Here is a 144179-nt window from a genome sequence, read left to right as displayed (position 1 = left end):
ACAATTTTGACTATGACAGAAGGACAAGCTATATGCTCAGGGGCTCATCAACTCAAGCGTGAGGATTATATCTCCAATTGGGACTTGTTCCGGATACATTCCACATGGATTCATAGTCATGAGTCTATCTTCTATGCTCAAAGACTGGACCAATTATTATTCCCCGTAAAGGCTATCAACCGAATACTTGCGCCAGTCGGGATTCAATTATTATATTTATTTTGGAGTATCCCATAAGGGATAATCATTCAGATCAGAAGCTATTCATATGAGCTACACTTGGTCTATATTACCCGGAAGATTTATTACTCGGGAGCATGTTATGTGCGTCATCCTTTAAAGGGTGTCGAAGGCATATGTTTTGGCCTAGGCCTAATATGTCTGCAGCCCATATTTTCAGGTGTGGCCTGTCACGTTCTTTTAGGGACTTAGGCACTTTTTGCTTAGGCCAAAGTGCGCGTGATCAAGTGCCCAATACCTTAAAATCCTTTTATACCGCAGTTACTTAACTTTTTAGGAGTTGGTACAATGCATCTTAAAAGGTGTCAAACAGTAAAGCTTTATATAGCTGTCCCGCTGACTTTTTTATATATAAGTCAAGGTGCTGTTTGGGTTTTTAAGCAATTGATTGGATACAATATCATTGCTTTTCGCCACGTAAGTGTGCATTTTTATTGACCAATATTATGGCTTAGGCTGATTATATATTGTGGTCATTTTCTAGGCGGTTGGTAAATCCTTTATGAGTTTATTTACTCGGATTTTACACCACATATGCCATATATTTCCAGGTGTGGTGAAACCATGTGTCTTCTAGGGACTTAAGCACATCTGTTAAAGCAGTGTGCGCATGGCGTATGCCCAATACTTTGGAAATTTCTTTATTCACAATATACAAGCTTCTTTATAGCTATTTTGCTATATCACTCATCATATTTTACAAAGCAGTTGGTATATCACTCGGATCATGTTATTTGGAGGATTCACACCGCATATGCTATATATTGATATCAAGTCACTTGGTTGATTACGATTATCAAAACCACTCGGTTGGTTGGATTATTTATTCCTTGACTATATGCTTGGTTTGTTCAATTAACCACATTGTCGGGGGCTACACCTATTAGGTGCATCTAGTCGGTGCACCTGACTTTATTTTCCAGCCCTCCACAGTCTTCAGATTTGGTAAAAGTACTCGGAAGACCATGATAAAGATGATTGAAGCACTCGGCTTTGGAGTAATCTGGTTCGAGAGAAGATTATCTTTTCGACTGCGAAGGTCTCAGGGGCTACTGTGGATATTATGGGTACCCCATACCCATACGGCATGGTTATCCGACTAGTCATAGGGGATAACTTATATCTATGGAATATGTAATAGATCATGACTCGGGTATTACGTTTCCTTATATATTACGGAACAGCCTAAAGTCCTGGTTTGATAATATTGTAAAGTAGATTTAGGAAACCGATACCGTATTGGTTAAGGTTTCTATCTTGTAATCCTGCCCCCCCACCCTATATAAGGTGGGCAGGAGGCCCTCTAGGGGGCATGAGACAACTAGATCGTCAGATCTATAATACACCCGGCGGATTCAAATCCCCAAACAGGAGTAGGGTATTACCTCTCATTGAGAGGGCCTGAACCTGTCTAAATCCTTTGTCTCCACATCCATCCACTTTTAGGTCTCGTGCGCTACCCCGTTTTATTATTGCCGAATTCATGTTTCGACATGTTCTGATGGTTTGTCATGACAACATGTACGATGAACGATTCCTGCTCTTCCAGCAGCGCCTTCTTGCATTCAAGAATGCGAGTTTGGTTATGAAAAAAGAAGTTTATGTACTTTATCTCTGTTTGACTGCGTTTGCATACCACTGACACACTCACGGTAGACAAGAAGCTGGTCTTGGAGCGCAACAAGTTCGCTCTCAGATTCTTCCAGCCTCAAGGTAATTAAAATTGATCGTCCTCTTCTCCGATCCACGCACAATTTTGGTCGTTCATTACCTTAATCAAATCATTGTCCCTTAGGGTTGTATGATTGAGTGAAATTAATTTTGCATGGTATACTTGAGAAACATATCCCTTATAATATGCTAGCATGAACCATGCTGGTCTAGATGAAAACATGTTTATTTAGCAACTTAGAAAAAACATGCTCCTTACTACCAGTAAGGCAGTAAATCTCATCGGTACAGAAAATCAGCACTACAATTTTGCACGACTGCCAGCAGAAAATATTCCTTACTACCAGTAAGGCAGTAACAAAGATTTTTCTTGCATTGATTTCTCTCTCTTTCTTATTGCCAGTTACTCGATCAATGTTGCACACATTGTACTTCCAAGAATGGAAGGCCAAATCACTTTTGCTGTTCATGAAAATTATAAGGTTATAACTTAGATACCTTTTTATACTTAGGGTATCATGAAATTTAGATGGTGCTGTTCTTCGTTTAGGACCACCTGTGCCTCTGGAGATTAAAAAAAAAGCATATTTCAATTTGTTATCCCCTTTTCCATTTTCCACTTTGCAGCCATTTTGTTGGTCCAATTTTTTATCCCTTTTGATGCTACTATATGGTGTGCTTGATAATAGTTGATAGCCAAAGGGATTCTTTTCGGGCTGCAAAAGGCTAAAGGTTTATGCTTGATGATCTGTATCATGAATTTGTTCTTTTAGTTCTGTTATAGCTATTCATTGATACCATTTTTATTTGCAATGTATTATTAGCATATGGTATTATCACTACTGATGTACTAACTTTGACATTTCTTACTTAGTGCAGAAAATTCATCGAAAATAGTCATGCCATTACTTGGCATTTTTTGCCATTCTCTCCCGTTCATATAAATGTAACAGGGAATACCTCTATTTGGTCCAATTGGGCTGGTGCATGTACACTTCCGCGCGACAAAGCCGCGTTGTGTTTCTTTTTTCATGTATAGTAGCATGTATTTTGTTGTGATTTTTATTTTTTTTTGCCATTCTCTCCTGTTCATATAAATGTAACAGGGAATACCTCTATTTGGCCTAATTGGGCTGGCGCATGTTGTGTTTCTAGTTAGTACTAAGTTATGGTATTGGGAATATTTTAGAAGAGTCTATTCGGCCGAATTGAAAGAAATCAATTATACTTCTCAATAAAGAGAATTCATTATGATTATTACAAGTACATTGTAGCAACGCAAAAAAAGTATAATAGTACTATACAGAGATGCACTAAAACACACCTAGGATGCGCAATAAATAAAACACTACCCCTCACATATCCCCCACCCCCTGCACCCACCCCACCCGGGTCGGCCCCCCACCCCACTCCCCCCCCCCCCTCCCATCCCTTTTTTTCCGTTCCCACCGCCACTAGTACCCTTTAGCAAACCCATTACTGATAGTAATATTTATACTAATAGTGCTAGATGGCACCTACTTAAATTAATAGTGATAGATGGCATCTGGTAAAATTTTAACTGCTCAGTTGATCAGGAGCTGATCAACCTGGATTTTTCACATTTTGGTCCTTTTGAAAAACTTATTTCGCAAGTAGACCCCAAGAAAAACTTATCCCAAAAATAGTCCTTTTTGGGCGCCAGAGTGGCTGGCGCCGTCGTTCAACAGGACGGCGTCAGTCTCTTTGGCGCCGTCCCCCTGCCGACGTGGCGGGGCGATGCTGAGGTGGCTAGGGGGAGTGCGCCAGAGTGGCTCGCTCCCCCCCATCCCCTCCCCCCCCCCCGAAATTTTTTATTTTTGTTTTATTTGTTTGATATTTTTTTCACGCTTAGGGACACACAAGAACCAACCATAGAAAAATTGAACTCAAATGGACGTAATATGTGACATGTAGAATTTTTCCTCTCCTCTCTTCTCTCCGAACTAGTGCAGAGGAGAGAGATGTGCAACTTTTTTATTTTTATTTTATTTTTTTGATATTTTTTTCACACTTAGAAACTCACAGGAACCAACCATGTAAAAAATAAACTCAAACGGACGAAATATGTGGCATGTGGAATTTTCCAAAGCTCCATCGAAAAACTTCTCTCCTCGAAAACACAATCTTGCAAGCGGAATTTGGAGGTTTTAATATCGCCGAACCCGGCAAAGCGGGGGAGAATCGGATGTAACTTTTTCTGTAGATGTCCGTGCATATATTATTTGCCTGATTCCGAGTCCGTATGAGAAAGTTACGCCTATTTTAATAGATGACATATTTTGTCCGTTTCGGTAGAGTTTTGGAAAATTATACATGTCACATATTTTGTCCGTTTGGTTCCTATGTTCTCCTAAGTGTGAAAAAAATATCAAAAAAATGAAATAAAAATAAAAAAATTGCATCTCTATGTACTGTTTAACTTATATGTCATTTCATGTGGTTATATTTTGAATTAGATTAAGTAATTTCATATAGTGGTAGAGTGCATTATGTTTAACATGCTGATCAAAGGGTTTTACTAAAGGAGTTATGGTCTAATTTTAGTGAAGGTGCAAAGTAGACTAAGTGGTATGCTAGATATTTTCAGACTTAGCTAAGTGGTAGTTTGAGTTTAAATTTTTTTTGTGGTTGGTTGTATCGTGATCCTGAGTGTGAAAAAACATCCGAAAAAATAAAATAAAAATGACACCGTTGCAACTCCATACAGAGAAACAGGAATAGAGGCGGCGGCTCCTCCCTGGGGCGGCGCCAGCATGGCTGGCGCCCTCCTCCTGCCACGTCGGTTCGCGTGCGCCACGGTGGCAGGAGGACGGCGCCAGACCCGTTGGATGACGGCGCCAGCTACTCTGGCGCCCCAAAAAGGACCATTTCTGGGATAAGTTTTTTCAGGGGTCTATTTGCGAAATAAGTTTTTCAAAAGGACCAAAATGTGAAAAATCCAGGCTGATCAACTCGTAATATTTTTACTCCTAGGTATTTTCATAAGTTTAATACCTTTTAGTAATATTTTTACTCGCAAGAATATTTACCATGACATGTTTTTACTATACTTAATTGAGCCTCACAGTGGCCGTGAGCCTTAAGAAAGTCCCTTTAGTAATTATTTTACTACAATCACTTGAATGCTCACATGTATTAGAATCATCCAGTCGTGAAGGGGAGTAAAAGAGTTACTGACATGTATTAGTATCATCCAATCATTAAGGGAGTACAAAGTTACTGGACCTTACTTAGGCCGTATTTAGTTCACTCCCAATTTTCAACTTTTCATCATATCACATCACATCTAAAACTTTCCTACACACATGAACTCCTAACTTTCCCTAAACTTTCAACTATTTTCAGGAACTAAACACAGCCTTACATGAGTAGAAAAATTACAACATACTTCCTCCATCCCAGATAAAGTCGAACCCTAGAAGCCTGATGCCTGATGCAGTTTTAGTCCAAGCAACAAAGGACCAAAACACCCTCATTAAGTACAACCACGATTAGCACTTTTCATTAAAAAAAAGTTCATGTGAAATTCGTGCCAAACTACTTCCTGAAAGCCTCCCTTCACTGGAGATGATACGGTGATTTCATTTCTTTTTAATTCACCTGGTGGGTGGTGGACAAGACAACACAGGGCAAATGATAAAGATGCAATTAGTGTTTCTCAATCTCTGGCATAGAAATCGATTTATTGTGGGACAAACGATCGACCCTAGGAATCGAATTTTTGTGGGACGGAGGGAGCAGTCATCAGGCCTGATATATAGTCAGTAAATATTTTACTGTACACGTGTAATTGGTCATGCCATCACCGTTACAAACACACACTCATCGTCCAAAAAATCACAATGCAGAGGACATTAGTCGCCAAGATTCTTCCATCGTATGCCGCCGGAGCCAGCCGATCATCAGTCGTAGAGAGCTCGTCCGGACAAATCCAAGCCTGAAACCTGACGCAGGCACCAAATCCATTAATATTTTTTTTGGAGCTCAAATTCGAAATTCTGGCCACTGTTCATTTGTTTTTATACCTGCCCAAAGTATAATGATGTTATCTGATAGCATCTGAATATGTACTCCCATCTGTTCCAATTTAATGCACTCAAATTTGACCAAATTAATACTGATAAAACTAGGATTTCTTAATAAATAGATGAACTCTAGTTTTTAACATGGAAACAAGCAGAGCTTCAACACCCATGAATTGATCAAACAAAGAAAATAGCACAAAATGTGCATAATGGAGCACGTGCACATTTAAAAAACATAATCCTAAAATTCTGAGATTAAATCACTTTGAACCGTTTGTAATGAGATCCAAGCAATTTTATCAAGGATTATATGGTGTGAAGAGACATCTACAGATGTCTAAGAAAATCAGTCATCGATTGCAGTGGAAAAGATTTGGGTAGTTTAGAATCAAACTGCAAATATGAAACTATTACAAACATGAAGCAAGTAAAAGCGGGATGTTGGCACTCTGAAACTGCAAACCTGAAACGCTCCTATTATGCGCTTGTTGACTGCAAACCTGAAACGGTGGAGATTGACCGAGAGGCGACGTTGCCGATGGAGACGAGCGGATCCAGACACGGCATCGATTGTCGACTGCTGCGGTGGATGTATTTCACCGGAAAAGGCTATACGTACTAACTTTTTTTTTATTAAATTCTTACTAACACTGATGTGTCATGTTATGAGTGCATTTAGATTTTTTTTTTGTAACTTCTATATATTTAAATTAAACGGTTGAGATGATTGTTAGTAAAAGTTTAGTAAGAAAAATTTAGTACGTGTAGCATTGCTCTATTTCACCTAGGCTGGCAACAAAATCATGAGAACAATTCCAGTTGAACAATAACGACAGCAAAAATGATTTGGGATGGACGCTCTCAGCCGGCGCCCGGCGGATGTACAGACGCGACGCTGAAGGTCTGACACTCTCGGGCAGAGCTCGTGGAGACTGGATCTTGGGGCGTCGTCGAGCCTGAAGCCGACCGGCAGAGGAGGGGCGTCGAGGCGGGGCCGCAGGGGGCTGACGAGCCGAGGGGAGGCTGGCTAGGTCTGGCAACCAGGCAGCGGAGAGAGATGGCGAGGATGAGGTCGGCCGGTGGTGGGGATCTCCATGGCGCGGCGCATTGGACAGCGGCGGCCCGCGAGCGCCGCCGTCTCCAACCAATATCACCCGTTGGTCGTTGCCCGCCATTGGAGGATGCTGCCACCGTCGCCGCCGCCTGTGCCCTCTCCCTTGGGAGGTTTTTCCCTAAATGCCATTAAGAAAGATGGTGCTTGTCTCTGTATCACTAAAATATTCAAGCATCTCTCTGCCATAGTTAAACTTTATCGCATCCTTCACACCATTCCGTTGTAAAATGACTTAGTTGCACTTTGGTCCAATATGCTCTCTCCTAGCACTCTCCTCTCTCCCCTCAGATGCAGCAGCAGCAGCAGCAGCAGCAAAGGAGCGGAGGGGAGAAGACGGCGGCACTGCGACAGCGACGGGCGCTGCGACGACGACGATGACAACGGGGGCAGCGCTGCGACGACGGCGGCGGCGGCATTGCTGCGACGACGACGGTGGCGGCATCGCTGCGCGACGAAGACGGCGGCAACAACGCTGCGACGACGACGACGACGAAGACGGGGGCGGCGCTGCGACGACAGCGGCGGCGGCAGCGCTGCGACAACGACGACGACGACCAACACAACTACGGCGGCGAGGACTATTGATGCTTGCTACTGGTGTTCATGACTGTTGATGCTTGCTACTAGTAATGCTTGCTACTAGTTATGCCAGGACCAGCACAACGACGGCGGCGAGGACTATTGATGCTTGCTACTAGTGATGCCAGCGACCTCGCCTGATCAGCCGCGCGGCACATCCAGGAAGCCATCAGCTCGACCGAAAAAATTCGCAAGAACCACAGCTCACAGCCACAGGACCAAGTGTCCGTCCTGATTTCCGCGAAGACGAGTGCAAGAGATTGCTTACTCGGGCCGCCGAAGGGGATGGGTCCGGGGTTGAGCCCGGCGGCGATGCTCGGCGGCGGCTGGACGTGGAGCACGACGAGCGCGCCGTCAGGGCGGAGGCGGAGGTTGTCGGCAGGAGGCCACTGTCCTCCTCGCCGCTCGTGTTGACGCCGGCTTGCATCTGCGTCGGCGGCGGAGGCGGAGCCGCCACCGCAACGTGGACGGGTTCGTTGAACTCCGTGCGGATCCGCGGCATGGTGAAGCTGGAGGAGCCGGTCGGGCCGAGGATGAGGAACAGCGCACCGACGACGAGGATCAGGACGACGACGACCGGGCCGAGGCGACGGCGGCACGGTGCCCCGGCTGGGCGGCGGCCGGGCGCCGGTCGGGCCTGCGCGGCGGCGGCCTGAGGGAGAAGAGGGGAATCGAGGGAGAAGAAAAAGTGAAAGGGCAGGAGCGACATTTTTTCTACCCGGCCCATATGTCAGAGCTACCAAATGGTTAAACCCAAACAGAATAGCGACGAAATGGTGTGGAGGGCACGATAAAATTCGACGATGGCATAAAGGGAGGCTCAAACTTTTTAGTGGCACAAGGGCAGACACCATCTTTTTTAATGGCACACAGGGAAAAACCTTCCCTCTTGGTCGATCCAGGAAAATAGGCGCAGAAGTGGATGGTCTCAATCTAGAAAAATAGGGTGTTGGGTTGGTTAGTTGCTTCCTAATATAAACTAGTTGATACCCCGCGCGTTGCTGCGAGCTTAAAAGAGTAATTGTCAATGTGTAATATTAGTGAAAACAATCTAGTTAAATATACTTACAACTTGTTGAGAATATATGACCAATGTACGATCCGCATGATCCGCATTTGAATTATATAGCTGCCAAAAAAATGAAATAAAAAAAAAGCTACATATCCCTAAAAAAAGACTATAGATGAAATACCCAATTTCTTTTCTAGTCAATGTTTCAAGGAACCAAAATTATATACTTCCTCTGTTTTATAATGTAAGTCATTCTAGCATTTCTCACATTCATATTAATGTTAATGAAACTAGATAAATATATATGTTTAGATTCATTAACATCAATATGAATGTGAGAAATGGTAAAATGACTTACATTGTGAAACGGAGGGAGTAGAATGATAAGAAGAATAAACATGTTATGAATTAAGTCGCATGACAGTAAATTTAAATGTGATGTCAAAGAAGATAGCCCGAAAATTATATTTTCTTCGAAAAACATATATATAATAATTTACTATGTAGTACATTAGCCCTCTATAGTAAGGAGTACTTATATTTCTTCTAAGGAATACATTTGTCTTCTATAGTACAATTTGGAACGAATAATGAAAAGAATAAACGTGTGTAAGTATATTAACCTCTCTAAACCCCGTAGGATCGGTGAAAAGTTAGCACACCACGTCAGCCGATCTTTTGCAGAAAAAACCCCACGCTTTCTATTAACTACGCGACAGTTCCCGCCAACGTCCTCCGTCTGATCTCACGATAGGCTCGATCTAACCGTCCATGTGCCCTCTACCTACGGCGACCCCGGTCTCCTCCGCGTAGAGGTGGCCAAATGGGCCGGGCCAAACGGGCCGCGCGCGGCACGGCCGGACCTGTAGCAGGCACGGCCCGGCACGGCCTGCTACAGTAACGGGCCGTGCCGGCACGGCCCGTTTAGCCGTGCCGTGCTTGGGCCGCTGCCCGCGCAGGCGGGCCGGCACGGCACGGCCCGGCTACTGTAGCGGGCCGGCACGGCACGGCCCGCGGCACGGCCCGGCACGGCACGGCGGCGGCCCGTCAGGCGCGGCAGGCGGGCGGCGGTCCAATGGGACGGCGACACGTGGCACTAACGGCTATTTGACCGTTGAAATTTGAAAATAACCGTTGGGAGGCTAAAAAATTCATAAAAATTCCGAAAAAATTCCAAAAAATCTCAAATTTCGCCCTATAAATAGGGCATGAACCCCAGCCATTTCTCCTCATCCCACACTCCTCATCTTGTGCTCTCAAGTGTTTTAAGTGCTCTCTTTGTTCTCAAGTGTGCATTTTTTTTTGATTTTGACAAAATTTGCTCAAATTTTGTCAAAAATCAAAATTAGTTTCGTAGTTCAACAGTTTGATCGCAGAGGTTTGAAGAGCTCGCGGTTGGAAAGATGTAAGTAATATTCAAATTTGTGTATTATTTGTATTGTGTTTGTGAATTCAATAAATATTCGAAAATTTGTTTATGTCGGTTTAAATTTTCAGAATGGATCCGAACTTTCCATACCAGTCGCCGTCGTTCACCTTGGGTGATTTCGACCCCAACTACATGTCGGGGTTTGACGGTACCTCCGGATCGGCTCCAACTCCACCATCTGTGGAGGAGGTACCGGTTCATACGGCTGTCGTTGAGGAGGTACCGGTTCAGGAGGCGACAGCTTCGGAAGGATTTTCCGGAACCGCGAGCGGAAGTGTTTCGACACACACCGGCTCGAAGAGATCGAGAACCTCCGGTGTGTGGCAAAGCTTCGACGAGATAAAGGAAACATGCCCCGACGGAAGGGAGGTATCGAAAGCCCGTTGTAGAATATGTAGGCAAATTTTATCTGCTCGTTCTTCTGGTGGTACAGGTCACCTCAAGCGCCATGCGGAGTCGTGTGCCAAGAAGCAAGGAATACAACTCCGGCAGCAGCAACTTATGCTAAACCCAGACGGTACGGTACGCAGTTGGGAGTACGATCCCATGGTTGCTCGGGAATCTCTTGTCCGGTTAATCGCCAGGCAAGATTTACCCCTGAACTTTGGGGAGTCCCCTGCTTTTGAACATTACATTCAGCAATCTCATAACCCTAGGTTTAAAGCTGTGAGTAGGCAAACATCAACTAGAGATTTAGAGAATGTTTATCACAAGGAAGCAACTGCACTTAAGGAACTGTTTAGTACATGTACTTTCTCTGTTTGTGTTACTTCAGATATATGGAGTAGTAGAGCTAGAGAGGATTATCTTAGCGTAGTTGTTCATTTTGTTGATGATGATTGGCAATTACAAAAGAGAGTTTTAGGGCTTAGGTTAATAGATGTCTCACATACAGGAGAAAACATAGCTGAAAGAATTAGGGAAGTAATTAATGAATTTAATCTTGCTGATAAAATATTTGCTGTCACCCTAGATAATGCATCTGCTAATTCTAGGGCTATTGAAATATTGCAACCTTTATTTTGTGTGTATGCTCAATCTTTTCTACTCCATCAGCGTTGTGCATGTCATATAATTAATTTGATTGTTAAGACTGGCATGAAGAGGGTAGGTGACCACATCGATGCTGTTCGTCAAGCAATCGCGTGGTTAACTGCTTCTAACCCGCGGATTGCTGCATGGAAGAGGTTTTGCATTGCGGCCGGTGTGGAAGCTCGTAAGTTTGCCACCGATGCAGAGCATCGGTGGAATGCAACGTATTTAATGTTAAAAGTTGTTTTACCTTATAGTAGTTTACTTTCTGATTTTGTTCAGTCACGTGGTGGCCCAAGAAACAGTGACGGGTCTTCAGTACTGAACGAGCATGTTTGGGCAATTGTCCAAAAATTTTACCAATTTCTAGAAACTTTTTATGATTCTACTCTAACATTGTCACATGTTTATTATCCAACTGCTAATATAATTTTGCACAACCTTCTTGAAATTGCTACTTTATTTAAAGAATACGAAAATGATGACGTTCTAACTGAACCTGTCTTTCACATGAAACAAAAATATTTGAAATATTGGAAAAATATACCTATGTTGTATGCTCTTGCTTTTGTTTTAGATCCTAGGTGTAAATTAAGGGGATTGTCTGCTATTTTATCACTTGTTGGAGATACTATAGGTGTAGATTATAGTTCTTTTTATACTGAGGTTAGACGTAAATTATATGAGGTTTTTGGAAGATATGAAGTAAAGTTTCAGGAAGTTCGCCAGCGGAGACCCCCTCCTATCCCCACTACAGGTAAGAAGAAGATACAGTGGGGTAGGATTTGGGGTGGATCGTCTTCAAGTTCAATCCAAGGTGGTGGCAGTTCGTCGGCTACAAGTGGAGACGCCTCTTCGCATGTTGTGGCCGAAGAGTTGTCCGGTTATTTGGACAGCGACGCCATCCACCACGAAGCACAAGATTTCAACGTCCTCGGGTGGTGGAATGACCACAAGATAACATATCCTGTGCTTTCAAAACTAGCACGGGATGTGTTGACGGTGCCCGTGTCGACGGTGTCCTCCGAATCGGCCTTCAGTCTATGCGGCCGAATCATCGAAGACCGGAGGACGACTCTGCGCAGCGACCACGTCGAAATGCTACTAAGCGTTAAAGACTGGGAGCTTGCTCGACAACATGCCCAATACACTGCGGACAACCAAGAATTGGCCGCCCACTTCGAGCAACTCTACCTGGATCCAGACCAACCCCAGTAGAATTTTGTTAGAAGTAGTTCTGACCTTTGAGCTGTACTCTTTTCTTTGTCATGGTTTTCTCATTTTCCCCTATGAGTTTTTACATGACAAAGTTTTTAACGAGGCAGCACCGCAGCATGTATCATTGTATCCTGTAATGATATAAACATCAATAAAGGTCATTACTATTTTTAACAAATTCTTTTGCAATATTTTCGCAAGTGTGGATTTACCTTTAAATTATTTCATAATAATGAATCACAATCTATATTTTTAAATTTTTCAACACAACAAAAAAATACCATTTTTTCTTTTTTTTTAACATTAGCAAATCATTACTTTTTTAAAAAACTTTTATTTCCATTTTTTAAATACCATTTTTTCATTTTTTAACATTAGTAAATCATTACTTTTTTTTAAACATTTTATTTCCATTTTTAATTTTTTTTCCTTATACATTTCCTTTGCTTTTTTTTTTTTAAAAAAAAAACTGTGCACACGGGCCGCCGTGCCCCCGAACGGCCCGTGGGCCGCGGGCGTGCCGTGCCGGCACGGGCACGGCCCGGCCATCCACGGGCCGTGCTTGGGCCGGCGGCTCGGCACGTGGGCCGGCACGGCACGGCCCGTTTCATCAGCCGTGCCTAGCGGGCCGTGCCGAAACGGGCCGTGCCGGAACCGTGCCCGTGCCGGGCCGGGCCGTGCCGCCCGTTTGGCCACCTCTGCCTCCGCGGTGGAGGGGATGCAAGCCGTCGCCGCCTCTTCTCCTCTTTTAACTCTGCCTCGCCACCGCCTTCCCGCCTCTTCCCTTACGTGTGCTGCCGCCGCAATGTCGCCCTCCTCTAATCGTGAACAGAGTGCTTCCGCCACTGCCGCTCTTTCCAATCAGGTCGCCGCATCTGCAATAAAAAATCCATCCGCCTGGAGAAGAGGAACGTGAGCCGCCACCGGCCACCATCCTCATCTGCCAGTGAGGACGGTCACATCTTGGTAAGGATGGGGGCAAGGCACGGGCACGCGAATCCCCCCACGGCGCCCTCCACCTTTTTTTTTTCTCTGTGGCAGTGCGCTCCCTCCCCCTCGCATCAGTTCTTTTTCTGCGGCAAGATCTCATCGCATTTACAACAGGTAATTTTCCCCATCTAATTTTCTCTCTCATCTTGCTGGATTTCATTTTTTTGGTTCGATCCCCCTTTTTTTCTTGCAGCAGTGGTTCAAAGCAACCTATCTAATGGCAAAAGATCTGCTGGTACTCCATAGGTTGCTTGGATTTTATTTCTACCAGTTGCAGGTAAGATGCGCATATATGTTTCTGCTTTTGTTAGTTCAGGCATGGCCGTGTTCATATGATTGTTGTCCTAATCATTTGTATATTCATTACAATCAAATAGTTGGAGTTAGCACGTATGTCTTAATCCACTCAAGAAACTTCTGCCAACCCCGGTGAGTTTTCCCCAAATGGATCCCTTAAATTTTAAAGTTTGTAGTTGAGTGCATATATCCATCTACATTTTGCTCGCTGGAATGCTCTCCTTGATGTTTTGATATGGAGAAGAACAAGCTACTTAGCAGCCCATACGAATGTGCTGTTCTCCAAGAGGCATGTGTGGCTGTGCAAATGCAGCCTGCGACGGAGTGCCACAACAAGCTCTGCTAAACTGGTTTGCTTGGCCATCCATGCAATGGCAGCTTGGCGCAGCCAGGGATTGCTAGCAGCCCATGTATACGACGGAGTACTTCTCATGATAACAAGCTATATTATTATCTCACTACATCTTATTTCACTCCGCATGATTATTAAGAGTTTAGCTTCTATATATTAAAGGTTGCTTGCCTACATCAAACCTTTGATTCAAGGTAAAACCCATCAAGTTCTTCAATTATTGTTTACTGAGTGTAATGTGAATTATTATCTTTACTAATTTGCCTCTGCAGCCATGTTGTCAGATTTGAGCATACCTTAGATAGCTAAATCCTACCGTTTTTGAGAGCAATTCTTACCTGAATTAGCTCCGCGAACCAATTGTTCTTGCTACTATAAAATTTGCTCCATGTTAGATCTTCCTTTTGTCTTTGCAACCCAATTGTTCTCGCTGCTAGAACATTTGCTCTATGTTAGAGCAAACCATTTGTTTTTGCATGCCCAAATTACAAATGTGAAGCAAGTTGTGTTCAGTTTTTTCTTCTTGGTCATGCGGGAAAGTCTAGATGTGCTTCTTCATTCTCTGCTCGGTAGTCTATATAGATCGGTTTTACCTGTTTACACGAGTGCTTGCAGTACTAAGTTGAACCGTTCACATGGACTCCCCATGTTCTCCTCTTTGTATGGCGCACATATTCTGTCACCTATATAACTTATTCTCTAAACATACAAGTTATGTATTCAGCTGTAATAGCAATTATTCAGTTTTTTACTTTTTCGAGAGGAGTTTACGAAAATTGTTCTTGGATACTATAACATGCCAGGACTATTTTGCAGTTTCCACATAGAGGATTACACATTTAGTACCATGAATCTTGATCTAGAGATTATGAATAACCCAAAAGTTCTCTAGACCTCATGGGTCATGTCCTCCTAGGTCGTGCTTTCTATAAATTTGTTCAGTTCATGAACTGTATAGTACATCTTATTGCATAGAAAGTCTAACTTTAATCTTTACATCCAACTCTAGGAGATAAATTTACCATGTTTTTGAAAATATGTTAAAGTCCAGCAATATATCTAATTCATCATTAGTAAAACTTAAAACATATTATCTAATTTATTAGGAGTTATTGGATTAGGTTTTTCTTGCGTTGCATTGCAGGACCGATTAGCTGAGGAATAGTTTCATTTTCAGTATTGGATCATCAATAGTTTGGTAATATTTGATGAGCTAAATGTGGTTTTTTTGCTGCTCCTTAAGTTGCTACTGCAATAATTAGTACACTTCTATTCAGCTCATTCTTTGTGGTTTACATGCGAACTTTTTAGTTAACTCATTTTGCTTTATACTAACACATAGATCCTATCCAATCTTTATTATGATGTCTTATGTGGTCATTTTGACCTTCTATTGCGGACATTATCTTAGTTGACCAATTTTCATGGATTGCTTCTTTTTGTTGTAGGTGGTGTTCAAAATCAGCACATGGTTCATCTCTACCACTTGCAGTCTGATTCTACAGTATTTCCTAACCATAGCTACAAATACTTTTTTATGAAAAAAAATCCCATTTCAAATATACCTCAATATCTCAATTTACATATGACCAGTGTTAATGATCTGTTATATTGACTCTTAAGTCAATTTTGACACATCTTGAATTTAATTAACCCAAACAAATAGATTTATTTTTACCTTTATGCTTTGTCAGGAATTGGTGGGCATCTGGATTTCCAGATATTACAATGATATATCCGTGTTCTTCCACGAAGCAGGAGAAATCTACAGTATGTCTGAATTGTTAAGCTATGCAAGTATATGTACATGAAAGATGCAATTATCAATTTATTTAGTTTTTATATAAGGTGGTCATTTTATAGCCCAGTTCTTATATTGATGTATCATCTTTTAGGTTGCAGTAACATATAAAGGCCTGCTTGGCCATGAGTCATGTATGCATTTTGTACATTGGCAGTGAAAGATTTTGACTATGCACTGCTCTTTACACATTAAAGTGCAGGAGAATACTTATTATGCATTGTTGTATGTTAATACAATCATCATCGCACGCAGCGTAGCGCGTGTTTCTTTCTAGTTTTTCTGAACGCACAAAGAACTGTGATCACCGGGGACATGTCCATTTTGCCGAGAATAAAAATCACAAACCGCAGTATGACATGCATGTAATCAAACAAAAGATTAAGATTAGATGACTGTAATGCATACCGTTAAACGAAGGTACTGGCTTCAGATAATATTATATGCAGAATAACATGACATTGATGCAATCCTGCAAAGTAAGAAAGGAGGCTGATCAGGAAAACAAAATTGCAAATAATCGTAAAATATGCCTAAACAGATTAATCTGAGGAAGGGATCATGGAGAGTGACTTAATCGGATGAGCAGAGAAACAAATTCTAGTTCAGTCGTTGGGAGTGCATCTGGAGTTGTGGCTTGTGGATGAACACGCAAGATGATGTGAATCATAGGACACTGCAAGCTTTTGATGTCACTTGCGACCAGGCCTCCTATCAAATTAGGAGAATAAATGATGCGGGCTTATAGGTACATATAATTTCTTTATCTATTTATGACAAAAATAAAGTATATGCCAATTGCAGTGATGTGGTATGTTTCAATATATATTCATGGTGATATTTGTTATGCAAAAAAAAATGCAATCGCATATAGTCATTTTCCATGTAATACTTTTAATTGCTTATTTTGATATTATGAATTATTTAAGGTTTTCGAAAATTCTTACCAAAGTCATACTGTCGAGGCGTAAACCTCTCTAGCGGGAGATCGTGGTATCCCCCTTTGTGAGTTCGGCCGGGGGAAAGAGCTCGCCTCTAGAAATCACGTATCCGCCCTGAAGGCTGCTAGGCAGCGTGTACGCGACAAGATTATATAGGTTCGGGCCGCTATGAAGCGTAATACCCTACTCCTGTGCGTGGGATTTAGGTTGAGAGTTACAAAGGTTCCTAAACTCCGGAGAGCGTTCTCGCTTCTTTTCTCCTAGAGCTCAGTTTTTTGAGAGTCATCCTCTTTCTCGGTGGGCGAGGTCCTCCTTTTATAGCTCAAGGGGATACCACATGTACCGCCTCTACCTACTCTTTTACCGGATGGTGACCCACCCTACCATGATCGGATATCGACCCGTGCCTTCGCCTGGAAGCTAAGCCACAGCTCGTCCTTGAGTAGGGCCCAGCGCCGTCTCTCGCCTGACACAGGGGACAGTCCTATCATTCCCTCATTAATGGGTGAAGACTTGTGGTGGCCGCTCTCTCGTGGAGAGAGCTCCAAATGACCCTCCGATGGAACGGGTCATACCTACCTCTACTCCGCCGGAGACAGATGCGACGTGGTGGCACGGCCGTCCGTCCAGTCAGACGTGACCGGCGACAGGCCGGTCACAGACCGGTCATTCCTGACCGACGCACGCCAGTCGGGCACGCCGCACGTCTGCCCCTACCGCATTGAATGCGGCAAGGGTCAGTTGGGGCGCTGTGCGCATTAAAGGTGGTTCAGCCTGGGCCCCCTCCCCGCTTGCTCCCCCCGCCAGATGGCAGCTGGGCGAGGGCCTCGGGGCAAAGCGGCACGAGGGCCCGAGGGGCATGACGTGGCACCCCGAGGCCCCCCGGCCACTCCTGCGATTCGCGGGGTGTGGGGGTAGGGCCAGGCTGTAGGGTCACGCGACAGGATGGAAAGGTAAATTCCCCTCACTTCGCATACCCCGGGCCCATATCTCTGACACATACATATTTTTTGACAAAAAAAAACAATGTTGTTTATTTCTTAAAACATGGATAAATGAAAGTTTGGTAATAAATGTCCACATGCGCACCGTGGGCCCATTAAGAGAAGTAGAAATTACGCTACATCGCATAAAATTATAATAAAGCAAAAGAATATATATATTAGTGCATTTCAAAATTAAAGGTCGTCTTACCTGGAAGAAACATAAAATGGCAAACATAGAAATTATTCCCAATGATAAAACAAAAGCGATTTTTTGGAAATTTTTGTGAGCAATGTGGATAATCAGATTTATAATGGGGAAAAAGGTGGAACTGATATGTCAGATCTAATATATAGCTCTTTGAGGTTTTCTTTATATCCCAGTTTGATAAATACCTAAGGTTTTTTAAAGATGATCATCATAAAACAAAACAAAGTGTCTCTTTATTTATTCGTGCATAGAGTAAATATGCATCATGTAATAATCAGCACGCATGTATACAACCAGCTAGGATTAATTTATATTGTTCAACCTATGCAAGCGAATTACTAGCTTTCTGTTGGACACAAAGTGACAGAACATCTTGATCGATTAGGATTAATTTCAGAATGTTAAATGCTTTGGTGTCTTTGGTCTTTGACGCCTTTTGATAAGGGGTTGATCAAACTGAGATGGAGTAAAAATTGTTTAGGCCTTATTTGCTTAATTCCAATGAAAAAGGGATTGAAGGGGATTAATTTCACCCTTAAAATTGCCATAAAGGAGTTGCCCCTTTATATTCTCCAGGAGCCAAGTAATTTAACTCATTAATTTTTCTCTAGACACTTCACCTGTACGCTGGTTGTCTAGTGCTCTAAAGCTCTAGTAGTATATGTGACCTGTAGCCTACAGGCTGTAGGTGCACTGGCTCTAGCACATTGGATGGAAACTGCTAGAGACCCTCATGAGAACACATGGCAGATTTCGGGATGGGGTCTAGCTGAAAATATATGTTGCCACGTGGCCCAATAAAATACAAGATAGCATACCCAAAATTCGGTATTTGAGATATCAGTATTTTCAGTCGTTACAGGCTTCTCAGCTACCATGGTTTAATTTACAGAAGAGAAGTTGAGGGGCCTCCAATTGTTAGGCGAGGAGAATTTATGGATTAATTAGTACTAACTGCAAGCAGTTACAGGCTTCTCGTCTAGTATCGGTTAGTAGAGGGGGTTCACATCATCTGCCTTTGAGTCCAAAGGCAAAGTTTGCCGTTACAGCCATCCACACCCTTCATTCTGTGATCAACCATTACATGGTTTAGACCCCTTCCGTGATTAACTAGTACCTGCTATTTAGTGATAGAATTTACTCTCCAAAAAGAATATCAAGAAAAAAAAGATAAAAACTATATTTTGAAACCATTTGGTATCTGTTCATTCAAGGAAATAATTTCATTGTACAAGACTATATTTCGTTGATTTGTAAAAATAAAAGTAATAGACAGCTAATCCTCAGAAAAGGCTACATGGGAAAAAAGTTTGCATCTTCTATAAATGTTGATTTGACATGGTGTTTTGACATGGTGTGAGTAAACGTAGATTTCTTTTTAGCAATATTAATCAATTAATTATCTTTTAAATTGGTCCAGCATAATTGATTTTATCAACTAATTGGCTGTTAATCATCCTTAAATTGAGGAAAAAAACATGCAATCGTTGAATAGGAAATGGATGTGCTGGATGGCAGCAACGGCAAACTTTGCCTTTGGCCTCAAAGGCAGGGGATGCGAACCCAACTTGAAGCAAGTGTGCATCTAATGAAATATTTACTGTGATCTCCATTGTTATATTTTATTTGCTCTATGCCTGGGTCTGATGAAGTTGGTAAATAATTATTCTTTGGGATTGCAGTGAGTCTCTAATAAGAACTAATGTTTTGTTTAGTACAAGTTGTTGATTTTTGGGGAATGTTTCATTTCTATTTTTTTTCTTGTGGTTGTTTCGTGTATAATGTCAAGCTTGTATGATTTGTATTAGTCCCATGGGCTGTTTAAGGCGTAGTACACTATAAGATTAAACTGCTTGTTTGCATTTGATCCTGTGTCTAGGTCACCGTAAAAGACCTCGTATTACATTATAACTTCTGAATCTGCTAAGGGCTAGGCATATTACACTATAACTTCTAAATTGCTAAGGGCTCGGCACATACAAATGGAACAAAAGAGCACGAAACAAACTCCAGCCAAATCAATAACCAGCATAAAAAACACAAAAGATTCGAACCGATCGAACAATGTAGATCCGAAAACCAGTTCACGATGATAAGCGGTCCATGGTTCAAGATGTTTTACCTGTTTTTTTTTATCCTGGCGGGATCAGATATTGGATGGGATCGGACGATACATAGAGATCGACTGATAATTATTTTTTTTTCAGGCAACTGACTAATAGTCACTCCCAAAATTATACTTATATTTTGCTTTGTCGAGAAAAATTTCCAGGGTTTCTTTAATTTAGGGGAGGCCTGAAAAAAATGATGCATGCATATATTAATATATTGAAAATAAATATGGGTCAAATATGTAATTTTTCTGTAATTCTTTATCACCAAAACATAGCCAATATGGGTTGACTTAAACCGTTGATTTAATTGAAAAACAATGGTTCAAGTGTATAATAAACTCGGCTGTGATGGTGATGGGCTTCGCGAGGAGGACATGAAGATTTGAGGATTTTGTAACAGAGGGCGCCAAGGATGTCAAGGCGGGGCCGCGGGGCAGGGTTCGGCGGCGCGGGCGGCCGCGCGGACGACGGCGTTCGGTTATGGCGCAGGCGGCAAACCGGTTCAGCGGCTCGGGCGGCGACGTCCGGCGGCGTGGCCATGCAGGCGACAGGGTTTGGCCGCGGGGGCGGCGGGGTCTTGGTGGTGCAGGCAACCGTCCGGCGACGATGTATGTGGCTGAATGGGGCGACGTCCTGCTGAGATTTTTTTTTCCTCCTACTACTCAACGTTGCAATGGTTAATGGATTAATTTAGATATGGTGGGTTGATGGATTAAGGGGGCTGATGATTTTGCTCATTGAAGTATTTGTTCAGATCTGGTTTATGAGTGTCAATTTTGATGTCTTTTGATATGTTGTATTTATCTATATCCCTCATCTATGTATGGACATGATTTGGATAATATTTGTCCTCTACCAGTGTAGGAATCAAACTTAAATTTATATCTGCATCATGACATTGAATATATTAAGATGTGCTTTATTATCCAAAAATTAAACATATGATACAATACATTTACAACCAGAGAAAAAAAGAAACTTACAATGCATATGTTCCTTCTTACATAGTGTAAATGCAAATAAGTGTGAACCAAGGGGGTATTCTCACCATTTCATCCAATAGGTGAGTGTAAGAGCTCATCCTTCCTACCAAATAGAAAAATGGATCACCATATCCACATCTTATCCTTCCATCCAAACAAAAATTTAGCTTATCCCACTCATCCAACCAAACAAAAAATTGGATGGCCATATCCCTGAAAAAATGGATAGCCATATCCCATCCCTGCTTGACCACAAACCAAACACACCCTTAGTGGAGCGAGGATGGAGGGCATCGGGGTAAGCGATGCACATGCGAGGGCAGCAAGGTGTGGACAGGTGGATTGAATCAACATGTGGACATCGTATAGTTGCATGCAAGGCAAGGAACCGTAGTACTGTAACACGTACATCTTTCTGGGTGAAGTAATTGATTGAACCACTGTTGGTTGTGGATTGCGAAAACTTAGAAATTAATATGGTATATGATGCAATAGTCAGCTATAGCTAGGAACATGATGTTTAACATTGATTTGGAAACCCTCCTTCCCTTCAGGATTCAGACTCAATTCAACCAGTAGTTGCTTAGTTGCTAGGTCCTTGTGGTACGCCTCTATCACCTTCTCCATCCATCTCGGGGTGCTAACACTTGGATTTATTCATCATCCATCCTCTCCTTGATAGAGCATATTCTGCTACGTTATCACACCCTTTTTTCTACTTGATTTGATACTATAGACCTATTTAGACCCATCAACTTCACAAAACCTCTTTTAATTCAGTCTTACTTGCTCATTTGTTCACTCGGATGTGTTAGACTTTTGTGGTCAGACTGGATTAAAAATTCATTATGGTGCAAGTATGATTTCCACTTTTCCACAGCAAGTAAGATTGCCATACAATACACTCTTTCTCATTAGTTGACAATGCTTGTGCTTTCTTCCCTAAAGCTTTGTTGATGAAAGTTATGGGATGGCGTGATTGCATCAAGGCAACCCCAATCCTCTTGTCACGTGCATCAGTTTCAGCCACAAAAGTCTTGAAAAGTTTGGCAAGGACACTACAGGAGCTTTCAACAAATGTTGTTTAACCTCCTCAAAAGCTTCTTTGTCAGGAACCTACCCTTGCCTGATGATATATAGGGGAGCGACAAGCTGGAGTGGGAGCATCAGACTTCTACAGAAAAGATAGGTCGTATTCGTAAATGTAATCCTAAAGTGTATGGGCTGGAATGGGCCAAATGAGCACCTTCCCGACCCACAAGGAGTAATGTGAGCGAGAGAGAGAGAGAGAGAGAGAGAGACTGGAATGTAATACTATAACTACTCTATTTCCTTTCCAATCGAACAAGAAAGAAAAGAACGGTAGCGAAGGCGGCGGCGGTACTCCTATCGGATTCGGTGAACTATCTACTGTTCTTGCATGTTCTTGAGTGATTGGGTGTTGGGTTGCTAACAATTTGGTATCAGAGTCTCGCTGAAAAAAATTTCCCCTCATTTTGTTGTAATTCCTAGGAGAGGTGGGAATTGATTGCTTCGATGATCTGATCCCGCAAAAGCTTTGGCTCCCTCAACTGGCTAAGCGAGATCGAACGCCAGGTTTCATCACGGTGGAGTACGACAAGCCAAGGTACGTGACCAAGATGGCGGCCAAAGTCATCGATCAGGATGGCAAGCTAGATCTACTCTTGAAGAAGATGGAGGATTCCGATCGCAAGTGGGAAGAGAGCGAGAAGCGCAGGGAGCAGTCGGAGGAGAAGAGCCGAATTGAGTTCATGGCTCTCAAGGTGGTGGTGGAATCTCATTTTACAGTCGTGGAGAAACGCGTGGATGAACTCCAAGGTTCGGTGGTGGAATTGCAAGACAAGGTCGAGAAGCTGCAGATTGTGGTTCAGCAGGCTTCCCGTGAGCCATTTTCTGCTCCTACGTCTCCTACAGGTGCTATTTCCCACCTTACCTTCTCCTGAATTGGATCACACATGTCACGCCCGGAAATTCACTAGTAATTTCCGAACTAATTTGTGCATAAAAATCCTCATCCAGGAATCAGCCAAGGTACACAAATTGACAATTTAATATACAAATCCATCATAAAAATAACCGTACATACTTACAAAAGAAAAGAAAACAGCAGCGGAATAACGGTCTAGCGATGGCTTCAGCTCCACTCCTACAGGCAGCTCAACTGGGGTATAAGCCAAACGTCTTCTCCTTCTGGATCCTTTTTGAGGTTTGATGATTATTGTAAGAATGAGCATATGACATACTCAACAAGCCACACAGCAAATATGCAAGTGCACAAGGATACCAAAGGATGGCATAATATAGGCTCATTTGCAAAAGCAGCATTTAGCAAAGATTTAAAAGAAGTAAAACAGTAGAGTAATTAATCAGAAATTTTAATCAACACTGAACAGCACACCCATGCTGCACAGGCCCAACCATCCTGAACAACCATACCCGGCTGTACAGACCTAACTCCAAACCAGGAGCTACACAAATTATTACCGGTTATAGCATCAATAATTATTGTGAGAGGTGTGAGACTAATCACGAAAAACATTGCTCAACTCGCCCATAACGGCGGGCATGGCTATTCGAATAGTTTTACTCTGGCCAGAGGTGTACCACTGTACCCACAAGACACAGCCTCAACATCATGTCTACCATGCGTCGCGATACTGGAAAGTACCCGAATAGAGGCTATGACAATACCCCCTGCACAACACAACTCACCACAGTGCACCATTTCTGGATCATAATCACCCCCTCTATAAATATAACCAGAGGCATGGACTCCCCAGCGACCTCCACGGACTTCTCACCGCTTCTCAGTCTGGTGCCCCGCAATGAATCATGCTATACAAAAGGTAAAGCCATTGCACATGCTGGCTTGTGGTTGGCACGGTTAATGTCTCACAACAGTAGTTCGCGAACCAGTCCTTAATTGTAATGAGCACGACCTTCACAACCATGTGCTCACAACCCACCATTGACAAATTTTAATTGGCAATAATTAATTAACCAATCACGATTGACCATCCTGAGCTACCATTAAATATAACCATAAGTGATAGTGTAACATTAGTTATCCCAATCATGTGCTAATGTTTCTAAGCATGGCTAAGCAATTATATATATATAGCATTTAGCTGAACCCAAACTAATATATAAGGTTCTAGCTAATAGGAAAATAAAGTCATCTTCGGCCATTAATTAATTGGGAAAGGCTCACCACCCGATGACATTCGAAAATAATGCATAAGTTGAAATCAAACAATAGCTTTAAACGGGTTCAACATGCTCAAAGGGTTGTTTGGGATCTGTGTGACTTGCCTTGAGCTTCCGCAAACACTTCCGAACCTTCCTCAACGAAAATACTCTCCTCCGGAACGTCGGTAACTAAAACAAAAGAACAAAATCAACAAAACAGTACAAAAACAAGCAAAAACAGTACATGTGGATATTTTTAACATGTAGATTTTGATTTTAGATGAATTTAGCAACTTGAACCACTCGAATCCGAGTTACGATGATTTAGTTATGAATTTCCGAAGTTTAATCGATTTTCATCTAATAGAGAAAACTAAGAAAAAGGGATTAATGACGTCATCGCTGACATCATCAATGTCGACTCGACATCAGCGACGACCTCGCCGGCGCTAGAAGACTCGACTGGACTTTTGGAGGGTACCTACGCGTAGAGGAGAACAACGCGATCTCACCGGTACTAACCAATGCGACGAACGACGACGGATGACGACCGGCGACGAGCTTGTGCGGCGGCGGCGGCTCTCCGGTGACCGGTGGCGACGGCGAAGGGGCGGCCGAGCTTCCCCTCTTCCACGCGCACCCGACGGCGACGTGAGGAGGCGGCGGCGGCGGCTAATACGACGGCGCGAGGCGGCTGTTCGCCGGCCGGCGACGGCGGCGGTTTGGGTGGCGCGGCGGCGGCACTACGGGGCACGAGAGAGCTCGGGAGATGGGGCAAACGAAAGAGGACGACTAGGGGATGCTATTTATAGGCTTGGATTGAAGAGATCGGACTCCAACCGAGAGGAATCGAAGCCGGAAAATCCGAGGGTTAGTTGGAGAGATAAACTCGAAAACGAATTCTATTCCGTGTTGATTTCTTCGGGATAAAGTCCGATTCTTGGGGGAAAGGATAGAGGAGGATAAGAGGAATATTTCCCCTCAACTAATTTTGCAAACGGAGCACGGGATGCGGCGGATTTGGTGGAGGAAGCGGCGCTGTACACGGGCACGGCAGGGAGGAGATCGACCGGCTGGAGGTTAGGGGCGACACTGTAGCAGACTTCCTGCCGGGCTTCATTTCCTCGGCCCGATTGAAGGAGGATAGCAAATTAGACTTGCGCAGAGAAGAGGGGAGGCGCTGGATCGGGCTAAGGGAGAGAGAGGTGGGCCAGATTAAGCCCAAAGCTAAGGAAAGGATTTTAATTACTTTTCCAATTAAATTAATCACTAAAATGACCTTTGAATTGTTAAAAATACTTCCAATGCTCAAATAATTTCAAGAAAAATCATGAAAATACTTGGACACTCAAAGTACTTAAAAAGTATATAATCAGACCATTTAATGATTAATTTAATATGTGGGTAATTACTGAAATGTTCTTTGTATGATTAAAATTAGGAATTGAGCTCCGAAAAATCCGAGAAAATTCCAGAGAGTATAATTAACCATGGAGAATTTAATAAAAATTAAATCCATCCATGCTTTATATTTAGGAAATTTTATTTCCCACATTTAACTTCACTTGTAAATTAATGAACATTTAATACAAATTCTAAATATAATTTATTAAATAATTTATAAATCCTAAAACGAAAATCAGGATGTGACAATACACCTGTAGATGCAGTCGATTCTGCTATGATTTTGGGGTTAGGAGGTAGTGTACCATCCATGACTTGTTCACAATTTGATGGCAACAGTCCTCAGTTGTGGAAAAACAACTTTGAAGAATATTTTGAGGTGTATGGGGTTCATCCTAAGAATTGGGTCAGAGTTGCTGGGTTAAATTTTTTTTGGGAATGTAGCATTCTGGCGTCAGTCTATGGGGTCCAAATTTGTGGGTGTTAGCTGGTAGGAATTTGCTGATCAGGTGTGCCTGAGATTCACTAAGGACAAACAAGAAACTTTGATTCGACAGTGGATTCACATTTTGCAGGACTCTAGTATGTCAGAATATGTTGAAAAGTTTGATAGTATTATGCACCAATTGCTGGCTTATAATGGTTCCCTTCCTCTTAATTACTTTGTGACCAGGTCAATAGTTCTATTACAGAAACCTCAGGACCTAGATGCAGCTTGCTCTTGTGGGAGGAAATCTTGGAAGGATCTAAACCAATCAATCATAGGAAATATGATACTCCTATAGTTCTCAGACAACACTACTATAAGTCTTCTCTCCAGTAAGTCCTGTGGTTAAAGGTATTCATTCTCCTGTGTTGGATGATAAGAGGGCTTGACTTTTCTAAATCAAGAGATGACAGATTGTCTGCCCTGAAAGCTTATAGAAGAGCAAAAGGATTGTGTTACTTGTGGTGAACGTTGGGGTAGAGATAATAAGTTTGCTACTTCAGTGCAATTGCATGTGGTCCAGGAACTCTTGGATATACTACACCCAGATGTTGATTTTGTGGAAGCAGAGTTGGAAGAACTAGATGAGGGAAATTTGATGGCTATATCTCAACAAGCTGTTAGTGGGACCGAATCAGCTACTTCTTTTAGGTTGAGAGGTTGGGTTCAGGGCACTAAAGTTCTTATGCCGGTGAATTCTAGGAGTTCTCATTCATTTATTGACAGCAGTTTGGCACATAGATTTTTTGGGAGTTCAATCCTTATCCAAGGTATAATCAGTTAAGATTGCTGATGGGGGACTACTACTATGTTCTCAGTTTATTCCTCATTGTGACTGGTGGGTTCAAGGCCAAGGATTTAAAACCGATTTCAAACATTTGCCCTTAGGAGCTTATGATGACATTTTGGGTATGGATTGGTTGGTTACTTTGGGTACAATGAATATTGATTGGGCTGCTAAATGGATGGAATATCAACATAGAAAATATTTGATGAAGCTTCAAAGCATCTAGTCTCACGCTATACATTGTACCTCTATCACAGATGAGCAGCTACATGGCATGCTTAATTTGGGATCCATCATGCATGTCATCCAACTTTGTGAATTATCTACTGATCAGCTTCAGTCAGTTTCTCCTGATATTCGACAACTCTTACAAGACTTTCAGCAGGTTTTTGCAGCACCTCATGGACTACCACCCAAAAGAGCTTGTGACCATAAAATTCTCCTATTGCCCAATTCTAAACCTGTGTGTCTGAGGCCTTACAGGCATAACCTTGCACAGAAGGATGAGATAGAGAGACAAGTTTCTAAAATGCTCTCTTGAGGAGTGATTCAACCTAGTACCAGTGCTTACTCTTCTCCAGCTCTGTTAGTTAAGAAGACGGATGGCACCTGGAGAGTTTGCGATTTCTACTAAAGGGAAGTTTCCTATGCCTGTCATTGATGAACTATTGGATGAGTTGGTTGGATCAAAAGTTTTTCTCTAAACTAGATCTTAGGGTTGGTTACCATCAAATCAGGTTGATGGAGGGTGAGGAACACAAGACTGCTTTTCAAACCCATTCTGGTCACTATGAATACAGGGTCATGTCTTTTGGGTTAACAGGTGCACCAACAACATTTCAAAATGCTATGATTAACACCTTAGCCCCTGTACTAAAAAAATTGGTTTGGTCTTCTTTGGTGACATTTTAATTTACAATTTAGATATGCAATCTCATTTGTCTCATCTCCGGGTGAAGTTCCAGTCAAAAAAAATGGAGAGTGAAGTTTAGTAAGTGTTCTTTTGCCCAAGATCAGTTGGCTTATTTGGGGGCATATTTTAGTGGTCAAGGGGTCACTACTGATAACTAAGATTGAGGAAGTTGTCAATTGGAAAGTGCCTACATCTGTCAAGAAACTTAGGAGATTTCTTGGATTGGCTGGGTATTATAGAAAATTTGTTAAGAATTTTGGTTTAATCAGCAAACCTTTAACCCATTTGTTGAGGAAGGATGTTTCTTTTGTATGGTCTCCTGCAACTGATCAAGCATTTCAGGCTCTCAAGTTAGCTCTGGTGACAGTTCCTGTGCTAGCATTGCTAGATTATTCTAAGACATTCACTATTGCGACTGATGGCAGTGATGCAGGGATTGGTGCTGTGCTTTGTCAGCAAGGTCATCCTATTGTTCATGTCAACAAGGCTTTAGGTGTGAAATCTAGAGGTTTATCAACTTATGAAAAGGAGTACTTAGCTATTCTTCTAGATGTGGATCACTGGAGGTCTTATTTACAACACGCTGAATTCATAATCCTTACTGATCATCACAGTTTGATGCATCTTAGTGAGCAGAGGTTACACACCCCCTAGCAGCACAAAGCATTCACCAAGTTGTTGGATTTACAATTTAAAATCTGTTACATGAAAGGAGCATCCAATGTTGCTGCTGATGCTCTTTCCAGTAAATATGCACATGAGCCTGGTGAGTTGTGTTGTCGAAACGACAACAGCTTACGTCGAAAGACGTGGTCACTCAACAGTAGTTGGAAAAGAAGTAAAGTGTATAAAATTGAGAATTTTTCTTGGGATCCCCCTATTACAAGGCCCTATGGGACTATTTATAGCCCCCATTACAGGTTCTTACTACTAGGGTTTTGGTTATACAGGGGAATTTATATGGTTGCCCTTATGAAAGGGACATTTACATGGGTACATAATGTAATTGAGGTTCATGAGCCCCTGATGGGCCGCCAGGCGATCGTCGGCGCAATAGCCCCTTGGCTTGAAGGGCCGGAATGGCTTCTTCGGTCCTCGCAGGGGCGAACTTGCATCCTTCAGCATATACTCTTCGCCCTGCATCCTTCACCCAAGAGGCCTCTAGCCCGACAAGGTACCTGCGCGATTCCCCACCTCTCGCCGTCCTTGTTCCATAGCCTTCGCCATGAGGGGGCTTCGCCCTGACTAACCTTCACGCCACGGGCTTGAATCCCCACTGATCGCGTGGTTTCGGCAGGTTTGGTCGAAGGGCCTCATGCCATACCGCCAACAAGCCCCTCACGGGCAAGGGTGAGATAGGAGCTTCAGCCGAGACCGTGCAAACCATGTGGTATGGTATGTGGTGCCCTGTCACACCATGAAGTCCTCCTCCTGAGTCTAAAATTGAATTAATAAGAGACCCTAAGAAAATACCGGTGCAAAGCAAGAGTAAACCCTATTAAATCAATGCAAATAATAATCGGATTTGGCATGTGGAATTTTTCTTGAGTTCTACATGTCGAAATTCACTAACAGGATTTTTAGTGGAATTTTCAGAGCTCTCGAAATAATTTTAACCTTTTAAAATCGAGCTTGCAATATTTTAAATCCCAGGGAATTCTTTTCTTCCTTTTCTTTTTCTTTTTTTCCTTTCCCCTCCTTTTCCTCTTCTTGGGCCATCGGCCCAGTCCACCCCGCCGCGCGCGCCCTCCTCCTTGTGGGCCGGCCCAAGCCGCCCCTCCCTCTCTCCCCGGGAGGCTGACAGGTGGGCCCCACCTGTCGGACCAGTCCCCTTCCTCCAGCCGGCGCCGCCGGGCCCGCAACCGCCGCCGCGCTCACGCCTCCGCCTCCTCCGGGCCACGTCGGCCACGCCCGCGCGTGCGCCGCATCTCCCGCGCCCACTCCCCTCTCTCTCCCGCCCGCGCCCGCGCCCGAGATAGCCGGGATTCGATTTTCAAATCCCGCCTCTCTCTCCTCCCCCACTCCCCACGTTGGCCGGCGAAATCCCGCCCCTACCGGCCACGTCCAGGGCTCCCCTCCCCTATTTAGGCTTCCCCGTCGCCTCCTCTCGCTTTTTCCCCATCTCGCCGAACTCCCTCGTGCTCCCCATCGCTCCCGCGCCGTGCAACCACCCGCCGCCGCCGTTTCCGCTACTCCGGCCGCCGCTAGCCGCCGCTAGGGTCGCCGCCGCGCCGCGCCGTCACCGCCGTCGGGTTCGCGAGGCTAAGCTCCACCCCGGCCGCCCCTTCCCCGTCGAGTTTCGTCGCCGGAATTCGCATCCCCTCGCGCTCCGGTGAGTTCAACCCCTACCGCCGCCTTCGGCCATGAATGCCGGTCGCCGTGGTTCATCTCCCTCTCTCTAATCTCTCTCTCTTCCTTCCTTAGGACACCCCGAAACCCGTCCGCCGGTTGCCGTCGTCCTCCCGTGGCTTGCCGTCGCTGTTCGCCGTCGTTTTCCTCCGCGCCGGCCACCCTCGGTGAGGTTTCCTCTCCCATCCATTCCCCTCCCTCTCCTTCCTAGCCGCCGCTTAGTGCCGCCGCCTTCGCGTCGCCTTTGCGCCGTCGCCTCCGCCGCCGGATGCCGTCGCCGGCAACGCGTTTGCGCGCGCACGCCGTCGTCATCGCCGCGGCCGGTAGGCCGGCCTTGAGCCAAGCCGAGCCGGGTCGTCGCCGCCCGTCCGATCGACCCCGAGGGCGATCTGGGCCGTCGGTCCCGTGGACCGGCGGTGGACCACCCGCGTGGTCCCGGTCCGCGGTGAACCGCCCTCCCCCTTGAGTCGCTGACCGGTGGGCCCCGCGTGCCGGCGCCCTTTTCCCCCCTCTCCCGAGCCGCTGACCGGTGGGCCCCGCATGTCGGCGCCGCGCCCCCTTGATGACGTCAGCCCTGGGATTTATTGCGCAATAAATGATTTAAGGTTTTTCTTTTATAGTAATAAACACAATGAATCTTCTAAAATTCATAACTAATTCATCCGAGCTCCGTTTAAGCCCATTCAAGTCTCAGTAAATCAAGAAAAATGTGTAGAATCCATTAAAAATGGTTTTGTTCCCTGTTTCAGTAGTCTTATAGCCTGTTTGCAATGTTTGCCTTGTATGTCGCTAGATTCCGGTTCCTCCGACGCTCCGGTGTACTTCGAAATAGTCGCCGAGGTTCCTCCAGCAGCAGAGCAAGGCAAGTCATGCCTGTCACTTGAACATGTTGATCCTATATTGCAAATGCTCTATTGTTTTTCTTCAAATACTGCATTGTTTTATAATGTTAGTATGGGATGTTTACCTACTGTTACAGCCATGCTATTTTGATACCATGCTCCTTTGTTAGCTTGGGTTATAACATGAATACGCTTTGGACTAGGAATTGCTTAGTCATGCTTAGTTCAACTAGTACACAATGGGGAAAATCCTATTAATGTTTAGACTGTAGGTTCTAATGGTAATGTTGGAGTAGTGACACCGCTTCGGTGTTGGTTAATTAAAATAAATCACATGGTGGGCTGTGGGTGCATGGTTTTGTTGGTCGCACCCATGGCAGTTAAGGACCGGTTCGCGGGATGCCCTGGAAGAACTTATCATACTTACCACAAGCCAGCGTGGGCAACGGCTGGGCTTGTAGTGTAGCTTTTCTCTAGCCGACGCATCCAGGCGAGGGTGGGCGTGATGGAGTTTGGATGGGCCCTGCGACGGCCTATGCGGCTTCCGGATTCACCTAGGCACGAGAGGGGACTGCCCGCTGCCTTGCGAGGAGTGGGGGTGAAACCTGAGGTGTGGTGTGCTTGGTTAGAGGGGGTTATGCGAAGGGTCCTGTCACGGCCTCTTTCCGGTATGTCGTGGTGGCATGTCGGCGCACGGAAACGTGTCGTGGGGCTGTGTCTTGTGGGTACAGTTGTACACCTCTGATCAGAGTAAAACTGTTCGAATAGCCGAGCCCGCGGTTATGGGCGGTCAACCAGATTCACCGTGATTAGTCTCACCCTAGTGTAATCTTTTGAATTTGGATAGTTTAGGTGGTTGGTCGGGCCTGTTGCAACGTGGAATAGCATTGGACAGTGGATAGTTAATATTAATTAATTATTACAACTGTTTAAATCTTTCAACTTCTGTTTATAAATGCTCGCTTTATGCAAATGAACCACTCTAGCTCTTCTTTGATAATTGCCTGCATCATACCCCTATTCCGGTATGACTTGCTGAGTACAGTGGGTAGTACTCAGTCTTGCTCTATTTTTCCCAACCCCAGAGTATGAGTTTGTGTCAGATGGAGGTTTCTCTGAGGAGTAGGCTTCGTCCGTGCCGTCGAGCATGCCTGTGGAGTGGTGTTCCCGCTGCAGTTCTAGTCAAGGCTTAGCTCCTGTTGTCTTTCTTTCTTTCCGCTGCATTTATGTAAGACTTTTGTGATGTTTGCAAGACGTGGATCTGAATGTCGATATTGTCGTTTGTGTACCCCGGCCGGTCCTGGATGGGGATTTTAATGTACATTCTGCTTGGAATTCTATTCGGGAATTTCTGGGCGTGACAAGTTGGTATCAGAGCCGACCTTGACCGTAGGACAAGCCAAATGGAAAAACCTAAGAGCCCTCTAAATCCTTTTCATTGCATATGTTCTTTGCAATTGGATTTGTTCCGGGAAAATTGGGATCTGTTCTTGTGGTTCAAGGGGAAAAATCTTGGTCGCTCGTTTAAGTGAGATTTGTCAAAACAAGTCAGTCCAGGGTTTTAGTAAAACTATTGAGATTTATTCGTCAGTCAGTTGGGATTTGATGGGTGAAATGCATTAGGTCCTAGCTCAGGAACATGGGTTGCAAGGTATTTATGCTCTTACTGTTATTATTAGTATGTATCTAATTTCCCCAATATTTTATCGTTATGTGAGTCTGTCTTATTTATTCGCTCTCATGCAAAACGATCTATGCATAAAATTTCGCTCTTATTCAATTCTCTTATTTGAGTCTTTAATTGCTTTATTTAAATTTGGATTTGAGCATGCATTGATCCTACTCCTTTGTTTTCTCTAGATGGCCGGCCACCCACCCAACCACCGCGGAGAAGGCATGATTGACTTTGTGGCAGAGTTGGCACATATGACGCTGGTGGTAGGCTACCCCAACGCGCCAGAGTACACGACTGTTCCACCGCTCAGTGGCGAGCTTCCTCACCGTGTTCGCCTGGAGGTCCACGGCTACGTGGGTACCTGCCTAGCTAATATGGTGGTTGAGGCATCCGGAGGCACAGCAGATCTCGCCTGTCAGGAGGCAGCATACCTGATGATGGCCAGACTACGGGAGCGCCACAACTACATCTTCCACGACACGGCGTACCGATTTCACCCTCGTCGAGCCAGCGGTGCTGATGTCAGTACTTTCCGTCCGACAGCCGGCGAGAACGACACCACCTTTGGTCACATGTGTGCTGTGATGAGGGGATTGGATAGGATGCACTCGGACCTGCACAAGGCGTCCAAGGCCTTGAATGATGGGAAGCTCATGAGGATCGTCGCTCTGAAGGACGAGATAGCGCGCCTGAAGAGGGAGAATGCTCAGTTAAAGGGTCTTCCCGCTCTAGGAGGAGTCCGGATCCGCACTACGCCCCGCAAGACGACGACTGCACCCGTGCGCATCCAGCTTGCGCCCAGGAACCCACCTCCATCAGCAGCTCCCGCAGCACCTCCAGTTCCGCCCGCAGCTCTGGTAGTTCCTGCAGCTCCAGTACCAGCTCCAGCTCCCGTTCACGTGTCAGCTCCCGCGTCCGCTCTCTCCTTCGCTCCAGCATCAGCCGCCAGGGGTCCAGCCAGTGGCAACGGAGGTTGGTTGTCTGCTACTCCCAGTGGCAGCCGCGATCTCAGCAGCAGTAGCTCCAGTGGCTCAGAGCCGGGCAGCGGCGAGACTTATCTGCCAAGCTCCAGGAGTCGCTCAGAGGGACCTGGTGACGAGCAGGAGGACGCCTTCGACTCCACCGACCGCAGGAGCCGTTCCGAGCATTAGGCTCGTTTTCCATTAGTTTATCGACTGTCTAGCATTTGTTTGTTAGTTTGTGTGTTTAGGTTGCTTGCTTGTGGGTCAGTCAACGGTCGATATCATGTGCCTATGATATGGCTGTCTTAATAAGGATTTTTGCTTGCTTTTTAAGTGTTTTAATTCAGATCAGAACAATTGCAGTTTAAATTCCTATATAATAAAGCCTAGTCCTTGAGCCTCTATTTTTCTTCTTTTCCCCCGTCTGCTTTTCCTCCAGATGGTCTACACCAGGAATGGTAGCCGCGCAACAGGCGAGGGCAGCAACGGTGAAGAGCGCACTGAGGGTGTGCATCCCAACAGCAATTCCGGCAATGGTCCGCCACCACTTCCCGAGAATCCGACGCTAGCCCAAGTGATGGCACATCAGACTCAGATGATGGCAGCCATGATGCAGCAGATGCAGCAGCAGCACCAGCAGATGCACCAGAGGATGCTGCAGCACGCCGAACAGCAGCACCAGCAGTTTGGTCCCCCTCCCCCTCAGTCCAAGTTGCCAGAGTTTCTACTTGTCAGGCCACCCACCTTCTCCAGCACCACCAACCCTATGGAGGCGAATGACTGGCTCCATGCCATAGAGAAGAAGCTGAATCTCCTGCAGTGCAATGATCAGGAGAAGGTTGCTTTCGCCACACACCAGCTTCAAGGTCCTGCGTCAGCTTGGTGGGACAATCACATGGCCACCCGCCCACCAGGTACTGAAGTCACTTGGGCAGAGTTCTGCCGTAGCTTCAAGAAGGCGCAGGTGCCAGACGGGGTCGTGGCACAAAAGAAGAGGGAATTCCGGGCACTCCATCAGGGCAACAGGACTGTGACGGAGTATCTCCATGAGTTCAATCGCCTCGCGCGATATGCACCGGAGGATGTCCGTACTGACGCCGAGAAGCAGGAAAAATTCCTAGCAGGTCTGGATGATGAGCTAACCAACCAGTTGATATCTGGAGATTACGCCGATTTCGAAAGACTGGTGGACAAGGCAATCCGTCAGGAGGATCAACGCAACAAGATGGACAGGAAGAGGTAGGCCGCTCAGTTCAGGGCACCTCAGGGAAGTCACCAGAGGCCGCGCTTCGCTCCCGGGCAGCAGGGTGGACCTACCACCATGATCGTCCACCAGTACCGCCCGTTCAACCCTAGCAACTTTCCCCAGGGCGCCAGTGGCAGTCAGAACCACCATGGAGGTCAGCCCAACCGCGGTGCAGCTCCACGCCCACCAATGGCACCGGCACAGTCAGGCCCGTCCGCGCAAGCCAAGAAGGAGACTGGAGCAAAACCAGGGTCCTGCTTCAACTGTGGCGAGCTTGGCCACTTCGCTGACAAATGCCCGAAGCCTAGGCGTGCCGGGCCAAGGTTTATCCAGGCCCGTGTCAACCACGCATCTGCGGAGGAGGCACAAGCAGCACCAGAGGTCGTACTGGGTACGTTTCCTGTTAACTCAATCCCTGCAACAATACTTTTTGATTCTGGTGCAACGCATTCGTTCATTTCAAAGAAGTTTGTCGGGATGCATGGGTTAAGGAAAGAAGAGCTTAGCACACCAATGAGGGTTCATACCCCGGGAAATAGTTCAACCTCAGTCAGTTTTAGCCCTTCAGTGCTAATAGAAATCCAAAGATCGCCATTTCTAGCCAACCTTATTCTTCTCGAATCCAAAGACCTGGATGTCATTCTTGGGATGGATTGGCTGACCAAGTTTAAGGGAGTCATCGATTGTGCGAATCGGACAGTCACCTTGACCAACGAGAAGGGAGAAACAGTAGTGTACAAATCACCAGACTCACCAAAGCAAGGGGTCTCTTTGAATCAGATTGAGGCGGAAATCCCAGTGGACACTGTGGAGAAGAATTTGAGGAAATTGGAAGATATACCCATAGTCTGCGAGTATCCAGAAGTGTTCCCCGAAGACCTTACTACCATGCCACCCAAGAGAGAGATTGAATTCCGGATTGACTTGGCACCGGGAACCGCTCCAATTTACAAGAGACCGTACAGAATGGCGGCCAACGAACTAGCAGAGGTCAAGAAGCAGGTTGATGAGCAGCTGCAGAAAGGGTACATTCGACTAAGTACTTCACCTTGGGGTGCTCCGGTCATTTTTGTGGAGAAAAAGGATAAGACAAAGAGGATGTGCGTTGATTACCGCGCACTCAACGAGGTCACAATCAAGAACAAATATCCTTTGCCGCGAATCGATGATTTGTTTGATCAACTGAAAGGAGCTAAAGTGTTTTCTAAGATAGACCTGCGATCAGGCTACCACCAGTTGAGAATTCGGGAAGAGGATATTCCAAAGACGGCCTTCACCACTCGGTACGGGCTATATGAGTGCACGGTTATGTCTTTCGGACTTACCAACGCACCCGCATTCTTCATGAATCTGATGAACAAAGTGTTCATGGAATTTCTGGACAAGTTTGTTGTGGTATTCATCGACGACATACTTATCTATTCAAAGTCCGAAGAAGAACATGAGCAACATCTCCGTCTGGTACTCGAGAAGTTGAAGGAGCACCAGCTATACGCCAAGTTCAGCAAGTGTGACTTCTGGTTGACGGAAGTCAAATTTCTGGGCCATGTCATTACAGCTCAGGGTGTGGCAGTTGATCCATCGAACGTAGAGTCAGTTACCAAATGGACCCCACCGAAGACCGTGTCGCAGATTCGAAGTTTTCTTGGACTTGCAGGTTATTACCGCCGATTCATCGAAAACTTCTCCAGGATCGCCCGACCCATGACTCAGTTGCTTAAGAAAGATGAGAAGTTTAAATGGACAGCTGAGTGCGATAAGAGTTTTGAGGAGCTCAAGAAGAAATTAGTATCCGCACCAGTTTTGATTCTGCCCGACCAGATGAAAGACTTCCAAGTCTATTGCGATGCATCCCGTCACGGACTTGGATGTGTCCTAATGCAAGAGGGCAGAGTGGTTGCATATGCCTCGCGGCAGTTGCGTCCACACGAAGGGAATTATCCAACTCATGACCTGGAATTGGCAGCAGTGGTTCATGCTTTGAAGATCTGGAGGCACTATCTGATTGGCAACCGCTGCGAAGTATATACGGACCATAAGAGTCTGAAATACATCTTCACCCAACCGGACCTAAATCTCCGACAACGAAGATGGTTGGAACTAATCAAAGACTATGACATGAGCATTCACTACCACCCGGGTAAAGCCAATGTGGTGGCAGACGCATTAAGCAGGAAAAGTTACTGCACTGCTCTATGCATCGAGGGCATGTGTGAGGAATTGCGGCAGGAGTTGGAGCATCTCAACGTGGGAATTGTTGAACACGGGTTCGTAGCCGCTTTGGAGGCACGGCCTACGCTCGTGGATCAAGTCAGAGCAGCTCAAGTAAATGATTCTGAAATAGCAGAGCTGAAAAAGAACATGAGAGTCGGAAAAGCCCGGGATTTCCACGAAGATGAACACGGCACAATCTGGTTGGGAGAAAGATTGTGTGTACCTGACGACAAGGAACTGAAGGATCTGATACTCACCGAGGCTCATCAGACCCAGTACTCCATTCATCCAGGCAGCACCAAAATGTATCAAGACCTCAAAGAAAAGTTTTGGTGGGTCAGCATGAGGAGAGAAATAGCTGAATTCGTCGTACTCTGCGATGTTTGTCAACGAGTGAAGGCAGAGCACCAAAGACCAGCAGGTTTACTCCAACCTCTTCAAATCCAGGAATGGAAATGGGAGGAGATTGGAATGGACTTTATAACAGGACTACCCCGGACATCATCGGGTCACGATTCAATCTGGGTAGTCGTGGATCGACTCACTAAGGTTGCTCACTTCATACCAGTACATACCACGTATACGGGCAAAAGGTTGGCGGAGCTCTACCTCTCGAGAATCATGTGTTTACATGGAGTACCCAAAAAGATTGTATCTGATCGAGGGAGTCAGTTCACCTCAAAATTCTGGCAGAAGCTGCAGGAAGAATTGGGGACTCGTTTAAATTTCAGCACGGCCTATCACTCGCAAATTGATGGTCAGACCGAGCGAGTCAATCAAATCTCGGAAGATATGTTGAGAGCATGCGCTCTTGATTTTGGTGGAACTTAGGACAAAAACTTGCCATATGCAGAATTCTCGTACAACAACAGCTACCAGGCCAGTCTACAGATGGCACCGTTTGAAGCTTTATATGGCCGGAAGTGCCGCACACCTCTCTTTTGGGATCAGACAGACGAGCGTCAACTGTTCGGGACAGAGGTATTAGCGGAAGCCGAAGAGAAAGTCAGAATCATCAGGGAAAGGTTGAGGATTGCCCAGTCTCGACAGAAGAGCTACGCGGATAACCGCCGAAGGGAGCTCACTTTTGAGGCAGGGGATTACGTGTATCTTCGTGTCACTCCGCTCCGGTGAGTACACCGTTTTCAGACGAAAGGCAAGTTGGCACCACGCTTCGTGGGACCCTACAAAATCCTGGAACGAAGGGGAGAAGTTGCTTATCAGTTAGAACTTCCATCCAATATGATCGGCATCCATGACGTGTTCCACGTGTCCCAATTAAAGAAGTGCTTAAGGGTACCTGAAGAACAGGCTGATTCGGAACACATTGATATCCAGGAGGACCTAACATATGTGGAGAAGCCGGTTCGTATACTTGATACCAGCGAAAGAAGAACCAGAAACAAGGTCACCAGGTTTTGCCGAGTTCAGTGGAGTCACCATTCAGAAGAGGAAGCAACCTGGGAAAGGGAAGATGAGTTGAAAGCCGCCCATCCGCACCTCTTCGCCAGCTCCTCCGAATCTCGGGGCCGAGATTCCGTTTAAGGGGGGTAGGTTTGTCACACCCTGAAGTTCTCCTCCTAAGCCTAAAATTGAATTAATAAGAGACCCTAAGAAAATACCGGTGCAAAGCAAGAGTAAACCCTATTAAATCAATGCAAATAATAATCGGAATTGGCTTGTGGAATTTTTCTTGAGTTCTACATGTCGAAATTCACTAACAGGATTTTTAGTGGAATTTTCAGAGCTCTCGAAATAATTTTAACCTTTTAAAATCGAGCTTGCAATATTTTAAATCCCAGGGAATTCTTTTCTTCCTTTTCTTTTTCTTTTTTTTCCTTTCCCCTCCTTTTCCTCTTCTTGGGCCATCGGCCCAGTCCACCCCGCCGCGCGCGCCGTCCTCCTTGTGGGCCGGCCCAAGCCGCCCCTCCCTCTCTCCTCGGGACGCCGACAGGTGGGCCCCACCTGTCGGACCCGTCCCCTTCCTCCAGCCGGCGCCGCCGCGCCCGCAACCGCCGCCGCGCCCATGCCTCCGCCTCCTCCGGGCCATGTCGGCCACGCCCGCGCGTGCGCCGCATCTCCCGCGCCCACTCCCCTCTCCCTCCCGCCCGCGCCCGGGCCCGAGATGGCCGGGATTCGATTTTCGAATCCCACCTCTCTCTCCTCCCCCACTCCCCACGTTGGCCGGCGAAATCCCGCCCCTACCGGCCACGTCCGGGGCTCCCCTCCCCTATTTAGGCTTCCCCGTCGCCCCCTCTCGCTTTTTCCCCATTTCGCCGAACTCTCCCGAGCTCTCCATCACTCCCGCACCGTGCATCCACCCGCCGCCGCTGTTTCCGCTACTCCGGCCGCCGCTAGCCGCCGCTAGGGTCACCGCCGCGCCACGCCGTCGCCGCTGTCGGGTTCGCAAGGCTAAGCTCCACCCCGGCCGCCCCTTCCCCGTCGAGTTTCGTCGCCGGAATTCGCATCCCCTCGCGCTCCGGTGAGTTCAACCCCTACCGCCGCATTCGGCCATGAATGCCGGTCGCCGTGGTTCATCTCCCTCTCTCTAATCTCTCTCTCTTCCTTCCTTAGGGCACCCCGTAACCCGTCCGCCGGTTGCCGTCGTCCTCCCATGGCTTGCCGTCGCCGTTCGCCGTCGTTTTCCTCCGCGCCGGCCATCCTCGGTGAGGTTTCCTCTCCCATCCATTCCCCTCCCTCTCCTTCCTAGCCGCCGCTTAGTGCCGCCGCCTTCGCGTCGCCTTTGCGCCGTCGCCTCCGCCGCCGGATGCCGTCGCCGGCAACGCGTTCGCGCGCGCGCCGTCGTCATCGCCACGGCCGGTAGGCCGGCCTTGAGCCAAGCCGAGCCGGGTCGTCGTCGCCCGTCCGATCGACCCCGAGGGCGATCTGGGCCGTCGGTCCCGTGGACCGGCGGTGGACCACCCGCGTGGTCCCGGTCCGCGGTGAACCGCCCTCCCCCTTGAGTCGCTGACCGGTGGGCCTCGCGTGCCGGCGCCCTTTTCCCCCCTCTCCCGAGCCGCTGACCGGTGGGCCCCGCATGTCGGCGCCGTGCCCCCTTGATGACGTCAGCCCTGGGATTTATTGCGCAATAAATGATTTAAGGTTTTTCTTTTATAGTAATAAACACAGTGAATCTTCTAAAATTCATAACTAATTCATCCGAGCTCCGTTTAAGCCCATTCAAGTCTCAGTAAATCAAGAAAAATGTGTAGAATCCATTAAAAATGGTTTTGTTCCCTGTTTCAGTAGTCTTATAGCCTGTTTGCAATGTTTGCCTTGTATGTCGCTAGATTCCGGTTCCTCCGACGCTCCGGTGTACTTCGAAATAGTCGCCGAGGTTCCTCCAGCAGCAGAGCAAGGCAAGTCATGCCTGTCACTTGAACATGTTGATCCTATATTGCAAATGCTCTATTGTTTTTCTTCAAATACTGCATTGTTTTATAATGTTAGTATGGGATGTTTACCTACTGTTACAGCCATGCTATTTTGATACCATGCTCCTTTGTTAGCTTGGGTTATAACATGAATAGGCTTTGGACTAGGAATTGCTTAGCCATGCTTAGTTCAACTAGTACACAATGGGGAAAATCCTATTAATGTTTAGACTGTAGGTTCTAATGGTAATGTTGGAGTAGTGACACCGCTTCGGTGTTGGTTAATTAAAATAAATCACATGGTGGGCTGTGGGTGCATGGTTTTGTTGGTCGCACCCATGGCAGTTAAGGACCGGTTCGCGGGATGCCCTGGAAGAACTTATCATACTTACCACAAGCCAGCGTGGGCAACGGCTGGGCTTGTAGTGTAGCTTTTCTCTAGCCGACGCATCCAGGCGAGGGTGGGCGTGATGGAGTTTGGATGGGCCCTGCGACGGCCTATGCGGCTTCCGGATTCACCTAGGCACGAGAGGGGACTGCCCGCTGCCTTGCGAGGAGTGGGGGTGAAACCTGAGGTGTGGTGTGCTTGGTTAGAGGGGGTTATGCGAAGGGTCCTGTCACGGCCTCTTTCCGGTATGTCGTGGTGGCATGTCGGCGCACGGAAACGTGTCGTGGGGCTGTGTCTTGTGGGTACAGTTGTACACCTCTGATCAGAGTAAAACTGTTCGAATAGCCGAGCCCGCGGTTATGGGCGGTCAACCAGATTCACCGTGATTAGTCTCACCCTAGTGTAATCTTTTGAATTTGGATAGTTTAGGTGGTTGGTCGGGCCTGTTGCAACATGGGATAGCGTTGGACTGTGGATAGTTAATATTAATTAATTATTACAATTGTTTAAATCTTTCAACTTCTGTTTATAAATGCTCGCTTTATGCAAATGAACCACTCTAGCTCTTCTTTGATAATTCCCTGCATCATACCCCTATTCCGGTATGACTTGCTGAGTACAGTGGGTAGTACTCAGTCTTGCTCTATTTTTCCCAACCCCAGAGTACGAGTTTGTGTCAGATGGAGGTTTCTCTGAGGAGTAGGCTTCGTCCGTGCCGTCGAGGATGCCTGTGGAGTGGTGTTCCCGCTGTAGTTCTAGTCAAGGCTTAGCTCCTGTTGTCTTTCTTTCTTTCCGCTGCATTTATGTAAGACTTTTGTGATGTTTGTAAGACGTAGATCTGAATGTTGATATTGTCGTTTGTGTACCCCGGCTGGTCCTGGATGGGGATTTTAATGCACATTCTGCTTGGAATTCTATTCGGGAATTTCTGGGCGTGACAATGGCGAGGTGGTTTTACCACACCATCCCCTTTGAAGCTGGTTCCGAGTCAGCGAAGGCCCTCCGGTGCCGGCGCAGGGCGATCGCGCCGAACCGGAAACCCAAGATCGCCGTGGACGGCGCTATGGAGGCGCGGTTCGCTCTGCTGTGTAAGGTTTGCTCCCGCCTTAGCTGTCGTGACTTGGTGGAGGAGTTCTGCATGCTTCCGCATTTTCCCCTCTCCTAGTCATGGCAAGTCACGGTTGACCAAGGCGAAGAGGTTGATGGTCTGCCGAAATTGGTTGTCCCTGAGGGGACGAATGGTAAGACTGCACTTTCGCTATGCATGCCTGCGCTTCGTTATTTTGCTTCGTTCGACGCTTAATGTGGCTGCACCCTCTATTTTTTGCAGTGTTGACCCTCAATCAGGCCAATGCCGAAGCCCGGAAGATGATCGACGACGTGTCAGTCGTCGAGTATAGCCAACTGCTGACACGATATGCGGTCGGCCGGGCGAACCGGGTTTATAACGGCAAATTGCCTCCCTGGGCGAACCCCCACAAGGTCGACGACGACGTAGGGCCTTCACGAAAGCGGACGCGCGGGCAAGTGAAGCTTGCCCCTAGGAAGCGAAGGGTTCCTGCTACCTCCGATTCCGACGCCGACGACGAGGACGACGTCAAAGAGCGTGATGGCAATGAGGAAGGGGAAGAGGAAGAGAAGGCCGAGGCCGTGGTCGAAAAGGCCGCGGACGAGGTAGTTGAAAACTGCGTCGACACCCCTGGCTACACCCCTACACCAAGTCCAGGTCACAACGAGACCGGGGTGGAGTCGAACAGCTCCCCCCTTCATCGAAAGGATTTGGAGGGGGCGAAGGCGCTAGTGGCGTTTTCAGTAGGCAAGACAGCGAATGGAGGTCCGGTTAAAAAGATCTCCAAAAAGAAAGGACTCGTTGATGTTGCTCGCGTTTTCAGCAACGACGAGTCTTCTGACGAGACTTTGACTTCACCCGCTGGCCACAGCTTGGACCTTTCGACCGCTCCCATTCTTTCGCTCGACGCTGGTGGAGTAGGTGGTAGCGCCGCAGCCGGGGCTTTGGCCTCCGCCGATCGGATCGTGATGGCTGCGGCGAGGGTTTTCGGAAGCCCCCTGCGTCAGCCGGTTGTTTCGCCGCTAGTCAATGCGAAGGGGAAGGGGGCTGCCGTCGAAACATCTGCCTCGAAGTACTCCCTCGCGGCGCCCCACTTCGCCCCTGGCGATTTCGAGACCCGGGCGGATCTTGTTCCCTTCGTCAAGGGAGTAAGCAATCTTGTCTTACCTGCCAGCACCCCGAGCTTATTCACCGTGTTGAACGAGTTCGATGAAGGGTGCCTTTTCGCTCTCTTTTCGCTTTTCCTCCTTTTTTTCATGTCCCATAATTAATATTTATTCTCTTTGGCCGCTCCTGTCTTGGATCCAGGTTCTTGCGGCCCACCGTCTTCGGGCCAAGGATGACGAAATAGGCTACAAGAGCTTGGAGATGGAGGCCCTCGCCAACACCCTCAAAGAGGCAAAGGCCGAAAACAAGCGGCTCCAAACCGAATTGGAGAAAGGAAAAGAGGCTAGGGCCGAAGTCGATCGCCTCAACGCCAAACTGGAGAAAGAAAAAGCCCATGCCACCGTGCTGACCGACTATTACAACCTCACTGAGCCGAAGATGGAAGCTCTTCGTCTAGAGGGCAGTAAGGCCAAGGCGAGCGCTGTGGAGGAGTCACAGCGGCTTTTGCGGGAGATGGCGAAAGCCACCGAATCCACAAAAACGGCGTGCCAGCCTTGCCCTTACTGACATGGGTGCAAGGGTGCGAGAAGTCCCTGCCGAAGATGCCTCAGCCTTCGACTACTCCGAGTGGACCCAGCAGGTTGGTGGTGCGGTTTCGGACTGCGCCACTGTGTACAGCGATTGTTGTGCGCGCGTATCGGCGGCCTTCATTATGGGCCTTCTGCAACAGTTCGGCTGTGAGCACGTCGCCGAGTTCCCTAACTATACGAAGGGGGACTGGGAGGTTAGTGCGCAGAACGTTTCGCCCGCGCTCCGTGCGTGGCGAAAGTAGTTCTGGCAGAAGGACGGCCGATCCACCGCCAAGGCGTGTCTTCTAGAGCAACTGGTGAAGGCTGAGGCGGCAGACCGGTGCAAAGAAGAGGACGCGGCGGCCGAAGGGGGTGGAGGCGATGCCCAGGATCACCCAGAGGTGTGAGGCCCTCCGCCCTTTCCTTAGATTTTCGTAGTTTTCCTTCTTCTTTTTGTGTTTGCCGGTAGAGGCGAACGATGTAAATTCGGTGAGCTGTTCCTAACCCTCCTTACTGTACCCGAAAAAGGCCCCTTGGATATTTGGAATATATGACTCAATCTTAGCCACCTTTTATGGTCGACGCCTGTGGCGTATATGATTACGCCACTTTCGCATTATGTAATATTTGCCCTTTTTTTACCCGTTCTTACTATGCAATTCGTCTTTTGCCCTTTCTGCACTGTCTACCAGGGTGTTCACCGAAAATTGTGCATTCGGCCCCCTTCTGGGAGTTGGCAAAGCAAAAACTAGAAATTTGTGGCGTTGAAGGGTTTGCCGAAGGTGCGATGCCCAGTTCGGCCTGTTTATCGCGAAATGGTGATAAACGGCCGCAGCTACAAGGTTTTTAAGGTTGCCGGCTAGCTGCGGGCGCACCCCGGGCGAACCTTAGAAGACTGCGATCTTGTTCATACAAGACGTTTGGAGGATATGGCTCGCTTTTGGCGAAATCATCAGAAGACTGATCGGGAGGAGGCAATCTCCCGGCGTCGCTACAGTGTAGTTTGTGTTTCGCTCCCTTCCCCTCTTAGGGTCGTGTATGATATTAGTAGTGATGACGAACCTAGTGGGGGCAAAGATGTAATTTATCTGTAAGCTGGGCTGTAAAGCCATTGCTCCTTTCTTTTATTTGTACCATGTTGATGGGTTTGTATTCTTCGATACATTTTTCTTTAAAATCAATAAAAATGCGTTTTATTTCCTTTTCGCTATTTTTGCATTGTCACTTCGCGTGCTTTCGTTGGGTCGGAACGTGTCGGCCCCTTTGCGTATATTAGCGAAATAGGTTTTGACTTTTCAGCTTTCGGCTTCCGTTTTCGATCCGTTTTGTTCTACGTTGCAAGAAGCACTCGTGCTTTCCTTTTGATTGAGTGTAACGGTGTTCGGTTAGTTGTTTCCCGAAACAAGTTGTTGCGGTTTCAACGTTCAGCTAGCGATGCTTCGGCCGATTCGTTTCGCCCCCCTGGCCTTTTTCGCTGATCAGGCGTTTGCCTTGGGGTTTTTCCACAAATTATCAATCACACAAATAAATAAAAAGAAGGCCTCCATGGTGGATAATAACACTACATCCAGTTTTTTGTCTTTTTTCATTTTCCTCTTTTTTTCTCTTTTTTTTCTTTGCCGAAAGGCTTACATAGTGCCGAAGGGCTTACATAACGATATATACATTTTTTCAAGTTGGCGATTTGGGTGCCACCCGTTCTACACATAGAAACGCTTGAGAGAGGCAGCGTTCCAGGAATGGTCGAACTCTTCGCCTTCCAGTGTCACCAGTCGAAAGGATCCCGTCCTGGACTTGTGCTTGATGAGGTACGGTCCTTCCCACTTCGATTCAAGCTTGCCAATGGCTATCGGGTTCGCCTTCTTCGTTAGGACAAGATGACCAGGCAATAGCTCCGTCGGTCGAACTTTTTTATTGTAAGTTGCCGAAGTGCCTGTGGCATACTTGCGCATGTGTTCGAGTGCTTCCACTCTTACCCCCTCCAAGAGTTCGAGCGACACCTTGCGCCCCTCTTCGCCCCCAGAGAACATCACTCTTGGTGAATTAGCCTCTAGCTCTGTCGGGGTCATTGCCTCATCGCCATAAAGGAGCATGAACGGGCTGAACTTGGTTGGTCTTGTGGGGGTCGTCCGGAGAGCCCAGAGAACAGATAGCATTTCCTCTGGCCATTTGCCCTTCGCCGCCCCCTCAAGCCTTTTCTTTAGTGCTTCTAGGATCTTACCGTTTATGCGTTCGGCTGCCCCATTTGACTGCGGGTGCGCGTCCGACGTGAACCTGATTTCCAGGTTACGCCCTTCGCACATTTCTCTGAACTTGTCAGAGTCAAACTGCTTGCCGTTGTCAGTGATGAACTCTTTTGGCACTCCGAAACGGCAAATAATGTTTTTCCATACAAATTTCTGTATTGTTGCCGAAGTGATTGCTCCAAGGGGTTCGGCCTCAACCCATCGGGAGAAGTATTCGACGGCCACGATTGTGAACTTGTACCCATTTCGCGCCACCGGGAACGGCCCAATGATGTCCAATCCCCATCTGGCGAAGGGCCAGATGGGTGAGATGGGCCGCAACTTATACTGGGGCACGGTTTGACTTCGGCCATGGCGTTGGTAGCTTTCGCACTTCTTGACTTGCTCAACACAGACTTTCAACACGGTGGGCCAGTACACTCCTTGTCGAAACACTTTGGAGGCAACTATTCTTGTGGCCTGATGCGCGCCACAGAGCCCCTGGTGTATCTCCCTCGCCATTTCCTCGCCTTCGGCAAAAGAGATGCAGCGAAGCAAGGGTTGAAGTACCTCGGAGCGATATAGCTGGCCCGAGACCATCTTATACCTTGCGGCTCTGAGTTGCAGGCGTTTTGCTTCTGCTTCATCTTTTGGTAGCCAGCCAGTTTCAAGGTATTTCACGAACGGAGTTCGCCAATCGCATGGATCTTCGCCCAGATTCGCCTGGTCGATTGCCATGACCTCCAGGCTGTCCATGGGCACACTTGGTGCGTATAGGACTTCAAAAAAGATGCCAGGCGAATGTGGGCCACCATAAGCAGCAGATTTTGCCAAGGCGTCTGCTTCCTCGTTCTGGCCTCTAGGTAAATGTTCGACTGTTATGCCGGTGAAATACTTTTCCATAAACCGAACGGCCTCTAAATACCTTTTCATTCCATCTTCTTTTGCCTCAAAGGATTTGTCGACATGGCCTGCCACCAGCTTGGAGTCGGTTCAGATTAGCAAGCGCCGAATCCACCAGCTTGGAGTCGGTTCAGATTAGCAAGCGCCGAATCCCTAATGCTTTCGCCTTTTTTAGGCCTAGAAGAATGGCTTTGTATTCTGCCGCGTTATTGGTTGTGTCGAACTGCAGCCTTGCGGCATATCGAATCGGCACACCACTTGGCGAGGTGAGTACTGCCGCAATGCCCGCCCCCTTGTGCGACCACGAACCGTCGGAGTACATCACCCAGCGCTGTTCGACGGGTTCGGGCTCGGGGGCGAATGCCGGTGTCCATTCGGCCACGAAGTCAGCTAGCACTTGAGACTTAACAGCAGTGCGGGCAACAAAATGCAAGTCGAAAGGGGATAGCTCTGCCGCCCACTTGATAAGCCGGCCAGTAACTTCCTTGCCTCGAAGTATTTCGCCCAAAGGGTACTACGTTGGCACTATGACTTTGTGGGCTTGGAAGTCGTGTTTAAGCTTGCGCGAAGCCATCACCAGGGGCGTACGCGAGCTTTTCCATTTCAATGTATCTTGTCTTCACTCCTTGCAATACTTCGGAGACGAAATAGACCGGTTTCTGGCCTGACTCTGTTTCTTGGACGAGGGCAGCACTGACTGCCACTAGCGAAGCTGCCAGGTATAGTAGCAGTTCGCTTCCTGGTGCTGGACTGATCAGAGCTGGCGGGCTTTGCAAATATTGATTCAGCTCGTCGAACGCTGCTTGGCATTTGGGTGTCCAATTGAATTTTTCCGCGCCCCGGAGGGCCTTGAAGAAGGGCAAACCTCTTTCGGCTGCCTTTGAGAGGAATCGACTGAGTGCCGCAATTCGGCCTGCGAGCTTTTGTACTTCACGTACGCTCGACGGGGGCTTCATTTGCTGAATGACATCTATTTTCTCGGGATTCGCCTCGATGCCTCTTTCAGAAAAAAGGAAATCCAACAACTTGCCTGCGCGAATGCCAAAAACACACTTCTCAGGATTCAGTTTCATACCCGCTGCGCGCAAGTTGTCGAAGGTCTCCTGCAGGTCGGACGCGTGGTCGAAAGCCTTGCAGCTTTTTACGACGATATCGTCGACATAAGCTTCCACATTTCACCCTAACTGCTTGTAAAGGACCTTGTATACCAGCCTGGCGAAGGTTGCCCCGGCATTCCTCAGGCCGAAAGGCATCCTGAGATGACAAAAGGTGCCGAACGGTGTGATGAAGGCTATCTTGGGGATGTCGGCCGGGTTCATGTGGATCTGGTGATAGCCGGAATATGCATCCAAAAAACTCATGAGTTCGCAGCCAGCTGTTGAATCCACGAGTTGGTCGATCCGTGGCAAAGGAAAATCGTCCTTCGGACATGCCTTGTTCAGGTCTGTGAAATCGACACACATGCGCCATTTGCCGTTTGATTTCCGCACCAGCACTGGATTCGCCAGCCACTCAGGATGGTCGATCTCTTGGATGACCCCAGCCTTGAGCAATTTTTGGACTTCGGCTTTTGCTGCTTCTTGGCGATCAGCGGACATCTTGCGCAGCTTCTGTTTCCTTGGCTTGGCATCCGGCTTGACTGCCAGGTGATGCATGATGAGATCTGTCGAAACACCTCCCACCTCATCAGGGCCCTAGGCAAAGATATCACTGTTTTTCTTGAGTACCTCTAGGATGTTCGCAGCCTCTTCTTCGCCCATGTCGCCCCCTAGCGATACGAGCTTTGTGGGGTTGGCGTCATCAATCTGCATCTTGATTATCTTGCCGTGAGGGGCAGGCTTTGGCGCGTGCTTCGCCCGGTCATGTGGTTCGGCCTCAACATTATGCACTGCTCTGTTGATTATGGCCAGATCGCCTTTCGAAGAGGCCGAAGACTGAAGCCCCTTGACTACGATCACTCCCGCCGGGCCGAGCGTCTTGAGCTTCGGATAATTGTGGTGGGAGATAGCTTCGAACTTGTTCAAGGTCGCATGGCCGAAGATGGCGTTGTAGTTGTACGGGATGTCCACAACGTCGAATAATACTTGCTCTTCGCGTCTGTTTTCCCCTGTGCCGAAAGCTACCAGCAACTGTGTTAGGCCAAGAACTTGAACTGCTTCTCTGTCGAAACCACGGAGCGAGGCTGGTGCTAGGGTAAGGGCTAGAGTGGACAACCCCATCTTGGCATATGCTTCGGCGAAGATGACATCGGCCGAACTGCCTCCGTCGACCAGGATTCGCTGGACCTCCAAGCCAGCTATCTCGGCTGAGATCACCAGAGAATCTTGATGCGGGAACATTACTCCTTCGGCATCTCCCGGCCCAAAAGAGATTTGCTGGTTCAGATACTGCGGGGCCCCTTCGCCCACCGAAGTGATATTGTGGACCGTTCGGAGCCGCATCTTCTTTTATCGCTTCGATAGTTGGATCGGCGGGTCGGCCCTTGTAATCACTTGGATTACTCTGCGATGCGCATCTTGGTGCTGTTCGGCCGGGGGTGCTTGTTCTTGAGCTGCTTCACGAGGTGCTTCGACAGCTACTCCATGCTGCGGCTTTGGATCTTGCGCGTTGCCACGTTGCCAAATGTTTTGGCATTGCTCCGTGGTGTGCGAAGAGCGTCCATGAGGCGCAGTAGAGGTCTTTTCGGAACTTCTTTCGGACAGGCTACTGATGGTTGCCTGCTTGCTGGGTGTCGAACTCCTTGCGAAGGGCTTTTACTTCTTCGACATCCATCACAGCCTTGCCCGCGCGGTCGGTTCTGAACTTCCTCCAGGTCATGGGGGCTTGGCCTTGCCTTGGCGGTTGTCCCTGGATCGCCATCTGAGGCTGGCGAACAGCGAGGGGAGGTGGTTCGGCAACCTGAGCTTGTGCTTAGGCTTGGGCAGCGGCGAAGGAAGCCTTATCACACTCAGCTTGTATTGCTTGTCGTCGCTTGGAATCCTCTTCGCCCCTTGCGTACCCGTCAATGATGCGAAGTAGGTGCTCAAGGGTCTGTGGCTCCTTGTTGGCGAATTTTCTTGTGAGTTCGCCCTTGAGTACCCCGGCCGAAGCGGCGTTTATGACAGACGCCTCGGTTATGTCTTGCACTTGGCACCGGGCTTGCGAGAAGCGATGCATGTACTCCCTTATCGACTCCCCCGGCCTCTAGCGAATGCTGAGTAGATGCTGCTGCGTCTTCGGCTCCTCATAGGTGCCTCAGAAGTTAAGGACAAAGACATCGTGCAATTGCTCCCATGAGTAAATGCTATTGGCTGGCAAATTAAAATACCAAGAACGGGCGATGCCGTCTAGATCGAGATGTATTACCTTTGCCTTGGTATTTTCGTCATCGTGAGCCGCTTCGATCGCGGACTCGTAAATGGAGAGGAATTCCTTTGGGTCAATTTCGCCTGAGTAGCGTGGGACGGGTGGGAACTTGAACTGGGGTGGGATTGGACGGGTCTTGATTCCCCCACTCAGCGGTAGCCCCTTTTCGCCCCCTGCCCTGTTCACGGCACCTTGCTGCGGGTACGGCGTAGTGAAGGGCGAAATCACGGCTTTCGCATAAGGTTGGGCCATGGCATTCGGCTGCCCAGCTCCGATTGGTGATGCTTGCTGAGCCACCATGGATGGGTCGAACGTTGGCTGGGACCATGCCATGGCGACCTGGTTTGGTGCTTGGTTTGCTCCGAAGCCTGGCGTTGGTGCTTGCGGCCGAACGGTTGGTGCCTGAGCAGCATTGATGAAGTCGAACTGTGGTCCTTGACTCCAAGGCGAAGCCCCCAGACCTGTCTGATTCGACGGCAACCAACTAGGTGCAACTTGACTTGTATTCTCCTCTGGGTGGGCCGAAGGGGTTGTACCTAAAATGCTGTGAGGTTGGCTGACTTGCTGAAGGAAAGCTTGGAGCTGCGCCTGCAGAGCGGAAGCCCCTTCTGCCATTGTTTGTGACACTTGGCCAGGCGGTTGAGGGTGTACTTGGGCAGCGATCGGCTGAGCTAGTAGTTGCACGTGAGGGGCTGGATGCACCGCTGCGGTCGAGGGCTGCCCGACGAAGTATACTGGCGCTCGCGTAACTTGTGGCGGAAGGGGCTGGATTGGTGCTTGTGGATAGACTTGGGGTGGGACGTAGCCTACCGAATACTGGAGGATTGGGGCCGAAGCGACCTTGGACCGCCTCGCCGCCTCGTACGCCTGCTGCTGTTCTTGCATCTGGTGAAGCATGTCTTAGAGTCGTGTCATGTTCTGTCGCATGGCTTCCATGTCGACTTCGGTTTGTATTTCGGGGTCAGCGTTGACTTGTATAGCGGCGAGAGCAGTCGAGGCCGCTGCCGGCTGCGACGGAGCGGCTTGAGGCACTAGCAGTTGGCTTGCTGCCCGGGTCTGGAGTACCCTTGCCGCCATGGCTGCCTTCGCCAAGTCAGCCGTGTTCGGCACCTGCGTAGAGGCGGCAGGAGCCGAAGGCGGTAGTGATGGCGCAGGTGCGGAGGCAGACGACGCTCCTCCATCTTCGGCGACGCGCGCCGAAGGCTCTGCTCCCTCTTCGGCGGCCATCTCCACCCCGGCTTCGCTTTCCTTTCACCTTGTAACCTTCTCCTTCACTACCCTCTTCGGTGGCATTCGCTCTCAGTGTTTTCGCTCGGAGGTCCCCACGGTCGGCGCCAGTTTCGACAACAGCTTACGTCGAAAGACGTGGTCACTCAACAGTAGTTGGAAAATAAGTAAAGTGTATTAAATTGAGAATTTTTCTTGGGATCCCCCTATTACAAGGCCCTATGGGACTATTTATAGCCCCCATTACAGGTTCTTACTACTAGGGTTTTGGTTATACAGGGGAATTTACATGGGTACATAATGTAATTGAGGTTCATGGGCCCTTGATGGGCCGCCAGGCAATCGTCAGCCCAATAGCCCCTAGGCTTGAAGGGCCGAAATGGCTTCTTCGGTCCTCGCGTGGGCGAACTTGCTATGGCGAAGTCGTCTCCCTTCGGCATATACTCTTCGCCCTACATCCTTCGCCCAAGAGGCCCTAGCCCGGCAAGGTACCCGCGCGATTCCCCGCCTCTCGCCGTCTTTGTTTCATAGCCTTCGCCATGGGGGGGCTTCGCCCTGACTAACCTTGATGCCTCGGGCTTGAATCCCCACTGGTCGCGTGGTTTCGGCAGGTTTGGTCGAAGGGCCTCATGCCATACCGCCAAAAAGTTGCAAGTGGTTTCTAGCTAAGTCCCTGTTTGGCTCCAGGATGTTTCTGAAGGATATTATCAGGATGAGCATTCTAAGAATTTGTTGACACAGCTATCCTTTTCCCCTGAATCCAGACCTCCATTCTCTCTTCGTAGTGGCATTCTCAAGTATAAGGGGAGAATATGGTTGGGTAATAATTGTGCTTTCTAGCTCAAGATAATATCTGCTTTGCATGACAGTCCTATGGGTGGTCACTCAGGTTTTCCTATCACCGATAGAAGGATCAAATCTTTGTTTGCTTGGCCCAAAATGAAGTCTATGATTCAGTCTGTGGTGAAAGAATATGGGGTCTGTTTACAGGTTAACTTGACAGAAGCAAATACCCAGGGTTGCTTCAGCCACTGCCTATGCCAGATGGGGCCGGCAGGTTATCACAATGGATTTTATTGAGGGGTTACCCAAGTCTGGTCATTTTGATTGTATTATGTTGGTAGTGGATAAATTCTCCAAATATCCTCAATTCATGCCTTTATCCCATCCATCTTCTGCCCTTGATGTTGCTAATACCTTCATGAGTAATGTGTACAAGCTTCATGGTCTTCCTCAGTCAATCATATCCGATAGAGAAAAAATTTTCACCAGCCATTTCTAGGAGCAGCTTTTTGCCATATCAGGTACTCCCTCCGTCCCAGAATATAGCAACCTAAGACCGAATGGGACGTATCCTAGTACTACGAATCTGGACATGCCTCCTGTCTAGATTCATAGTACTAGGATATGTCCAATCCGGTCCTAGGTTGCTATATTCTGGGACGGAGGGAGTACACAATTACATTTGTGCACCGCTTCTCACCCTCAGATTGATGGACAAACAGAGCGTGTTAATCGATGTCTAGAAATTTATTTGCGTTGCTTTGTTCATACCATCCCTACTAAGTGGAATTCTTGGCTCTATTTGGCTGAATTCTGGTTTAATACTTCTTACCATTCTACCATCTTGTAGTCCCCTTTTGAGGTGTTATATGGTTACCCTCCCGGCCACTTTGAAATTAGGGATGATTCTTGCTCTGTTCCTGATTTGGATGTTAGGTTGAAGGAGAGAGTATCTATGGTTCAGCTGTTGAAACTGCACTTGAACAGAGCTCAGCGACAAATGAAGAGTTATGCAGATAAAAACGACAGTTTCAGAGAATTTCGTATTGTTGATTTGGTCTATTTAAAGTTGCAACCATATGTGCAGTCTTTAGTATCTAGGAGGACAAATCACAAACTCTCTTTCATATATTTTGGCCCTTTTTAGATATTAGATAAAGTTGGCAAAGTCGTCTATTGTCTTCAACTACCTCCTGACAGCAGTATTCACCCTGTATTTCATGTTTCTTAGCTCAATTCTGTAGAGGGTTTCACTAAAGCTGTCAACCCCAGCTTACTGCATTGGGTCATCTCAAGATCCAGTGGATATTCATGGCACTCGTCAAGTTCTGAAGGGTAAATCTCTTGTTACTCAGGTTCTTGTTCTATGGTCCGGAGATGTTTCAGGTTAGGAAACTTGGGAGGATCTGGTAGAGTTGTGCCAACGTTTTCCAAATGCTTTGACTTGGGGATTGCCAGGAACCTGCCCTTGCCTGATGATATACAGGGGAGCGACAAGCTGGAGGAGCATCAAACTTCTATAGAAAAGACAGGTCGTACTCGTAAATGTAATCCTAAAGAGTATGTTCCGGAATAGGCCAAATGAGCACCTTCCTGGCCCACAAGGAGTAATGTGAGTGAGAGAGAGAGAGAGAAACTGGAATGTAATACTATAACTACTATGTTTCCTTTCTGATCGAACAATTAAGAAAAGAACGGTGGCGAAGGCGGTGGCGGCACCAATCTTGTTGGATTCCGTGAACTATCTCCTGTTGGGTTGCTAACATTCTTGTTCAACCAAACCCCAATGGAATATCAGCTCCTTCTCGAGCAAATTGGTCACAGGTTTTGTAATGAGTCCATATTGCCTGATGAACTTTCTATAATAGCCAGCTAACCTAAGGAAACCCCTTAACTGTTTGACAGATTTAGGTATTAGCGAATTTTGCGCTGCTTGAACTTTGGAAGGGTATTTGCTTTCTTTGACATATAATTGCTTTAAGTTCTGTGAAAACTGCTACCAAGTATTTCACAGCTTTGATTAGTAATAGTTTAAAACTTGTAATGTTCACTTTGAAAGATTTCTTGGTATGACTTTTGGACCCAGGACTTAGTTGTAAATATGTAAAAGTCTGTGAACTCTTAATAAAGATGATTTAAACATGTGCTAAGGACTTCGGGTTGATTCTTTAGAAACCCAGGGAATTTTCTGCAAATGTTCCTGAGACTGACCTATGGACCCATCCTATTTAAAATCTGGAAAACGTAAATAAAATAACTAAAGTAATTATTGTTCAACAGAAAAATTAGTAAACTTGTAAATGCATATAGAATCCATTTTAGCTCCAATTTGGATGAACCAAATATCTGTATATTCACAAAATTATAATGTTTAATAGGGTAAAATAAAACTTGGCACTTAAGTAGAAGAAATGTCCCTAAAATTTGTATGTGTAATAATATACATAAAGCAATCTCTAACTTGTAAAATCCATAGAAAATTCATATTAACTCATTTTGAGATGAACTTAATTTTAGTATGCTCAGAGAATCATGTTCCTGAATGTCATAAGGTAAAACATGACACTTTCAGTAACAAAATCATCACCAAATAACTGTGTAGTAAAATTACTACTATAATGTAAACTACAAGCTATACAATCCATAAGTAATTCATTTTAACTTCAAATGGGTCAAACTAAGTATTTGTTAGCTTCACAAAAGTATGAACTTCAACTCTGTAACCTGATATCTAGGAGAAACAGTACTCAAAACATCTCAGAATTTGGTACAATGAATTAATGTAAAAGAATAGTATAGGAATTCTGTAATCTATATAAAATTCATTCCAACTCTAAATGAAGTAATTACAAATTGGTTAGGCTGGTAATCTCACGAACTTATTTACTGTAAAATAAAATGTGGCACATACAGTACTAGAAACTTTTCTAAAAATGGGTATAGCTAATAAAGCCTGTATATACAACTTATAAAATTCATAATAAAATCATGCTAACTCTAAAAATGATGACACTAATTTTGTTGAACTCATGAGAACGTAAAATTCACTGCAGTAACCTAATACTTCACAAAATTTGTACCTAAAATGTATCAAAAGCTTAATAAGACATAATTAACCTAGAGCTAGCATTAAACTTTAAAAATTAATAACTCATAAATGCAAAGTGATAAAATAGAAAATTCCTTCACTAAAAATCATATGCACCTATACACAGTAGTGAACTCATGCATTTTAGAGCATTTTAATTTTTTACATGTTTTGGCATTTATTTGATTACTGTTATTTCTTTTAGAGGACAAATTCGATATCAGTGAGGAAATTGGATATATTGCTGACCTCAGTGAGGACATTGATCAAGGCAAGTTTTTCCTCTCCCTTTGAACATATTGAATCCCATGTGTTTCGGGCTAAAAGTGTTCTTTTATAGAGATGCATGTGTAATTATAACTATTAGTAATATGCCCGTACTAACGCTACGACGATATTTAGTAATATGAATTAAACAATCATATGCTAAAAGATACATATTTTAGCAAAATAAGTTCAAATGTCTCAAAAGCTGAAAAACCAAACAATGGTATATATATTGTTGTAATATATTTGGTCTAAAAATAATTTCATATTCCTGCAAATTATCGTACATGTCGTAGTAACATGGTAAATTTGAATTTACCAAACCTAGGGGACTGTGATGCCAGGATCTACTGGAACTCTAGCATAATGTTCATATCAAGCAGAACATGGTGAAATTCTTCAACTACTTGCATACACAAAATGCTCAAATCTGTTGATTACTTCAGGTGATGTAATGCAATCACGGAAACCACAAATCTAACTGTAGATGCATGATTTACCAACAAGTAAATAATTGATTGTTTAAAGAATCTCAAGAACGTGTGTTAGCTTGCTATTCGTCTATAGCACATGAAATTTACTACGATGGTGGGAACAAAAATCATGAAATTTATTTGTCGCAGCTCTAATTTCCTAATGAACATGTACATCCATCAGGTATATTTTAGTTGATGCAGACACACATGAAACATATATTACTCCCTTAGATATGCACCTACATAGTGAAAGTAGTAGAAAGAACTATCCATGTGACAATCATTAAAACCTTGAGAACAATCTAATCCTAACTGATAATATTTCTGGTCATGCAATGCAGTTTGAAAATCATTATCTAGGCAGACTTTAGTATTATGGGTAGCAGCAGCACAGGTATATCAAGATAGTGACTAAATTAGTACAAAATCCCCATCTCTGAAGGACACAAAAGACAACAATAACCTGAAAAATATCTTCAAGATATTTTCTTTGGCTTCATTAGAATTGAATCCTAAAAACCTACACAGCTCCTTGTTCAAATGGTATTCACATAGACACTGCTTAGAATTGATCATCCGACACAAATTACTTGTGCCTGAATAAAGGAAGTCAGCAAGATTCACCGAGCATAATGCCATAGTAGCATGAAATGCAAATTGCAGTTCATGTACAATCCAATCGTCAGACTTGCAGGATACACCAACTCTGACTCTATATTCTTTCTGTTTCTGCTCTCTAATTAGTGATAGTGAAAGCCTCTGTTTTGAATATTATACAATGGCTAAATCTAGCAAAGTAATCCTGCAAATCAAACGGCAGAAAAGTTAATCAAAACAAAACGTCATTCCTCCATCAGAATTAATAAAAATCCAACAGGGAGATCGATCAATTTGTCATAGTAAGTAAAAAAAAAAGCTAGCTAGCAATAGAACAGAGCTATTCACCTATTCTTGGCCACTCGTCTTCATCAGCACGCCGGCACCCCGTCTCCACTTTCTCCTCTCCACAGTGCCTTTCCTCCAACCCTAGGATTACATGCAGATTACGAAAAAAAGTGGGACTGCATCCTGATCTAGTAGCAAGGAACCGGATCAACAGCGTGTGACGGCGTCTCTCCCACAACCTCCTCCATCGTGCTGGCCTCCGATCGAGAAAGCATGGTGCCCCAGCGGTTGTGCTCATCTCCGGTGACCGCATCGCTCGCTCCAGGCGACGAGCAGCAGCGATGATCGAACGACCTCGAGCGGCGGGGAGAGAGGGGAGGTTAGGGTTTAGCGTTCTACGAGAAGCTGGGGGTCAGCGGCGACGTCAATCGTGGCGGGGCGGTGTGATGGTGAAGATCGCTGGCGGCGCGTGACGGCGTGAGAGGGAGAGGAGAGAGATTAGGGCTGGGGGAGGAGCGATCACGGTTTGGGCGTGGTTGGGGTGGGAAGGGGGTGCTCATTTGTGGGGAGGGTGAATCTGGAGCATTGGATTTCACAGGGATAATCTGAACCGTTGAGTAATGAATGAAAGAATGAGTGAAAGTATTTGTTTAACTATAGGTAGATTGACTATCTTCAAAATTCGGAAAATGATAGCTATATCCTACTTGGTGCATAACCACCATTAAAAACCTTGCTAACTTGCTGTTTGTAGCCATAGGAATATTTAGAGTACATTGTTAGTGCTCAAATGAAACTATTTAAGTTTTATGTGTACCCTGCTTAGCCATGCCTAGAGCTTTTATGTGAATCACTTCTATATTCTGTTTGGACATTCTTAAACCTTATGGACAGAGGTGATGCTCTGAATATTTGTGCACTAAAATGATGAAAAATGTGAATTTTAGACTTGGGCGGTAAATGGTATGCATATGACGGTAGTTGCATACCAATAAGAGGATTGTTCGCCTGAGTTGATTAAGGATCAAACTACATAACACTCACTCAGGGCTGCAGCCAAGATTTAGTGACTGGGGGTGTGGGTCAGAATTCACCAGTGACTCAGCCGACATTGGTGCGGACGTGTGGTCAACACTATGTATTGGCGATTAGCTATAATAGAAAGAACGAGAACCCACTGGTTAAGGCCCTATTTGTTTTAACTTAAGATTATTGTAATCTAGATTATTAAATCAGATTACTCTAAGCTGGATTATAATAAGCTAACATAAAATAAGCAGCGAGTTGTTTGTTTCTCTAGATTATGAAGGCATCTAAGGGTAGTGGGTCTTTAGCCACCCAATAATCTGGAAAAAGCTCCTCCAGAGGAGATTATTAGATTATAGTAATCTAGCTTACAAATTATGATAATCTACTTGTTTGTTTCAGCTTACTCATAATAATTTAGATTATAATAATCCTAAGCTGAACCAAACAAGGCCTAACATTGGGCTCTACACCTTAGCGACTTGGCTTTTGTTGATGGCAGATTGGCCCTATCCAATCACTTCATATTTGCAATAAATGTGTATAAATTTGATATGTTCACCCAGTCGTTTCTCGTATAATTATATTTTGGATTATATGGTTATTTGCCGACAGCACTAATATATGCATGTATGTAGGTTAGTATAATATAAAAAGAATCATTTTTAAACTAGGTCATTAAATAGTTGTTGGTGGCTATTAAATGTCAAATTTATGCCGCCAATACCTGCTTATCTTCTTGAGTCCATTTATTTGGCTTTACAATATATATAATGCTGGTATGTCCAATTTATCCCTACCAAGCTCCACCTACACAGCCTAGGGACAATTTGGCAAAATGTGCCTTGGTGAGGACCCACAAAATCAAAACACCAGAGTAATTCGAGAGTAATTTATTATGAGGAGTATAGCCATTTTGTGAAAATGCATAAAACCCCCAAGAGTCAGGCAGGAATTGAGACCGTTCCATTTATCAATTGCCCAAGATGGTAAGTTAGCCACTGTTAAAGTTCACAGGTACGAGAATGGTTTTGAATAATTTATGTGCTTGCATTATATCTTGGAAATTTTTATTCTACACTAGCTTCTTAACCTTGGATGAGTAAAGAGCTAAGTGTGGGCGGTTTGTTGGCAGCTATAAAATGCCAATTTTATGTCGCCAATACCTGCATAATACTTAGATAATAAAATATATAACATAGTGGTAGGGCTTAATTCTGGTATATTCCATGAGTGTTGGTGTATATTCGGATGCAGGTATTAAACCGCCAAAGTTGGGAGGAAATTTAGACCAAAGTGAAAAAGAATTCTATCCATACAAGAGTTGGGCTCCTAAACTCCATCAAAACACCAAAAAATGGGCCCAACTACCGGAAAAAGGGATAAGGCAGAGCAAGGAGGAGACCCAGACCAAATCTGGGGGCCATCTGGCCTAGCCCAGGTTCGGCCGAACCCTGGGGATCGCTGTTGGATCTAGGTTTTGGTATGGACGCTTCAGATGATCTCCTGATGGCGGTTGCGGGGCAATTCCGACAATTCGCATAGTTATAACCACCATTACCTGCCTGTAAATAGAGCTCCCATTCTCACTTCACTCACACACATTCCAAGCTTGAGCTAAATTATAAGAGGCTCTATTGTACTATATTGTATACTTGAATTAGGGAGAGAGTAAAGTAGAAGAAGTTGAAGGAATTCCGGAGTTGTCGGTAATCCTCTTCTATTCTTTGTATTTTATTAATTAATTTGTTTTAATAGAAATATCATTTTGAGTAATTAAGACTTACTTCGTGAGAATTATTCTTGGTTAGTTCCTAATAAGCGTGCGGTGTCACAGTCCTATCTTTTAGTACAAGGTATTTAGGATTACTTTTATATCAATAGGTTGTATTTTTAATATTTTTGCATTAGCTTTTGTATTTAATTAAATTTTGGAGCAAATTAAAAACCTAATCGGCAAATCAAAGCATCATCTACTTGTGCACTAATTTGAACACTAGGGTATAACTTTCATAATTTATTCAAATACTAGATTATTTATCATGAGTTAATATAATTTTTGTAGAATTTTTACACTTTGTTTTGACCTCATTAAAATTCAATTCAGTTCTCAGCATTCCCCTTTTCACCTTTTTGCCAGAATTAAAATATTACGAATTTTTGAGTGAAACTTTGAAAAATGGAAACTAGGTAACTCAATCTATCTCCACACCAGAAAACACATTTTTGACACTCTTGTAGATAGGTCAATCTAGTTACCCAAGAATGAGAGGAAGAAAATGCCTGCAAATCAACTAGTTTCAATGTGTACCTATGTTTCTAACCTTCCTTTATCTGTCCCGTGGACCCAGCTCGACTTGGCCCCACCTGTCACTGACCTAGGCTCTCCACCAAGCCCCATCCCACCTCCAGGTCGTGCACCCAGCTCAGGTTCATAAGGCAAGCAGGAAACCCTTTCATCTTCTTCCCCTTTCTTCCTCCCTTGTCTGTTCTCCCATGAGCTGAGCTCTCTCCTAATTTTCTCCTTCCCGAATCTTCTTGAAAATGCAAGAATCAAGCCCTGCATGTCACACCACTAGATCCTTGTGATTCTAAGCTTTCCATCCATCCAAATGGCTTGCACATGCATAGATTTGTGAGGGAGATCGAGAAGAAAAGAGAAGGAGCTTGCTGCTTGGTGCAGTAGCAGTAACACTTCGTTTTCCTCCACTTGGTGAGCTTCCTTCCCCATCCATAGCTTCTCTCTTAGGTTCCCTAATATGCTGAGCATTCCTAGCCTCCTCCACCGGTCGCCGGTTCAAGATTTCAAGGCTAGGAGCAGGTTGCACGTTGTTTTCTCTCCTTTGGTGACAACTGCTCGGTGTCTTCTTTGCTTCCCTGTTTTGGTGAGGTATCAGCTCTTCACCTCAAGCCAAAAAGTGTCTTCTTAGCAGTAGGATCAAGTCCTTAATGTATGTTTTTCTTGCATGTGATGTTCTTGACATGCATGCAATAGAGCGAACCACCCACAGCGCTGCATCGTTACATGCATGACATCCCGAGCGCTGCCACTTGCAGCCGCTGCCTGCACCTGTCCGGCCACCACTGGGCTGGGTAGAGTATAGGAATGGAATCTCAAAGACTTGTTCTCCATGTTCTCTTTTGACCTTGCCCCAATTAGAGCCATCGTTTGCTGCCAGCGAGCTTGAGATCGAGCTCAGCCATGGCTGTCTCTGCTTCCTGCTCAATTGGAGAAGAAGCTGGACCTTGTTGAGAAATGGGAAAACTTCAAAAATCCATAAGTATTTCATTTTAACTCATCTTTGAATGAATCAAATCCCTGTGTATTCATAACCTTGTAGACCTTATGTTTGTAAAGGAAAACTTTTCAACTTCTGTTAAGAAAATGTCAGTTTTTCATATGACTTAGGTTAGTTCATATGTAACTGAAACAATGCCATTTTCAGTGTATATGGCTTGTTATTTTTATACCTCTCAAACCATAAATGTAAATGAGTTGATTCTTGTTCCTAAAATTAGTTTATCATACTCTCTACCTACTGTAATTAGGCCATGATTTATAGAGCATGTTGCATATGCATATTTATTTGAATCTTATTTGCATATTTGCCTCTTATTGGTAGATTCGGAGAATTTGGAATACGTGGAGCAAGACTCAGAGGTTGAGTGTGTTTCCGCACAGCAGCAAGGCAAGCGTCTATGGATATTGAACCTATGATTTCACAAAACTTATTTGCTTGCAAAAACTATATATATGCATAAGTTGAATTGCCTTAAAATGTCGGTAACGGGTAGAGTTGTTTATATCCAAGTTCATGCATTTCCCTTCCTTTAATATATTGTTGCCATGTAACCTTGTCACCTTCAATTGTAAATGGTTAGGATGGTTTATTCTATCATCGAATGCTTAGCCATGCTTAGGTCTACTGTTGTTAGAAATCGATGGATGGAGCCATCGGATGAACTTATTCACCACCCGCGATTTATGGGCATTAAAATCTGATTACCTCACTCAATGATTAATATGGAAACATGCTTTAGCTTGGACGTGTGATAGGGCGATGACGGGATGGTCATTTTCCCTGATGCAAGTAGCCTTGTCTGGGTTGTTAAGGACCGAACATGTTGACGTCTATTCAAGCACCATACGTACTTCCACACACCTTATTTGGGACCGGCTTGTCTTAGTACTATGTTGCACTGTGCTCATCTACGTCTTGCTGGTCATTCGTGAGGGTGGTTTTCCCTTTGGATTGCCCCGGGTGTGCCTGATTTTGGCAGGGGGTTTCTCCCGCGATGGTGAGCTGGCCACATCACACGCACGTGGCTAAGTCGACGGGGGCCTAGGCGTGGTTTAGGTGGTTGGGGTGTCACTAGGAAAGGACATGTTATGAGCTTGTATCACTTGTAGGTCACACCTGTGTGCGTGTGAAGCATTTGATCCTTGTTCATTTCGTGTGGGTAAAGTTGTACACCTCTGATCAGAGTAAAACTATTCGAATAGCCGTGTCCACGGTTATAGGACGATCGCTTGATGTGTTAGTCAGTCTATGTTAGCATCAAACTTGGGTTAAATGGCTGGTTTAGTCATGGATATGGTGATAGTTATGTTTGGAATCCATGGTTGGGCAACGGTAGCCCATGGATGGTGATGAGAGCACCGGTTGTGCTCATTTGTGATTCAATTTCAGATTTACTTGCTTGCTGTCCTAAATTTCGGATTATGCTATTTTGTACAAATGTTATATTTGCAACTTACTACTTGCTCAACAAAATTAGCTCTATGCAAAATCTGAACCACTTAGCCATTTCCTTTGATGTAGAAATTTGCATACTCCTTTGTACTATCATATATGGTGTAAGTCTTGCGGAGTACCTTTCGTACTCATGTTGCTATTTTCAGGTGAGGATGCCGGCGTTGATGTTGTGCCCTACTACTATCCCACCAAGGGTGGCGAGGGTAGCGAGTAGTTGAAGTTCGCTCTTGCCCCGATTGGTTGCCCTTGTGGGGTTGTTGGCACACCACAGGTTTTTCTTTTGCTTATGAGAAATTATGAAACTTCCGCTGCTATATTTTGTGTTGTATGATGGGCTTGTGAACCCCGTTATGAAATATGTACCTTGCTGTCCTTGTATCTAGATTTATGCATTTGTGATGTTTATCAATTGCTTGCGATGAAAGTGCGAGGCTAGTCAGTTTTCTGGGGACTAGCTGAGCATGAGTATGAATTTTGAGCAATTGAGATGTTGTAGAGCTTTAGCATTTTGAGTCAAGTCTCCTGAGATGTGTAACACTTTTGGTCGCTGCCTTCGTGTGGTTTGACGGGCATGTCTCAGGCTGCAGTTGACTGGCATGCTGAGTCCGAACAATATCTCCTTTGCTCATGATTCGGCATTGCGGATTTTATATCGAATGGTGTTAAATTGTGATCATGAGCACATTGAGGTATGAGTGGCTATTTATACGTGTATGGATCCCACTCATCCAAAATTATGTGGTGGTCACGAATTGCACTGGACGATATAATGTTCGAGTGCCCACATGCGGGATCATTGTTCGCTATAGCCCATTAATTTATAGTGATTACTTTACTGTTTAGCTAGCGCTAAAGTAGTTATTAATTGCATAGACGTAGAGTCTGGGTAATTAATTTCCGGTGATTGCTTCGTATCCCACCGTAGGTTTGAGGTAGGCGTAGAGGTGGTGACAGCCCTTAAATACACTAAAGTCCTCCCTGTCTGGGTATGCAGTAGAGCAACATCTTTGAGCAGCGGGCTGGCCAGTGCCTAAAGTATCACGTTAGGATTAAATTGAGCTTTCCGTAGACATGGTTTCTCACTAGGAAATCCTCTTTACCCTTTGCCTACATTTGCTTCATGTCCTTGGGTGAACCTGAAGAGGAGCTGAACACACACGTTCCCTGAGGAAATCGATACCTTGGAATACTTGAGGGTGAACTGCTACATCGGTATCTTCCGTGCGCTTGCGGATTTTATTTGTGACGTTAAGAAATACCAACAATAGCACCAATTATAAAATGAGTAATTAATTATATGGATGACACAGCGTCACATCCCTTCATCTGTTGTAGGGACTTGTGAACCACATCGATGGTGGATAGTTAATAATTTCAACTTACAACTAATCACAACTGATTATACGAAATATATAGTTAATGTCACACCCGGAGTTTTCCCTTTTTTGTAGTTTCTAAATCATTGCTAAATCGTCTATAGAAAATACGTTGTTAACCAAGAGAAAACCCTAAATAACAAAGTGTTTAATAATTGGAATTATCAGGGAGATTTTTTTTTTGAATTCTCATTGCTATAAATCATTAACGGGATGTATAGTGGAATATTCAGAGTAAGGGAAATAACAAAAGTTAATTTAAAATGTCAGGAGTTGAAGTAATAATAATTTTCTTGCCCGCCTTTGGCCATGAACCGTGCCTGGTTCACTTATCCGTTAGTCTGCGGTTCCATTTTGTATAACGAGCCGAGTCCGAATCCGCTTCTAGTTCCGTGTCCGTTCTTTTCCTAAAACGGCACCGCATCAATTTTTCTTTTCCTTTCCCTTTTTGGTCGCCATTTTCGGTTTTCCCCTCCACCCCCTTCCTGCCGCGCGCCGTGCCCTCCCACCATCGCCATCGTCGCCGTTGCGTACCGGTAATCCGCACTCCCTCTCCGTGCTATGGCCGCCGCTATTCTCCATCTATGTATATTCTAATCTACTCCATCCTAGGTTTCGTTTAGCGTCGTCGTCGTCATCCTCGCAGGGTTACCGTCACCGCTGTTCCAAACCCTTGCCGTTGCCGTTGTTTTCCTCGGTGAGAAATCTTTTCCAACCCTTCTTTATTTAGATGGTGTCTTGATCGTTTAGCGTTAACCCTAACCGCATGACCGAGTGTTTGTCGCGTTGTTGTGTCACCGCGGTAAACCCTAGCACCGCTGCCGGCCAAGGCGCCGCCGCTGCTGTGTGTCGTGCCGTGTACCGCCGCCCGCTGCCGCCGCGCCGCTGCCGCTACTGCCACTGCAGCCGAGCCGCCCTGCTGCGCCACCGCCGTGCGCCGTTGCTGCTGCCCTAGCCGCGCAGCCGCTGCCGCCGCTGCCGGGTGCCGTAGCTGAGCATCGCCGCCGCTGTCCCGTGTCGCCATCGCTGTTCAGCTGCTGCCCATAGCTCGGTAGTTGAGTTGCTTAGCCGCTTTAGTACATGCGAGTCTCTACCGGCCTATTGTTTGCCATACCGGGTCATTGCCGCAAACCATGCTTAGTTGCCGACTTTGCTGCAGCCGTTCGCTAAGTTGCTTTAGGATCATTCGCACGTAGTATTGCCAAAGCTTTAGTCCGTTCGGTCGTTCTGAGTCGTTCTTTAGTTTAGAGTCGTTCTGAGCTGCCGGTTCCGTTCGCCGGTTTGGTTGACGGTCCCGTGTCACGATGTGTTGGCTGGTTGAGTCACTAATTTGTGAGGCTTGCTTACTGGTGATATATTTCCATTGATCTATTTCTCTATGGGCATTAATATGTAATAATTGATTAAGGTTTTTCGGTTGTTAGTAATTACACAGCTCATATTGTAAAATTCATATCTAAATAATCTGAGCTCCGTTTTAACCCATTCAAGTTGCAGTGAATTCATTAAAATGTATAGAATCCATTAAAATTGATTTCTTTTACTATTTCAGTAGCCTTATTGCTTGTATTTCTTGTATAATTTGTTTGTCGTATAGATTCCGGTAGTTCCGGTGATCCAGCTTATTTTGAAGTGGTTGCTGAGGTTCCATCTGTTCAAGAGCAAGGCAAGTCATACATACAACATTGAACATGTTGAACCTATTTTATAAAATCCCCTGCTTTTTATTAAATTGCATTATTTTAGAATGTCATGTGGGATGGATGCCTATCGTCCTCAGCTTGTTGATATCTTATGCTATTGATAACTTGGGATATAATTGATTAGATGTTTGTTGTAGAAATGCTTAGCCATGCTTAGATCAATTAGTTCACAATGTGATTCATTATAATTTAGTCCTTAATTATATGATGATGTACCCCCATGGTTATTGTTTAATTAAACTAAAATATGCTTTAATAGTGGGTTGTGGATGCGTGGATTTGGAAGTCATGCCCATGACAATTAAGGACCGATTCTCGGGAATCCTTGGAAGATATAATCGTACTTACCACATGCCAGCGTGGGCTCCAGGCTTAATCTAGAGTATAATTTAACCTAGCTGACATACCATGGTAAGGGTAGAGGCGATGGTGCAGTTCGGACCTGGCTTTTGGTCTTCATTGTTTCTGGATTTACCTAGGAATAAAAGGGGACTGGCCGACTTGGCATAAGGAGGGCGTGAAACCTGAGGTGGGTATGTTCGGTTAGGGAGGGTTATATGACAGGTTTTGTCACGATTTTCCCATTTGCAGTATCGCGGTGGTACTTCGGGGCATGGTAACATGTGTGGAATCGTGCCATGTGGGTAAAGTTGATGTTGATGGTCATTATCGATCAGTTTCGGCCTCCGATATTACTATAACAAAGGACAACTAGCTATGCTTGCAATGCATATTTGTTTTAAAATTAACTATTTCCACTTGCACTAGGATTCTAACATCTTGTAGAGAATACAACACGAAACGGAGAAGAATTGACAGCAAAATGGACGATCAATCAATCGGACGCTGTCGAGAATCAGACTTATGGATAGATGGGCTAGAACACAAAATTGACACGACTCACAAAGGGCCAAAATTCACAAACTCTGAAGAAAGAAGAGGTCAAAGAGGAGGCCTGCCAGAAACTGGGCCGGTTGGGCTAGCCTAGGGTTCGGCCGAACCAGTGCCAGCTCTGTTGGATTCAGGGTTTTGAGGGAACAGTGGACATTCACTCCCAATGATGGTTGGAGGGCGTTTCCGACCTTTCCAACCGTCATAACCGTCATTCCCAGCCTATAAAAGGCCCTCACCTCATTCCCTTCATCACACACTCAAGCAAGAAGCTCCAAGCTTTCTCTCAAGTTTAGTTTAGTATTCTATTGCTAGTGGAATAGGAATAGAATAGTTTCTTTAGTCCTCGGAGTCCTCGGGAGAATTCGGGTATGGCTCTAGTAGCTCTTCCTTCTTTTGTAAGACTTATACAATTATTAGAATATTCTTCTAAATATATTTACGGTACTTTACTTCACTCTGATTTTTTGAGTACCGACTTTCTGATATATTATTCGAGATATAATTGTCTAGCTAGCTTACCTAGGAGATGCACTGGTGTGGGTATAATGTTCACTTATATGATTGTTCTATGTCATGACGATGATTTTAGAGTAGTATTTGGTAGCATACGTGAGGTGCTTAGGCTATTGAATATCATTATTAGGTGTTATATGCCGCGAGACAGTAGAGGTGGGTCGCTGATGGTCACAGCTCAGTACGGGTATTCCTCTACGTTAGTATATAATCCTAAGTTACTTTCCTGGGGAGGATACTCCTCCGTATTTAGCCCCGGTTGGATGGCCATGATGGGTTGTCGCAAGAAACTCGGCAACCAGGGGTGGTCTCTCGAAATACCATGAGGGAATTGTAAAGGGGGTATTGGCTATATAATTATATAGTAGATAATATTATCTAAAGTTGTATGTATTTTAGAAGAATAGGAATAGATTCTTTTCTTATTCTTTTCCTCTTAGCCTAGACTTAGTATTTATGAGAGAATGAGTTATTTTGTTTCGTGTCACTCTACCCTTGAATTAAATTAACCACTGCTTAGACTTTGATTATGACAAGTAACATATAAATATTAGCATATTTCTCTTTATTATAATCTTCCCACGGGATTAAACAAATAAGATACCCTTGGAATACTTCTGAGTGAAATGCTACAATGGTATATCCGTGCGCTTGCGGATGTGATTTATAACCATAATATACCATGAATATTTCTGCGCCATTGCTGGGAATTATATTTCTAGTAATGTCGTTAAGAAACCAACAGTTATAAACCTCTGATCAGAGTTAAAACTATTCAAATAGCCGTGCCCGCGGTTTTTGGGCGGTTAACCAGCTCAACGTGATTAGTCTCACTATAATAATTTGACTTATTGAACTGGTGTTGTTCAGGTGGTTTGGTTGGGCCTGTTGCAACGTGGTTTAGCGTTGGACAGTGATATTTTAATATTACTTAATTATATCTACTGTTTTACTTATTCAAATTATGATTTATAAATGCTGCTTTTATTGCAAATATCCTATGGCCTATCCTTTGCGAATATCTTACATCATACCTTCCCGTTGGTATGACTTGTTGAGTACGGTGGTTGGTACTCAGTCTTGCTTTATTTTTCCCCACCCTAGAAGCAGAGATTGATTCAGATGGTGAGTTCTATAAGGATTGAGCTTGTTTCGGACATTGAGGATGCCTGTGGTTCTATGGAGGATGCTTCGCTTTTGGTCGTGAAGATTAAGTCCAGTTTAGTTGTTTATTTTCGCTGCGTTTGTAAGAATTATTTATTATTTTTGTAAGACGTGGATCTGTTTATCAAATTGTCGTTTGCGTACTCCGGCTAGTCTTGGACAGAGATTTTAATACACATTCTGCTTGAAATTTTGGTAGCGAATTTCTGGGCATGACAATTAATCATCCAAGGGGGTGTCTTTCGCATGTGCCATGAGGGGTGCTAGGCCAACCCTGGGCCTCCCGTTGGATTCGCCACCGCATCCACTTATGTTTACCATACATCCACATGTGCTATTTATGGGGTGGCCTTATCCAATTAAGTTATGTAATGTCTAGCCTTCCTATTGACCTGTAAAGGTAGTAGGGTTGTCTAGAGGAGCTACTTATTTACTCGCTGAGAGTAGTTTAGGTCTCTAAGTTTGTCCAATACAATGGTACAATGCCTCATGGGGAAACATATGCTTTTGCCGCCACTGCGTTAGGTTTAAGGCGTGGGCCTGCCACCTAATGGCTCTAGGTTATTCCTAGGGTGAATTCACATTTGTCGTGCTGGTGCAAGGCTAGGCATTAGGTCTAGTTTAATGTAAAGGCTACATTTTAACCTCTAGACCACATTCAACGTGTAGAGTGTGGTTATGCTGACGGGTACCGAATAAACTAGAGCAATTCACATCATGTGGATAAAGCTGTATAAACTCGGCAGAATCTAAAACTAATCGACTAACCGCGCTCACAGTCAGTGAGTGACATAGTGATGTGCTGTGGGTATAGTTTTGTGTTTTATAAATGCTTTTGGAACTTGATGATTTGAAATGATGTTGAGTAACGTATATGATATTGTTGCCTTACTACCGGTTGGGTACTAAGGAATGATGCTATATGACGTTGCCTTACTACCAGTTGGGTAGTAAGGAATGACACTTATTTATTTACTAGTAATCGTGCACGTGCAATGCACGTTATGATCGTTATTTGATTGAACCGTCTATGTACATTTATGTGTAGAATGTTTAAAACATTTGATATCTAATTGTGCACAGCAGTGCTTACTATTTTCTGGAAAAAAAAAGATAATAGTGATTTGAAGTTCTTTTTCTATACTAACCATTAACCCAACCGAAGAACAGCAGGGCAAGATATATACTATCTTTGACCAACGACAATAAAAGAACAATGGGAGACAGATGACAAATATCACTACCCCAAACCTTTATGCCCCAAAATTTGATCATATCGGTCACGTCAGTTGCCAGGTGAAGAAATATACATTCAAAGTTTCTATTGCATGTACCAATTTACAACAATAAGTAAATACCATTTGATTGGAACTTGAGCCCAATTAATCAACTTTGTATAAGTAGTTTTGCAACTTCATAGTGTTACAAATAAGCAAGTGCTAAGCGTCTAACAATAAAGAAACAAAAACCCTTAAATGATCATTTCTTAATTCACACGATCCTCGTTTTCAAACATTTTTCATGAACATGAAAAAAAAACAAGAACAATACTATATGGGCAATCAAAGCTAAATATCAAGAAGTGTTCATAGTTCTCACAAGCTCCATTTATTCTTGAAGGAGTGTATCCCTGCCATTCTGTCCCAAAGGAGGCTTACCTTGCTCCAAAACAGATTCGGCTTACCAACTTGTAGTTTTCACCGAATCACCGTGTTCAATGCCGATTACTTCAAATAATAGAGGTTATTCTTCTTAATCTCTGGTCATGGACGACAACTTGCCTCTCGATCACTGTCATTGTTGGTGGACACTACCAATTGAACAAAAGACTCCCAATATCACTTCTGTCAATAGTATAGATCCAACCATGTCAGTGCACGAACCAACTTCAAATACCAGAAATATATTGAATATTTCCCTAATTAGTTTGCTTCAGCACCTCAAAACCTTCCTTCATAATCCACAGTTATGAGCCTTCATGTTGGCTATACTGGGGATGGAAATTAAATTTAAGTCATGTACATTAGAAGCTACGAAAATTATTTTGATCAACAAATTACGATTCCTAAGGATGACGGTAACTAAACTTCTTCAAGATAAGGTGGCAAATGGAGAGATGATTATAAAATTTATATTCTTGAAGAAAGCTATATATAACTTAAACCAGGTCATAAAAAATTCTTTATTAGCAAATATATACTATTCTACTCCATAATATATTAGATGTTTCCTACTTTGGCATTTCAATATAGTTTCTTTCAGATTGCTGCATTTATAGCTAAGGAAGACACAATGCAATGCAAATACTAAGAGTGCACAAAGTGAGCTGGAGACGTAAAATATCATCTGGTAAGAAAACAGAGTATTTGGTAACTTAATAGTTTCACATTATTCCAGTGATAAAATAAAGGCATTGTGTAAAAACCATAAACTAAAGCATTTAACAAAGTTAACAGGAAAAAAATGTTTTCCCCAAACAAGAAAGTATCAATTTGGTATTTAGATCCAAAGCATGATCAGATCCTTCGCATCAATTCTTCACTTTGTTTGCTAAACTAATATGCATGAATCAATCTTCCCTTTGTTTGTTAAACTAATATAAATGCATCACCTTACAGACTATTATTCCTTCAAGCCTCATTACTCATCATTCCTTTCTGTTGACTCTTCTCAGTGCATATACACATGTAGAAAAATAAATTGACCGAGCCAAGGATCAATAGCATGAATCCAACAAATTCATGCCACAGAGCTGTATATACAGTTTGCCAGTGTTATGATGATCCATATATTCAGATGGAAACTGAGAACTGAACTAAATTGAAAAATTATGAACTTGCCTGTGAACAAATTGTACAGGCATAATTTAATTCATTTGGAAACATAATTGCAGCAAAAAGAAAAATATAATGACCTCTACTTTATGCTCACTTGCTCTACAAGGGGTAATTGTTTAACCAGACAGGAAAAGCAGAAATTGGGTGAGACATTTTCTTGAAGTTAGCAACACCATATCTTTTTATACTCAATTTAAATACTTTCATAATTCCTTCTGAACAGTAAAAAAAAAGAAAGGCAATACTTTGTTGTACCTGAAGCCTTTGGAGTATGTATTGTGATCTCGAGGTTGGTGGACACCCCAAAGCCATCACCTCTGAAGCTACTAACAGAGCCATCTCCAGTATGTATATATCTGTATCTCCAAGTTCCATTTCCCTGTAACTCATTGGCTGTGGGCAATTCCTTGCGTACTAACAGATACAAGTGAGGAAAAAAAATTCCAATTCAACCAGAGAATAGAAAACAGCCACTCTACAACGTGGACAAGTGCACAACAACAAATTGACCGCTCATTTCAGTTGCTGGCACATCGTAATAATTGTGCACACCCGAGCGCAAGGAAAGCAAAGCGGTTTCTGTGGTTCTTATCCTCCCAAGACAGTCTCCCAAAGTTCCAATCATCAACATCCAACTTGTCATAAGTCATAACAGTAGTAGTTGTAGAATGCGAGGGAAGCATTTCAGTGCATGTCATGCATTGGGTAATTTCATCGACCATCTTGTGTGCATAAAGAAAAGATTTAACACCTGATTAGCATCAGAAATATATGCAGAGAGATTGCATTAGTAAAAAAAAAACAGCTTTCAACAATCTCCTCATAGGTAAAAAAAGAACAGAAATCTGTCACCATGCCTGTTGTTTCCGCAAGATTGCCAGCATCTCTGGTCGGCTAAAAATTACCACCGACATCTCACGTTCTTAGCTGGAGAGCTGCATTACAATAGCCCATGGTTAGCATTACCAATATAGCATAAATCTCATAGCAGTCGACCACAAACAAATCAAAGAAATTTAATGACTCACATGAGTTGGCCGGTGGTTTGTTGACGGAGAGCAGGTGTTGACAGGAGGAGCTGCGACGACGAAGATTGAGTGTGTGGCCAACTGGCCATGGAGATTGAGGGTGCATTGGTGGCGCAGATGAGAAGATGGCTGGTTCAGTTGGAGAAGTGCTCCATAGCGCTAGCCACGCACGGTATGGAGAAGAGGGGACATTGATCTGTCATTCACGGAGGAGAAGGGGATCGAGATGGAGTTACCGGTGCACGGAAGGGGATCATCAGGGGATGAAATGCGTGGTCTCGTGTCGCGAGAGCCGAGAGGAAACCGTCGGCCGGAGCTTGGGCGTGAATCTAGGGGGGTCGCGCGGTGTCCGGCAAGGAGGTGCCAATCGCGGTGACTCGCGACCTGCGGCAAGGAGGTGGGAGGAATAGCGGCGTCCGTATCGTGCCGGCACCGGTGGTAGCACCGGAGTCGTTGGTGGAAGGCCGGAGGCGTAGCGGCGCTGGTCCGGGTCTGCCTGGTGGGGTTTGGCTGTTTGCGATTTGGGATGGCGGCGCTGGTCCGGCGGTGCGGCGGCGCTGGCCCGTCGCGAGGAAGGAGGATGCGTGCGGAGGGAGGAGAAGCGAGGAGGCGGCGGGGAATCGCGGGGCGGAGTCAGCGCGGCGGGGATTTGCGCGACGGGTCATCGCGTGGGTGCGGAATCGGTGCAATCGGCGAGGAGGACAACGGATGGATAAGATTAGAGTCGATCGTCGATGGACGAATGAGATGAGAGGGGATGATTTCACCCGTAGGATTGCTAGGCACAACTCCTCCTTTTTATATTAGCATAGATGTTAACACCATGCTGTGATTTATATGCTTTACATATTGCAAATGTTTACTTTAAATACGTTGCAAAATATTTGTGAATCAAAATTGGCTTTATGCGAAAATTGAGACAACATATAGCCTCTCTTTGAATTATAGCCTTCATATATGTAGGTTTGATTGTGCGCTAGCTTTGCCAGTACATTAATGTACTGACTCATACTTTGTTCATATATCTTTGTTTAGACTTCACTGCAAGTAGATAAGTGCTCGGTACCGTTTGCCAGTTTAGGATGGCCCTATCTAGTGGTCTACCCCTAGTCTGTTGCTTGTGGGTTAATTTGGGTAGACATGCTTCCGATGGACATTAACATTTGGCCGGTTGGCCCTATGTATGTAGCTAAGTTATTTGTCTATATTTGTATATAAGTAATGTCTTTATGTAATTGATAACTTGGCTTAGATGAAAGTGCAAAGATAGCAATTTTCTGGGGTTAGCTGAGCATAAGTAAGAATTTTGGGTAATTGAGATATTATAGAGGTTTAGCAATTTGAGTCAAGTGTCTTGGGATGTGTAATACATTTGGTTGCCTGTTTATGTGGTATGATGAGCACGTTTCAGGCTATAGTTGGCATGCTAAAGACTCAACAATGTCTCCCTTGCCCAATGTTCGGCATTCGCAGACTTTATACCGAATGGTGTTAATTTGTGATCATATGTAAATATTAAGAATTCAGTGGCTTTTTATCCATGCATGGATTCCACTAATCCAAAATCATGTGATGGTCACAAATGGCACCGGACGATGTAAATTCGACAATGCTCGATATATCTTTAGTCGGATAAGCTGTTTATATGGATATATGTCTATATGGATATATGGTACCCATAATCTCCATAATATGCAACTTTAATTATAATGTTTTGTAATAATTGATTTTCTTCTCTGTTTTTTTTTTCGTTCTGTGTAGATGCTTGGCAAATCAAGCATAACCCGCCACAATTTTACACATGCGGTGGGATTTTTTTTTCCGTCTATCTGACCTTTATGGTTCAGTGGCTGGTAATAGCGGCTCAATTTTGGAGCAATATTTTTGTTTTTGACAAACATCGCAGGAGACTATACTTTAGATTTATTTTTAGCAGCCTCTGCCCTTCAGATAGTTCTGCTCTTTGAACTATCGTATATGTAGCAAAGTTCACATATTTACCATCTCATAAATCATATTCACAAAGCTACTAAATCAGATTCACAAGTCTTTGGACAACCCTTCATACAGAATGACACATTTATAATTGATGCAAGTTCCAGTATATTGAATATACAACTTATTTTTTCTTGCACTTATCGGAGGTTTATACACTAAGTGACTTTTTGAGGTACATATTTGTATATATTGCTTTCACACTGAACAATAATCTTCTGATATTAATATTTTGGTTCCAAATGGAGCAAGCGCATATGCCATTTACAGAGCATTAGATAGAGCATGCAACTGCACATGTGTGGCGACGAATTTTCCAAATATGACAGCAAAGGCAGGAAAGCCGTACAGAAGTGTATGAATTTGCATAAGCAAAGCAGCCGGAGTGCTGAACCAAGCGAGTTTGATGCCCTTTGTGCCGCAAGTTTGCAGTTTGATGCACCTTTTGATTAGTGCATTTCCTATGTTTTATACTTTATTTATATGTTGCATGCACATATCATAAGTTGAAATTGCACAAAGTTAGTGCAAGTTTCACGTAATTATAGTGCAAATCTGAATATTTTTTCGGTTCGGATTATATTATATGCAAGACAACGACAACATTAACTTCTGTAACAGTTTCATCGAATTTGCCCAGTAAGAACATTAACCCACGGCCCAACAAAGATTCACATCTTTGATTCTAGATCGGATGACACAGATCGACTGATGGATTGCAATTTTTTTAGCGACTGACAATTATTCTGTCCCTTAATATATGTATACTCCTTGTGAAAAACAAAACCAATCAACATACATCGAATGATATAACACAACGACAGTTCAAACCCACTATTTATTCGCACGGTAATAACCTTTCACAAGAATAAAAGTTGGTGAGAGTAATGACATATGGGCCCACTAATCCTAGATGTCCTTAAAAAAAGATAAGAGTTGGTAGTGGGGTGGTAGCAGAATCATCACCACTACTCCTTTTTATAAGGAGTATAGATACTCGTGAAAAACCAATCTACCAACATACAACAATGATGCAACACCATGACAAAAGTTCATACCCTCTATTTATTTGATGCCACACACACGGAAATAACTTTTCGTTAATTATATTCAACTCGTAAATCTTTATGCAATATTGTAAGCGGATGGGAGAAGCCTTGGTACCGGGTGAACCACCAATGGCTCTGCCCTTTGCAGCAGGAGGGTAAACGCCTCATCCATATTGAGCTTGTCTGGCGTCTGGTCCGCTGGTAGCTGCCAGTCGAATGCATGCACCAGCGTGGCCGCTGTCATGGTGACCATCCGCAGGCCCCAACTGAGGCCGGCGCATATCCTTCGCCCTGCACCGAATGGTATAAGTCCGAAATCATTTCCCTTGACATCCACATCAGTGTGCGTCCCACCGGGGAGGAACCGAGAGGGCTTGTACTCTAGTGGGTCAGGCCATATGGCTGGGTCACGGGCGATCCCCCACACATTGACCAGCAACTCTGCACCCTTGGGGATACGGTAGCCTGCGATCTCACACTCCTCAGATGCCATGCGTGGCAGCGAGAGCGGTGTTGATGGATGTAGACGGAATGTCTCCTTGATGATAGCATGGAAGAAGGTGAGATGTGATAGATCCGACTCTGAGAGGAGCCTATCACGACCCACAACAACATCTAGCTCCTCTTGGGCGTGCTTGAGGATATCTGGGTGTCGAATCAGCTCTGCCATTGTCCACTCAACTATGGTTGATGTTGTGTCTGTGCCCGCCACGAATAGATTCTGCATAGTCAGCAGAAAGACATATGACATCATAGGATGGGTCTATATAAAAATAACTAAAATTTAATATATGAAAAATGGTATATAATAATATATTTATAATATAAACACATTCATGTGGCAATGTTTTCAATATTTTTATAAACATATTATTAAAAATGATAATGTAACATGTATTAGTAGTACTTCAAAGAGGGGCGGACGGGTTCCTGCCTTCCCGGTATGGACTGGCAGCATACCCAAAATTTGCAAAATAATTTTAAAAAGCAGTATGCAGCAATAGGCCTAAATGATCGGTTGGTGCCTGGTCACAATAAATAAATAAATGCCGAAATAGAGTGCAAGGCCCCGCTGCATTGTCTGGACTCCACCAGCACACGAATCTATCGGGCGTGCACGTGCGTGTATAGGGTTTTCTCTGTATCTCATCTCTCGTCTTGTGGCACATGCGAAGCGGCGAGCGCTGCACAACGGGCAGTGAGATGGAGTCCAGCGTAGTGGTGCAGCCCACGACACGCAGGCACGCTATGGCCGACGGTAGTTGTCACCGCCAACCAGTCAAGTAGCACCAACATTTACTATATAACTGATCTTTTTATTGTGGTATCCAAAATAAAAAATATCTTGGTTGGATTAAGAACTGGTATAAGATTCTTTAGTACCGATTCTAAAAGTCTAACTCCCTAGAAACAGTTTTACTCATGGTTAATGTTACTAATCGGTACTAAAAATACTTCTTTAGTACCGGTTGGTATCACCAACCAAAAATAATGCTGGAGGATCTTTATTCTCTGTTGGTAATACTAACTTGGACTAAAGATATTTTTACTAAAGATGTCTTTACGATTAGATTAAAAAGAAAGCATATTTATCTAAGTCAGATGTGTGTACTAGGTGGGATGGTAACGCACGTGAGGATTGGGGTGAGAGATCGTAAGTTTGAGTCCCACATCCCACATATAGTTTTTTGACTTGGTATGCATCTTTAGTACTTGTTATTTCAACCGGTACTAAAGATCGAGATCTTTAGTCTCGATTTGCTGGTTACGGCTATTATAACCATTATCCTAACCAGTATAGGGGGTAATCAGGCAAGTTAGTAGGCTCGTAGCACAGCTAATTTTCTAGCTTTTACAATTTTACTTTGTTTGGATGATGCATATTTGTGAAATGTGAAATCAATAAGTTACAATGAATCATTAATGATGGTGCGTGCAAGCATTTCTAAGCTTAAAAAAGTGTTTCATTAACATTGTTTCATTTCTTTGTTTGTGTTATGTAAGATATGATCTACACTACTATCACTGTTTAAAATGAATGGTGCTTTTAGGACTGGAATGTTCTGTGTTAGAATGTAAGAGGCATAAATTCTGATGATGGGTGGTTGGCTATTAGGAATAAGATAGAGGAAAGCGGATGTGCATTTTTTTTTGTTTACATGAAACTAAGAGAAGTAATTTTGATCATTCCTTCATTAGGAAGTTCACCCCTAAGCGTTTTGACAAATTTGCTTTTTTCCCCTTCTAGGGGTGCATTTGGGGGTATTTTGGTTTGCTGGAATAGTTATGTCTTCTCTGTTATGAATATCACAATTGAAAGTTTTGTTGTCCAGCTCACTTTTACTTCTAATGATTCTAGTTTATCTTGGACAATGGTTACTATTTATGAGCCCTGTACTGGTGTTGAAAGGTCTAATTTTTTTGGCTTGGCTTTATAGTCTCCAAATTCCTGTTGGTGATTTTTGGCTGTTGCTTGGTGATTTTAACTTCTATCGTTCAGTTCTAAATAGAAATAAGCCAGGAGCGGATATGAATGATATTTTTCTTTTTAATGAGGTCATCAGTAATTTGGGTTTAGTGGAAGTCCCTATTAAGGGCATGGCCTTTACCTGGAGTAACATGCAAAATCACCCTCAACTTGAGCAATTGGACTGGTTTTTCACTTCTACTAGTTGGTCTTCCTCTTTTCCTAATACTTTATTCAAGCCTTTAGCTAGGTCAACTTCTGATCATACCGCCTGTATTGTGCAGTTGTTATTCCTAGATCAAATGTGTTCAGGTTTGAGAATTTATAGGTTGAGCATGAAAGGTTTTTTGATTTAGTCCAATCTATTTGGGCTAATCATGGCAGTTTTTTGGATGCTGCTAGAAATATTTCATCTAAACTCAAAGCTTTAAGAAAGGGGCTTATAAAATGGAGTAGGAATCTATGTAAGCTTCAGAAACTCATCACAAAATGTAATGTTGTGATCTTTTTTTTTTTGATATCATTGAGGAATATAGAGATCTCACTGTGTTGGAATGGAATTTCAGAGTTTTTGTCAGATCTAAGTTGCTTACATACTTAGAAATATAAGCAAACATACTGGAAGAAAAGGTGTACTATTAGATGGGCTAAATTTGGAGGGGAAAACACAAATTTTTTCCATGCAATGGCAACTGAATCATACAGGAAGAATTCTATAGCTATTTTGGTTGATGTGGATGGGTCAACCCTCTCTGATCATGAGGCTAAAGCCCATACTGCTTGGAATGCTTTTAAGATGAGGATGGGAATTTCTTGTTTTGAATGTATGCCTTTTGATCTCCCTTCTTTAATCCCTTCACAAGACGGTTTGGAAATCCTGGATGCCCCCTTTTCTAAGAATGAGGTTGATAAGCTTATTAAGAATCTCCCTATTGATAGAGCTCCTGATTCGGATGGTTTTAATGGCCTTTTTATTAAGAAATGCTGGCCCATTATATGTCAAGATTATTATAAATTATGCGCTGATTTTCATTGAGGCTCTCTAGACTTGAATCCTTTGAATCACTCTTTCATCACTTTGGTGCCTAAAAAATTGTGTCCTGAGACTATAAATCACTATAGGCCTATTTCTCTTATGGGGATTTCTCTGAAGATTTTGACGAAGTTGTTGGCTGGCAGATTGCAGATGGTAATCCTATCAGTAATACATCCAAATCAATATAGTTTTATAAAAGGGAGAACTATTCAGGATTGCCTTGCTTGGAATTTTGAGTTTCTTCATCAATGTCACCACTCAAGAAGGGAAATCGTTCTTTTAAAGTTGGACTTTGAGAAAGCCTTTGATACTATTGAACATGAAGCTATTTTGTTGGTGATGAAAGCTATGGGGTTTTTAGAAAATGGTTAAACTGGATTCAGAAGATCTTTTCTTCTGCTTCTCTTCAGTTCTTCTGAATGGAGTTCCTAGAAAGAATTTTCATTGTAGGCGGGGGGGGGGAGGGGGGGTGTAAGACCCCTTTCACCGCCGTTGTTTGTTGTGGGAGCTGATCTTCTGCAATCTTTAATAAACATAGCACACCATTTGTATTTGTTATCCAAGCCATTGCCCTATAGTCAGGACAATAACTTCCCAGTGGTCCAATATGCAGATGATACTCTTTTATATGTTAAGGATTGTGGGAAGGAGCTTTTTACTCTAAAAGTTCTGCTTCAATCTTTTGCTCAAGGTACTAGATTAAAGGTTAACTATCAAAAATCATGTTTAATCCCTAAAAACTTGAGTGATGGAAAAGATGAGATGCTTGCTAGGGTTTCTGGTTGCAAAATTGGTTCACTCCCCTTTACTTATCTTGGTCTGCCTTTGGGAACAACTAAGCCTAGAGTGGTTGATTTTGCTCCTCTAGTTGAAGGAATTGAAAGGAGATTGTCTGCAAACTCAGATTTCTTGTTATATGGTAATAGGCTTACTCTAGTTAATTCAGTTTTCTCCTCCTTGCCAACCAATTACATGTGCACTATAATGTTGCCTAAGACAGTAATTGATAATATTGATAGTGCAAGGAAACATTGTCTTTGGAGATGTTCATATGTGAATTCAAGCAGAAAATTTAGCAGCTTGGGACAAAGTTTGTAAACCTAAAGTAAAAGGGGGGCTTGGTGTTATCAACCTTTCTATTCGGAATCAAGCTCTTTTGGTGAAATTTTTGGACAAATTCTATAATAGAAGGAATGTGCCATGGGTTGATCTTATCTGGTCCTCTTATTATGATCAAGTGGCCCCTCATTTGTCATCTCTAAAGGGTCTTTTTGGTGTAGAGATATTTATAAGCTGATGGATTTCTATAGAGGGATTGCTAGATGCAATGTGGGGAATGGTTTAACATGTTCTTTTTGGGAGGATATTTGGTCTGATAATCCCCCTCTCAGTTTCTCAATGCCTAGACTTTATTCATTTGCTGCCAACAAAATATCATTTGTGCATGGCTATCTGTCAGCTCAAATGTCAGACAATTTTCAGCTGCCTTTGTCTCACCAAGCTTATACTGAGTTTCAGGCTCTTTCAGATTTTATTAGCACTATTGATCTTTCTCAGGAGAGTGAGATAGCCATATATTTGGTCCTATATTTGGGGTGGTTTGAAATATACTTCCCAGAAGTTTTATGCTCTGAATTTTAGGCACTTGCAGCCCCCTCAGCACTTTGTGTGGCTTTGGAAGAGTAAGGTTTTCTCCAAGGTTAAAGTATTTAGCTGGCTTGTTTTCATGGATAGATTGAACACTAATTTATGCTGGATCACAAACACTGTGCTCCACCAGATTATGATTTGTTTTGTGTTCTTTGTCGGTAGAGATGTACTGACACTTTAATGCATCTTTTCTTTAAGTGCCCTTTCTCGGTGACTTGTTGCACTTATTTAGGCATCTTGTGGGATAGTTCTCTCAGTTTGAGCAATATGATCATGAAGGCTAAACATGTTTACAATGGGCAATGCTTTATAGAAAAGTTCCTTTTAGGGGCTTGGAATATTTGGAAAGAAAGGAATGGTTTCATTTTTGAGAACAGATTACCTTTGTTTTTTTCTTGGAGGCAACTTCTTAAAGGAGACTTCCTCCTTTTGCTGTTTAGGTTGAAAGTGAGTGATCAACATGTAGTCAGAGATTGGATCCTTTTGTTGTAATTTGCTATGTAACCTTCTTTCTTTTTTAATAATAATCTTTTAGCAATGGGGCCCTCCCTTGTTGTGTTCCTTTAAAAAAAGAACTTTTACTGTATTTGTGTATATGAGTGACTCTGATTTGGCTTTTGAGGATTGTGTGGGCACACCAAAATAAAAATTCTAGATTTGTCACTGCTTTGAAGACCGTGCGGATATCCGAAGTTTAGAGTAAGGTAGCATTAAAATAATTTAGGTGGTGCATTATCCTATTCCCACGGAAAAGGAGGATTTTACGATTGGGAACGTGACTACACAGCAAGTGGTAGCTGATTTGTCTAAACCAGCTACCACTCCATATATGAGAGACATTGTCCACCTATATTTCAAATACAATTTTCTCTTAAACTAGTTATCTGATCTACGATCCGATTATATCGTTGTGTTTGTAACAATTAAATCTTTATAACAAGATCTCACATGATTATATTTTGATGAAAAATAATAAATTACTTTTATAATATATCTAAATTATTTTTAGATTTCACTAAATTACTTCTTAGACATATAAAAGTAAATTCAATAAAGCCTAAAAGTAATTTAAATATATTATAGAAGTAACTATAACAAAAAGAAAGTAACTTTAATTAATGCATTTTTTCATTGGACGTGACTACACAGCTAGTGGTAGCTAGTTTGTACTCCATCTAGTATCTCCTTTCAACTTGAACCATGCAAAAGTTACTTCCAATTAACATTGAAGTTACTTTTAAAAATTGTTAAACTTACGTGTGTTGATTTGTGCTAATTAAATTTAATTTTAGATAAAGTTATATTTTTATCCCTACAACGAATTTACTTCTAATGTCGTGACAAAGTTACTTCCGTTTTGTTTTAAGTTAATTTTATAATATATGTAAACTACTTTCAGACTTTATTAAATTTACTTTTATATGTCAAATATAAAAGTAATTTAGTCAAATCTAAAAGCAACTTATATGTATGATAAAAGTAACTTACATATATAATAAAAGTAATTTATAAATATAAATATTTTTTCATCGTAATATAATCATGTCAGAGCTTGTTGTGATGATTTAATTGTAACGAACACAATGGTGTAATCGGATTGTTGATCGGATAGGTAATTTGAGAGAAAACATTGTTTGAAGAGGAAAAGGACATGGGGGAGAAACTGTAACCTCTCTCTCTGTGACTCTCTAAAGCAGGATTTGCGTGTGACGTGTGGTTGGAGTGGTTTCATCTCGATCCTTATCCAGAAAGCCATGCCTACGACTATGTTGGCGGCTGTTAAATGCTGATTCTATACCGCCAACCTCTGCATAAAGTCCAGATAATAACACATTCAATATAGCGATAGGTGTTTAATCTCACATATTCCACTAGTGTTGGTGTTCATTTGTATGCAGGTGTTGAACCCCGAAGTTGGGAGTAAAATCAGACTAAAGTGAGGGGAAACGTGTATTCATACAAGGATGGGTTGTGATCATCAAAATATCAAAGACTCAGCTCAAAACTCCGAGAAATGGATAAAGGAGGACCAGCGGAGGAGATGGGCCGAAGGCCAGGCCAGGTGGGCCTAGCCCACGTTCGGCCGAACCCCTTGGTTCGGCCGAACCAAAATCTCAGCCGTTCAGGCTGGGGTTTGGCGTGGATGGTCCTGATCATCTCCTGATGGCGGTTGCGGGGCATTTCCGACAATTCGCATCGTGTAACAGTCATACCTACCTCTATATAAGGAGTTTCACTCCTTCACTCTTACACACACTTCCAAGATTGAGCTAAATTATAAGAGGCTCTATTGTACTATATTGTATACTAGAATAGGAAGAGAGTAGAGTAGAAGAAGTCGGAAGAATTCTGGAGTTGTCGGTAATCTTCTCTCATTTCTTTTATTTTGTTCATTACTCTGATTTCAATATAATATTCTTCCTGAGTAATTTAGATTTATCTTGTGAGAATTATCTCTTGGTTAGTTCCTAAATAGCATACGGGATTATCGTTCACTATAATCAACTGAAATATAGAGATTGCTTTGGTGAGTTATAAATACTAAAGTAGATATTAATTGCTTAGACGTGGTGTTTAGGTAATTGTTATCCAGTAATTACTGTGTATCCCACAGTACGTTTGAGGTAGGTGTAGAGGTGGTGACAGCCCTCGAGATCACTTAAGTCTTCCCTGTCCGGGTACGTAGTAGAGCAACATCTGGGAATAGCGGGTTACCAGTGCCTGAAGTATTACGTTAGGATTAAACTTAAACTTTCCTAGACACTATTTCTCACCAGTGAATCCTCGCTATCCCGCCCTATCCTTTGCTTGGTGTTCTTGGATGAACCGGAGGAAGAACTGACCACACATGTTTCCTTGGATTCGATACCCTTTGGAATACTCCGTAGGGGAAGTGCTACATCTGTATACCCGTGCGCTTGCGGATTTTATCTGTGATCGTAAGAATTACCAGTAGACTGCGAGGCCCACGCAGATGGACTCGATAATGACGCGAGCGATCAGACGGCTCTGCCAGCGTCGAATGATAGCGCTAAAACAGGAGGGCTCTCGAATTAGATTTTACTATTGGAAGCCCGACAACCAGTCTACTTGATAATCTGTTACCCAAATGAGTGGTGATGACGACAAGTACGTGTTCTGGTCTTCTGGTGCGCAAAACGACGCATATCCCCAAATTCCCAAACCAAATTCCGAACAGAAAGCACATCGACGTGGGAAAAACAGATTCTCAACAAAGGAGAAACAAACATTACTAGTGTTTTGGACATGACGTAGACAGACAACAGTAAAAAAGTTCAGGGGACAGATTCTAATAATTGAGTGGATGTAGACTCATTTAACGTGGATCTTATAATCTATATGTTATTTATAAAAATCAAATTTAATTTAATTTATATGTTTGTAAAGTAATATATTATATACTAATATATTTTATTATTTTTCTTAAAAAATTATAGCTACTTAGTTAATATGCAATGAACGAGTGAGTGTCTATCTACTAAATCAGAGCATGAATCACGAACCAGGATAAGGGCCTTGATTTCCGTGTCGGTGATCCTGTCGTCCTCGCCGGCGGCGAGCCACTCCTGCTCCTGCACCATAGCCAGGAGCAAGCCAAGCAAGTCCTTACCTTCCTCACGACTGTCGGTTGGTTTGAGTAGTGATCCGGCCCTCCTCTCCGCGATGATCGCGTTCATCATGTCGTCGAACCGGCGGTGCAGCTTTTTCATCCTCGCTACCACGCCCTGCGGGTCCAGCCACCGGAGCGCCGGCACGAAGTCGCCGACGTTCAGCACACCACCCACCTCCATCACCTCCAGCACGATCTCTTTGAACTCCCTCGCGCCCTCGCCCGCGCCGGCGGCGAACACGCGGCGCCCGACCGCGGCGCGCGACAGCGCGTTCGTCGTGCAGACATTCACCTCCTTTCCCAGGACCACCGCCGCTGGAGACGACGACCCAGGGGCGGCGCTCGCCTCCGCCAGCGACCTAACCATCAGCACGGCCTCCCGCTCCCGGAAAGCGCGCAGGTCGTCGAGCGCGCGCGCGGAGAAGAGGTTGACGGCGCAAATCTTCCGCATGGCGCGCCACCGCGGCCCGTACGGCCCGAACACGACGTCCCGGCCGTTGTACGCCATGTGCTCGCCGCCGGAGTTGCGTGGCCGGCTGCTGAAGTTGGCATCGTGGGTGCGGAGGAACTGCGCCGCCACCGGCGCCGAGCCGGCGACCACCACGTCGGAGCTCCCGAACCGGAGCCGGATCAGCGGGCCGTACACCTTGGTCATCTCGTGCAGCGTCTGGTGCGTCTTCCCGCCCAGCTGCGGCAGGTTGCCCAGCACCGGCCATCCCCTGGGGCCAGGCGGCAGCGGCAGCGGCGCACGCGCCTTCCCGGCGCGGGAGAAGACCAGGGCGTAGCACACGATGACGGAGAGAGCCACGGTGGTGAGGAGCAATGAGGTAGAGATCTCCATGGCGGCGACCTCCATTGTTGGTAGGACTAGCTAGCTTTGGATCACTCTGCAAAGCACGCGTCTATTATCTCAGGGACAACAGTGGTTGGTGGATATGGGTGCCAGGTCCCATCCTGAGATCCCTTACCTACCACCCCATCTAGTTGAATAATTTGAGTATATATATTTTTTAACATGAAAGAGGAGTCAACAACAACAATGATAATGATATTAAGTTCGCAAATAAATTATTACTCCCATGTTTTAGCAATATACAACAACTTTAACGACGTGATACTGCTCCCTCCATTCCAAAATATAAGACACAACCACCCTTAACCCAAAAACCAAAAAATAATTATTATCACCTCATAATTTGGATTAATCTAATAAATGTAATACATGCATCCAATAAAATTAGAGATTTTGATGGTGAAGAATTTGAATAATAATATTTTGGTGAAGAAGATGTGTTAGTTAATGGCATGCATGTATCTATGCCTTATATTATGAAACAACTTTAAAAACTATTTATGCCTTATATTATAGAATGGAGGGAGTACTTAATTTTGTGCTAGTGCAACAACTTAAAAGCTGTACTATATAATGTAACATCTTGACGAATATCTAGCCAAATCATCGTCCCATCTGTTGGTATTTCTAAACGATATTATTACAAATATAATTCTCAGCAATAGCGCAGAAACACTTCTGATATATTATGGTTACAGAGTTCATCCGCAAGCGCACGGATATAACATTGTAGCATTTCACCCGAGAGTATTCCAAGGTTATCGTATTTGTTTAATTCCGTGGAAAGATTATAATAGAGAGAATCATACAATTTATATATTACTTGTAATAACAAAAGTCCAAGCAGGGTTAATATAGTTCAGAGGGTAGAGTGACACTAAGCAGAAGCATTTATACTCATTCATAATTATCTAATCTAAGTGGAAATAATATAGAAAGATCTATTCCTATATCTCTAGTATACATATATATTATACCCACATCCTAGTTATATCATTACTTAGCTAATATCCTATTTCCGATACCCTCCTGGTGCTTCGAGAAGCCACCCCTGATTGCCGAGTTTCTTACGACAATCCGTCATGACCATCCAACCTGGGCTAAATACGGAGGAGTACCCTCCCTAAGAAATTAACTTAGGACTATATACACGCGCGGAGGAATACCCTGAGCTGTCACTATCAGCGGCCCACCTCGCTTCCGCAGCATACAACCCCAAATACAACCCCAAATAATGATATCCAGTAATCTAAACACCACGCTTAAACTACCAAATACTACTCTAATATCATCGTCATGACATAGAGTCATCGTAAATACGATCATTATACCCACACCATTGCATCTCCCAGGTAAGCTAGCATCATAATAAATATAATTCGAACATATAGTAAAGCTGGTATTCATATACTCGGAAAATAATACAATACCAAAGTAGTATAAAGAAAAATAATCTAATAAAAGTACAAGTCTTACAAAAGAAGGAAAAGCTACTAGAGCCATACCCGAATTCTTCCAAAGACTCCGAGGACTGAAGATTCTATTATATTTCTATTCCACTATACTCTAGAGACTATACTAAACTTGAGAGATGTATGAAGCTTCTTGCTTGATGTGTGTCTTGAAATGGAGAGAGTGAGGGGTTTATATAGGCTAGTAATGACGGTTGGAAAGGTCAGTAATACCCACCAACCGTCATTGGGAATCAATCCCACCCGTCCAGCCAAACGCTGCATCCATCGGCGCTGCGGCTGGTTCAGCTAAACCTTGGGTTGGCCCAACCGGCCCAGTTCCTGGCAGGCGGCCTCCTCTCCTATTGCTCACTCCAGATTTGTGAATTTTGGCCCAATTGATCGTGTCATTTCTGAGTTCTTGGCCCATCTTTCCACAAGTCTGATTCTCGACATCGTCCAATTGATTGATCGTCTGTTTTGATGTTGATTCTCCTCCATTTTATGTTTATTGCCTGCAAAAGGTTAGTAATCCTAGTGCTAGTGGAATATTTATTATTCTAACACAAATATGCATTGCAAGCATAACTAGTTCTCCTTTATTTTGGTAGTATTGACGGGCGAAACTGATCGCTAATGATCGTCAACACCATCTAGTAGGAGCGAAACCATCGGAAAAACTGCTTTTACCATTAGAATTTTTTTCCTTTGGGTGGACGATCGGTAATAGCTGAAAAAATCGCCACGGAAAAAATTCAATTTTCTTGTTGGTTTCCATACAGAAAAAACATTTCTGTTGGTTTATTCCTGTGAATGGAGTCCGACGGACAACCGTCATAGAAAACATATTGATACCATTAGCAAAATTGTGTTCCAAGCCCAAAAAAGATATATAAAACTAAAATGCAATCCAATATTGAGTATGGATTATTAAACAGAACTTCCTCAACAGGTTATGCAAATGAACTTGGTTATTTACTACTATATACTCCAATTCATCAATTTAAGCAAATTTTCAGCCATCAACATTCAGTACAAATGCATTCTCATTTGAAACATAGAATATTAAAGTTCTGTATGACCAATTCAAAAGGAATCTTTGATAGCCACTGTAAGTTATCGGAGTACTTGTGTATTTATTACAGATTTGACTCACGCGAGTGAGATGTTTTTCACCGGAATGAAATAGTTCAAAAAACACTATACCATGAGTTTTGGACATATTAGAGTGGATTTGATGTGTTCGTTTTGAAAAATCTCTCCGTAACAATTTTCCCAGCAACAAGCCAGCAATAATCGAGCTTTATTTCTCCTTTGTTCAGCCTGAGTAGAAAAGAAGAAAGAATTAAGTCTAACTGCTTGAGTTTTCATCATCCAGTAGAAATTTAACACAATCTATGGCGAAGGTGATCCATCTTGTAGCTATCTCTTGGATCGTATAGCGATCTCAGACGCTCAACTTAAATGCTTGCATTGGTGATTTCCGGGATTGTATTACATCATTCGTTGAAATGCCAGATGAAGTCCCAAAGAGGTTCGCTAGGTTTTGTCTGAGAGTGTGTAGATCGTCCTCGACTGCGTGTCGTTTGTATGTGCCTTAGAAATTCATGACGAATTGTTGCCAAAGATCTGCCCAGGATGAGATTGATGATGGAGCAAGATGAATGAGCCATGACCGAGCAGATCCCTTTAACGCTATCGGCAAATAATTCGTCAATGCATTGTCGTCTGCGCTGGCGGTGTATAGGACAGTAGAGTAGACGCATAGAAATTCCTCAGGATCAGTGCTTCCTCCGTATTTGTCCAATGGTACGGGATGGAATTTTGAGGGCCTGTTGACTTCTCGAAGAGCGGGTCTAAATATCCTGCATCCGCCGCTGGGTATGAGTGGGGGTCGGTGACCGCGAGGTCGTCACGAACCTCCCCTAGACGATGAAGATGGATCGCTATCGTTAGGTGTGCGATCTCAATATCGTATGTCATGGACTTGATCTCGCCTTGGAGCTGGAGATCGTGAACCGCTTCGCCGACTGTCTTCATGATGATTGCGCTGACCTCCTCCGTTCTTGTCCTGCTAACGCTGTTGATCTTAAAGATTTCGAATTTGGTCTTGGTTTTGGTTCTCGTGTAGACGATTGCCTTGGCGATTCCGATCGCGATGTTGTCGATGGCCATTGTTCCGTTGGTCTTGTCAATTATGCCTTCGGCTGTTCAGATGCTCGCGAAGATCGTGGGCAACTCATCGGGGCGACATGTTGGGCAAGACGTTGTGGTGAGGCATTCTCGCCGTTTTTGTTTTGCGCAGCGGGGAGGATCATCGATGACTTCCTGATTACGAGGAGGGATCTCGTGGTCATGTGTTCTTGCAGCTGTGTGTTGATGGTTGTTATAAACCAATTGCGACCGTCTATATAACCGAAATAAAGGAGAACTAGCTATGCTTGCAATGCATGTTTGTTATAGAATAATCTATCTCCACTTTTACTTGGACTTTACTTGTTTGCAGATATTGCTACACAAATGGAAATTCATCAAGAGGTAGACTTATGCGTGTATGGGCCTCTAAACCCATTAAAATATTATCAAATGGGCCCAAACACTACACTACTAGCTAGACCGAGGAATCAACGAGAAGCACATTGACCTAGTTTTGGGCCAGTTTGTCACACCCCGAAGTTTTCCTCCCAAGCCAAAATTGTAATTTATAAATGACCCTAAGAAAATACCGGTGCAAATCAGGAGAAAACCCTAAGAAAGTAATGCAAATAATAATCGGATTTGACATGTGGAATTTTTTCTTGAGTTCTACATGTCGAAATTCATTAACAGGATTTTTAGTGGAATTTTCAGAGGGACCCACGGCGCCGGCCGGTGCGAGCCTGGGTGCGCCCGGTCCACCGTGGGCCGTGGGGCTGCCACGTGGGCCCCACCCCCGTGGACCCGGTCCGCGCGCCCCTCCCCTCGGCTGATGCAATAAACCCGATTTTAAATTAAAATTTAAATGAAGAAATTCGCAAATATCCATTTAAAGAGCATATAAACTTCAAATGGCCATAACTTGGCCATTTGAACTCGGAATTGGACCGTTCAAGTCTCTAATTTTTCCTTAAGAAGTCAAGAACCCATTTTTGTGCTTTGTTTCTGCTTGTTATATGGAGTTTAGTAGAGTAAAAGCCGTTTCGTTTCCGTTGGTCGTGTAGACGCTGCAGCTTCGGAAGATCCGCTCTTCGTGGAAGTTGAAGCCGACGTTTGGGAAAGCGAGCAAGGCAAGTCACATCATCTTTGAACATATTGAATCCCAGTTTGTAAAATTATGTTGTTTCAAATTATTGCATTATCGCTTTATTTAAATTCCCGCGTTATCACTGTTTTATTTAGCCATGCCTATTTATCTTTGTTATGACCTTATTATTATTGCTATTGTTATTATTTCCTTGTTCACCCTAGAATAAACAAAACCCCAACTAGTGGACACTCTACTCACGGGATCACTAGTATGATTTTAGGTAGATGCTTCGCTTTTAATTAGGTAACATTAGGTGGTTTTACAACTCTAGACTTTGGGATGTTCTCATCACCTGGACACACTGGAATTGTTGGATTATTGTGGAATTGGATTCACACCTCCCCCTCTATTCAAAATCCCCAAAATGGTTTTAGGCTGGGCTCGGGGTGCATGGTTTTGATAGTAGCACCTCGGCCATATAAGGACCGGTCTTCGGGCCTCTGTTGCAAAGCACTACCGTACTTCCACATGTCTAGTGGGTAAGGCTTAGTTTGTGGCTCAGTCTGGTTATAAACAAAAGTACACGGATGGAGATGGACGAAGTCGGGGGTCGATGGACATCTCTAGGGCAAATGAAGGCTACACGAGCTGCGGCCCGGTAGTCGAGATGTCATGGCACAGGGCCGGTGTCCTGCTGCTAGGGGCTCAGTCCTGCCTGCCTGTCCCGGGTGTCCCGGCCGTAGGTGGGATTGGGTCGGTACTCTTGTCTATGGCTAGGATGGGTTGGAAACTATGTCACGTCTTCCGTCTGTATACCGTGGTGGTATGTGGCACGTGGTTGCACGTGAGGAAGATGTGTCTTGTGGGTAAAGATGTACACCTCTGATCAGAGTATAACCTATTCGAATAGCCGCGCCCTCGGTTATGGGCAAGCCGAGCAATGTACCCAAGTAAGTGTTTTAATTCTTAAAACCTGCTTAACAACTAAAATATGGAATGGTTGGCCTGGGTTGGCTTGGGACGAGCTGGGACCCAGGGTCGGGTTGCCAGTTCGGTCTGAATCATCGTAGGCCTTGGGTTAAGGCAGGTTCGTGTGGGTTCATGGCCTTGATAAATAATATTGTTTAGTTCTAGAATCGTGTTTACAAAATAGCCCTGAGCAACTAAATATCTTTAAATGCTGTTTACTGCAACCCTAACCCTTTATATTATAACTCCTTTGTACTCCCTTGCATTTATTCTGCACTTGTGGGTGTGTCTTGTTGAGTACGGTGGTTGTACTCAGTCTTGCTCAATTTTTCCCAAACCCAGAAGAGGAGCCCCTTGAAGATGAAGGCTTTGGTGTCTAGCTCGTGCCTGCCGTCAAGTGCCTGTGGTCGTCGCCCTAGTCTTCCGCTGTTTCTCGTTTGTCTTTGTGTGTGCTGGGCCTTCGCTGCCCATGTAATAAATTAACTATTTACGCTTCCGCTTGTTAAACTCTGAATTGTATCAACTTTTGGTGTACCTTGCCCCTGGGACAAGGATTAATGCACGCACGTAAGGAACGCCCGTTGGGTCAGTTCCGGTCGTGACAGATTCCGGCAATGGTCCGCCACCACTTCCCGAGAATCCGACCCTTGCCCAAGTTATGGCACATCAGACTCAGATGATGGCAGCCATGATACAGCAGATGCAGCAGCAGCACCAGCAGATGCACCAGAGGATGATGCAGCACGTCGAACAGCAGCACCAGCAGTTTGGTCCCCCTCCCCCTCAGTCCAAGTTGCCAGAGTTTCTACGCGTCAGGCCACCCACCTTCTCCAGCACCACCAACCCCATGGAGGCGAATGACTGGCTCCATGCCATAGAGAAGAAGCTGAATCTCCTGCAGTGCAATGATCAGGAGAAAGTCGCTTTCGCCACACACCAGCTTCAGGGTCCCGCGTCAGCTTGGTGGGACAATCACATGGCCACCCGCCCACCAGGTACTGAAGTCACATGGGCAGAGTTCTGCCGTAGCTTAAGGAAGGCGCAGGTGCCAGACGGGGTCGTGGCACAAAAGAAGAGGGAATTCCGGGCACTCCATCAGGGCAACAGGACTGTGACACAGTACCTCCACGAGTTCAATCGCCTCGCGCGATATGCACCAGAGGATGTCCGCACCGACGCCGAGAAGCAGGAGAAGTTCATGGCGGGTCTGGATGATGAGCTGACCAACCAACTGATATCCGGGGACTACGCTGACTTTGAGAGGCTGGTTGACAAGGCAATCCGCCAGGAGGATCAACGCAACAAGATGGACAGGAAGAGGAAGGCCGCACAGTTCAGGGCACCTCAGGGAAGTCACCAGAGGCCGCGCTTCGCTCCTGGGCAGCAGGGTGGACCTACCACCATGATCGTTCGTCAGCACCGCCCGTTCAACCCTAGCAACTTTCCCCAGGGCGCCAGTGGCAGTCAGAACCACCATGGAGGTCAGTCCAACCGCGGTGCAGCTTCACGCCCACCAATGGCACCGGCACAGTCAGGCCAGCCCGCGCAAGCCAAGAAGGAGACTGGAGCAAAACCAGGGTCCTGCTTCAACTGTGGCAAGCTTGGCCACTTCGCTGACAAATGCCCGAAGCCTAGGCGTGCCGGGCCAAGGTTTATCCAGGCTCGTGTCAACCACGCATCTGCGGAGGAGGCACAAGCAGCACCAGAGGTCGTACTGGGTACGTTTCCTGTTAACTCAATCCCTGCAACAGTACTTTTTGATTCTGGTGCAACGCATTCTTTCATTTCAAAGAAATTTGTCGGGATGCATGGGTTAATAAGAGAGGAACTTAGCACACCAATGCGGGTTCATACCCCAGGGAATAGCTCCACTTCGGTTCAATTCAGCCCTTCTATAACAATAGAAATTCAAAGATCACCATTTCTAGCCAACCTCATTCTTCTCGAATCCAAAGACCTAGATGTCATTCTTGGGATGGATTGGCTGACCAAGTTTAAGGGGGTCATCGATTGTGCAAATCGCACAGTCACCTTGACCAACGAGAAGGGAGAAACCGTGGTGTACAAATCTCTAGTCTCGCCAAAGAAAGGGGTCTCTTTGAATCAGATTGAAGCGGAAATCCCAGTGGACACCGTAGAGAAGAACTCGAGAAAATTGGAAGATATACCCATAGTCTGCGAGTATCCAGAAGTGTTCCCCGAAGACCTCACTACCATGCCACCCAAGAGAGAGATTGAATTCCGGATTGACTTGGCACCGGGAACTGCTCCAATCTATAAGAGACCGTACAGGATGGCGGCCAACGAACTAGCAGAGGTCAAGAAGCAGGTTGATAAGCAGCTGCAGAAAGGGTACATTCGACCAAGTACTTCACCTTGGGGTGCTCCGGTCATTTTTGTGGAGAAAAAGGATAAGACGAAGAGGATGTGCGTTGATTACCGCGCACTCAACGAGGTCACAATCAAGAACAAATATCCTTTGCCGCGAATCGATGATTTGTTTGATCAACTGATGTAACATCCCGGCCTAGGGCTTAATAGGATTAATAGAATACTCATATCAACAAGTTGCAACTTCTTTTCCGGAAGCCAATCTCAAAAGAACTCCAGGGTTATGCGTGCTTGGCCTCACTAGAGCAATTTGGGATGGGTGACCGACCGGGAAATTCTTTCCGGGTGCACACGAGTGAGGACAAAGTGTGCAGAAAAGATATGTGTTGGTCTGTGAGGGCAGTTTATGACCTATGAAAGCTATCAGATGTAAGCGGGCCCGGCCTGGGGGAAGGCGGGACGTTACAAAATGGTATCAGAGCCAACTCTCGCGGTTTCACGGGCGCGTGTGTCGCAGTTGCGCAGGCATGGTGCGCATGGCTGGTGTAGACCGGGAGTGGTTACACAGCATGGCACATGCGCTGGCACTGGACATATGGACGTGGCCAAGAGAGGACGTTCCTGGCCTAGGGTTGATCGACGGGGCGTCGATCTCTCTTAAGGGGGTGAGGGTGTAACATCCCGGCCTAGGGCTTAATAGGATTAATAGAATACTCATATCAACAAGTTGCAACTTCTTTTCCGGAAGCCAATCTCAAAAGAACTCCAGGGTTAAGCGTGCTTGGCCTAGAGCAATTTGGGATGGGTGACCGACCGGGAAATTCTTTCCGGGTGCACACGAGTGAGGACAAAGTGTGCAGAAAAGATATGTGTTGGTCTGTGAGGGCAGTCTATGACCTATGAAAGCTATCAGATGTAAGCGGGCCCGGCCTGGTGGGAAGGCGGGACGTTACAACTGAAAGGAGCTAAAGTGTTTTCTAAGATAGACCTGCGATCAGGCTACCACCAGTTGAGAATTCGGGAAGAGGAAATTCCAAATTCTTTCCGGGTGCACACGAGTGAGGACAAAGTGTGCAGAAAAGATATGTGTTGGTCTGTGAGGGCAGTCTATGACCTATGAAAGCTATCAGATGTAAGCGGGCCCGGCCTGGTGGGAAGGCGGGACGTTACAACTGAAAGGAGCTAAAGTGTTTTCTAAGATAGACCTGCGATCAGGCTACCACCAGTTGAGAATTCGGGAAGAGGATATTCCGAAGACGGCCTTCACCACTCGGTACGGGCTATATGAGTGCACGGTTATGTCTTTCGGACTTACCAACGCACCCGCATTCTTCATGAATCTGATGAACAAAGTGTTCATGGAATTTCTGGACAAGTTTGTTGTGGTGTTCATCGACGACATTCTTATCTATTCAAAGTCCGAAGAAGAACATGAACAACATCTCCGTCTGGTACTCGAGAAGTTGAGGGAGCACCAGCTATACGCCAAGTTCAGCAAGTGTGACTTCTGGTTGACGGAAGTCAAATTTCTGGGCCATGTCATTACAGCTCAGGGTGTGGCAGTCGACCCATCGAACGTGGAGTCAGTTACCAAATGGACCCCACCGAAGACCGTGTCGCAGATTCGAAGTTTTCTTGGACTTGCAGGTTATTACCGTCGATTCATCGAAAATTTCTCCAGAATCGCCCGACCCATGACTCAGTTGCTTAAGAAGGATGAGAAGTTTAAATGGACAGCCGAGTGCGATAAGAGCTTCGAGGAGCTCAAGAAGAAATTAGTATCCGCACCAGTTTTGATTCTGCCCGACCCGATGAAAGACTTCCAAGTCTATTGTGATGCATCCCGTCACGGACTTGGATGTGTCCTAATGCAAGAGGACAGAGTGGTTGCGTATGCCTCGCGGCAGTTGCGTCCACACGAAGGGAATTATCCAACTCATGACTTGGAATTGGCAGCAGTGGTTCATGCTTTGAAGATCTGGAGGCACTATCTGATTGGCAACCGCTGCGAAGTATATACGGACCATAAGAGTCTGAAATACATCTTCACCCAACCGGACCTAAATCTCCGACAACGAAGATGGTTGGAACTAATCAAAGACTATGACATGAGTATTCACTACCACCCGGGTAAAGCCAATGTGGTGGCAGACGCTTTAAGCCGGAAAAGTTACTGCACTGCCCTATGCATCGAGGGCATGTGTGAGGAATTGCGGCAGGAGTTTGAGCATCTCAACGTGGGAATTGTTGAACTCGGGTTCGTAGCCGCTCTGGAGGCACGGCCTACGCTCGTGGATCAAGTCAGAGCAGCTCAAGCAAATGATTCTGAAATAGCAGAGCTGAAAAAGAACATGAGAGTCGGAAAAGCCCGGGATTTCCACGAAGATGAGCATGGCACAATCTGGTTGGGAGAAAGATTGTGTGTACCTGACGACAAGGAACTGAAGGATCTGATACTCACCGAGGCTCATCAGACCCAGTACTCCATTCACCCAGGCAGCACTAAAATGTATCAAGACCTCAAAGAAAAGTTTTGGTGGGTCAGCATGAGGAGAGAAATAGCTGAATTCGTCGCACTCTGCGATGTTTGCCAACGAGTGAAGGCAGAGCACCAAAGACCAGCAGGTTTACTCCAACCTCTTCAAATCCCGGAATGGAAATGGGAGGAGATTGGAATGGACTTTATAACAGGACTGCCCCGGACATCATCGGGTCACGATTTGATCTGGGTAGTCGTGGATCGACTCACTAAGGTTGCTCACTTCATACCAGTACATACCACATATACGGGCAAAAGGTTGGCGGAGCTTTACCTTTCGAGAATCATGTGCCTACATGGAGTACCCAAAAAGATTGTATCTGACCGAGGGAGTCAGTTCACCTCAAAATTCTGGCAGAAGCTACAGGAAGAACTGGGGACCCGTTTAAATTTCAGCACGGCCTATCACCCGCAAACTGATGGTCAGACCGAGCGAGTCAATCAAATCTTGGAAGATATGTTGAGAGCTTGTGCTCTTGATTTTGGTGGAGCTTGGGACAAAAGCTTGCCATATGCGGAATTCTCGTACAACAACAGCTACCAGGCCAGTCTACAGATGGCACCGTTTGAAGCTTTATACGGCCGGAAGTGCCGCACACCTCTCTTCTGGGATCAGACAGGCGAACGTCAACTGTTCGGAACAGAAGTATTAGCGGAAGCAGAAGAGAAAGTCAGAATCATCAGGGAAAGATTGAGGATTGCTCAGTCTCGACAGAAGAGCTACGCGGATAACCGTCGAAGGGAGCTCACTTTTGAGGCAGGAGATTACGTGTATCTTCGTGTCACTCCGCTCCGGGGAGTACACCGGTTTCAGACGAAAGGCAAGTTGGCACCACGCTTCGTGGGACCATACAAAATCTTGGAACGAAGGGGAGAAGTTGCTTATCAGTTAGAACTTCCATCCAATATGATCGGCATCCATGACGTGTTCCATGTGTCCCAATTAAAGAAGTGCTTAAGGGTACCTGAAGAACAGGCTGATTCGAAGCACATTGATATCCAGGAGGACCTAACATATGTGGAGAAGCCGGTTCGTATACTTGATACCAGCGAAAGAAGAACTAGAAATAAGGTCACCAGGTTTTGCCGAGTTCAGTGGAGTCATCATTCAGAAGAGGAAGCAACCTGGGAAAGGGAAGATGAGTTGAAAGCCGCCCATCCGCACCTCTTCACCAGCTCCTCCGAATCTCGGGGCCGAGATTCCGTTTAAGGGGGGTAGGTTTGTCACACCCCGAAGTTTTCCTCCCAAGCCAAAATTGTAATTTATAAATGACCCTAAGAAAATACCGGTGCAAATCAGGAGAAAACCCTAAGAAAGTAATGCAAATAATAATCGGATTTGACATGTGGAATTTTTTCTTGAGTTCTACATGTCGAAATTCATTAACAGGATTTTTAGTGGAATTTTCAGAGCTCTAGAAATAATTTTAACCAGTTAAAATTGAGCAAGCAATATTGTAATTCCAGGGAAAATCCTTTTTCCTTTTTCTTTTTCTTTTCCCTCCCTTTTTCCTCCTTTTTTCGAATGGGCCGCCGGCCCATTCTCCCCTTTCCTTCCCCCTCCCCCTTGCTGGGCCGGCCGCAGGCCGAGGCCCAGCCAGGCCGCCCGCCTCCCACCTCTCCCGGGGTCGCCGACAGGTGGGGCCCACCTGTCGGGTCTTTCCCCTTCCTCCGGCCGACGCCGCGCCCGCAACCGCCGCACCCGAAACCGCCGCCGCGTCCACGTCTCCGCCTCCTCCGGGCCACGTCGGCCACGCCCGCGCGTGCGCCGCGTCTCCCGCGCCCACTCTCCTCTCTCTCCCGCTCGCGCCCGCGCCCGAGATGGCCGGGATTCGATTTTCGAATCCCGCCTCTCTCTCTTCCCCCACTCCCCCACGTCGGCCGGCGATTCCCGCCTCTCCCGGCCACGTCCGGTCCTCTCTCCCCCTATTTAAGCATCGCCGTCGTCCCCTCTCACTTTTTCCCCATTCCGCCGTACTCTCTCGAGCCTCCCATCGCTCTCGCGCCGTGCGCCCATCCGCAGCCGCCGTTTCCGCTACTCCAGCCGCCGCTAGCCGCCGTTAGGGTCGCCGCCAGGCCGCGCCATCGCCGCCGTCGGGTTCGCGTGGCCGAGATCCACCCCGTCCACCTCTCCTCCGTCGAGGTTCGTCGCCGGAGCCCTCGTTCCCTCGCACTCGGGTGAGCACCACCTCTACCGCCGCCTTCGGCCATGGCTTCCGGTCGCCGTGGCTCATCTCCCTCTCTCTAATCCCTCTCTCCTCCTTCCTTAGGGCACCCCGAAGCTCGTCCGCTCGCCGACATCGTCCTCCCGTGGCTTGCCGTCGCCGTTCGCCATCGTCTTCCTCCGCGCCGGCCACCCTCGGTGAGGCATCCCCTCCCCTCTTTTCCCCTTCCTCTCCTCTTAGTGCCGCGCCGCCGCTTCAAGTCGCGCGCTGTCGCCTTCGACCGCCGCCGCCTCGCGTGCCGCCGGTCGCTGCCGTCGTCGGTCGCATGCGTCGCCGGCAACGCGTTCGCGCGCGCGTCGTCGCCGTCGCCGCGGTCGGTCGGCCGGCCTTGAGCCAAGCCGAGCCGCGTGCCGCCGCCCTTTCTTTCCCTCTCCCGGGTCGCTGACCAGTGGGCCCCGCATGTCGGCGCCGCTCCTCCCCGGTCCGTGGACCCGATCCGCCGTGGACCGCCCTCTCCCGGGTCGCTGACCGGTGGGCCCCGCATGTCGGCGCCGCACTCCCTCCGTGCTGACGTCAGCCCTGGAATATATTGCGCAATAAATAGTTTAAGGTTTTTCTTGTATAGTAATAAACACAGTGAATCTTCTAAAAATGATAACTAATTCATCCGAGCTCCGTTTAATCCCATTCAAGTCTCAGTAAATCAAAAAAAATGTGTAGAATCCATTAAAAATGGTTTTGTTCCCTGTTTCAGTAGTCTTATAGCCTGTTTGCAATGTTTGCTTTGTATGTCGCTAGATTCCGTTTCCTCCGACGCTCCGGTGTACTTCGAGATAGTCGCCGAGGTTCCTCCAGCAGCAGAGCAAGGCAAGTCATGCTTGTCACTTGAACATGTTGATCCTATATTGCAAATGCTCTATTGTTTTCTTTCAAACATTGCATTGTTTTATAATCTTACTATGGGTTGTTTACCTATTGTTACAGCCATGCTATTTTGATACCATGCTCCTTTGTTAGCTTGGGTTATAACATGATTAGAGTTAGGACTAGGGATTGCTTAGCCATGCCTAGTTCAACTAGTTCACATTGGAGAAAACCCTATTAATGTTTAGACTGTTGGTTCTAATGGTTTGTTGGATTAGTGACACCGCTTTGGTGTTGGTTAATTAAAATAAATCATGGTGGGCTGTGGGTGCATGGTTTTGCTGGTCGCACCCATGGCAGTTAAGGACCGGTTCGCGGGATGCCCTGGAAGAATTTATCGTACTTACCACAAGCCAGCGTGGGCAACGGCTGGGCTTGTAGTGTAGCTTTCCTCTAGTCGACGCATCCAGGCAAGGGTGGGCGTGATGGAGCGGGGCGGGCCCTGCGACGGCCTCTGTCGCTTCCGGATTCACCTAGGCACGAGAGGGGACTGCCCGTTGCCCGCTGGGGACGGGGGTGAAACCTGAGGTGTGGTGTGTTTGGCTAGAGGGGGTTATGCAAAGGGTCCTGTCACGGCCTCTTTCCGATATGTCGTGGTGGCATGTCGGCGCACGGAAACGTGTTGTGGGGCTGTGTCTTGTGGGTACAGTTGTACACCTCTGATCAGAGTAAAACTATTCGAATAGCCGTGCCCGCGGTTATGGGCGGTCAACCAGATTCACCGTGATTAGTCTCACCCTAGTGTAATCTTTGAATTTGGATAGTTTAGGTGGATGGTTGGGCCTGTCGCAACGTGGGTTAGCGTTGGACAGTGGATAGTTGTTATTAATTAATTATTACAACTGCTTTTTTTTTTCAACTTCTGTTTATAAATGCTCACTTTATGCAAATGAACCACGCTAGCTCTTCATTGTTAATTCCCTGCATCATACCCCTATTCCGGTATGACTTGCTGAGTACAGTGGGTAGTACTCAGTCTTGCTCTATTTTTCCCCAATCCCAGAGGATGGGTTTGTGTCAGATGAAGGTTTCCCCGAGGAGTAGGCTTCGTCCGGGCCGTCGAGGATGCCTGTGGAGTGGTGTTCCCGCTGCAGTTCTAGTCAAGGCTTAGCTCCTGTTGTTTTTCTTTTCTTCCGCTGCATTTTTGTAAGACTTTTATGATGTTTGTAAGACGTGGATCTGAATGTCAACATTGTCGTTTGTGTACCCCGGCTGGTCCTGGACGGGGATTTTAATGCACATTCTGCTTGGAATTCTATTCGGGAATTTCTGGGCGTGACACAGTTGGGCCAGGCTAGGGTTCTGACGAACCTCCCTGAGCATCGTTGATCTCCCTCTTTGGCTTGGATGTCCAGGATGCACTCTCATTGACGGTTGGAGGGTGTTTCCGGCATTTACAACCGTCATAACCATCATTGAGAGGCTATATAAAGGGGTCACCTCACTCTCTCCCACACACACTCCAAGAAGAAGATCAAGCTCTCTCCAAAGTTTAGATTACTGTTCTAGTTCTAGTGGAGTAGAATTAGAATAGTTTTCTTAGTCCTCGAGTCTTCAGGAGATTTCGGATATGGCTCTAGTAGCTCTTCTCTCTTTTGTAAGACTTATAGAATTAATGAAATATTCTTCTTTATTTAGCTTCGGTCTTTTACTTAATTCATATTATCTAAGTACCAACTTTACTTTATACTTGTCTCGATGTAATTGTGTAGCTAGCTTACCAGAGATATGTGTTGGCGTGGGTTTAATGTTCACGCAGATGATTGCTCAATGTCTTTCTAGGGGATATAGAGCAATATTTAATAATGTAAGCGTGATGCTTGGATTATTAAGTATCATTATTTGAGGTTATATACTGCGGAACAGTAAAGGTGGGCCGCTAATGGTGACAGCTCAGTATGGGTATTCCTCTATGTTAGGATAGAGTCCTAAGACACTTTCCTGGTATGGACACTCCTCTATATGCATTTCCGGTTGCATGGCTGTGACGGATTGTCGTAACAAACTCGACAAACAGGGGTGGTCTCTTGAACCAACAAGGGGGCATAGTTAGGGGGTAATTGCTACATGATTGTATACTAGTGAGTGTAAACTAAAGATAATTGTATATTGGAAGTATATGAATGATTTCTTTTCTTATTCTTTCTCTACTTAGCCTAGAATTTATTTAGTGAGAGTAACCTGATTCTTCCTCGTGTCACCTACCCCTTTTGAATTAATTAACCCCATACATAGACTTTGATATATGCAAGTAATATATGAAATTATTAGCATAGTTCTCTCTTATCATATTTTTCCTTGGGATTAAATAAATACGATACCTTGGAATACTTCTGGGTGGAAAGCTACATTGGAATATCCGTGCGCTTGCGGACTATATCTGTAACCATAATATACCAAGAATATTTCTGCACCATTGCTGGGAATTATATTTCTAGTAATGTCGTTAAGAAATATCAAGATTGTGGCGAAGGCAGAGTTATGGTTGGCAATTGTATATTCCATCTAGCACAACCACACGTCAGCCTCTGGGTAAGTAACTTGATCAAATGGAGCATTTCGAAGTAATGAGTTGACGACTGTCATGTGCTCTGCAGGTATGCGTACGGAATCGATTTGCACTGGAGCTACATCTTGGGGGTTCAACTTCGCCATCCTCCAATGATCTCTGCAGTGTACGGTCATGTGCACCTCAGTCTTCGATCTCCTCGTCGATTACGTTCATGTCATGTGGTGTGTTTGATCCTGTTAACAACGGAATTTCACATCCGATTCAAAGAAGAAGATACAAGATCTAAGTGGATTTGGTATGAAATCAAATTGGAATTAGAGTCGGACTGCGCATCGGCTGAGTATCGTATCGGCTGAAGGCAGAGCAGAGGCTTGACTTAGTGATAAACCCTGAGCTCCACTAGAGACACTCAACCCTGAGTAGATCAACCTTATTTCTACAAGCAAATCGAAGAAACAAACAAGAACAAGATAAAAGCAATCTGAATTGCAGAAAGGAATTGAATACAAATGATAAGTTGGGGTTTCGTAACGAGCAAACCGGCGATCTAACCGATCACAGGATTATACAGCAAAGTAGTGAGGCTAAACTTTAATCTAAACAAAACCCAAGAAACCCTAAAGGGGTACCTAGCTATTTAAGTATGTGGGAGGATGACCTAGGGGTCCCTAGGGTCATGCTCCACCTGGTTGGAGCGCACCCCACATGGGCCCTACTTGGGCTGGGGTCCCAAATGAAGTTACAAGCCCATAGGCCCATTATAGGAGACTCAACACCTTGTTTTTGTGATCGCGGTCAAACTAGATCGAATTCGGAGATGAGGCTGGATCACTTGGAAAGATAACTCTGAGAGCTTTCCATCAAGTACTCACGGGCTGAAAACGGAGCTCGTATCTTAGATTTGGTGGCCGTTTGAATTCAGCAATGTCGTAGGTGGCCGAATCAGATTCCATCACTCGGTGAACTTGATCTTGATGTGAGTGACGGTTGTATAAATAGTAGTCATAGTCACATCATCCTCCCCTTCTTCATAGATAACCGTCCTCGGATTTTCCATGTGGTGCTCGCTGCATAGTGCATGGTCTTGCGCGTAGAATTGTCTACAAGAAAACAAAAGCAACAATCTTTCGGCATGTAATATCATTAGCTCTTTAGCAAATAGTATCAATCTCCAATGAAACAATTGTACCTGATTATGAGGTAACACAACAAAAAATGTAGGCACTGCATATGTAAGGCCCTTTAGTAGCTCATGTTGCACCCCTTTCTCACATGTCAAGTAATCACATGGTACATTTTTAATGGAGTATGGTAGCAGCATTGAGGGATTTGGTCGCTCCCCTTCTTCAAAACCATCCTATTTCTTTACATCAAAACAAGAAAAACTTGAGATAACATGATAAGCAATAATATGTCTCTCTAGCTTGCAATTTTTATCCACAACAACATCTGTAAACTCTATGCACCAAATATATTCCTCTATCATTATATTAACCAAAGATATGAAAATTAGCATTAGTTGGATAGATATGGCAAATTAGACTTAGCAAATAATTTCTCCTTCAAATTATCGAGCTCACAAAATCCATGAAACAATACATAGCCCAAAGTTTTTAAAGAAGATAGCAATTCACGTTCCTCAACTTCATTAGCAATTTGAACAACATGCTCATTCACTATAAATAGCATGTTCATTCAGTAGTTGTGGCATTAATATAACTGAAGAATTATCACACAACTCTTTTTTATCGCAAGGAATAGCAAGTGTGTAGCTAATGGTGGACATGTGTAGCTCGGCTTGAGAATACTCACCTTCATTTATCTCAGCACCATTTAATTTACCTTGCAAACTTTCTTCAAACATCGCAGGTGCTTCATACTCCTCCGCTTTCTTCTCAAGAACATTATTCTCTTCCTTTTGTTGAATGTTTTGAACTCCCTGCGAAACGTTTTGAACTCACAGGAGACACAAAAGATTGCTCCTCCCATGTTTGCACACCATCATTGCATAAGGATATAGGAGATTCAGAAACAGGAGATAAATCACATTGTTCATGCTTCCTTGCATTTGATTATGATCCGAGTCTAAATGCTATGAGCAAGCATGAATATGTGTCCAATATGATTATGTGTCATATTAGCAAGCATAACCTGAACTTCAGAATTAATACCATTGATAAACCTACGCATTGTGTTTTCATTACATTCTTTTAAAGCACTGTAGATGATACAAACTTTAAATTCTCAGATGTACACCTTAACATTTCTATCATCTTGTTTCAGATTTTCTAATTTCTCAATAATAGTACATTTGTAATAAGAACTTACAAAACTCTTTCCCATCATTGTTTTGCATTCATCCCAAGTTTTAGGTTTATTACTCACATAACTCCACCAAAATAATGCAGAAGAGGTCAACTTATTATTAGCAGCCTTAATCATTTGAGCATCAGAAAAATCTTGTCAAATTCATTGTCTATTGCTAGCTTCCAATCAATATAAGCAACAAAATCATACTTCTCGTCGCATAATGATAACTTAGATTCAACTCATGCAAACTTATAGTCAGGTACCTCATATGCACTTCATGGAGAAGTTGTCATATCTCATCTAAGGTGAAGAAGTCGATGATCTCTTATTCCCTTGCGCAATCCTGCGATGGTTAGTAGCAAACAACAAACATACACAAGAATATGCACGCTCCTATCAACTACTTGGTCGTGGTAGCTCAGATATCACACACTCAAGCTTTTAACCAAGCTCTTACAAAATCTTACCAATGCAAGCGGAATGGTGATGTACACTGACTCAACTAAGCACCCCAATGGAGGTTGGATGTATCGATGCCTTTACAAACACCTGTCGTATAGCTGCAAACAAATATGTGGTCTGATGTGGAGATCTGGGTAAGCTTAAATATGTAGCAAAGGAATAGAAAATGCTGAAATCAGAGAGTGCAATGTTCAATAATTGTGCTGGTTCTAGGCTAGAACGTAATAGAGACACGATCCTAGACACAAACTAGCAGTAGAAAAAACTCAAGCACACTATGATATATCAAATTCAGCTAAAAAAACAACTTATTTTCTCTCTTCTTTTTTTCTCTCTCTTTTTTCTTTCTTCTCTGTCTTTTCTTTTTTTTCTCGGTGCGTCTTTTTTTTTTGTTTTTTAAGCACCTTTCTGTCTTCTCTCTCTTTTTTTGCCTTTTTCTTTTCAAAAAACGACTCAAGCACCTCAATGCAAAATTGCAGGGACTCAAATGTAAATACAAAAATCACTAGGACTTAAATGTAAAAGTCCCAACCGAAATCAAAATTATACAAAAATGGAATGCTCTTGTCCCGTAGGTTTCGTTTTTGCAAACGGATCTCCAATCTGACACTTGCAAAATTTTCACCAAGGTGTTGAGCTACTCAAAGTATTGGAGGAAACAACAGTAGAGGGAGAGAAACGGTGGGGAGGTGGTACTGGCCACATGTTAAGTGCAGATGTGGTGCACAGGATAAGAGGGAAACTAATTCTAGCAGATTCAATCTATTATTTCTTCCCAAAACAAACCTGACTACTTCCAAAATCTGATTTGGTAATTCACCTTCCTCCTCTCGTGCACGACACAAGCACGGCAAGAAACACAGCCAAGTTGGCAAACCCTAGATGAAACTCACACTGCTGGAGAAAGCGTTTTTAACCCCGGTTCATAACCGGACTACGAATCCGGCTATCTTTAGTCCCGGGTGAAACAACCAGAGTTAAAGATCCATCTTTAGTCCCGATTGGTGTTACCAACCGGGACTAAAAATGAATGCATCTTTAGACTCAGGACTAAAGATTTGTTTTCTTTCTTTTATTATTTTTTGTTGTATGCATATTGATTTCATACCAAACTCAACAACAAACATCCACGTTCACAAAACCATTAGAAAAACTTCCACAAATTTATAGATCGAATGGACATACCCAGATTAACATCACAAATTTACCATTCCCATCACAAATTTATAGTTCTAAACATCACAAATCAATAAAAACTCACGGATCTAAACATCACAAATCGACAAAAAATCACAAAAAAAAAATTCCGAGCGGCCACTGCCCTCCCGCTCCGCCACCTGCACCAGAGCTGGCACCGCCGCCCCCCTCGCTGGCACCGGCCACAGCCACCGCTACGGAGCGAGCCGCCACTGTAGCCGCCGGGCTAGCGCAGGCCACTGGCCACCGCTGCCCCCACCTTGCTATACTATGTGTTGATTGCTAGTCCCGATTGGTGTTAACAACCGGGACTAAAAATGGTAAGGGGGCGGACGCTTTTTTAACCGGGACTAAAAATGATATTTATTCCCGGTTGGTAACACCAATCGGGACTAAAGATCATAAAATGGTGCTGGCTTTTTAACTGGGGTTAAATATCATTTTTAGTCCTGGTTTTTGGTCAAACCAGGACTAATGTGGTTTTTGGGCAACCCAACAAAGATGGTTTCTCCAGTAGTGTCAATAACTCCAAAACAGATTGACAGAAACTTCTGAAAACTAGAAAAATGGAACCCTAGCAGAAAGATGATTCCGTTTTCGTAGGTCTCGACGACAACAAAGACACGGCGACTGCGATGACAGTGGTACAAAACGTGTACATAACTCAAAACTCTAAACGAACTAGGCGCTAAGACCATCAACTCGATGCGACAATGCAACGCAAAACTCAACAAAGCAAAAACTGAAAGAACAATGCAACGGGCACAAAGAAGGCTAAGTAATGGATGCAAACTTTTATTGTATGGCTATTTTCTGCTTATGGGTAGATCAAAAATCACTGAGCAACAAAATCTCCTATACCAGTTGATAAAACCTGAGGTCCACTCGTGACACTCAAGGCTGTTGATGACCCAATCTTTCAGTGAGTTGATGATGACTACAATTTGGGAGAAACGTTGATGACCCGACTACAACCGTACTAGATGTTGTTGCATTGTGCCTTAGCAATCATTACTCCTCCCCGTGGGTTGTTGATTTTGCCGATGCAGATCAACATTATTCCTGCAAGCAAATCGAAGAAACAAGCAAGAACAAGATAAAAACAATCTGAATTGCAGATATGAATAGAATACAAATGATAAGTTGGGGTTCCGAAACGAGGAAACCGGCGATCTAACCGATCACAGGATCACACGGCAAAGTAGCGAGTCTAAACTTTAATTTAAACAAAATCCAAGAAACCCTGAAGGGGTACCTAGCTATGTAAGGAGGTGGGAGGATGACCAAGGGGTCCCTAGGGTCGTGCTCTACCTAGTTGGGGCACACCCCATATGGGCGGGGTCCCAAATGAAGTTACAAGCCCATACGCAACACTTTGTTTTTGTGATTGCGGCCAAACAAGATGTAATACGGAGATAAGACTGGTTCCCTTGGAAACAGGGCTTCCGAGAGCTTTCCATTAATTACTTACGGGCCAAAAATGGAGCTCGATACAGATTTGGCGGCCGTTTGAATTCAGCAATGTCACAGGTGGCCAAATCAGATTCCAGCACTTGGTCAACTTGATCTTGATGTGAGCAACGGTTTGGGCTTGGTTTGAGCATAAATTGTGATAAACGTTATTGCAAATTAGAGATAGACCTCGAATAAGGCAATTGCATGTATTAATTAGGATATTTAAGTTGGTTTATTTTAGATTTGTGTTGGTATTTCTTACGACCATAGATAAATCCGCAAGCGCACGGAATACCGCTATAGCACATCACCTTCGGGTGACCCAAAAAGGATATCGAACTCAGGGAATGTGTATAATCTACCTAAGGCTAAGACAATCCAAGGACAACAACTGTAGGTAGGCTAGGCTAGAGAGGACTTTCTATGTTTTTTAATTATCTACGCTAAGCAAAGGTAATTTCCTATCTGTTGCTTCGGGAACCGACCCCTACTTGTCTGCTAGCATGGTTCCGGCTATAGCTCTATGATGTATCCGAACGTGGAGGATTACTAGGACGGGATTTAGAGTTGTCACCACCTGCCACCTACCTCTGACAAATCCGTGGGATACACAACAAACAAATCCGAGCCGTCTAGGTGAAAGTAAATGGCGGGAAGCGCTAGGATTGGTTCGACCGAACCAAAAAACCGTCCTCCCGGCCTCTCCTTTGGCTGGTAGGTTGCTTAATGGCCCCCCAACATCTTGCACAATGTTTTGGCTCAATTCTAAGTGGTTTTGGTTGACATATGGACCCTCCAATCCATGTAAACGTGTCCTGAATGAGCAGAGGTCCATTTTGTCGCATGGCGGATGTGTTTTCTCCTCAAAATACCTGCATGCACATATTTCACCAACACTAGTAGAAATGATTTGTAATAAACCCTATCACTAAGTTGGATACTATGTTTTATTTCATTATATGCAGGTATTGACGGTCAAATGTTATGATTTAAGGACCGTCAACAATTTGGCAGGAGAACGCCTTGAGGTCTTGTTTGTATCTTATCTTTAGGAAAGTTTGAGTCGTGTCCATAACGGACTAAATTTGTATTCGGGGTATATATACAGACCCTGACTATTGTAATCAGGGAGACAATCCAATACAACTTCGATGCATCGCCACCCTTTTTGTTCTTCTTGTCGGTGAGTTCTCTCGACAAGAGGTAACCCGTCTCGATGGCTTGTGCTATCAGCCCATGACCATCTGCTGTCATATGTCTTAGTTAATCTAGTTTTAGTATCTCAAATTAGCCCTATTGGCTAGCTCTCGTTTTAGGGTTCTTGCCAGTATCGACTAAATTGCCTTACTAGATTGTATTAACTAAGGCATCTACCATCTTAAAAAGTGATTAATTCCTTGATTGTTTAGAATTTAGGTTTCTTTACTTACTTTGAGATACATCATCCCTAGTCTTGTCTAGAAACCTAGAAACTAATGTGGAATTAATTATAGTTAGAGATAGTATCGGAGTTTCAGCCGATCTTACCTAATATACATGCTACTTTACTAGTTTTATGTATATTTGTCACTTATATAGATAGATCACCCTATATAAATATATCAAGTCTAGATCAGCATTGGCTATGTTATCAAACCTGGCAGTAGATCGTTATTTGATATATTTCTATAGATTGATTTGTTTATATAAGTTTGTACTAGAGTATTAGCTAGTACATTATCTTTATCTATCTATCTTGCTCTAAATACTGTTCCATTGGCTATTTCTATAATATCGTCTGACTTGTACTTGACAAACTTATTAGATGATACTACAGCCGATGAGGCATATTTAGTGTTTATACTTATTTTATATATCAATTCATAGTCGACTACATCTGCTGGGATCACTAATGATACGTCATCGGCCTGTCGGCTAACTAACTTTGTTTGTTGTTTTGGCAAACCCCGAGCTCCACTAGAGACACTCACCCTTGTTGTTGGCACGATCTTTTGGTGAGTTGATGATAACTATGATTTGGAAGAACGGTGACGATCCGACTACAACTATACAAGACGTTGTTATGTTGCGCCTTAGCGATCGATTCACCTCTTCTTGTGTTGTTGATCTTGCCAATGCAAATCAACCTTATTCCTGCAAGCAAATCGAAGAAACAAGAAAAAACAAAAGAAAAGCCATCAAATCCAGATAGGAATTAAATACAAATGATAATTTGGGGTTCCGAAGACAAGCAGACGGACAGTCTAACCGACATGCGCACTGTAAGCAAGTAGATATGGCTAAACTGTAATCTAAACAAAACCCAAGAAACCTTGAAGGGGTACCTAGCTATTTAAGAAGGTGGGAGGACTACGTAAGGGTCCCTAGGGTCGTGCTCCACTTGGTTGGGGTGCACCACACACAAGCCCCACTTGGCTCGGGGTCCCAAACAAAGTTACAAGCCCAAAGGCCCATGACAGGTGCCACAGCACATTGTCTCTCCAATTCTGGACAGCTGAGGTGGAATTTGGCGATATGGCCGAATCCATCGGAAAGAGGACTCCGAGACTTTCCATCAACTACTCATGTACCCAAAACGGAGCTCGTATGCACAATTGCACATCTAACGGCCTTTAGAAGTCAGCAATGTAGCATGTGGCTGTATCGGATTCCAACACTTGAAGGACTTGATCTTGGTGTCTTCTTGTTTATTCATGATATGAGCAATGGTTGTATCCATAATAGCCATGGTCACATCATGTTTCGTTGCTGGTTGCAAGATCAAACCAGCTGGCATGCCCTTAGCACACTCGAAGCAAGCCTTGGACCTGCACTGGAGTTAAGCAGATCTCCTAGGCCACCGTGTTTCTCGTCAACAGATCCAAAAAATTCCAGGTTATCCAGACCATGAAGAATGGATGGTTCGCGGGAGTCGAACCTGATGTGTATGATAGTATGATCTTGTCGTTCTAAAGTGTTGCTGTCCATGAATGCGTTGCGAGTCTCATCTTGTCTGGCATGGATCGGGCGACATGTGACTCGCACCGTTGGTTCTATAAGCTTCATGAATACTTCGCAACTGGTGAGGGGGTGATTCTGAGTTTTGTGAATCGGACACCACGCCCTGTAAGGAGAGGCACGCTGAATCATGCGTTCTTCGCAACCGTCGAGTTCAACTTTGTCTTGAATGATCACCCGGCACCCGATCAATGGATAGCTAGTTGTCTTGTGGATACGGCACCAGGATCAATCTTTACTTGAAGACTTCCTAATCGGTGCACATTTCTTGGTGGAATCGAGGAGCAAGACGGTTTAGGAGTCTTGCAATGGGTAACGAAGTTGGCGCACCGTTGTCAGGATGAAATGAAGAAGGTGTTGTCTGTGTTGATGTATCTGCTTGGTCCATCATTATAGCCACATCTTCGCTAGGTACCAAAGGGGAGGAGATCGGGATGGGAGCGAAAACTGAAAAGATAATGGATCTGACTTGGACTAATGTGTAGGATGGTTGGATTGGATCTACCAAGCCAGGTTGGTCATAGAAACCCTCGTCAGAGAATCCGGCTCTTGAGTTTATCTCGTTGAAACTCATTAGCACCAAGCCCACTACCTAGCGCGCCACTATCGAGGGTGGACATCTCGACTACGGTATTTGGATAGTATGGGCATTGTTGGAACCAAGGTGTACTTGAGACTGTATCAAGCAGACAAGAGACAAAGATTTATACTGGTTGAGGCCCTCAAGATGAGTAATAGCCCTAGTCTATTTTATATGAATTATGGATGGAAATATCATAAAGAGTAGAATGAGGAGTAAGAAGATCGGACTAACCCGCCAACTAGATGATGACAAGAACAACCCGATGAGATATATTCGGCGAGTACGGCGCTGGCTCCCTCCTGATTGATCCTCCTTATGATGATGGCCACACCATGTAATTCAATGCCCCTCCCTGAGCACGGGGGGCTTGTAGATATAGCATAGATCATCTTCTTCTCGAAGTAGATCTCGGAGAGATAAAACAGGAAACAGGCTCAAGAATACATTATCTTCCCCAGTAGAACTCTAACACCTTATATCTGGAAAGATAATTTCCTTCCTTATCCGTCGTATTTCCTTATTCATAGGATATCTTCTTGTATGTAGTCGAGTATATGTTATTAATGTATTCCATAAATCCGTGTATAGGATGTATGCCCTATCCTTACACTGACAGAAAGTATGACAACCCAATGTATCTCCTACATTTATAATCAACTCCTCTATAGTAACCATTGCCAATTGACATTCGTGATTTTTTCGGTAAGAGTTTTTCACGTAAAATTCGTGTCTCCGTTGTGCATCTAATTTTATAACAAATGGGTATCAGAGTATTGGAGATCCGTTCCGACATCCCTCGCTGCAGTGTTTATCATATCCGTCGAGTTCATCGTTCCGCTGTATGACCATATCAATCTGTCAGCAAGATTGCTTCCGAAGCGGAGTTGTGATATCAATTCCGAGTTGTCATTGCGTCGAGTCCATGAGGAAATAAGCACCCGGCGTCGTCCACACCAATCTGCCAAGACTCAATGGAAGTACAACAGCCTGTGCATGTCACATCGTCCACCAGGGCAGCAGCCAACGTGCACACATCCACTGAAGAGCACGGTTCCCAAGGCGCACACGCCCAGGAAATCAAGTCCTTGCATTGTTTTGGTTTTATTCGGTGAATCCATGTTCGCGTTCAATCCATGATGTGTGGGGCACGGTTGTCATACCCAGAAATTCACGAACGAGAATTTCAAGCAGAATATGTATTAAAACCCCTATACAGGACCAGCCAGGGTACATAAATGACAAAGTTGATACACAAATCCACGTCTTACAAAAATATAAAAAAGTCCTACATATGCAACGAAATTAAATAATCGAGCTAACTAGCCAATAGAGCTCTCGGATAAGCGTAGCATCTCCAAATCCACAAGCATCCTCGATGGCAGCAACAACCCTACTCCTCCGAATAATACTCTGCTTCTAAGGGTCGGGGGAAAAATAAAGCAAGAATGAGTACTACCCACTGTACTTAACAAGTCATACCAAAAGAAGAGGCATGATGCATGATAATTTCAAAGGAAGCTATGCGTTATTTGCATAAAGCAGCATTTACAAATCACAATTTGAATATAGTAAAATAGCAGTTAGAAATTAAACTATATTAAATATCACTGCCCAACGCTAAACCACATTGAAATAGGCCCAACAAAACCACCTGAACTAAACCAGTTCATTAAGGCAAACTACTATGGTGAGACTAATCATGGTGAATCCAGTTGATCACCCATAATCACAGGCACAACTATTCGAATAGTTTTACTCTGATCAGAGGTGTACAACTGTACCCACAAGATACAATCTCACAACACATTACCGAGCACCGGCATACCACCTCGACATACCGGACAGAGATTGTGACAGGACCCTTCACATAACCCTCCCTAAACAATCAAGCCACACCTCAGGTTTCGCCCCCACCCCTAAACTGGCAAAGGGCAGCGACGCTAGTGGGAGCTAGCAACGGCCGGAGATTGAAGTGTGGCGGCGGCGGCAAGGGCAATGGCGCGGCGGCGATGTAGGGCCTGGGAGTGGTGGAACAAATAGGGAAAAGGATGGAGGGGGGTTTTGGGATGCTTTTTAAGGCGAATGTGGGCTCGAAGGTGTCCGGTGGTCGGCAAATTTGGCGGCGGCACGGTTGGGAAGGGAGAGAGAGGTGGCGGTGGATAGGGTTGGATATCCCGCCGATTAGGAGGGGAAAAGACGCGGCGATTGCGGGCTAGTTGGGAGGAGGTGGACAGAGGCACAGGCGAGCGAGGGCGAAACCGGGAGCGACACGGCTCGCGGCGGAATCGGCGGCGGCCGGAGGTTGGAGACAGGTCGGACAGGTGGGCCCCAACTATCGGTGTCCGAACGACGGGGCTGTTGATGGTCGTTATAGACCAATTTCGACCGTCAATATAACTAAAATAAAGGAGGACTAGCGCTTGCAATGAATATTTGTTTTAGGATAATCTATTTCCACTTGTACTTGGATTCTTGTCGGTGATATGGGTCCGAGGGTACCCAACCTGTGAGGAAGGCCCTACCCCCGATAGCCACGTGGTTGTTGGTAATTCTTACGGTCACAGATAAAATCCGAAAGCACACGGATATATCGATGTAGCACTTCCCCTACGGATTATTTCAAAGGGTATCGAATCCAAGGGAACGTGTGTGGTCAGATCTTCCTCCAGTTCATCCAAGGGTACCAAGAAAATGATAGGCTAGGATAGAGAAGATTTACTAGTGAGAAATAGTGTCTAGGGAAAGCTTAAGTTTAATCCTAACGCAATACTTTAGGCACTGGCAACCCGCTGTTCCCAGATGTCACTCTACTACATACCCGGATAGGGAGGGCTTAAGTGATCTCGAAGGCTGTCACCACCTCTACACCTACCTCAAACGTACTATGGGATACGCAGCAATTACTGGATAACAATTACCTAAACACCACGTCTAAGCAATTAATATCTACTTTAGTGTTTATAACTCACCAAAGCAATCACTATATTTTAGTTGATTATAGTGAACAATAATCCCGTATGCTATTTAGGAACTAACCAAGAGATGATTCTCACAAGATAAATCTAAATTACTTAGGAAGATAATTCTATTGAAATCAAAGTAATAAACCGAATAAAAGAAATGAGAGAAGATTACCGACAACTCCGGAATTCTTCCGACTTCTTCTACTCTAATCTCTTCCTATTCTAGTATACAATATAGTACAATAAAGCCTCTTATAATTCAGGTCAAGCTTGGAAGTGTGTGTGAGGGTGAAGGAGTGAAGCTCCTTTTATAGGGCAGTTATGACAATTGTGAGAAGAGGAAATGTTCGAACTGCCCTGCAACCGCCATCAGGGAGTGATCTGGAGCGTCCATGCCAAACCCCAGGATCAACGGTGATCACCAGGATTTGGCCGAACCTGTGCTGGGCCCTCCTGGCCTAGGCTTCGGCCTGTGGACTCCCTCTGCTTTGCTTTATCCATTTCTGTAAATTTTGGGCTGATTCTTTGGTATTTTGATGAAGTTCACAACTCATCCTAGTATGGATACATGTTTCTCCCTCACTTTAGTCTGATTTTCCTCCCAACTTCTGGGTTTAACACCTGCATCAAATAAACACCAACACTTGTGGAATATGTGAGATTTAACATCTATCTCTATGTTGGATGTTTTATTATTTGGACTTTATACAGAGGTTAGCAATATAGAATTGGCATTTAATGACCGCCAACAGTGGCCTTTCCTCTAGGGGGTTCGGCCCGAGGCAGGGCGGCGGCCGTTCCCCACGTGCCCCAGGGTTGGGTCACCCCGACCCCCACCACGTGGCGGCAAATGTGCCGCGCCAGACAGGCGCTCCTAGCACCCACCTAACCGCATTTAAGGCGGTCTGAGCGAGCGCTCCACACATCAGGCTGGTATGTGACCGGTCCATGACAGGTCTGTGACCGATGATTGAAGTGGCCGAGGTAGTGTGCCTGCGCCCTGGCTGCATGTCAGGCGGCCTGCTGCCTGACACCCCCCGTCTCATCACAATTGTGAGAGGCAGCTCAGCCTATCACGTCTGCCGAAGACGGTTTGCCTAACTGTTTATGGCAGGGTTCCCATCTTCTAGTGCAAATGAGGACCGAAAAGTCCTCACTCTTTAAATGTCGAATGACGACTACGTCTCCTGCGTCAGGCAGGAGGATTTGAAAATCGCCATCATTATCGTGCACGTGCAAGGCACGTTTTGACAGTATATATTAACAAACGAAGAAGAATCTATGTAATTGTTTTTATGCAATGCACTCCATATAAATTCTTTTAGTAATTAAGACAATTTCATATAAACTATACTAACCTGACAATTTGGATGGTTCTCTATAAAAACAGAATAAAAGCAAAAATATTTTATGGATCAAGCACAATTTATACATTGCACTCCTAAGGTCAACTCAATCGGAGTAAAAAATTGATTATCACAAACAAGAAAAGTACACTAAAAAACAATTACAAGAAAAGCTTGCACTTCTAATGTCAGTAGCAGGACAGAGGAGAGGGAGATCAATTATGCCATCAACTTTGGTCCTACAAAAGAAAGCAAGGACAGGAGTTTAACATATCCGTGAGGTTACACAAGAAAACGGTAGCTGAGGAGGAAAACAATGCATTTTGTTTACCTTCAAATAACTATTGATCAACTCCATCTACTACACCAAACCAACCGTCACAAGCTATAATATAGCATTGTCTCCACCTGGGAGATATATTATACAGATGAGAAATATGTGAGGTTATCTTAATGGCATGCAACTTGCCACATCTAATAAATCAAATACTAATGGAGGGTAACTATTCAGTTATAAAACCAGGTTTTGAAAATTTGCACAAAGAGATCTATGGGTAAGGGCGATCCCTCTGTACTTTTTTTTTTAAAGATAATGGATAGAAATCCAACCTTTATATCAAGGGAGCCAGAAAACCGATAGATCATATAGAATGCTATAACCTTAGATATGCTTCACTGATAACTTAAGTTCATGTTTCAATCTTTAGTTCTAACTTTATAGGTCACATATACACTGGAGAAGGAGCAAGACAAGCCAAAAAGTAAGACAGCGCAGAATGAAGTGAACTATTACCAGCATGCATGGAGTAGGCTTATTCTTATCACATAGTAATTAGTTATCGAGTTAGTGTAGCTTTATTATTCCTGAAGTGTGTTTGTCGGAGATAGTAAATATACAACACGGACAAGGGTCCGAGGAAAACTAACTATAATTTACCTTTGAAGGAAGATGTGGCATTGCTGCACGGCTACACCTGAAGCCAATATGTTGGTATGGCTACTGAAGCCATCCTACAAATAAATTAATCATAAAAATGATTAAAGTATCTTTTCAAGATCTGCAAGTTCACAAGGGAAAAGATGGGAAAAAAGAGAAAACATGTCATCATCACAAGTATGTACCATGCAGAAAACAGATGCAGAGCACTATTTTGGGCTGTGCAATGAACCCTTTTTAGAAATTACTCATCATTGGATATGGTGCTAATCCTGGATCAGGGAATCCACTATTGTACACAGTAGATGAGAAATTAGAGGGGCATGACGGCTGTTTCCACATTCTTTCACTGCGCCCTGACATTTCCATCGTTAATCAGTCAAGCATCCATACCAAGGCATCATCAGCTCACGGACTCACCAAGTACTACCTGACAACCAAATTATATTCAGTTTAGGGTTCAAGTAACACATTACATTCCTTTCCAATCAGAAAGGATAACAAGTTAGTCTATCTGTACTCCAAACATGTAATTGTGACTAAAGAGGATAACATGAAAAAAAATACCTCTGGCATGTAAGGAAAAAAAATGAGCAGCCAACCGAAAGGGAATTGTATTTGTTGGTGGATAACCAACAAAGAAGTAATTTACAAAAGTTTTCTAGAAACACCCTATCAGCACACTGCAGATTTTATTCCAATGAAAAAACAGCCAACGTTTGAGAGGCAAGCCACGATTTCAGATGTTGGGATCGACTACTTTAATTAGCATCAAGCATTGGTCTTTCTAAAAAATAGAATGGATCAATAGTACTTATATCAATTGATTAAGAAATGTCAAATTTTGTTTCCATAAAGTGGTAAAAGTGCTTGCAATATTGACAGGGATTCATTTTCTAGTATAGATATGTACCTTAGCATAAAAAAAGACCAACAATTCATTGAAAGAGGCAGCTGCGTCTTCGTCCACCGGGGCAACAATGATTTGTGATCCTGTAATTCCAAATAGATTGCAAAATGAATTGATTGGGCATAAGAACCAAGCTTGGAGACGATGGTGAGTAGAGATGTCATTGCCTCTTCTGCTGGTGACGCCCGCGATGGTGGTGGGTAAAACGTGGGTTCGTGGTTGTAGCTGCCTATGCAATCTCGTCGTCGGAGATCGCGAAGCAGTGACGCTGGCAGCCGTCTGGCAGATACTTCGGCGGCGGTGAAGACGTACGATCCCGGTCCACATCTGGCCATGGCGGCTGGCGACAACGACACCACCAGAGGTAGGCTCTTCTCGGGATGCAGCGATGGGGGCAGCGACGCGAGAGTCGAACGGTGAAGGCGGCGTAGCAGCGACCAGGAAGCAACAGAGTGGATGACGCCATGTGACCTCGCCTTCGAGCGGCTGGAAGTCGGTACGGTGGAAGATCGAAACACTTTAGGAATACTGTCAAAAAGACAATAATTTACAAATCCGCGGCGGCTGGGGACGACCACTCCGTCGGCGGCGGCGACGGCGGATGGGGACGACGTCGACTCCGGGCGTGGCCGATGGGGAAGACCACGGCAGCGGTGGAGTGCGCGGTGGCGGTGGTGGTGGCGGCGGAAGGGACCGACCTTGGCTCCGGCCACGGCGGATGGCGAAGAAGTAGGATCCGGCGGCTGTTGGAAAAGAAGTCAGCGTGGGCGGCGGAAGGGGACAACCTCGGCTCCAGCGAGAGTAGCGCTGGAGCAAGGCTGCGGCCTGCGGCGCCAGTACACGCGGAGAGGAGCGAGGAGGAGGATAGGATTGCGCGTGGAGAGGCGTAATCTTCGCACGCGGGGAGGCGTTGTCTTCGTGTGGTAAAATCGTGCGGGGGAGATTGGTGAACCATACGGATTATACCTGATTTGCGGATGGACGGTTGGGATTTAACAGGTGATTTCACCGGGTCCAACTCCTCCTTTTTATATTAGTATATAGATACATGTTAGGATAATAATATTCCACTAGTACTTGGTTCACTAACCTTTTGCAGAGAATAACCATAAGTGGAGGAGAATTGACATCAAATCAAATGATAAATCAATCGAATGATGTCGAGGACCAGACTTATGTATGAATAGGCCAAGAACTCAGAATTGACATGATAAATTGGGCCAAAATTCACAAGTATATAAAGTAAAGCAATGGAGGAGGCCACCAGCCGAAACTTGGGCTAGTTGGGCCAGCCCCTAGTTCGACCGAACCTCCCGCAGCGCCGATAGATGCAGGGTTTTGATGGACCGCTGGGATTGATCCCCAATGACGGTTGGATGGTATTACCGACCATTCCAACCATCATAACCATCATTACCTACCTATAAAAGGAGTTCACTCTCTTCAGTTCAATACACACCTCAAGCAAGAGCTCTCTCATATTCTCTCAAGTTTGTTTAGTATTCTTATGCTAGTGGAACAGGAATAGAGTAGAAATCGGAGTCCGGAAGCCTTCGGAAGAGTTCGGGTATGGCTCTAGTAGCTCTTCTCTTCTCTTTTGTAAGCTTTGTACTTTATTTAGAATATTCTTCTTTATACATTTATGGTATTAAAATACTTTCTGAGTATATGAATGCCAACTTTACATTATGTTTATGTTATCTGGGAGATGCTTTGGTGCGGGTATAATGTTTGCATATGCAATTACTCTATGTCATGACGATGATATTAGAGTAGTATCTGGTAGCTTAGGCGTTGTAACACCCTAAAAATTCGACTGACAAATTCGAAACCCTAAAAATACGGACCTTCAAAAACTTTTTAAATAAATTACATCATGCCGATTTTATTCGCCTATTTTATTTGGATTTGATTTCGGAGTTCATTGATCGTGAGTAAAGAATAATCAATTAGGAATAAACCCTAAAAATAAATTGGCAAAATAAATAATTGAAATATAATTTAAAATAAAGATTAGGCGAGGATAGAAATAAATAGAATATTATCGTGACCATATTGGTAATAATTAAATTTAAGTGCGATGGAATAAGAATTAGCCCTAATTAAAAATTCAAATAAATTATATAAAAATAAAATATGGGTAATATTAATCTATGGTGAATCCATTGGTTAGAATAACACAAATAATGAGTAAACTTCATTTATGCAAAAATTAAGATTTATAGAATAAAATTTATATAGGAAATAGGCTAAAATAGGGTTAATTGGGATCTGGCACTATTCATTGCGCGCTAGGTGTTCGTGTCACGACCGGAAATAACCCAACGGGCGTTCCTGACGTGCGTGCATTAATCCTTGTCCCAGGAGGCAAGGTACACCAAAAGTTGATACAATTCAGAGTTTAACAAGCGGAAGCGTAAATAGTTAACTTATTACATGGGCAACGGAGGCCCAGCACACACAAAGACAAACGGGAAACAGCGGAAGACTAGGGCGACGACCACAGGCGCTTGACGGCAGGCACGAGCTAGACACCAAAGCCTTCATCTTCAAGGAGCTCCTCTTCTGGGCTTGGGAAAAATTGAGCAAGACTGAGTACAACCACCGTACTCAACAAGACACACCCACAAATGCAGAATAAATGCAAGGGAGTACAATGGAATAATAACATAAAGGGTTAGGGTTGCAGTAAACAGCATTTAAAGACATTTAGTTACTCAAAGCTATTTTGTAAACACGATCTTAGAACTATACAATATTATTAATCAAGGCCGTGAACCCACACGAACCTGCCTTAACCCAAGGCCTATGATGATTCAGACCGAACTGGCAACCCGACCCTGGGTCCCAGCTCGTCCCAAGCCAACCCAGGCCAACCATTCCACATTTTAGTTGTTAAGCAAGTTTTAAGAATTAAAACACTAACTTGGGTACATTGCTCGGCTTGCCCATAACCGAGGGCTCGGCTATTCGAATAGATTATACTCTGATCAGAGGTGTACATCTTTACCCACAAGACACATCTTCCTCACGTGTAACCACGTGCCACATACCACCACGGTATACAGACGGAAGACGTGACATAGTTTCCAACCCATCCTAGCCATAGACAAGAGTACCGACCCAATCCTGCCTACGGCCGGAACACCCGGGACAGGCAGGCAGAACTGAGCCCCTAGCAGCAGGACACCGGCCCTGTGCCATGACATCTCGACTACCGGGCCGCAGCTCGTGTAGCCTTCATTTGCCCTAGAGAATGTCCATCGACCCCCGACTTCATCCATCTCCAATCCGTGTACTTTTGTTTATGACTAGACTGAGCCACAAACTAAGCCTTACCCACTAGACATGTGGAAGTACGGTAGTGCTTTGCAACAGAGGCCCGAAGACCGGTCCTTATATGGCCGAGGTGCTACTATCAAAACCCTGCACCCCGAGCCCAGCCTAAAACCATTTTTGGGGATTTTGAATAGAGGGGGCGGGGTGAAGCCAATTCCACAATACTCCAATAATTCCACAGTGTCCAGGTGATATGAGAATTTCCCAAGTCTAAAGTTGTAAAACCACCTAATGTTACCTAATTAAATTGCGAAGCATCTACCTAAAATCATACTAGTGGAACCATGAATAGAGTACCCACTAGTTGAGGTTTTGTTTGCTCTAGGGTGAACAAGGTAATAATAATAACAATAACAATAATAATATGGTCATAACAAAGGTAAATAGGCATGGCTAAATAAAACAGTGATAACGCGGGAATTTAAATAAAGCGATAATGCAATAATTTAAATCAACATAATTTTATAAACTGGGATTCAATATGCTCAAAGATGATGTGACTTGCCTTGCTCGCTTTCCCAACCGACGGCTTCGACTTCCACGAAGAGCGGATCTTCCGAAGCTGCAGCGTCTACACGACCAACGGAAAAGAAAAGGCTTTTACTCTAATAAACTCCACATACAGCAGAAACAAAGCACAAAAATGGGTTCTTGACTTCTTAAGGAAAAATTAGAGACTTGAACGGTCCAATTCCGAGTTCAAATGGCCAAGATATGGCCATTTGAAGTTTATATGCTCTTTAAATGGATATTTACGAATTTCTTCATTTAAATTTTAATTAAAAACCGGGTTTATTGCGTCAGCCGAGGGGGAGGGCGCGCGGACCAGGTCCACGGGAGTGGGGCCCACGCGTCAGCCTCTCGGTCCACGGTGGACCGGGAGCACGCGGCTGGCGGCGGCCGGCGCCGTGGGTCCCACGCGTCAGCCGCACCCGCGGGCGCGGGCGGCTGACGGCCGGGCCCCACCTGGCAGCCGCGGGGCGCGCCCGAAGGCGGCCTCGCCGGCACGGCCGACGGGAGGCGGCGCACTCACGCCCCGATGGTCGCCGCCGGCGACCAACGGCGTGGCGGAGTGGCACCCGAGAGAGAGGAGGGAAGGGGGAAGCGAACGGAGCGGTCCACGGCTCACCCCGGGACGACGACGACGGCGGAAACGACGACCGGAGCGGAGGAAAGCGGCGGCGCGGTTCGGGACGGCGAGGGCGACGGTGCTCCGGCGGTCGTCGAGCGAAGCGGAGGGGCGGACGAGGTCGACGACGACGCGGCGAAACCGATGGAGGTGACGCCGAGACGGGAGGAAGTCCGGAGCGACGACGGCGGCGAACCGGAACTCGGCGGCGACGGCGGAGAGAAGATGCGACGGCGCGAGCACGATTCCGACGGGGAGAGCGAGCGGCGAACGGCGGAAACGGAGGAGAGAGGCACGGGGAACGTTTATATAGCGCCGGGAGAGAGAGAGAGCGGCCGGAGAGAGAGGAATCGGCCGCGGAGATCGCGGCTCCATCAATAGCGCCGGCGAACTTTACGGGAATAATATCGGACGAATCCGAGAGAGAGAGAGAGGGGAAAGTGGGGGAAACGGGAGAGGGAATCGCGGGGAATAATTCCCCCCACTTTAATGCGCGCGGGGACGGCGGGATGCGGCGGATTCGGCGGCGGCGGCGGCGCTAGGGCACGGACGGGCGGCGGGCGCGGCGCGAGGAAGGCGATGACAGGTGGGCCCCACCCGTCAGCGAGGGTGGCGGGCGGGCCCGCCTGTCAGCGGCGCGCGCGCGGGGAGGGGCCGATGGGCCGTGGGGGAGAGGAGAGAGAGGGAGGGAGAGTTGGGCCGAGCCGGCCCAAGAAGGGAAGGGGGAAAAGAAGACTTTTAGGGATTTTTCTTTTTATAAACCTTTTCAACTTTGTTTATTTCTTTTCAATTATTATTTGTGCTCTGAAAATTCCACTAAAATTTATTTACGCATTTTAGGCTTTTAGGAAATATACAAAAATCCTCCAAGCCTTATTTGACTTTTAAATTTGCACATTTTAATTGTTGGAGGCTTTCACATGAATTTTAATTATTCTTTGCACAATTTCGAGGATGAATTTTAGAGTCGATTTGGGACGTGACAAACCTACCCCCCTTAAACGGAATCTCGACCCCGAGATTTGGAAGAACTGGCGAAGAGATCTGGATGGGCTGCCTTCAGCTCGTCTTCACGCTCCCAGGTAGCTTCTTCTTCGGCGTGGTTGCTCCACTGGACCTTGCAAAAACGGATTACCCGGTTCCTGGTCCTGCGCTCCATGGTATCCAGGATTTTCACTGGCCTCTCCACGTAGGTCAAATCTTCGCGAACTTCAATTTGCTCTGAGTCGGCCTGCTCGGATGGCACTCGAAGGCATTTCTTGAGTTGCGACACATGAAACACATCATGCACGTTGCCCAAGGAGGCGGGCAGCTCCAACTGGTAAGCGACTTCTCCGCGCCGAGCAACGATACGGAAAGGACCCACATACCGAGGTGCGAGCTTCCCTTTTGTCTGAAACCTGTGTACACCTCGCAATGGCGTGACCCGAAGGTACACAAAATCATCCACTGCGAATTCCAGGTCACGGCGACGGTTATCTGCATAACTTTTCTGCCGGGACTGTGCCACCTTTAGATTATCCCGAATGATTCTGACTTTAGCTTCAGCTTCTCTCAGGATATCAGTCCCGAACACTTGGCTTTCTCCAACTTGGTCCCACAAGAGCGGTGTCCGGCATTTGCGCCCATACAACGCTTCATAAGGTGCCATTTGTATGCTGGCTTGATAACTGTTGTTGTAGGAGAACTCGGCATAGGGGAGACTCTTATCCCAGGTCTTCCCGAAATCTAGGACACATGCGCGAAGCATATCTTCTAGGATCTGATTTAGACGCTCGGTCTGTCCATCTGTCTGCGGGTGATAGGCGGTGCTGAAATTCAATCGAGTACCCAGCTCTTCTTGGAGCTTCTTCCAAAAGTGAGAGGTGAATTGGCTTCCCCTATCAGATACGATTCTCTTGGGAACGCCATAGAGACTCACGATCCTAGCGAAGTAGAGCTCCGCTAGTTTGTTCCCTCCATAGGTGGTCTTCACAGGAATAAATCGAGCTACCTTGGTTAATCGATCCACAACTACCCATATAGAATCATATCCGCCTTGGGTTTTTGGAAGTCCGGTGATGAAATCCATCCCAATTTCATCCCATTTCCATTCTGGTACTTGGAGAGGTTGGAGAAGTCCGGCCGGTCGCTGGTGCTCTGCCTTGACACGCTGGCACACATCACACAGGGCCACGAACTCTGCAATCTCCCGCTTCATGCTAACCCACCAGTATTTCTCCTTCAAGTCTAGGTACATCTTTGTACTGCCCGGGTGAATGGAATAAGGACTTTCGTGAGCTTCCTGTAGTATCAGCTGTTTAAGTTCTCTGTCATCTGGAACGCATACCCGATTTCCGTTCCATAGGGTTCCGTGTTCGTCCTCTGTGAAACCAGCGGCTTTACCCTGTTTCATATTCTTGAGGAGTCCATGCATGTCCGGATCATTCTTCTGAGCCTCGCGGATTTGATCGAGCAAGGTAGGCTTGGCTTCCAACGCAGCCAAGACTCCATGACCAACTATGCTTAGGTTCAGGGCTTCCATCTGTTGACTAAGTTCGGGTGGAATGCCACGGACGTTAAGAGTGTTGCAATGGCTCTTTCGACTTAGAGCGTCGGCAACCACGTTGGCCTTACCAGGATGATAGTGAATTCCCACATCATAGTCCTTGATGAGTTCTAACCATCTCCTTTGCCGAAGATTCAGATCCGACTGGGTGAAAATGTATTTCAAACTCTTATGGTCGGTATATATTTCACAGCGATTCCCAATGAGATAGTGCCTCCAGATTTTTAGAGCATGAACCACCGCGGCTAACTCCAAATCATGGGTAGGGTAGTTGCCTTCATGAGGTCGTAGCTGACGTGAGGCATAGGCTACCACATGACCGTCCTGCATGAGCACGCACCCCAATCCTTGGCGCGAAGCGTCACAATACACCATGAAGTCCTTGCGAGTATCCGGCAAGATTAACACTGGCGAGGAAACCAGCTTTTCCTTGAGAGTTTGAAACGCCTTCTCGCATTGCGGGCTCCACACAAATTTCTCTTCTTTCTTCAACAACTGTGTCATGGGTCGAGCGATTTTGGAGAAGTTCTCGATGAATCTCCGATAGTACCCTGCCAAACCTAAGAAACTGCGAATTTGAGTGACTGTCTTGGGTTGCTTCCAATCGGTGACGGCGATCACTGTTTCGGGATCCACAGCAACTCCTTTAGCAGATATCACGTGCCCTAAGAATTTGACTTCGGACAACCAGAACTCACACTTGCTAAGTTTGGCATACAATTGATGTTCCCGCAGCTTTCCCAATACCAGACGGAGATGGTGCTGATGGTCTTCCTCTGATTGTGAGTATATCAGAATGTCATCAATGAAAACCACAACAAACTTATCCAAGTATTCCATGAACACTTTGTTCATCAAGTTCATGAAGAAGGCAGGTGCATTGGTCAAACCGAACGACATCACCGTGAATTCATACAGCCCGTATCGCGTGGTGAATGCGGTCTTCGGAATATCTTCTTCACGAATACGTAATTGGTGATATCCGGAACGAAGATCAATCTTGGAGAATACAGTGGCACCTTTAAGCTGATCGAACAGATCATCTATCCGGGGAAGAGGGTACTTGTTTTTGATGGTGACTTCATTGAGAGCTCTGTAGTCGACGCACATCCTCTTCGTCTTGTCTTTCTTCTCTACAAAAATCACAGGAGCATCCCATGGGGAAGTACTCGGACGTATATACCCCTTTTCTTTCAACTCTTCCAACTGTTTCTTGACTTCGGCCAGTTCATTTGCTGCCATACGGTAGGGTCGCTTGTACAGAGGAGTGGTTCCTGGAGCAAGATCTATCCGGAACTCAATCTCTCGCTTGGGCGGCATACCAGGTAGTTCTTCCGGAAACACGTCTCCGAACTCTCTGACGATGGGAATCTCTGACAGTTCTATCTGATGAAGTTCTGAACTTCTGACAGAGGTTGGGGGTGCAAAGAAAACAACCGGTTGTTCCGGCCCTCGGTACAGAGTGACCGTGCGTCTCGCGCAATCCACTACTCCTTGGAATTGAGCCAACCAATTCATCCCAAGGATCACATCCAAGTTCTTGGTGTCTAGCAGAATCAGATCCGAGGGAAAAGGAATCCCCTGAATTTCTATAGGGACGGTAGGGCTATAATACTTTGCTGTCATAACCCCTCCAGGGGTGGTGATGAGCAGAGGGTTCCTAAGCCTTTCTACCCCCAACTGATTTCTCCCCACAAATGGCACAGATATAAACGAGTGGGAAGCTCCAGAGTCGAACAAAATTGTAGCAGGGATGGAATGAACGAGGAACGTACCAACGATGACGTCCGGAGTTGTCAGCACGTCCTCGGCCGTCACGTGATTCACACGACCCCGAATGACATCCCTCCCGCCGTTGTTGGAGCGGGGAGGCGCTTGGCCTTGCTGACGCCTTGGCTTTGGGCATTTATCCGCAAAGTGCCCGGGCTCGAAGCAGTTGAAGCATAGACGCTGCTGACCTTGAGCGTCCCTGCGGCCTTGGCCAGGCTGCACAGTTGGCGTAGGAGGACGGGGCGCACGAGTCCCTTGCTGATTCTGCTGCTGCTGCGGCTGTGGGACGCGCACCACGAATTGAGGTCGGGGCGCGGAGCGAGGTTGCTGCTGCTGTTGTTGCTGCTGCGAGGAGGATCCCCCTGGATAGGGATTGGTGTAGCGGACCCTTTGGTTAGCACCCTGTTGATTGCGGAAATTCGCCAAGCGACGCTTGTGCGACTCCAGCTCCTTGTGCTTAGCTTCCAAGCGGATGCTCTTGTCCACCAGTCGTTGAAAATCCGGATAATCCCCAGAGACTAGACGGACGGACAGCTCGGGGTCCATTCCTGCCAAGAACTTTTCTTGCTTCTCCTCATCTTCCCGCACATCCTCCGGAGCGTAACGGGCCAGATTGTTGAACTCATGCAAATACTCCATCACGGAGCGGTTGCCTTGCTTCAACTCTCGGAATTCCCTTTTCTTAAGGGCCACGACTCCGGCGGGCACATGGGTTCTCCGGAAAGCGGCGGTGAAGCGAGCCCAAGTAATAGGCTGTCCCTCTGGCTGCGTAGCCTGGAAGTGGTCCCACCATAGAGATGCGGGTCCTTGCAGCTGGTGGGCGGCGAAGATGACTTTCTCCTCATCGCTGCACTGCACAGTGCCTAACTTTTTCCCCACGGCATGCAACCAATCCAAAGCATCCACGGGGTTGTTGGAGCTAGAGAAGGTAGGTGGGCGGATGCGGAGGAATTCGGCGAGTTTAGAGTGTTGTGGGGGTGGTGGTGGAGCATTTTGTTGTGGCGGGTTTTGGAGGTGGTGGAGGAAAGCGGTCATCATGTTGGCTTGCTGGGCGAGGATTTGGGTGAGAATGGCGTTGGTGTCTGGTGGTGGTGGTGGAGGAGGAGGAGGAGGTGGAGGTGGGTTGCCCTGGTGGTTGTGGTTGCTGCATTCGGGTTGGTTGCCATCACCGGTGTTAGCATTTCTCCTGGTCGTCACCATCTGAAAACCCCACACAGAACCAGCAAACAGAGAGAGCTAACAATTAAAACTAACCACCCACGACTACCATAATTCTTGAATTTATTACTGCGATTAAATTGGTTCATTAAAGTTCAAGTTGCTTAAGCAAATAAAATAAGACAGGCTCCGACATAGTTATGCCACACACCGGCATAACCATGCCCCACACAACTCAAAAAGACAAACGAGAAAGAACATACGCGCAAGCCTACTAACTGCTCGTCTACTGCTGCGACGGGCCAGGACGGAAGGTGAGCAACAGCGCACCCTCCGTGCTACCAACGCCGGAGGCTTCCCCCTCCTGGGGAACCACGGGCGCGGGCTCGGCACGAGGGGTCTCGACGAAGCAAGTCCACGCCAGGGACTGACGAACAAGCTCGGGCCTGGAGGTGCTCTTGCGGGCGGTGATCTTCTGGCTGCGGCAGACGCGGCGACGCTTGGGGCGGCAGATCTCTCCCTGGGCGATCTTGAGCTGATGCAGCTGCGCCTCCACCGCGTCGAGGTCCTTCTTGAGCTGCAGGTTCTCCTGACGCAGCTCCAGGATCTTCATGTTGTTCTCGACCATCCCACGGCGCACCATCTGATGGAAGTCGATACGAGCCGCGTCGTACGCCTCCACCATGCGCGCCAGGTGCACGATGGTAGCGTCATCCTCCGAGCTAGCATCCCGGAAGGTGGCGTAGTCGCGGGCTCCTCCGCGACGAGGGTGGTAGCGGTAGGGCGAGTGCTGCAACTCGTCCGGGTAGCGCTGGTGAAGAGTGCCGATGGCGAGGAGAGCGGCGCTCTGGCAAGCGGCGGGGAAGGAATCGCCACCCGCGGTGACTGTCAGCGAAGTCCGCTCAGAAGAGCCAGCGAGGATCACTGCAGTGACCTCCCAACCAGCGCGGGGCTCCGCATCGTCACCCTCCTGCTCCGGGAGCGGCCTGGCCTGGTAGTCCACTCCGTGTGGATACCCCAGGGCCACGCACATGCCCCGCAACTCCAAGACGAAGCCAGTCATGTCCAAACCACGACGGGTGACGCTGCCGGCCATCTACAAACAAAAACAAAAAGAAAAGCAACATTTTCAAAGGTCAGATTTTGGCGATAAATGAAGCAGCAAGACAGAGAGAGACTAGACAGTTTTCACAAATAACAAAGGATTTTTATTTTTGAAAATATTGCTAAGGCTTGGGATCTACGGCTCGTCCTAGGGTCAAAGGTGGCTCTGATACCAACTTGTCACGACCGGAAATAACCCAACGGGCGTTCCTGACGTGCGTGCATTAATCCTTGTCCCAGGAGGCAAGGTACACCAAAAGTTGATACAATTCAGAGTTTAACAAGCGGAAGCGTAAATAGTTAACTTATTACATGGGCAACGGAGGCCCAGCACACACAAAGACAAACGGGAAACAGCGGAAGACTAGGGCGACGACCACAGGCGCTTGACGGCAGGCACGAGCTAGACACCAAAGCCTTCATCTTCAAGGAGCTCCTCTTCTGGGCTTGGGAAAAATTGAGCAAGACTGAGTACAACCACCGTACTCAACAAGACACACCCACAAATGCAGAATAAATGCAAGGGAGTACAATGGAATTATAACATAAAGGGTTAGGGTTGCAGTAAACAGCATTTAAAGACATTTAGTTACTCAAAGCTATTTTGTAAACACGATCTTAGAACTATACAATATTATTAATCAAGGCCGTGAACCCACACGAACCTGCCTTAACCCAAGGCCTATGATGATTCAGACCGAACTGGCAACCCGACCCTGGGTCCCAGCTCGTCCCAAGCCAACCCAGGCCAACCATTCCACATTTTAGTTGTTAAGCAAGTTTTAAGAATTAAAACACTAACTTGGGTACATTGCTCGGCTTGCCCATAACCGAGGGCTCGGCTATTCGAATAGATTATACTCTGATCAGAGGTGTACATCTTTACCCACAAGACACATCTTCCTCACGTGTAACCACGTGCCACATACCACCACGGTATATAGACGGAAGACGTGACATAGTTTCCAACCCATCCTAGCCATAGACAAGAGTACCGACCCAATCCTGCCTACGGCCGGAACACCCGGGACAGGCAGGCAGAACTGAGCCCCTAGCAGCAGGACACCGGCCCTGTGCCATGACATCTCGACTACCGGGCCGCAGCTCGTGTAGCCTTCATTTGCCCTGGAGAATGTCCATCGACCCCCGACTTCATCCATCTCCAATCCGTGTACTTTTGTTTATGACTAGACTGAGCCACAAACTAAGCCTTACCCACTAGACATGTGGAAGTACGGTAGTGCTTTGCAACAGAGGCCCGAAGACCGGTCCTTATATGGCCGAGGTGCTACTATCAAAACCCTGCACCCCGAGCCCAGCCTAAAACCATTTTTGGGGATTTTGAATAGAGGGGGCGGGGTGAAGCCAATTCCACAATACTCCAATAATTCCACAGTGTCCAGGTGATATGAGAATTTCCCAAGTCTAAAGTTGTAAAACCACCTAATGTTACCTAATTAAATTGCGAAGCATCTACCTAAAATCATACTAGTGGAACCATGAATAGAGTACCCACTAGTTGAGGTTTTGTTTGCTCTAGGGTGAACAAGGTAATAATAATAACAATAACAATAATAATATGGTCATAACAAAGGTAAATAGGCATGGCTAAATAAAACAGTGATAACGCGGGAATTTAAATAAAGCGATAATGCAATAATTTAAATCAACATAATTTTATAAACTGGGATTCAATATGCTCAAAGATGATGTGACTTGCCTTGCTCGCTTTCCCAACCGACGGCTTCGACTTCCACGAAGAGCGGATCTTCCGAAGCTGCAGCGTCTACACGACCAATGGAAAAGAAAAGGCTTTTACTCTAATAAACTCCACATAACAGCAGAAACAAAGCACAAAAATGGGTTCTTGACTTCTTAAGGAAAAATTAGAGACTTGAACGGTCCAATTCCGAGTTCAAATGGCCAAGATATGGCCATTTGAAGTTTATATGCTCTTTAAATGGATATTTGCGAATTTCTTCATTTAAATTTTAATTAAAAACCGGGTTTATTGCGTCAGCCGAGGGAGAGGGCGCGCGGACCGGGTCCACGGGAGTGGGGCCCACGCGTCAGCCTCTCGGTCCACGGTGGACCGGGAGCACGCGGCTGGCGGCGGCCGGCGCCGTGGGTCCCACGCGTCAGCCGCACCCGCGGGCGCGGGCGGCTGACGGCCGGGCCCCACCTGGCAGCCGCGGGGCGCGCCCGAAGGCGGCCTCGCCGGCACGGCCGACGGGAGGCGGCGCACTCACGCCCCGATGGTCGCCGCCGGCGACCAACGGCGCGGCGGAGTGGCACCCGAGAGAGAGGAGGGAAGGGGGAAGCGAACGGAGCGGTCCACGGCTCACCCCGGGACGACGACGACGGCGGAAACGACGACCGGAGCGGAGGAAAGCGGCGGCGCGGTTCGGGACGGCGATGGCGACGGTGCTCCGGCGGTCAGCGAGCGAAGCGGAGGGGCGGACGAGGTCGACGACGACGCGGCGAAACCGATGGAGGTGACGCCGAGACGGGAGGAAGTCCGGAGCGACGACGGCGGCGAACCGGAACTCGGCGGCGACGGCGGAGAGAAGATGCGACGGCGCGAGCACGATTCCGACGGGGAGAGCGAGCGGCGAACGGCGGAAACGGAGGAGAGAGGCACGGGGAACGTTTATATAGCGCCGGGAGAGAGAGAGAGCGGCCGGAGAGAGAGGAATCGGCCGCGGAGATCGCGGCTCCATCAATAGCGCCGGCGAACTTTACGGGAATAATATCGGACGAATCCGAGAGAGAGAGAGAGGGGAAAGTGGGGGAAACGGGAGAGGGAATCGCGGGGAATAATTCCCCCCACTTTAATGCGCGCGGGGACGGCGGGATGCGGCGGATTCGGCGGCGGCGGCGGCGCTAGGGCACGGACGGGCGGCGGGCGCGGCGCGAGGAAGGCGATGACAGGTGGGCCCCACCCGTCAGCGAGGGTGGCGGGCGGGCCCGCCTGTCAGCGGCGCGCGCGCGGGGAGGGGCCGATGGGCCGCGGGGGAGAGGAGAGAGAGGGAGGGAGAGTTGGGCCGAGCCGGCCCAAGAAGGGAAGGGGGGAAAAGAACACTTTTAGGGATTTTTCTTTTTATAAACCTTTTCAACTTTGTTTATTTCTTTTCAATTATTATTTGTGCTCTGAAAATTCCACTAAAATTTATTTACGCATTTTAGGCTTTTAGGAAATATACAAAAATCCTCCAAGCCTTATTTGACTTTTAAATTTGCACATTTTAATTGTTGGAGGCTTTCACATGAATTTTAATTATTCTTTGCACAATTTCGAGGATGAATTTTAGTGTCGATTTGGGACGTGACAGTTCGAGAGCGTCCCTAGCCCTGCCCCCTCCTCTGCCGCACGCGCCTCGCGCCCTGAGCCGCCGCGCGCCGTCGTCATCGCCGCTGCCGCGCCGCGCCGCCGTCCCGTCGCCGCGTTGCATCGCCTCCCGTCGCCCTCGCGCCTGCGCCCCGCCGCGCGGCCGTCCCGTCGCCGTCGCCCTGGGCCGCTACCGCGCCGCCCATCCCAACACGCCGAGCCCCGTGCTGCTACGCGCGTCGCGTCGCCCCGCCTGTCACGCCGCACGCCGCCCGCCCGTCGCGTCGCCGCCCTGAGCCCCGCGCCGCCGCGCCGTCGCGTCATGGCGCGTCGCCGTCGCCCCGAGCCCTGTGCGCCGCCGTCGCCCCGAGCCCTGTGCGCCGCCGTCGCGTCGCCATAAAGCGGCCACCCCCTCTCCTTCTTCCCCCTCTCCCCTATAAATACCCCCACCCTGTCCCCATTTCTTCCTACCCCATTCCCCTCTTTTCTCCTCTCTTCCTCTCTACCACGCCGCTGCGCCGCCGCCCTCGGTACCGTCGCGCCGCGCCATGTGCCGCGCCGTGCATCGCCCCGCCTTGCGCCGCCGTCGCCGCCGCCATCGTCAGTAAGCCGCCGCCCCCCCCCCCTGTTTGGTCGCCGTTGCCGCCCGGGTAGGTAGAGAGCCGAGAGGGAAGGGAGAAGCTGGGAGGAGAGAAAAAGAAAGAAAAAAGAAGAGAGAAAAAGAGAGAAAAATAAAGAAAAGAAGAGAGAAAAAGAAAAGGAAAAATAAATAGAAAATTAGAGAGAGATTAAGGAGGTTTAGAAAATTTAAAATAATTAGAATTTAATTGTAGATTATTGGTAGTCGTAGAATTGCAAAGTTTTATATAATCGTAGATTATTTTGGAGATTCTTAGGAGTAATCGGTTCGCGGTAGATATTCGGATTTAATTACTAAGAATTGTATTTTGTGTTGAATTTTAAAGGAGGTACTTTTGAATCACAAAATGACTTAGGGTGAATGAGCTTAAAATTGGAATAAAGTGGTTTTGCAAACTTTGTAGTCGATATAGAAAGATCGATTCGCGTTCGACTTTTATTTGAGTTTATTTGGATTTTATTTGAATTCTAACTGAATTCAAATCATTTCTTCGCACGTAATTTTAGAGCCCGAGGGAGTTGCGGATCCGAGCAAGGATCAAGACCCGCAGGACTACGAGCAAGGCAAGTCATCACTATTCTTTGAACATGTTGATCCCAATTGCGAAATTATTTTGTTTACAAATAAAATTGCATGCAATGATGAACATCCCACTTTTGATTATGCCATGCCTTGATTATTGTTTACTCTTAAATCTTTGTAACCATGATTATGTATGAGTCCCTAGTCAATTATGATAATTGCTTAGAAATGCTATTCTAGAATCATGCATATTCATATTTATCAAATGCTATATGCTTGGGCAATTACCTTTGGGAAGGTAATTGAGATGTGGCATGTGGAGACATGAGCGCCACATTGCCATGATATTGATGACATGATTTGTGAAAGGAAAATAAAGTGAAACAACTGTTTTCGACTGGCCGTGGATGGAGGATTTGGGTGGTGTCCGGAAAAGGCTAGTGCCGTCCCTGGTCAGTTAAGGACCGAGCCATGAAGTTAAGCATGAAACGACCCCCGTACGACCGCACTTCTCGAATGGGTATAGACCTAGCGGAGTAGATAGCTGTGCGGAGGCAGTAACCATGCATAGTAGTTTCTTGATGTGTGAGGCAGGGGCTCTACGGTGGGGCAGCCATTGGTAGGACCGCGAGGCGGGTGTCTACAGTGGTGTCGCCATTGGTAGGACTGCCATGTGAGAATCTAAACATAATTATACCTTAATGCATGTGTGAGTCTTCCTTTCCCGGGTGCGCCAGAACTCCTCTCACTGCTAGAAATCGTATTACGCCTAGAGTGCATGAGGATGTAAAGTTCATGGAGCGGGTACTGCCAATGCGAGGTTATCGAAAAGCTTTGCCATGACGCGTCTCATGTGTTGGGACGAGGCTCATGTGTTGGGCAGTCGCGGAGTGCGGGTAAAGTGTACATCCACTACAGTGTGAGTAAACCAAATCTATTCGAATAGCTGTGCTCGCGGTTATTGAGCACCGGGACATGTATTACACTTGGCTAGACTCTAAATTCTTAACTTGTGTGGGGTGGAATATTGCATGATGATTTTATGCTGATGGAGCCACTTCCTGAGAGGAGGGAAGGTGGTCGTCCTCAGAAAACCATGACGACTCAATGGCGGGAAGCTATCCTTGGGATCACAATGGATGGTGGACAGAACCGTCGTTGTTTAATATGAACACTGGTACTAAAATTTGATCAGTCTATGCTAGGTCTTAGGCTTGTGAAAAGAATTACAAAACTTGCTTTGCACAAAAAACCATAGCCATCCCTTGAATACCCCCTATCATGTGCATTGTTGTTGTAGTGGCTTGCTGAGTACGGTTGGTACTCACCCTTGCAATATACAAACTTAATCAGAGGTCGGAATTGAAGCTTCGGAGGATCCCTACGCTTACTACCAAAAGGGTGATGAAGACGATGGCGCTCAGTAGGTCTTAGTTACGGTCGTTGCCTGTGGCAATGGCGTGCCATTGCCTTAACTCCGCTGCGTTATCTACTTCTGCTTTTGGAATGTATTCCGGACCATTCGGTCCTATGTTCTAAGACTATGCCTGTGGGCCTATGATGTAATAATGCGCACTAGACTCTCGTGTATGTGCACTTGGTATTTCAGCTATGAACTCGTGTGTACCAGACTACTTGATCCAGGGAAATGGTACTATTTACACGATTGATTCTTGTTATAAAAACGGGGGTCCACAGGAGTGGTGTCTAGACTACGGGATATCATTATTTGGAGTTATATGCTGCGGTTGAGAGGTGGGCCGCTGATGGTGACAGCTCAGTACGGGTATTCCTCCGCGCGTGTATATAGTACTAAGTTAATTTCCTAGGGAAGGTATTCCTCCATATTCAGCCCCGGTTGTATGGTCATGACGGGCTGTCGTAAGGAACTCGGCAGTCAGGGGTGGCTTCTCGAAGTACCAGGAGGGCATCGGATAGAGGGTATTAGCTAGTATATCAGATAACTAGGATGTATGTATACTATGTATACTAGAATTATAGGAATAGATTCTTTTTCTATTTTCTTCCCACTTAGCTTAGATATTTTAGTATGAGAATGAGTAGCTTCCTGCTTGTGTGTCACTCTACCCTTGAATTATCTTAACCCCTGCTTAGAGTATGATTATTACAAATAACATATAAATTATTAGTCTAGTTCTCTCTACCATGATCTTCCTACGGGATTAAATAAATACGATACCCTTGGAATACTCTCGAGTGAAATGCTACAATGGTATATCCGTGCGCTTGCGGATGAACTCTGTAACCATAATATACCAAGAGTATTTCTGCGCCATTGCTGGGAATTATATTTCTAGTAATGTCGTTAAGAAATACCAACAACATGCTAGTTCTCCATGTTGAAATGATAAATAATTGATCTGCTTTATATCTTTAATGTATGTGTACATAGTTAAGTACTCTCTCAAGTTTTAAGTGAAATTAGCCAACCATTATACGGGAACCTGAGAGAACTGAGTTGCACATTGCATGATCTAAGTCTAGGTTGTTGTGAGATATGAGATAGTGAAATAGAGTTACTATATTCTTGTTCCACGTTTGACTAAAACTCCGGATATTTTGTTTCTCAGAAAGATAAACTCTTGAAGTTCCTCATTTGATATGAATTCCTACCAGAGCCAAAAAAAATGTTATACAATGTTGAACCCATATACATTTTGGTTACTTGTATGTCCATTGAACAAATTCCGTGACTTGTGTAGATGCTCTTCATACTTTATGATTAAGATCATACACCCACATATATGCACATGTGCTAAGTTTCTAAACTGGAAGCTAGCATCCATCCATTCCATCATATATCACATGTGTCATCCACCAAATAAATACTCCATGATATTTATACCTCTTTTTCAAAAGTAACATAAAAGAGGAGAGTGACTAAAAAGAAATAAAAGAGAGAGAGAAAAGGAATTTATACTCATGCAAATTATGTGGCATGAACTCTCTCAAAAATATTCTTGAAAAAAAAACGAAAAAGAGCTAGCCAAAAAGACTCCCTCTCAAAAGCTTTCAAAAATGGAGGAAGAGGTATACAAAAGGAGTAGTCATATTCATTTCATTTTCACCGTATATTCCACACACTATGCACGATCTTGAGTATGATTTGTTATCCGCTTTAGTCTAGATTTTTGACTTAGTGATAAATGTGATTGCAAGTATGCCTTATTCTTGATCACTAACAAACTACACATATTCAGCTTTAGTGTAGGAATAAAAAAGGTATAATTTTGGTGAGGAATAATATGTATACACATTGAGTGATTGAGAGAATCATTTAAAGAGCATGGTTTTAATTTGCAAAATCATTTGAAAACTTCCAGAATAAGAGCTAGGCAAAGAATGAGATAATGGTACTCTATGATCTGTTCTGTCTCCCAACCGCTCAAGGCAAAGAGAAGCATGTGTTCTGTCACACCCCGAAGTTTTCCTCCCTAGCCAAAATCGTAATTTTCAAATGACCCCAAGAAAATGCAGGTGAAATCAGGAGAAAACCCTAAGAAAGTAATGCAAATAATAATCGGACTTGACATGTGGAATTTTTCTTAAGTTCTACATGTCAAAATTCATTAACAGGATTTTTAGTGGAATTTTCAGAGCTCTAGAAATAATTTTAACCAATTAAAATTGGGCAAGCAATATTTTAATTCCAGGGAAAATCCTTTTTCTTTTTCTTTTTCTTTTTCCTCTCTTTTTCCTCCTTTTTGTCAAATGGGCCGTCGGCCCATTTCCCTCTTTCCTTCCCCCTCCTCCTTGCTGGGCCGGCCGCAGGCCGAGGCCCAGCCAGGCCGCCCGCCGCCTCCTCTCTCGGGGTCGCCGACAGGTGGGGCCCACCTGTCGGTCCCGTCTCCCTCCTCCCGCCTCTCCCGCTCGCGCCGCCGCACCCGTAACGGCCGCCGCGCCCACGCCTCCGCCTTCCCCGGGCCACGTCGGCCACGTCCGCGCGTGCGCCGCGCTCTCCGCGCCCATTCCCCTCTCTCTCCCGCTCGCGCCCGCGCCCGAGATGGCCGGGATTCGAAAACCGAATCCCGCCTCTCTCTCCTCCCCACTCTCCCGCGTCGGCCGGCGATTCCCGCCTCTTCCGGCCACGTCCGGTTCCCTCTCCCCCTATTTAAGCATCGCCGGCACTCCTTCTCACTTTTTCCCCATTGCGCCGACCTCTCCCGAGCTCCCCATCGCTCCCGCGCCGTGCAACCACCCACCGCCGCTTCTTCCCGCACTCCGGCCGCCGCTAGCCGCCGCTAGGCTCGCCGCCGTCTTGCGCCGTCGCCGCCGTTAGATTCGCGCGGCCGAGGTCCACCTCGTCCACCCCTCCTCCGTTGAGGTTCGCCGCCGGAGACCCATCCCCGCCGTGCGCCGGTGAGTGACGCCATGGCCGCCGCCTTCGGCCGGCGCCCTCGCGCTCTCGCGCCCTTCCCTCTCTCTCTAACCCCTCTCCTTTTGTTCGTTAGGAGGCTCCGGAGCTCGTTCCGCCGTCGCCATCGTCCTTCGTCGCCCGCCGTCGTCGACCGTTGTCGGTGAGGCCCTCCTCCTCGTTTTCTCTCTCCCGCACCGTTTAGCCGCCGCGTCGCCGCCTAGCTGCGTAGCCGCCGCTCCTCCTCTAGCCGCCGCTCTCCGCCGCCCGCGCTCGCCGTCGGCCGTCGCCTTGCGCCGCTGCCGCATGCGCGCCGCCGCCGCGTGAGCGCTGCGCCGCCGGCGCCATGGTCGCCGGTTCGGCTTGCGCCGTGCCCGCGTGCCCCGGCCGCGAGCTCCCACCGCCGTCCGATCTACCCTTGGGTAGATCGGGGCCGTCGGTCCGGCTGCCACGTGGCGCCGCCGCCCCTTTCTCTCTCTCCCGTGCCGCTGACCGGTGGGCCCCGCATGTCGGCGCCGCACCCCCCGTGCTGACGTCAGCCCTGGAATTTATTGCGCAATAAATTGTTTAAGGTTTTTCTTTTATAGTAATAAACACAGTGAATCTTCTAAAATTCATAACTAATTCATCCGAGCTCCGTTTAATCCCATTCAAGTCTCAGTAAATCAAGGAAAATGTGTAGAATCCATTAAAAATGGTTTTGTTCTCTGTTTCAGTAGTCTTATAGCCTGTTTGCAATGTTTGCTTTGTATGTCGTTAGATTCCGATCCCTCCGACGCTCCGGTGTACTTCGAGATAGTCGCCGAGGTCCCTCCAGCAGCAGAGCAAGGCAAGTCATGCTTGTCACTTGATCATATTGATCCTATATTGCAAATGCTCTATTGTTTTCTTTCAAATACCGCATTTGTTTTGCAATATTACTATGGGATGGTTACCTATTGTTACAGCCATACTATTTTGATACCATGCTCCTTTGTTAGCTTGGGGTTATAACATGAGTAGAGTTTGGACTAGGAATTGCTTAGCCATGCTTAGTTCAACTAGTTCACAATGGGGAAAATCATATTAATGTTTAGACTGTTGGTTCTAATGGTAATGTTGGATTAGTACCACCGCTCTGGTGTTGGTTAATTAAAATGAATCACATGGTGGGCTGTGGGTGCATGGTTTTGCTGGTCGCACCCATGGCAGTTAAGGACCGGTTCGCGGGATGCCCTGGAAGGATTTATCGTACTTACCACAAGCCAGCGTGGGCAACGGCTGGGCTTGTAGTGTAGCTTTCCTCTAGCCGACGCATCCAGGCAAGGGTGAGCGTGATGGAGTTTGGATGGGCCCTGCGACGGTCTATGCGGCTTCCGGATTCACCTAGGCACGAGAGGGGACTGCCCGCTGCCTTGCGAGGAGTGGGGGTGAAACCTGAGGTGTGGTGTGCTTGGTTAGAGGGGGTTATGCGAATGGTCCTGTCACAGCCTCTTTCCGGGATGTCGTGGTGGCATGTCGGCGCACGGAAACGTGTCGTGGGGCTGTGTCTTGTGGGTACAGTTGTACACCTCTGATCAGAGTAAAACTATTCGAATAGCCGTGCCCGCGGTTATGGGCGGTCAACCAGATTCACCGTGATTAGTCTCACCCTAGTGTAATCTTTTGAATTTGGATAGTTTTGGTGGATGGTTGGGCCTGTCGCAACGTGGGTTAGCGTTGGACAGCGGATGTTTAATACTGCTTAATTATTACAACCGTTTTCGCATTCAATTCCTGTTTATAAATGCCAGTATTTATGCAAATGAACCACTCTAGCTCTTCTTTGTTAATTCCCTGCATCATACCCCTATTCCGGTATGACTTGCTGAGTACAGTGGGTAGTACTCAGTCTTGCTCTACTTTTCCCAACCCCAGAGGATGAGTTTTTGTCAGATGAAGGTTTCCCCGAGGAGTAGGCTTCGTCCGTGCCGTCGAGGATGCCTGTGGAGTGGTGTTCCCGCTGCAGTTTAGTCAAGGCTTAGCTCCAGTTATCTTTTGTTTCCGCTGCATTTTTGTAAGACTTTTATGATGTTTGTAAGACGTGGATCTGAATGTCAACATTGTCGTTTGTGTACCCCGGCTGGTCCTGGACGGGGATTTTAATGCACATTCTGCTTGGAATTCTATTCGGGAATTTCTGGGCATGACAAGTTGGTATCAGAGCCGACCTTGACCGTAGGACAAGCCAAATGGAAACCTAAGAGCCCTCTGAATCCTTTTCATTGCATATATTCTTTGCAATTGGATTTGTTCCGGGAAAATTGGGATCTGTTCTTGTGGTTCGAGGGAAAAATCTTGTCGCTTGTTTAAGTGGGATTTTTTCAAAACGAGTCAGTCTAGGGTTTTAGTAAAATTATTGGGATTTATTCGTCAGTCAGTTGGGGTTTGATGGGTGAAATGCATTAGGTCCTAGCTCTATAACATGGGTTGCAAGGTGTTTATGCTTCGTTTGTTATTATTAATATGTATCTAATTTCTCATTACTTTGTCGTTATATGAGTCTGTCTTATTTATTCGCTCTCATGCAAAATGATCTATGCATAAAATTTCGCTTCTATTCGATTCTCTTATTTGAGTCTTTTATTGCTTTATTTAAATTTGGATTTGAGCATGCATTGATCCTACTCCTTTGTCTTCTCTAGATGGCCGGTCACCCACCCAACCACCGCGGAGAAGGCATGATCGATTTCGTGGCAGAGTTAGCACGTATGACACTGGTGGTGGGCTACCCCAACGCGCCGGAGTACACGACGATTCCGCCGCTCAGTGGCGAGCTTCCTCACCGTGTCCACTTGGAGGTCCATGGCTACGTGGGGACTTGCCTCGCTAACATGGCGGTCGAGGCATCTGGAGGCACAGCAGATCACGCCTGTCAGGAGGCAGCCTACTTGATGATGGCCAGAATACGGGAGCGCCACGACTACATCTTCCACGACACGGCGTACCGCTACCACCCCCGTCGAGCCCATGGTGATGGCGTCAGCTCCTTCCGTCCGACAGCTGGCGAGAACGACACCACCTTTGGTCACATGTGTGCTGTGATGAGTGGATTGGACAGGATGCACTCGGACCTGCACAAGGCGACCAAAGCCTTGAACGATGGGAAGCTCATGAGGATCGTCGCCCTGAAGGACGAGATAGCGCGCCTGAAGAAGGAGAACGCTCAGCTAAAGGGTCTTCCAGCGCCAGGAGGAGTCCGGATCCGCACCACGCCCCGCAAGACGACGACTGCACCTGTGCGTATCCAGCTTGCGCCCAGGAACCCACCTCCAGCAGCAGCTCCCGCAGCACCTTCAGTTCCGCCCGCAGTTCCTGCAGCTCCAGTTCCAGCTCCCGCATTCACTCTCTCCTTCGCTCCAGCATCAGCCGCCAGAGGTCCAGCCAGTGGTACCGGAGGTTGGTTGTCTGCTACTCCCAGTGGCAGCGGCGAGACTGATCTGTCAGGCTCCAGGAGTCGCTCAGAGGGACCGGGTGACGAGCAGGAGGACGCTTTCGACTCCACCGACCGCAGGAGCCGTTCCGAGCATTAGGCTCGTTTTTCCCACTAGTTTATCGATGGTCTAGCTTCTGGTTGTTAGTTTGCGTGTTTAGGCTGCTTGTTTGGGGTCAGTTGACGGTTGATATCATGTGCCTATGATATGGCTGTCTTAATAAGGATGTTTGCTTGCTCTTTTAAGTGTTTTTAATTCAGATCAGAACAATTGCAGTTTTAATTCCTTTGTAATAAAGCTTAGTTCTTGAGCATCTGTTTTTCTTCTTTTCCCCCCGTCTGCTTTTCCCTCCAGATGGTCTACACCAGGACTGGCAACCGCACGACAGGCGAGGGCAGCAACGGCGAAGAACGCGTGGATGGTGTGCACCCCAACAGTGATTCTGGCAATGGTCCGCCACCACTTCCCGAGAATCCGACGCTTGCCCAAGTTATGGCACATCAGACTCAGATGATGGCAGCCATGATGCAGCAGATGCAGCAGCAGCACCAGCAGATGCACCAAAGGATGATGCAGCACGCCGAGCAGCAGCACCAGCAGTTTGGTCCCCCTCCCCCTCAGTCCAAGTTGCCAGAGTTTCTACGCGTCAGGCCACCCACCTTCTCCAGCACCACCAACCCCATGGAGGCGAACGACTGGCTCCATGCCATAGAGAAGAAGCTGAATCTCCTGCAGTGCAATGATCAGGAGAAGGTCGCTTTCGCCACACACCAGCTTCAGGGTCCCGCGTCAGCTTGGTGGGACAACCACATGGCCACCCGCCCACCGGGTACTGAAGTCACATGGGCAGAGTTCTGCCGTAGCTTCAGGAAGGCACAAGTGCCAGATGGGGTCGTGGCACAAAAGAAGAGGGAATTCCGGGCGCTCCATCAGGGCAACAGGACTGTGACAGAGTACCTCCACGAGTTCAATCGCCTCGCGCGATATGCACCAGAGGATGTCCGCACCGACGCCGAGAAGCAGGAGAAGTTCATGGCGGGTTTGGATGATGAGCTGACCAACCAACTGATATCTGGGGACTACGCTGACTTTGAGAGGCTGGTCGACAAGGCAATCCGCCAGGAGGATCAACGCAACAAGATCGACAGGAAGAGGAAGGCCGCTCAGTTCAGGGCACCTCAGGGAAGTCACCAGAGGCCGCGCTTCACTCCCGGGCAGCAGGGTGGACCTACCACCATGATCGTCCGTCAGCACCGCCCGTTCAACCCTAGCAACTTCCACCAGGGCACTAGTGGCAGTCAGAACCACCATGGAGGTCAGCCCAACCGCGGTGCAGCTCCACGCCCATCAGTGGCACCGGCACAGTCAGGCCAGCCCGCGCAAGCCAAGAAGGAGACTGGAGCAAAACCAGGGTCCTGCTTCAACTGTGGCGAGCTTGGTCACTTCGCTGACAAATGCCCAAAGCCCAGGCGTGCCGGGCCAAGGTTTATCCAGGCTCGTGTCAACCACGCGTCTGCAGAGGAGGCACAAACAGCACCGGAGGTCGTACTGGGTACGTTTCCTGTTAACTCAATCCCTGCAACAGTACTTTTCGATTCTGGTGCAACGCATTCTTTCATTTCAAAGAAATTTGTGGGGAGGTATGGGTTAAGGAAAGAAGAGCTTAGCACACCAATGAGGGTTCATACCCCGGGAAATAGTTCAACCTCAGTCAGTTTTAGCCCCTCAGTGCTAATAGAAATCCAAAGATCACCATTTCTAGCCAACCTCATTCTTCTTGAATCCAAAGACCTAGATGTCATTCTTGGGATGGATTGGCTGACCAAGTTTAAGGGAGTCATCGATTGTGCGAATCGCACAGTCACCTTGACCAACGAGAAGGGAGAAACAGTGGTGTACAAATCTCTAGTCTCACCAAAGAAAGGGGTCTCGTTGAATCAGATTGAGACGGAAATCCCAGTGGATACCGTAGAGAAGAACTTGAGAAAATTGGAAGATATACCCATAGTCTGCGAGTATCCAGAAGTGTTCCCCGAAGACCTCACTACCATGCCACCCAAGAGAGAGATTGAATTCCGGATTGACTTGGCACCGGGAACCGCTCCAATCTATAAGAGACCATACAGAATGGCGGCCAACGAATTAGCAGAGGTCAAGAAGCAAGTTGATGAGCAGCTGCAGAAAGGGTACATACGACCAAGCACTTCACCTTGGGGCGCTCCGGTCATTTTTGTGGAGAAAAAGGATAAGACGAAGAGGATGTGCGTTGATTATCGCGCACTCAACGAGGTCACAATCAAGAATAAATATCCTTTGCCGCGAATCGACGATTTATTTGATCAACTGAAAGGAGCTAAAGTATTTTCTAAGATAGACCTGCGATCAGGCTACCACCAGCTGAGAATCCGGGAAGAGGATATTCCGAAGACGGCCTTCACCACTCGGTACGGGCTATATGAGTGCACGGTTATGTCTTTCGGACTTACCAACGCACCCGCATTCTTCATGAATCTGATGAACAAAGTGTTCATGGAATTTCTGGACAAGTTTGTTGTGGTATTCATCGACGACATACTTATCTACTCAAAATCCGAGGAAGAACATGAGCAACATCTCCGTCTGGTACTCGAAAAGTTGAAGGAGCACCAGCTATACGCCAAGTTCAGCAAGTGTGACTTCTGGTTGACAGAAGTCAAATTTCTGGGTCATGTCATTACAGCTCAGGGTGTGGCAGTCGACCCATCGAACGTGGAGTCAGTTACCAAATGGACCCCACCTAAGACCGTGTCGCAGATTCGGAGTTTTCTTGGACTTGCGGGTTATTACCGCCGATTCATCGAAAACTTCTCCAGGATCGCCCGACCCATGACTCAGTTGCTTAAGAAGGATGAGAAGTTTAAATGGACAGCTGAGTGCGATAAGAGCTTTGAGGAGCTCAAGAAGAAATTAGTATCCACACCGGTTTTGATTCTGCCCGACCAGATGAAAGACTTCCAAGTCTATTGTGATGCATCCCGTCACGGACTGGGATGTGTCCTAATGCAAGAGGGCAGAGTGGTTGCATATGCCTCGCGGCAGTTGCGTCCACACGAAGGAAATTATCCAACTCATGACTTGGAATTGGCAGCAGTGGTTCATGCTTTGAAGATCTGGAGGCACTATCTGATTGGCAACCGCTGCGAAGTATATACGGACCATAAGAGTCTGAAATACATCTTCACCCAACCGGACCTAAATCTCCGACAACGAAGATGGTTGGAACTAATCAAAGACTATGACATGAGTATTCACTACCACCCGGGTAAAGCCAATGTGGTGGCAGACGCTTTAAGCCGGAAAAGTTACTGCACTGCCCTATGCATCGAGGGCATGTGTGAGGAATTGCGGCAGGAGTTTGAACATCTCAACATGGGAATTGTTGAACACGGGTTTGTAGCCGCTCTGGAGGCACGGCCCACTCTCGTGGATCAAGTCAGAGCAGCTCAAGTAAATGATTCTGAGATAGCAGAGCTGAAAAAGAATATGAGAGTCGGAAAAGCCCGGGAATTCCACGAAGATGAGCATGGCACAATCTGGATGGGAGAAAGATTGTGTGTACCTGACGACAAGGAACTGAAGGATCTGATACTCACCGAGGCTCATCAGACCCAGTATTCAATTCATCCCGGCAGTACTAAAATGTACCAGGACCTCAAAGAGAAATTCTGGTGGGTCAGCATGAGGAGAGAAATAGCTGAATTCGTCGCACTCTGCGATGTTTGCCAACGGGTGAAGGCAGAGCACCAAAGACCAGCAGGTTTACTCCAACCTCTTCAAATCCCGGAATGGAAATGGGAGGAGATTGGAATGGACTTTATAACAGGACTGCCCCGGACATCATCGGGTCACGATTCAATCTGGGTAGTCGTGGATCGACTCACTAAGGTTGCTCACTTCATACCAGTACATACCACGTATACGGGCAAAAGGTTGGCGGAGCTCTACCTCTCGAGAATCATGTGTCTACATGGGGTACCCAAAAAGATTGTATCTGATCGAGGGAGTCAGTTCACTTCAAAGTTCTGGCAGAAACTACAAGAAGAATTGGGGACCCGTTTAAATTTCAGCACGGCCTATCACCCGCAAACTGATGGTCAGACCGAGCGAGTCAATCAAATCTTGGAAGATATGTTGAGAGCTTGCGCTCTTGATTTTGGTGGAGCTTGGGACAAAAGCTTGCCATATGCGGAATTCTCGTACAACAACAGCTACCAGGCCAGTCTACAGATGGCACCGTTTGAAGCTTTATACGGCCGGAAGTGCCGCACACCTCTCTTCTGGGATCAGACAGGCGAACGTCAACTGTTCGGAACAGAAGTATTAGCGGAAGCAGAAGAGAAAGTCAGAATCATCAGGGAAAGGTTGAGGATTGCTCAGTCTCGACAGAAGAGCTACGTGGATAACCGTCGAAGGGAGCTCACTTTTGAGGCAGGAGATTACGTGTATCTTCGTGTCACTCCGCTCCGGGGAGTACACCGTTTTCAGACGAAAGGCAAGTTGGCACCACGCTTCGTGGGACCATACAAAATCTTGGAACGAAGGGGAGAAGTTGCTTATCAGCTAGAACTTCCATCCAATATGATCGGCATCCATGACGTGTTCCACGTGTCCCAATTAAAGAAGTGTTTAAGGGTACCTGAAGAACAGGCTGATTCGGAACACATTGATATCCAGGAGGACCTAACTTATGTGGAGAAGCCGGTTCGCATAC

General features: G+C 45.8%; 2 protein-coding genes, 5 long non-coding RNA genes and 1 other non-coding gene across 10 annotated transcripts; 2 read left to right on the top strand and 6 right to left on the bottom strand.

The window, feature by feature from the left end:
- Positions 1 to 5559: 5559 nt before the first annotated feature.
- LOC4348303 (uncharacterized) lies at positions 5560 to 8348 on the bottom strand. The gene is made up of 2 exons (XR_010737164.1): positions 7919 to 8348; positions 5560 to 5957 (listed from the first exon to the last, which is right to left on the bottom strand). It is a non-coding gene; the product is annotated as an uncharacterized protein (transcript).
- A 4919-nt stretch (positions 8349 to 13267) lies between these two features.
- LOC9269170 (uncharacterized) lies at positions 13268 to 15990 on the top strand. Of its 3 annotated transcripts, none has more exons than XR_010736877.1 (5): positions 13268 to 13445; positions 13528 to 13608; positions 13709 to 13760; positions 15429 to 15484; positions 15675 to 15990. It is a non-coding gene; the product is annotated as an uncharacterized lncRNA (long non-coding RNA). The 3 variants fall into 3 exon arrangements; XR_010736876.1 differs by having other exon boundaries at positions 13304 to 13445; positions 13525 to 13608; XR_010736879.1 differs by having other exon boundaries at positions 13304 to 13445; positions 13525 to 13608; positions 15429 to 15451; positions 15675 to 15823.
- A 7076-nt stretch (positions 15991 to 23066) lies between these two features.
- On the bottom strand, positions 23067 to 25341 carry LOC136353654 (uncharacterized). Its single transcript, XR_010737031.1, has 3 exons — positions 24746 to 25341; positions 24347 to 24412; positions 23067 to 23231 (listed from the first exon to the last, which is right to left on the bottom strand). It is a non-coding gene; the product is annotated as an uncharacterized lncRNA (long non-coding RNA).
- A 22571-nt stretch (positions 25342 to 47912) lies between these two features.
- On the bottom strand, positions 47913 to 48956 carry LOC136353518 (uncharacterized). The gene is made up of 2 exons (XM_066304519.1): positions 48516 to 48956; positions 47913 to 48431 (listed from the first exon to the last, which is right to left on the bottom strand). The coding sequence occupies exons 1-2, from the start codon at positions 48954 to 48956 to the stop codon at positions 47913 to 47915; spliced, it is 960 nt and encodes a 319-aa protein (XP_066160616.1).
- Positions 48957 to 60300: 11344 nt separating this feature from the next.
- On the top strand, positions 60301 to 62996 carry LOC136353577 (uncharacterized). The gene is made up of 3 exons (XR_010736875.1): positions 60301 to 60547; positions 61458 to 61523; positions 62738 to 62996. It is a non-coding gene; the product is annotated as an uncharacterized lncRNA (long non-coding RNA).
- Positions 62997 to 69695: 6699 nt separating this feature from the next.
- LOC136353750 (uncharacterized) lies at positions 69696 to 72793 on the bottom strand. Its single transcript, XR_010737151.1, has 4 exons — positions 72107 to 72793; positions 71936 to 72013; positions 71334 to 71829; positions 69696 to 70085 (listed from the first exon to the last, which is right to left on the bottom strand). It is a non-coding gene; the product is annotated as an uncharacterized lncRNA (long non-coding RNA).
- Positions 72794 to 74924: 2131 nt separating this feature from the next.
- On the bottom strand, positions 74925 to 84912 carry LOC4348299 (flavonoid 3'-monooxygenase CYP75B4-like). The gene is made up of 2 exons (XM_015757228.3): positions 83828 to 84912; positions 74925 to 75871 (listed from the first exon to the last, which is right to left on the bottom strand). The coding sequence occupies exons 1-2, from the start codon at positions 84788 to 84790 to the stop codon at positions 75227 to 75229; spliced, it is 1608 nt and encodes a 535-aa protein (XP_015612714.1). The 5' UTR covers positions 84791 to 84912; the 3' UTR covers positions 74925 to 75226.
- A 29239-nt stretch (positions 84913 to 114151) lies between these two features.
- Positions 114152 to 116963, bottom strand: LOC4348295 (uncharacterized). The gene is made up of 7 exons (XR_001540314.3): positions 116640 to 116963; positions 116232 to 116550; positions 116068 to 116147; positions 115340 to 115584; positions 115155 to 115228; positions 114549 to 114625; positions 114152 to 114456 (listed from the first exon to the last, which is right to left on the bottom strand). It is a non-coding gene; the product is annotated as an uncharacterized lncRNA (long non-coding RNA).
- Between the last annotated feature and the right edge of the window lie 27216 nt (positions 116964 to 144179).

This window comes from Oryza sativa, chromosome 10, assembly GCF_034140825.1.
Source record: "Oryza sativa Japonica Group chromosome 10, ASM3414082v1".
NCBI classification, from domain to species: Eukaryota; Viridiplantae; Streptophyta; class Magnoliopsida; order Poales; family Poaceae; genus Oryza; species Oryza sativa.
This window is presented reverse-complemented; position numbering and strand designations above follow the sequence as displayed.

What these genes read in the sequence shown, in the direction of transcription:
- LOC136353518 (XM_066304519.1), bottom strand. Translation starts at nt 48,956, where the DNA reads ATGGGGTTGTCCACTCTAGCCCTTACCCTAGCACCAGCCTCGCTCCGT. An exon ending in ACGCCAACCCCACAAAGCTC is followed by an intron (nt 48,432 to 48,515) that starts GTATCGCTAGGG and finishes ATCTTTGCCTAG; the next exon opens with GGCCCTGATGAGGTGGGAGG.
- LOC4348299 (XM_015757228.3), bottom strand. Translation starts at nt 84,790, where the DNA reads ATGGAGGTCGCCGCCATGGAGATCTCTACCTCATTGCTCCTCACCACC. An exon ending in AAATCAAGGCCCTTATCCTG is followed by an intron (nt 75,872 to 83,827) that starts GTTCGTGATTCA and finishes CTGACTATGCAG; the next exon opens with AATCTATTCGTGGCGGGCAC.